At 42.8% G+C, this 144,179-nt stretch overlaps 1 protein-coding gene across 4 annotated transcripts; it reads right to left on the bottom strand.

The window, feature by feature from the left end:
- Window positions 1–34,210: 34,210 nt before the first annotated feature.
- Window positions 34,211–123,229, bottom strand: LOC137425686 (high mobility group protein B1). Of its 4 annotated transcripts, none has more exons than XM_068114364.2 (5): window positions 122,802–123,229; window positions 64,246–64,400; window positions 48,218–48,363; window positions 42,256–42,430; window positions 34,211–35,585 (listed from the first exon to the last, which is right to left on the bottom strand). In XM_068114364.2, the coding sequence occupies exons 2-5, from the start codon at window positions 64,393–64,395 to the stop codon at window positions 35,454–35,456; spliced, it is 603 nt and encodes a 200-aa protein (XP_067970465.1). In that variant the 5' UTR covers window positions 64,396–64,400; window positions 122,802–123,229; the 3' UTR covers window positions 34,211–35,453. The 4 variants fall into 4 exon arrangements, with proteins under 4 accessions (XP_067970465.1, XP_067970464.1, XP_078633087.1 ...); XM_068114363.2 differs by lacking the exon at window positions 122,802–123,229 and adding an exon at window positions 113,320–113,403; XM_078776961.1 differs by lacking the exon at window positions 122,802–123,229 and adding an exon at window positions 72,632–74,782.
- Window positions 123,230–144,179: the final 20,950 nt, after the last annotated feature.

Genomic DNA, 144,179 nt, shown 5'->3' with positions numbered 1-144,179 from the left:
TACCCTTTAGAATCACCTTTTTGACTTACCCTTTAGAATCACCTTTTTGAATTACCCTTTCGAATCACCTTTTTGACTTACCCTTTAGAATTACCTTTTTGACTTACCCTTTAGAGTTACCTTTTTGACTTACCCTTTAGAATCACCTTTTTGAATCACCCTTTCGAATCACCTTTTTGACTTACCCTTTAGAATCACCTTTTTGAATTACCCTTTAGAATTACCTTTTTGACTTACCCTTTAGAACTTACCTTTTTGACTTACCCTTTAGAATCACCTTTTTGAATTACCCTTTAGAATCACCTTTTTGACTTACCCTTTAGAATCACCTTTTTGAATTACCCTTTCGAATCACCTTTTTGACTTACCCTTTAGAATTACCTTTTTGACTTACCCTTTAGAGTTACCTTTTTGACTTACCCTTTAGAATCACCTTTTTGAATTACCCTTTAGAATCACCTTTTTGAATTACCCTTTCGAATCACCTTTTTGACTTACCCTTTAGAATTACCTTTTTGACTTACCCTTTAGAATCACCTTTTTGAATTACCCTTTAGAATCACCTTTTTGAATTACCCTTTCGAATCACCGTTTTGACTTATCCTTTAGAATCACCTTTTTGACTTACCCTTTAGAATCACCTTTTTGAATTACCCTTTAGAATCACCTTTTTGAATTACCCTTTAGAATTACCTTTTTGAATTACCCTTTAGAATCACCTTTTTGACTTATCCTTTAGAATCACCTTTTTGAATTACCCTTTGAATCACCTTTTTGACTTACCCTTTAGAATTACCTTTTTGAATTACCCTTTAGAATCACCTTTTTGAATTACCCTTTAGGATCACCTTTTTGAATTACCCTTTCGAATCACCTTTTAGAATTACCCTTTAGACTTACCCTTTAGAATCACCTTTTTGACTTACCCTTTAGAATCACCTTTTTGAATTACCCTTTAGAATCACCTTTTTGAATCACCCTTTCGAATCACCTTTTTGAATTACCCTTTAGAATTACCCTTTAGAATCACCTTTTTGAATTACCCTTTATAATCACCTTTTTGAATTACCCTTTAGAATCACCTTTTTGAATTACCCTTTAGAATCACCTTTTTGACTTACCCTTTAGAATTACCTTTTTGAATTACCCTTTAGAATCAACTTTTTGACTTACCCTTTAGAATCACCTTTTTGAATTACCCTTTAGAATCACCTTTTTGAATCACCCTTTCGAATCACCTTTTTGAATTACCCTTTAGAATTACCCTTTAGAATCACCTTTTTGAATTACCCTTTAGAATCACCTTTTTGACATACCCTTTCGAATCACCTTTTTGAATGACCCTTTAGAATCACCTTTTTGAATTACCCTTTAGAATCACCTTTTTGACTTACCCTTTAGAATCACCTTTTTGAATTACCCTTTAGAATCACCTTTTTGAATTACCCTTTAGAATCACCTTTTTGAATTACCCTTCAGAATCACCTTTTTGAATTACCCTTTAGAATCACCTTTTTGAATTACCCTTCAGAATCACCTTTTTGAATTACCCTTTAGAATCACCTTTTTGAATCACCCTTTCGAATCACCTTTTTGAATTACCCTTTAGAATCACCTTTTTGAATTACCCTTTAGAATCACCTTTTTGACATACCCTTTCGAATCACCTTTTTGAATGACCCTTTAGAATCACCTTTTTGAATTACCCTTTAGAATCACCTTTTTGACTTACCCTTTAGAATCACCTTTTTGACTTACCCTTTAGAATCACCTTTTTGAATTACCCTTTAGAATCACCTTTTTGAATTACCCTTTCGAATCACCTTTTTGACTTACCCTTTAGAATTACCTTTTTGACTTACCCTTTAGAATCACCCTCTGGAATTACCCTTTAGAATTACCCTTCAGAATCACCTTTTTGAATTACCCTTTAGAATTACCTTTTTGAATTACCCTTTAGAATCACCTTTTTGACTTACCCTGTGGAATCACCCTTTAGAATCACCCTTTAGAATCATCCTTTAGAATCACCATTTGGAATCACCCTTTAGAATTACCCTTTAGAATCATCCTTTAGAATCACCGTTTGGAATCACCCTTTAGAATTACCCTTTAGAATCATCCTTTAGAATCACCGTTTGGAATCACCCTTTAGAATCATCCTTTAGAATCACCGTTTGGAATCACCCTTTAGAATTACCCTTTAGAATCACCGTTTGGAATCACCCTCTGGAATTACCCTTTAGAATTACCCCTTGGAATCACCCTTAGAATCACCGTTTGGAATCACCCTTTAGAAATACCCTTTAGAATCATCCTTTAGAATCACCGTTTGGAATCACCCTTTAGAATCATCCTTTAGAATCACCCTTTAGAATTATCCTTTAGAATTACCATTACCCTTTAGAATCACCATTTGGAATCACCGTTTGGAATCACCCTCTGGAATTACCCCTCAGAATCACCCTTTAGAATTACCCCTTCAATCACCCTTTAGAATCGCCGTTTGGAATCACTCTTTAGAATCACCGTTTGGAATCACCCTTTAGAATTACCCTTTGGAATTACCCTTTAGAATCACCCTTTAGAAACCATTTGGAATCACCCTTTAGAATTACCGTTTGGAATCACCGTTTGGAATCACCCTTTGGAATCACCCTCTGGAATTACCCTTTAGAATTACCCCTCAGAATCACCCTTTAGAATTACCCCTTAGAATCACCGTTTGGAACCACCCATTAGAATTACCCTTTAGAATCACCGTTTGGAATCACCGTTTGGAATCACCCTTTAGAATCACCCTTTAGAATTACCGTTTGGAATCACCCTCTGCAATTACCCTTTAGAATTACCCCTCAGAATCACCCTTTAGAATTACCCCTTAGAATCACCGTTTGGAACCACCCATTAGAATTACCCTTTAGAATCACCGTTTGGAATCACCGTTTGGAATCACCCTTTAGAATCACCCTTTAGAATTACCGTTTGGAATCACCCTCTGCAATTACCCTTTAGAATTACCCCTCAGAATCACCCTTTAGAATTACCCCTTAGAATCACCGTTTGGAACCACCCATTAGAATTACCCTTTAGAATCACCGTTTGGAATCACCGTTTGGAATCACCCTTTAGAATCACCCTTTAGAATTACCGTTTGGAATCACCCTCTGGAATTACCCTTCGAATTACCCCTCAGAATCACCCTTTAGAATTACCCCTTAGAATCACCGTTTGGAACCACCCATTAGAATTACCCTTTAGAATCACCGTTTGGAATCACCCTTTAGAATTACCATTTGGAATCACCCTCTGGAATTACCCTTTAGAATTACTCCTTGGAATCACCGTTTGGAATCACCCTTTAGAAATACCCTTTAGAATCACCATTTGGAATCACCGTTTAGAATTACGCTTTGGAATCACCGTTTGGAATCACCTTTTTGAATTACCCTTTCGAATCACCTTTTTGAATTACCCTTTAGAATCACCTTTTTGACTTAACCTTTAGAATCACCTTTTTGAATTACCCTTCAGAATCACCTTTTTGAATTACCCTTTAGAATCACCTTTTTGAATCACCCTTTCGAATCACCCTTTTGAATTACCCTTTAGAATTACCCTTTAGAATCACCTTTTTGAATTATCCTTTAGAATCACCTTTTTGACATACCCTTTCGAATCACCTTTTTGAATGACCCTTTAGAATCACCTTTTTGAATTACCCTTTAGAATCACCTTTTTGACTTACCCTTTCGAATCACCTTTTTGAATTACCCTTTAGAATCACCTTTTTGACTTAACCTTTAGAATCACCTTTTTGACTTAACCTTTAGAATCACCGTTTGGAATCACCCTTTCGAATCACCTTTTTGACTTACCCTTTAGAATCACCTTTTTGAATTACCCTTTCGAATCACCTTTTTGAATTACCCTTTAGAATCACCTTTTTGACTTAACCTTTAGAATCACCTTTTTGAATTACCCTTTCGAATCACCTTTTTGAATTACCCTTTAGAATCACCTTTTTGACTTAACCTTTAGAATCACCTTTTTGAATTACCCTTTAGAATCACCTTTTTGACTTACCCTTTAGAATCACCTTTTTGAATTACCCTTTAGAATCACCTTTTTGACTTAACCTTTCGAATCACCTTTTTGAATTACCCTTTATAATCACCTTTTTGAATTACCCTTTATAATCACCTTTTTGACTTACCCTTTCGAATCACCTTTTTGAATCACCCTTTAGAATCACCTTTTTGACTTAACCTTTAGAATCACCTTTTTGTCCCCCGTCGCACAGCGTAGCGAAAGGGGGACTATGGCTTTCCCCTACGTCCGTGTGTCCGTCCGTCCGTGTGTGCGTAGGCGAAGGACCGCATTCAAATTTGGTGTGTGCGTGCAACCCACGTCAAAATCCAAGATGGCCGCCGCCATGTATGTCTGATGCAATGTATGTCTGAACCTTGTGAGATGAATATCTTGAAAAATAAGCGAAGTACCAACTTCTAATCTGGTGTGTGGCTGTATCTAGAGTACCTACATAAAGAGAGTAGCGACAACTTCCGCATTGACGCCATTTTGTTTCACTCGCCAGCGCGTGGTGCGAGCGCTTGCCGCACCGTCAGTGAACTAATATCTACATTTTGGCAGGTTTTCAACTTAGTTGTAATTGGTAATGTAAGTCAGCCTCGGCTGCAAAAGTTACAAAGACAAAAGCAATTTGAATAAAAATATAAATAATTATAAGGAAATAATTCTCGATGTCTGTCGACAAATTAATTTGTACTTAATTGTTGTCATACCAGTATGTTGATGAAACCTTGATTATTTTCTGTCATTTCATGACATGTCATGGACAAAAAATATTATTCAATCATGGAACAAGTGCATTAGCAACAAGACAGTTCTCGTGGGGGTTTCATAATATTGAAATAAGTATTTGCAAATAATAATTTGGTGGCTGGACATTCTGAGGTAAGGACGTCTTACCGTTACGCATGTTCAAAATGTAAAACTTTTGTCAGTTGTTGTGTAAATTGAAAATTGTCTGACCGTTTTGTTATTTAGGGCCAACAGGGGCCGACTATTGTGGTTCACCTGTTGGGCATAGGTGCCACGTTACCGTGGTCCGTGAGCAAGGCCCCTGGCCCCTCCCAACAAAGGGGTCATGCCCCAAAACATTGGGGTCCATGGTGGTGCTCGGCCACAAACAAGTGGTCCATTGGGTGGTGCCCCAAGTTCGTTTGCTCGAGAAAAGTAAAATTCTTAGTCGAGGCAATGGTAGATCACATATTGTCATGGCAAAATCATTTTATGACTGAGGGTAATATGATTACAAATAGGGTTTTTGGAAATAATGTACTATTATATCGAGTATGTCTTATTGAGTTTTATAAGCAAAATGAAGAAAAAAAAAGATATTGTCTTCTTGGTAAATAATTAAATAATACAAATACACACATATACACATACACACACACATATATACACATACACACACAGACATATATATACACACACATATACACCCACACACATATACACATACACACACACACACATATATACACATACACACACACACAGACATATATATACACACACACACACACACACACACATACACACCCACACACATATACACATACACACACAGACATATATATATACACACACATATACACATGCACACACACACACACATATATACACACACACACACACACACACACACACATACACACCCACACACATATACACATACACACACAGACATATATATATACACACACATATACACCCACACACATATACACATGCACACACACACACACATATATACACATACACACACACACACACATATATATACACACACACACACATACACACATATACACCCACACACATATACACATACACACACATATACACACACACACAGACATATATATACACACACACACACACACATATACACATACATATACACACACACACACACACACACACACACACACACACACACACCCCTGGAAATGTATGGAGATTCCGCTCTTGTTCTGCGAGGCTGCGTCATCGCGTTTTTTCAGGACGTCATACGATTAAGCTCCTCCCTTTTCGTGCGAACCGATACATACGCCAATATTAATACATGGGACCGATACCACCACTGCTTCCCTCGCACAAACACGATGACGAAGTTGGTTTCCATCCCACTCTGCTCACTTTGTTCTCCCATACTTTCCGTCTTTGTGGATTTGCAGGGAACCTATACATCTTGTACCCATGCTCCGATTTATTGCTGCATCCAAAGGCGCAACATCCCGTCATTTTGTCAGATTTTTTGATCACCAAACTTTCAGTACTAATTTGTTTTAAGCTGCGTACGGCGTTGATTGTTACGCGATCGCGTGTGAAACAAAATGGCACCTGGAGTCACGTGACCCTACATTTCTGGTCCCCCTATGGCGCTACTCTCTTTATGTAGGTACTCTAGCTGTATCTAGGCATAAGGAAGAACGCTGTTTAAAATTGGGTCGCCACGTCAAAATCCAAGATGGCCGCCTCCATATACGTCTGAACCTTGTGAGCGAAATATCATATCACAGCATGTTTTCTGCGTCTTCCACTTTGTCAACTCACATCACTTCACCGACGGGGGACCGAGGCGTAACGCTTGTTGAATTACCCTTTAGAATCACCTTTTTGAATTACCCTTTAGAATCACCTTTTTGAATTACACTTTAGAATCACCTTTTTGAATTACCCTTCAGAATCACCTTTATGAATTACCCTTTAGAATCACCTTTATGAATTACCCTTTAGAATCACCTTTATGAATTACCCTTTAGAATCACCTTTTTGAATTACCCTTTAGAATCACCTTTATGAATTACCCTTTAGAATCACCTTTATGAATTACCCTTTAGAATCACCTTTTTGAATTACCCTTTAGAATCACCTTTTTGAATTACCCTTTAGAATCACCTTTATGAATTACCCTTTAGAATCACCTTTATGAATTACCCTTTAGAATCACCTTTATGAATTACCCTTTAGAATCACCTTTTTGAATTACCCTTCAGAATCACCTTTATGAATTACCCTTTAGAATCACCTTTTTGAATTACCCTTTAGAATCACCTTTATGAATTACCCTTTAGAATCACCTTTTTGAATTACCCTTCAGAATCACCTTTTTGAATTACCCTTTAGAATCACCTTTATGAATTACCGTTTAGAATCACCTTTTTGAATTACCCTTTAGAATCACCTTTTTGAATTACCCTTTGAATCACCTTTTTGAATTACCCTTCAGAATCACCTTTTTGAATTACCCTTTAGAATCACCTTTTTGAATTACCCTTTGAATCACCTTTTTGAATTACCCTTCAGAATCACCTTTTTGAATTACCCTTTAGAATCACCTTTTTGAATTACCCTTTAGAATTGTAGCGGTTACCGCTGGATGTACATAATCGCCTTGCACCGGCCAGAACACGGCCAGACGCGCCTCTCCCGGGCATGGCCGGACTCACTGTTCCCGGGCACGCCCGAACCTCCCGGGCACGCCCAGTCTCGTCTTTCCCGGGCATGCCCGCTCTCGCCTTTCCAGGGCTCGCCCAGAGCGTCCGGGCATGCCCGCTATCGCCTTTCCAGTGCTCGCCCAGAGCGCCCGGGCACGCCCAGCCTCGACTTGCCAGGCCGCAGCCAAACACGCCCGGGCAGGTCCAGACTCGCCTTTCCAAGGCTCGCCCTTGATACCCGGGCATGCCCGGTATAGCTTTTGCCGGGCAAACTTCCCGACATAAATGTGTATATATATTGTTGCCCGAAAAACGGGCTTGTCAGAATACCTGAGCTGTTTTGTTTCAATAAAGCAACTCGGACGAATTCCGTCTTTGGTCGCGTCAATTCTTTCGACTCGCGTTGGAGCGCAGTTCCTTCATTGGTGACCTACCGACATGGATATGGCAGTGACGCTTAAACTGCCTACCTTCTGGGAGACTCACGCGGCTGTTTGGTTCGCCCAGGCGGACTCCCAGTTCGCCCTGCGAGGCATCACCAAGACCGGGGCCGTGCCGCTGCCGACCAAGGTCGAGGCCATCACCACGTTCCCGCGTCCCCGTTCCATCAAGGCCCTCCAAGAGTTCCTCGGCATGGTGAATTTTTATCACCGATTCGTGCCCCGCGCTGCTCAGCTCATGCGGCCCCTTTACGAGGCCCTCCGGGGCAAGCCGGCCAAGCATGACATTGTTTGGTCCGCGGCCATGGACGCGGCCTTCGCCAGCGCCAAACGGGCCCTCGCCGACGCAACGCTGCTGGCTCACCCGGTGCTCAACGCGCCCATCGCCCTCACTACGGACACCTCCAACTACGCGGTGGGCGCCGTCCATGAGCAATGGGTGGACGGGGTTTGGCAGCCACTCGCTTTTTTCAGCCGGCAACTCCGGCCGAACGAGTTAAACTACAGCACGTTCGACCGCGAGCTGCTCGGGCTATTCCTGGCCGTTCGCCATTTCCGACACCTCCTGGAGGGCCGCCCGTTCACGGCTTTCGTCGACCACAAGCCGTTGGTCTACGCAATGGCTAAGGTCACGGAGCCGTGGTCGGCCCGCCAGCAGCGCCACCTCTCCGCCGTGTCGGAGTTCACCACGGACATCCAGCACGTCGCCGGCAAAGACAACGCCGTGGCCGACTGCCTTTCGCGGGCCAGCGCGAACGCGGTCCACCTCGGCGTGGACTTCACGCTCATGGCAGCCGACCAGACCACCGACGCCTCGGTGCAGGCACTCCGCGTGGCGGACACGGGCCTCCGCCTGGCCGACATCCCCTTCGCGGGCACCGTCCTGCTCTGCGACGTCTCCCAGGGCCAGCCTCGCCCCATCGTGCCCGTTTCCTGGCAGCGCCGCATCTTCGCCTCCATCCACGGCCTTTCTCACCCGGGCCGGAAAGCTTCTCAGAAGCTGGTGTCGGCGCGTTTCGTCTGGCACGGCCTTCGACGAAACATCCGCGACTGGGCCAACGCCTGCACGGCCTGCCAGCGAGCCAAGGTCCACCGCCACACCCAGGCCCCGCTAGCACCTTTCGCCGTGCCTGAATGGCGTTTCGACCACGTCCACGTGGACCTGGTGGGTCCCCTGCCCCCCTCGCGGGGGTTCACCCACCTGCTCACCATGGTGGACAGGACCACCAGGTGGCCGGAGGCCGTGCCCCTCACCTCCACCACCACCGCCGACGTGGCGCAGGCGTTCACCGCCACCTGGGTCACGCGCTTTGGCGCACCAGCGGACATCTCGTCCGACCGCGGCCCACAGTTCACGTCTGAGCTTTGGGGCGCGGTCGCCCGTTCGTTGGGGGTCACGCTGCACCGCACCACGGCCTACCACCCCCAAGCCAATGGGTTGTGCGAGCGGTTTCACCGCTCCATGAAGGCCGCACTCATGGCCGGCCTTCAGGACGACGGTTGGGCCGACCGGCTGCTGTAGGTCCTTTTGGGCTTTCGCACGGCCCCCAAGGAAGACCTCCAGGCGTCCGCCGCCGAGCTCGTCTACGGCCAGCCACTCCGCGTGCCGGGCGAATTCGTGCCTGACGCTACCAGTCCCTGGTCCGCCGCTCGCTAGCGCTCGGACCTCCAGGAGGCCGCCCGACGATTTGCCCCCGTGCCGACGTCCCGCCACGGTGGCCCCCAGTCCTACGTCCCCCCGGCGCTTCGCACAGCGGAGTGCGTCTTTGTGCGTCATGACGCGCACCGGGGGCCACTTCGGCCGCCGTACGACGGGCCCTTCCGGGTCCTGCGACGGGGCGACAAGTCTTTCATCGTTGACTTCGGCGGCCGGCCGGACCGGATTTCTGTGGACCGCCTCAAACCGGCGCACATGGACGTCGACCGACCACCACGGTTGGCCCTTCCTCCGCGGCGAGGCCGCCCCCCGTCCACAGTTCCCCCCGCTCGACCACCCACCACCACGTCAGACCCCTCCCCACGACCCTCCAGGGGTCGCTTCGGCCGGGTCATCCGGACCCCCCTTAAATTGACCCTGCCGGTGCAGGTCGATTCTGGAGGGGCGTGTGTAGCGGTTACCGCTGGATGTACATAATCGCCTTGCACCGGCCAGAACACGGCCAGACGCGCCTCTCCCGGGCATGCCCGAACTCACTGTTCCCGGGCACGCCCGAACCTCCCGGGCACGCCCGGTCTCGCCTTTCCAGGGCTCACCCAGAGCGTCCGGGCATGCCCGCTATCGCCTTTCCAGGGCTCGCCCAGAGCGTCCGGGCATGCCCGCTATCGCCTTTCCAGGGCTCGCCCAGAGCGTCCGGGCATGCCCGCTATCGCCTTTCCAGGGCTCGCCCAGAGCGTCCGGGCATGCCCGCTATCGCCTTTCCAGGGCTCGCCCAGAGCGTCCGGGCATGCCCGCTATCGCCTTTCCAGTGCTCGCCCAGAGCGCCCGGGCACGCCCAGCCTCGACTTGCCAGGCCGCAGCCAAACACGCCCGGGCAGGTCCAGACTCGCCTTTCCAAGGCTCGCCCTTGATACCCGGGCATGCCCGGTATAGCTTTTGCCCGGCAAACTTCCCGACATAAATGTGTATATATATTGTTGCCCGAAAAACGGGCTTGTCAGAATACCTGAGCTGTTTTGTTTCAATAAAGCAACTCGGACGAATTCCGTCTTTGGTCGCGTCAATTCTTTCGACTCGCGTTGGAGCGCAGTTCCTTCAGAATCACCTTTTTGACTGATCCTTTAGAATCACCTTTTTGAATTACCCTTTAGAATCACCTTTATGAATTACCGTTTAGAATCACCTTTTTGAATTACCCTTTAGAATCACCTTTATGAATTACTCTTTAGAATCACCTTTATGAATTACCCTTTAGAATCACCTTTATGAATTACCCTTTAGAATCACCTTTATGAATTACCCTTTAGAATCACCTTTTTGAATTACCCTTTAGAATCACCTTTATGAATTACCCTTTAGAATCACCTTTTTGAATTACCCGTTAGAATCACCTTTTTGAATTACCCTTTCGAATCACCTTTTTGAATTACCCGTTAGAATCACCTTTTTGAATTACCCTTGAGAATCACCTTTTTGAATTACCCTTTAGAATCACCTTTTTGAATTACCCTTTAGAATCACCTTTATGAATTACCCTTTAGAATCACCTTTTTGAATTACCCTTTAGAATCACCTTTATGAATTACCGTTTAGAATCACCTTTATGAATTACCCTTTAGAATCACCTTTTTGAATTACCCTTTAGAATCACCTTTATGAATTACGCTTTAGAATCACCTTTTTGAATTACCCTTTAGAATCACCTTTTTGAATTACCCTTTAGAATTACCTTTTTGAATTACCCTTTAGAATCACCTTTATGAATTACGCTTTAGAATCACCTTTTTGAATTACCCTTTAGAATCACCCTCTGGAATTACCCTTTAGAATCACCTTTTTGAATTACCCTTTAGAATCACCTTGAATTACCCTTTGGAATCACCTTTTTGACTTACCCTTTAGAATCACCTTTATGAATTACCCTTTAGAATCACCTTTTTGACTTACCCTTTAGAATCACCTTTTAGAAAATTAAATACGGAGGCTTAGGTTCTTCGTCTTCATTTTTGATGGAATGACGGGATATAGCCAAACATTGAAGCGCTTTCACCGCTTAAAATTATCTCACTCCTCTCTGCGCATGCGTGATCGAGACAAATTCAAAGTACTGCTAAACGGCAGGTTTGTTTTCCGATTGATGTTGAAAATATAACATTCAATTCAAATAAATTGTTGCTCAATCATAAACTGATATTTACAGACAACTGGATGGACAGACACGGAGCTATTGCTTAACCCTCCTTTTTACTTCACTTTAGTGCCACATGGGGATCAGACTGACATACTTGGGCCCCCACCCACCCTTTACTGATGATGATCTCTCACCCCCCCCCCCCACCCTCCCCTCCACCCTTCTCCCCCGTCGAGGTCGGAGATGGGAGACATTAAAATGAGCTCCTTCCATGACCGATCATCTGCCCGTGTACTTTTGTGTACACGATATTAAAAAAAAAACCAAAAAAAAAACCGTGGAACATTTAGCTTTCATATTGCAAATATCTATTCCGCATGACATTATCTCAACCTGATATTGTGTGCCATAACTGCCTAGGTAACTTGGTATTTTAAAAAGCTTCAAGATTTAGCTTTCATATTGCAGATCTATTCCTCATACCACCCAAAATTCGGGGGACCGAAAGTATTAGCTCCTTGTTTTCTACGTACTGTATACATCAAAGGTTGGGGGAAGGTGGTAATTTCATGAATGGATTTCAAAACGTTAAACAAGAAGCCATAAACCAAGTCAACCAATTTCTTATTGTCACACATTTTAAATTCTCAAAATATAATCGCAAAAAATAACTAGAAAGCATGTAAAAACGCAAAACCCGTCCGCGTCCGTTTGTAGTCAGATGTCTTCTTCTTCCGTCAGCTCAAAATAACGAAAACAGTATTATTTAAAAAAAAAAAAAAAAAAAAAAAAAAAATTGACGATTTTAGGCAGCCTTGACCTTTGAGCTGTAGATCTAAAAAAAAAAAAATCATCAAGCTTTTGATTAGTGAACCAATTCTATGATCCATTATGCAATTTACAATTTCAGGTCAATTGGGAGACAATTGGCAATTTTACGCAACCTTGACCTCTTGATCTAAAAAAAGAAAATTGCCTTTTGCCTTTTGATTGTTGAACCAAGTCAATAACCCAATATGCGACTTATTAAAAATTTCAGATCAATCGATTGGAAATTGATGATTTTGCGATGCTGACCTTTGACCTTTCCCAAAAATTATTAATTTGCCTTCTCCATATTCTTATAATAATGCTTTGTTTAAAATTTGATGACAAAACTCAAACGGTAAAAAAAGGTTACAGCCCAGACAGACGAACACAGAAGTGATTGCAAAACCCAGTTTCCCGCTGTGTGGTAGACGGGCTCATAATGAGTAGACAATGAAGAATTGCACGAACAAGATTAGAGAATAAGAAAAGGGAACAGCTAAAAAAAAATTGGGAAGCTATCCTTAAGTGGAAAAAGACAGAGGGCTTAAAAAAGGAAAAAGTTAATCGGGATCATCAGGAAGGTGAGAATGGAATTGAATGAGATTTAAATGGATGTAAACGTTTCAGTAAAATGAAAAGTAAAGGGAACGACAAGGGCACTCGGTAGAGGACATACCTCCACCAGGCTGAACAGTTCATGTTTTGTATCGATTGATAGGCCGGATCTGGGTTAGGACCTGAACCAAATTCTAATCTGCTTAAAAAAAATATATATATACAAGATCGAGGCTCGTGAAAGAGCTAACATTAATCACACAAAAAGTGAAACCGACACATAAAACACAAAATAAGGGGAGCGGTAGACAAGATGGGGAGAGAGGGGCAAGGACACAAACAACATTTGAGAGCAGGGCCATCGAGAGAACTGTGGGAGGGACAGGGCTTGGGGTGGGGGGAGGTGGGAGAGGTAAAAAACATGGACACTGCAAGGACTTCCAGGAAAGAAGTTGGAATTTCAAAAAGTGTATCTGGGGTGAATTAGCGGGGGTAGAAAAGATCAAGGTTTTGGATGGGGGAAGATAAGAGATGGTGGTGAACAGCTGTTTTAAAGACTTGGAGGGAGGAGTGGGATTGAAGGGAGTGAGGGAGTTTGTTCCAGAGGTGGGAGAAAAGGGGAATGAAAGAGTGAAGGTGAGCAGAGAGCCTAGATTTTGGCAGTTTAACCATAACAGGGTTGCTGCAAGATCTTGTGTGACCTGTAGGAATATTTGGGGGACAGAGCCCAGAGAGCTGGGGGAGCAAGGCCGGAGAGGAGTCGGTAGAAGACAGAAAGACCACCAACCTGCCTGCGGTGAGTGAGTGAAAGGCCCTCGGAGTTAGCTTCATCGCAAGAGATTCCAATTATTCTGAAAGCTCTGGTTTCAACAGCGTGAAGCCGAGCTAGGTGTGAGGCAGGAGCACCCGCCCAAGGAGGGGAACAGCATTCCATTGAATTGCGGATGAAAGCCTTGTATGTGGTGAGGAGCTCAGGTGTGCCAAGGAAGGACTTCGCACGACGGAGGATGCCCAGTCGGCGACTGGCTTTGGAGGCCAGATTTGAAATGTGGTTTTCCCCAAGAAAGATCATGGCAGATAGTGAGACCCAAAAGCTTGAGTGACAGAACTTCTTGGAGAGGATTGTTGAGAAAGTAGATGGGAGGGTTGTCCAGTCGGTCTTTTCGGAGAGACATAGTAAGAGTGTGAGATTTTCAGGATTGAAAGACATGTTCCACTTGTTTGACCAGTCTGATTTTGTCCAGGTCTGCAGAGAGTGAGGAGGCTGCAGACTGCCGATCTGAGGGATGAGGTATGGAGCGGCAGAGAGTGGAGTCATCAGCAGAGAGATAGAGAGGATTTCCCAGGGAGTCGGAGAGATCATTGATGAAGACCAGAAAACGCACAGGGCCCAGAATGAAAGTGAGAGAATAGACCGATTGAATAAATGGATTGAAGCTCTGATCGAATGTAGATTGTGAGAAAGATTGCAGGAACGAACCAAGGTGGATTGAAGCACGAGGCGAATGTCGATTGAAGGAAAGATTGCTGGAACTTACCAAGGTGGTTACCTGGGTGAAAAGCAAAAATAGTTGCTTTTCCAATTTAGTGAATCAATAAACAAATTCTGTTCAATTTTCAAGTCAATAAGATTTTAAAAATGGCAATTTTAGAAATCTGACCTCGATGACCTTTGACCTCAAAATCAATGGGCTTCTCAATTGTGACGACTCCCCCACAACTTTGTGAAATTTCATGACGATCGGTTTAGAATGGTGACCTGTAGGCCCGTGACAAACAAGCAAACAGAGACAGACAGAATAACAAACGCAACCAATCAATACACTTCAAAAATCTTCGATTTTGTAAGTAAAAAACTAGAAAAAGCAATCAGAGAATGCAGACCCTCACCAGGACGCGTTTTCAGTGGTTTTTAAGGCTTTTGTGTAAAAACAAATATGGCGGCCGAACCATGTAAATCCTCATCAGGAACGATGGTCATTTTCTTTTTCTCCACCAATTTATCCCGAGATGCTCAAGAAATTTAATCTTGATCGGATTAAGTTTTGTACTTGTCGAATTATGTCGTTATAATGGAGGCACCTATGACATCATCATTAGTATATGTTATTCCACATGGAAAGTTCTTTACAATTTTTTATATTTTTTTTGTATACTGAATCGAGGCTCGTGAAAGAGCTAACATTTACTTCACAAACAAATCAACCAGACAAACAAAATATATAAAAAGAGGGAGCGGAAAACAAGATGGGGAGAGAAGGGGAAGCACACAAACACAACATTTGAGAGCAGGGAGATGTGTGGAAGGGAGAGGGCTTGGGGGGAGGAGGCATGGGAAGGGGGGGGGGGGGGGGGAGGGAGAAGTATAAAACACAAGGACACCAAGGACTTCCAGGACAGAAGTTGGTATTTCAAAAAAGTGGAATTGGGGTGAAATTAGCGGGGGTAGAAAAGATCAAGGTTTTGGATGGGGGAAGATAAGAGATGGTGGTGAACAGCTGATTTAAAGACCTGGAGGGTGGAGTGGGATTGAAGAGAGTGAGGGAGTTTGTTCCAGAGGCAGGAGAAAAGAGGAATGAAGGAGTGAAGGTGAGCAGAGAGTCTTGATTTTGGCAGTTTGACCATAAGAGGGTTGCAGGCAGATCTTGTGCGACCAGTAGGAATATTTGCGGGACAGAGCCCAGAGAGAGCTGGGGGGGCAAGGCCAGAGAGGAGGCGGTAGAAGACGGAAATGAGGAGTCGGTACAATGAGCCATCTCTCAATTTTTTTCTATTCAGTGCTTTCAGAGATATAGAGGAACAAAGTTTTTCGGTTTTTCCAAGAGGACAGCCATACCACGTGACATATGACGTCATAATTATCATTTAAAAAAATTCTACAGGTGGAGATGCACCTGTGGTGAAAATTTCCTATCAATCCGACCAAAGGTTGCAGAGAAAATCATATTTATTCTGTGCGGACAAACAAACAAACAAACAAACAAACAAACGGACTCAAATGCAGTACCCTCTCCTCAGGCGAGGGTACCAACAAAACAAGTACAGATACATTCAAATTACACCACCCTCATGCCAAATAAAAAAATATCCTCCAGCATGCAACATTGCCAGGGCCCCTACGGCACTGGCAATACCGCCGTGCAGCTCATAGAGACTGTATTGGGAGGGAGAGGTGTACAACAACACAACAACATGCATTTTAAGGCCATTTTCCCTGCGAGAGCGGGGGTTAGCCTTGCGGTCCCCATGACAATCTTCTCCATTTTGCCCTATTTTCTGCATCTCTTCTTGTTAACCCCCTTGCCCGCATTTCTTCTTCCACAATCTTCAGCCAAGTCTTTCTCGGTCTTCCCCGTCCCCTACTTCCTTCTACATTCATTTCCATCACTCTTCTCAACCAGTCACTTTCATCCTTCCTCAACACATGACCAAACCATCTCAACCTGTTCCTCTTCACAGCATCAATCACAGGCTCTATTCCCATCATCTTTCGCAATTCATCATTTGTCTTCCTCTCTCTCAACAATACGCCGCACATCCATCGAACCATTCGCATTTCCACCGTTTCCAACCTTCGTTGCTGCTCTACGTTCATTACCCATGTCTCGCTCCCATAAATCACAACACTTCTCACACATGCAGCATACACCTTTCCCTTCAGCTTCAACGACACTCCCCTCCTCATCAGCACGCCACTCAGTTCCCGAAACTTCCTCCATGCACATCTCACTCTAGCAACCGTTGCCGAGTCTGATCCACCTTCTCCATTCAGCATGTCTCCGAGGCAGCAAAATGTTTTCACACCTTCCAGCTTCACGCCGTCTCCAAGATCCAACTCAACATTTCCTCCATCTGCAGCTCCCTCTGTGCACACCTTAGATTTGAATGTAGCTGCCACACTGGTTAATGACCCTCTCAGACCACTACATTTTTGATAAACCCACTCAGCGCACATTGTACATTGAATGGAGTTCACTCCGACACCCTTCCTGCACACAGCACAGGGCCACTTCCCAGTTCTTTCCACCTCACCACATGCTTTCCCACTTGCCATCACCTTCGTCTTTCCGATATTCACCTTCAGACCTTTTGTCTCCATACATTCCTTCCACTTGTTCATCTTTTCCTTCAGTCCATCCATACTTTCCGCAATCAACACCAGATCATCTGCATACAACAACTCCCACGGTAAACCCTCCTTTACGTTCTGAGCCAGCACCTCCATCACAGCTACAAATAGTAGTGGACTTAGTACCGACCCCTGATGCACTCCCACCGTCACCTCAAACTCACCACTGTTCCCGTCCTTCGTCCTTGCAGCTGAGCGCGCTCTTTTGTACATTGCCATCACTACTGTGATCAACCATTCCTCCACTCCTAACTTCCTCATTGCCCATGTCAATACTTTGCGTGGAACCCTATCGAATGCTTTCTCCAGATCAACAAACCCAAGAAACACCTTCTTCCTCTTCTCCATGTACTTCTCCTACAACTGCCTCACAATAAAAAGCACGTCTGTCGTTCCTCTTCCTGGCATAAATCCAAACTGCATTTCGCCGATCTTCACTTTCTTCCTTATCCTCCTCTCCAACACCCTTTCCAATACCTTCATTCCATGCTCCAATAACCTTATCGCTCGATACGAGCCAGAGTCCAGAGGGTCACCTTTCCCCTTGTATAGAGGGACGAGGGTACTCACTTCCCAATCCATTGGAATGCGGCCTTCTTTCACCGCCAGATTACAGATCTCTGTCATTCTCTTCACACCCCAACTTCCTGCTGCCTTCAACATATCTCCCACAACTCCCATCGGCCCTCCCACTTTTCTACTCTTCATTGCTTTTATCACTTCCTCAACTTCCTTCTCGGTTATCTTCTCGGCCGGTCCTAAAACTGGGTTACTCTCTATGTTGCCATCCCATTCATTCTCTGTATTCAACAGCATTTCCATATATCTTTTCCATCTTCCTTTAATTCCATCTGGGTCCACGACGATTTGTCCCACTTCACCCTTCAAGCAACTCACCCCCATCACATCACACCTCTCTTTCGCTATCTGCTTTGCAATCCTGAATACCGCTCTCTGACCCTCTTCCGAATCCAAGCGTTCTCCGAACATTTTCCTCCATGCCTCCTGCGCCTTTGCCACCTCTTTCTTTGCAGCCATATAACTTTCATGCTCTGCTGTTTCGGCTCCCGTACCCTTCGCCTTCTGCCACTCCTTGAACTTCTTCCTCTTCTCGTCAATCCTCTTTCCAACTTCATCATCCCAACACCATGTTTCCGAGTGCCCCGGTGGTCCTTTTGTCCATCCACATACCTCACCAACCGTTCCCAACAGACCAGCTTTCATTGACATCCAACCACTTTCAAGCTCAACCACATCATCCTCTACCCTACTCAGCCTCTCTTTTAATGCCTCCCTTACTGTCACCTCTTTCAACCTCCACACCTTCATTCTCGGTTGGTACTTCACCCGCCGAGCTCTCCTCGCTCGTTTCACCCTTATGTCGCAGACAACCAAGTGGTGCTGTGAAACAGCCTCCTCCCCCGGGATCACCTTTGTGTCCCGGAGGTGCCCCCTATCTCGCCTAAGCACCATCAGGTAGTCAACGGTTGTCGTTGACCCACCTGACGTGTATGTAACAAGCTTATTATCCTCTTTCTGGAACTGAGTATTACAAATCAACAAATCAGCTCCATCAGCAAACTCCAAAATCCTTTCACCTTCTCCATTTCTCACACCATATCAGTAACCCCCATGAACTCCCTCAAAACCATCCATACTCCTTCCCACATGGGGGTGGGGGGGTGGGGGGGGGGGGTATAAAACACACAAGGACACCAAGGACTTCCTGGACAGAAGTTGGTATTTCAAAAAAGTGGAATTGGGGTGAAATTAGCGAGGGTAGAAAAGATCAAGGTTTTGGATGGGGGAAGATAAGAGATGGTGGTGAACAGCTGTTTTAAAGACTTGGAGGGTGGAGTGGGATTGAAGAGAGTGAGGGAGTTTGTTCCACAGGCGGGAGAAAAGAGGAATGAAGGAGTGAAGGTGAGCAGAGAGTCTTGATTTTGGCAGTTTAACCATAAGAGGGTTGCAGGCAGTTCTTGTGCGACCTGTAGGAATATTTGCGGGACAGAGCCCAGAGAGAGCTGGGGGGGGGGGGGGGGGCAAGGCCAGAGAGGAGTCGGTAGAAGACGGAAAGACCACCAACCTGCCTGCGGTGAGTGAGTGAGAGGCCCTTGGAGTTAGCTTCTTCGCGGGAGATTCCAATGATTCTGAATGCTTTGGTTTCAACAGCGTGAAGGCGAGCTAGGTGCGAGGCAGGAGCACCAGCCCAGAGGGGAGAGCAGTATTCCATTGAGCTGTGGATGAAAGCCTTGTATGTGGTGAGGAGCTCAGGTGTGCCAAGGAAGGACTTCGCACGACGGAGGATGCCCAGTCGGCGACTGGCTTTGGAGGCCAGATTTGAAATGTGGTTTTCCCAGGAAAGATCATGGCAGATAGTGAGACCCAAAAGCTTGAGTGACAGAACTTCTTGGAGAGGATTATTCAGAAAGTGGATGGGAGGGTTGTCCAGTCGGTCTTTTCGGAGAGACATCGTAAGAGTGTGAGATTTGTCAGGATTGAAAGACATGTTCCACTTGTTTGCCCAGTCTGTGATTTTGTCAAGGTCTGCAGAGAGTGAGGAGGCTGAAGACTGCCGATCTGAGGGATGAAGAATGGAGCGACAGAGAGTAGAGTCGTCAGCAAAGAGATAGAGAGGATTTTCAAGAGTCAGAGAGATCATTGATGAAGACCAGAAAAAGCACGGGGCCCAGAACACTGCCTTGGGGAACTCCAGCCTGAACAGGAAGAGGAGATGAGAGAAACCCATTCAGGGCCACACGTTGACTACGACTAGAGAGGAAGTCCACCAGCCATGCGTGGAGATTTCCATGGATACCAAAAGAGGAGAGTTTGGTGAGCAGAGCGGGGTGCCAGACCGTATCGAAGGCACATGATATGTCAAGGGAGACTGCTCTAATTTCCTGTTTGGCATTGAGGACCTCCATCCATTGTTGAGAAAGCAGAAGCAGCATGTCCAGAGTGGAGTGTCCAGGTCTGAAACCAAATTGATGATCAGAGATCAAGCCATTGGAGAAGAGGAAAGATTTCATATCTGAAGCAATGATGGATTCCATGACTTTGCTGATAATTTGGAGAAGGCTGATTGGTCTGTAGTTGCTGGGATCTGTTTTTACACCTTTTTTGTGCAAAGCGGTGATGTTGGCAGATTTCCAAGCAGATGGAAGATGACCTTGAGCAAAAGAGAGGGTGAATAGAACAGAGAGAGGGTGTGAAAGAGCGGAAGAACATGATTTTAGGACCCGTGGGCTGATGCCGTCAGGTCCAGTTGCAGAATCAGAGTCGAGGGTTGACAGAAACTTTTCCACCTTGTCAGGAGGAAAGGACACAGAGTCCAGGAGCAGCTGGGTACGACTGGGTACGGTGGGTACAGAGAGGGATGGGTTTTGGACACAAGATTTAGAGGCAAACACAGAGTTGAGGCACTCAGCTTTTTCACGTGCGCAGTCAGCCGTGTGGCCATTTGAGGTGAGGGAGGGGATGGAGAGGGAATAAACACCAGAAACAGATTTGACCAGACGCCACCAGGATTTGGAAGAGGGAGACAGATAAGAGAGTTCGGTCCTGAGAACGGAGAGATATTGTTTCCTGGCTCTCCTGAGGGTGGACACACACTTGTTTCGTGCTTTGTGAAAGGAAATGAGATTTCCTTCCGTTGGATTTGCTTTCCAGGAGACGAAAGCAAGTTGTTTCTGGGCAATAGCCTCACCACAAGATTCCGTGTACCATGGACGTGAGGAAGGGTATGACAACTGAAGATGAGATGGGATAAATCTGTGCATGAGAGAGCAATTTACTTTGGAAGAATTCCCAGGATGAGTTGATGTCAGAGGCAGTAGAGATGGGAGACCAGTCCATGATTGATGGCTGCTTGAAGACCGTACCAGTTGGCCTGAGTGAAATGCCAGTCTCGTCGACGCTGAGGAGGCTCTCTGAGGATTGTCAGAGAGATGTCCACTTTAACAAGCACATGATCAGAAGAGCCGATTGGAGCAGAAGAAGAGCAGCAGACATTTTCAGGGAAGTTAGTCATAACCAAGTCCAGAAGAGAAGATGCTCCGTTGACTGAGATCCGGGTTGGGAAATTGACAGATTGTGTCAGTCCCAGTGAGTCACAGAAGTCCTTTGTTGAAGAGCCATGGCTGGTGAGAGAGGTACCCACCCCCAGCCAACTGGCATGGTGACAGTTGAAATCAGCACATATGAGGAAGACAGAGTTGGGATGGGTAGATAGAAGTTGGTCCATATTCTCAGACAGCGAGATGGAGATTGAGTCATCACTGTTTGGTGGACGGTACAACACACATATGAACAAAAGGTGGGAGCAAAGGGGAAGCCGTAGCCAAAGGTATTCCTGGGGGTGAGGTGGAGAGAGGGCAGTGCAGGGCGAGTAAGGAAGAGAGTTTTTTATAAAGATAGCAACCCCACCTCCAGGACGAGGCTCAAGTCTATCATACCGGAGGAGGGAGTAACCTGGGAAAGATACCAAGGAATCAGAGACATCATGAAGGAGGAAAGTTTATGTTAAGCAGATCACATCTGGTTTGTCAGAAGCAACCTGTATGGAGAGATCAGTTAAGTTTGAGCGAAGGCCCCGGATGTTTGAGGTCCATACTGTTAAGGAAGAGGAAGGGGGAGCATCGGATACAGAACAGGGGGGGGGGGGGGGGGGGAGCGGTAGGGTAAGATGTGGAAGAGGAGGAAAAGGTAGGGAGAGCTGTTGAAGGTGTGTCAGAGATTACAGAATAGCTTGGAGAAAGGGAAGAATGGGGCGGACAAGAGGTTTGATGGTGATTGGGTGAGGCGCAGTGAGGTGTTATTTGAGGAGGGGGAAGAGTGAGGCAGAAGGTTGAGGGAGAAGAAGGTGAAAGTTGGAAGGGGGAAGAAGCGGGGAGGACGCTTTGAGGAGGAGGGGTGAGAGGGGAGTCTAGGAGGGGAGGAGTGAGGGAGAGTCTCGGAGGGGAGGGGTGTGGGGGGAGTTTAGGAGGGAAGGGGCAGGGGGGGAGATTTGAAAGGGATGGGTGATGGGGAAGATTTGGAGGGAAGGGGTGAGATTGGATTTTGAAAAGTGTACGATTAATGGGAAACGAACATTTATTGCAAAATGAGTTTCTTGAGACATTCGAGTCCAAAATACATTTGAGGACGCTGAAGGATGGGTTGAGTTCTAGAGAGTTTAGGGAATGAATGAAAGATGCACTGTAAGAGATGGAATTTTTTTTTTGGAATGAATAGATTTTTTTTTTTTTTTTTTTTGTATACAAGATCGAGGCTCGTGAAAGAGCGAAAATTAATCACACAGAAAGACAAACAGACACATAAAACAAATAACATCGGGAGCGGTAGACAAGATGGGGAGAGAGGGGGAAGGACACAAACACAACATTTGAGAGCAGGGACCGAGAGACATGGAGACATCGATATGGATGGGGGAAGATAAGAGATGGTGGTGAACAGCTGTTTTAAAGACCTGGAGGGAGGAGAGGGATTGAAGGGAGTGTGGGAGTTTGTTCCACAGGCGGGAGAAAAGAGGAATGAAAGAGTGAAGGTGAGCAGAGAGCCGAGATTTCGGCAGTTTAACCATCAGAGGGTTGCTGGCAGATCTTGTGCGACCTGTAGGAATATTTGGGGGACAGAGCACGGAGAGAGCTGGGGGAGCAAGGCCGGAGAGGAGTCGGTAGAAGACAAAGACCACCTACCTGCCTGCGGTGAGTGAGTGAAAGGCCCTCAGAGATAGCTTCATCGCGGGAGATTCCAATGATTTTGAAAGCTTTGGATTCAACAGCGTGAAGCCGAGCCAGGTGTGAGGCAGGAGCACCAGCCCATAGGGGAGAACAGTATTCCATTGAGCTGCGGATGAAAGCCTTGTATGTGGTGAGGAGCTCAGGTGTGCCGAGGAAGGACTTCGCACGACGGAGGATGCCCAGTCGGCGACTGGCTTTGGAGGCCAGCTTGGAAATGTGGTTTTCCCAAGAAAGATCATGGCAGATAGTGAGACCCAAAAGCTTGAGTGACAGAACTTCTTGGAAAGGATTGTTGAGAAAGTAGATGGGAGGGTTGTCCAGTCGATCTTTTCGGAGAGACATAGTAAGAGAGTGAGATTTGGCAGGATTGAAAGACATGTTCCACTTGTTTGACCAGTCTGTGATTTTGTCCAGGTCTTCAGAGAGTGAGGAGGCTGCAGACTGCCTATCTGAGGGAAGAGGAATGGAGCGGCAGAGAGTGGAGTCATCAGCAAAGAGATAGAGAGGATTTTCCAGAGAGTCAGAGAGATCATTGATAAAGACCAGAAAAAGCACAGGGCCCAGCACACTTCCTTGGGGAACTCCAGCCTGAACAGGAAGGGGAGATGAGAGAAATCCATTCAGGGCCACACGTTGACTACGACCAGAGAGGAAGTCCGCAAGCCATGCATGGAGATTTCCATGGATACCATAGGAGGAGAGTTTGGTGAGCAGAGCTGGGTGCCAGACCGTATCAAAGGCCCTTGATATGTCAAGGGAGACAGCTCTGATTTCCTGTTTGGCATTCAGGACCTCCATCCATTGTTGAGACAGCAGAAGCAGCATGTCCAGAGTAGAGTGACCTGGTCTGAAACCAAATTGATGATCAGAGATCAAGCCATTGGAGAAGAGGAAAGATTTCATATCCGAAGCAATGATGGATTCCATGACTTTGCTGATAATTGGGAGCAGGCTGATTGGTCTGTAGTTGCAAGGATCTGTTTTTGCACCTTTTTTGTGTAAAGCGGTAATGTTAGCTGATTTCCAGGATGCTGGCAGATGACCTTGAGCAAAAGATAGGGTGAAAAGAACAGAGAGAGGGTGAGATAGAGCGGCAGAGCAGGATTTTAGGACCCGTGGGCTGATGCCGTCTGGTCCAGTTGCAGAATCAGAGTCGAGGTTTGACAAAAACTCCTCCACCTTGTCAGGAGAGAAGGACACAGAGTCCAGGAGCATTTGGGTTCGACTGGGAAAGGTGGGAACAGAGAGAGATGGGTTTGGGACTAAGGATTTCGAGGCGAACACAGAGTTGAGGCATTCGGCTTTGTCACGTGCGATGTCAACTGTGTGGCCATTTGAGGTAAGGGAGGGGATGGAGGGGGAACAAACACCAGAAACGGATTTGACCAGACGCCACCAGGATTTGGAGGAAGGAGACAGGTTTGAGAGTTCATTCTTGAGTGAGGAGAGATAGTGCTTCCTGGCACTCCTGAGGGTAGACACACACTTGTTCCGAGCTTGGTGGAAGGAACTGAGATTTCCTTCAGTTGGATTAGCCTTCCAAGAGGCAAAGGCAAGTTGTTTCAGGGCAACTGCCTCACCACAAGATTCAGTGTACCATGGACGGGAGGAAGGGTAAGACAATTGAAGGCGAGATGGGATAAATCTGTGCATGAGAGAGATCAGTTTGCTTTGGAAGAATTCCCAGGAAGAATTGATGTCAGAGGCAGTGGAGATGGGAGACCAATCCAGACGATTGATGGCTGCTTGAAGACCGTCCCAGTCGGCCTGAGTGAAATGCCAGACTCGTCGACGCTGAGGAGGCTCTCTGAGAATGGCCAGAGAGATGTCCACTTTGACAAGCACATGATCAGAAGAACCGATTGGAGCAGAAGAAGAGCAGCAGACATTAGCAGGGAAGTTTGTCATAACCAAGTCTCGAAGAGAAGATACTCCATTGGCTGAGATCCGGGTCGGGAAATTGACAGATTGTGTCAATCCCAGTGAGTCACAGAAGTCCTTTGCTGAGGTGCCATGACTAGTGAGAGAGGAACCCATTTGGTGAGCAAGTCGAAAGCATTCTTTTATAGAAGAAGAAAAAGGTGTTAGAATATGACAAAATAAAGTTCTTCAGGGGACAGATGAAACATTTTTTAACAACGTGATCACGAACAACATGGTCGAAGAACGAACGAACAAATAAGAACGAACAAACGGATAACAGAGAAGGAAAATATTTTTTTGGGTTTTTTTTTTTGGAGATTTTAAAACAAGGAAGTATGGGGTGAAAAGACCGTGAAAAACAGAGACCGAAAGTAATTGCAGAGCGATCGAAGAACCGCTGAGACAAAAACCTCAAGCCAAGGGCTACTAGTACTACACACGGTAGCCTACTAGTACTACACTAGGCCTCAGAATACACGATACAAAAAAACCGACGATTCTGTACACAGGTATGAAAAACCAACACCGAGAAACCTATTAAAGTCACCCCAATAGGTACATACACCGAAAGAAAGATACAGATTCGACAAAAACACAATTGTGAAAAATTACTTAACTTCGAAAGCGTGCGCGCAGGGACGACTTTGAAGAGACGTGACGTCTGAGAGTCCTTTAGGTGCTTTTTTGCAAACTCCAAGCGGGCTTTCATGTGTCTTTCACCGAGGACATAAAGCCCAGTCCGTCTGGCCACTCTGGCATAAAGCCCAGATCGGTGGAATGTTGCAGTGATGGTTGTCCTTCTGGAAGTTTCTCCCATCCCCACACAGGATCTCTGGAGCTCAGCCAGAGTGACCATCGGGTTCTTGGTCACCTCTCTTACCAAGGCCCTTCTCCCCCGATTGCTCAGTTTGGCCGGGCGGCCAGGTCTAGGAAGAGTCCTGGTTGTGCCAAACTTCTTCCATTTAAGAATTATGGAGGCCACTGTGCTCTTGGGAACCTTCAATGCAGCAGAGATATTTTTTTTGTAGGCTTCCCCAGATCTGTGCCTCGACACAATCCTGTCTCTGAGCTCTGCAGGCAGTTCCTTCGCCTTCATGGCTTGGTTTTTGCTCTGATTTGCATTGTCAGCTGTGAGACCTTATATAGACAAGTGTGTGCCTTTCCAAATCATGTCCAATCAATTGAATTTACCACAGGTGGAGTCCAATCAAGGGGTAGAAACATGTCAAAATTGATCAAGAGAAATGGGAGGCACCTGAGCTAAATTTCAAGTGTCATAGCAAAGGGTATGAATACTTATGTAAATGTGATATTTCAGTTTTTTCTTTTTAATAAATTTGCAAAACTTTCTAAAATCCTGTTTTCTCTGTCAGTATGGGGTATTGAGTGTAGATTGATGAGGAAAAAAATGAATTTAAACGATTTCAGCATGAGGCTGCAACAAAACAAAATGTGAAAAATGTGAAGGGGTCTGAATACTTTCTGAATGCACTGTACTTATCCCAAATTTGGTCAAAACCCCATCACTGGTCCACAAGTTAGCTTGGCAACAGAATTTTTACCGAAAGAGACCTCTGACCTTTTTACCCCATAATGTGAGCAGTTTATCTTTACATCATTATACATACTTTGACCAAGTTTAACTAAGATTCCTTCAGCCGTTCTTAAGTTATCGCAGTCATGAAAACGTATGATGGACAACCCGAAAACAATGGCTCCGGTGATTTCATCACGGAACAATGAAAATAATGCTTCTCATTTTTTTCTTAAATTAGGATGATTATTGGGATCATCTATCTAGATACAAGTCTATACCAAATATCTACACAAGTCTGCAGTGAAAACTCTCAAATCTTTTTTTTGTAGTTTAACTTTTTGTATATTTTTTGTTTTTGCATATGAAGGCTGGTGGAAGAGCTCGTGACAGAACAGGATGCAACAGAACAAAAGGAACAGTAGGGGGGTGGGTGGAGAGGGCAGGGTGACACCAACAGCAGGGTTTAAGTACAAAATAGAGGGAGAGTTGGACAAATAGGTGTGGGGAGGAATGAGGGGTCAGGGAGGACACACAGGGGGCTATAATTATTGTACAGGACTTACCCAAACATATTGCTTGTTCCTGCTTCCACCAAGTGTAATGTTGACTAAGGTAGAGGATGGTCATTACATACAAGTTGACGTGCTCAAGGTGGTAACAGGAGAAGCAGGAGGTAGTTCTTGTATTTCATCCATCGTTGTGCATGGAATTTCGTCGAAGAGTGTGGCTCTGGCTCAGTAACATCATGTACAGGTAGGTAATGGGCTTTGTGAAGAGGTTGAACCACCACTTAAAAGTTTATTTACAACTAGCCGAAACCCGTGGAACATCCACGTAAGGGAGGATGTGGTGTATGGATAGAGTGTTCCATTATGGATGGCATAGGGGATTTGCTTGTCCGAGTAAGAGTTAGGAAGAAAGATGAGAATGAAGAGTGCGTATATGAACAACGATCGCCGACACCGGCACAAATGCATGCTCTGGATTGTCCACTCAGTGGACGGCTTGCTTTCGCCTTCGCCTGTCCAATCAGCGGACGGCTTGCTTCGCCTTCGCCCAGCAGACGCCAATACGATGGCGTCGTATCGGCAGTTAATCGGATGCTTTTGGGCCCCAACGTCTGCTAATTCAGATTTTTCGAGTATGGCTGTACTTGATAAACAAAGAGCGCGGTTCGTAGATCGTAAATCCATTAGTGCCGTGGGCATCGGGTCACTGGGTGCGGCGTAAAAGGGATAACAAAGTCGAGTCCTTACGCTATTATTATATAGATGCTTTGTTGCCCTCTTAACCCAAACTGGACTGGGAGGGGTTCCTCGAAATATTGCGGATTTCGAATTCTCCTCTCATGGCTTTTTTCTGTCATGCGCACATTTTGCTTATCGTTCAGGTGTCATATGTCCTAAAAAGAAATGAAAATTTTGCACATGTTTATGTCCAACAAACATGTGAATCATTGTTTGCATGCATTAGGACATTGATGATGTAAATTAATTGGCACACTCTTCATTCTCATCTTTCTTCCTAACTCTTACTCGGACAAGCAAATCCCCTATGCCATCCACGACACTCAATCGGGCAAACCTCCACATGGATGGCCATATCACTCAATGGTGAAATCACATTAAAAATTCTACTAGCTGCATCCAGATCCAGATCTTCACCAAAATCGAATCCTTCCTTGTCACACACACCTGTCCGACGAGTTTCGTCCAAATCCGTCCACAACTTTGATATATCCTGCTGTGTATCGTTTTTGGCCCTATCTCCCAATGATGAAGAATTACTAAAAATTCTCGGAGCAGAATCCGAATCTTCACCAAAATCTAATCATTCCATCGTTGTCGCATACGCTACATCTCTGCCAAATTTCGTCCGAATCCGTCCACAACTTTGATATTTTGTACACAAACGCACAGACAGGGGTGAAAACATAACCTCAATCCACCTTCGGTGGCGGAGGTAATAAAACACCAAATGTTAACAAGCGTTACGCCGAGGTCCCCCGTCAGTGACGTGATGCGAGTTGACAAAGTGGAAGACGCAAGGCGGCCATCTTGGATTTTGACATGGCGACCCAATTTTCAATAGCGTTCTCCCTTATGCGTAGATACACCCACACACCAGATTAGAAGTTAGTAGTACATTTATATTTCAAAATATTTCGCTCACAAGGTTCAGACATATATATGGTGGCGGCCATCTTGAATTTTGACGTGGCGACCCAATTTTCAATAGCGTCCTTCCTTATGCGTAGATACACCCACACACCAGATTAGAAGTTAGTACTTCGCTTATTTTTCAAGATATTCCGCTCACAAGTTTCAGACATACAAGGCGGGGGCCATGTTGGATTTTGACATGGGTTGCACCCACACACCAAATTAGAAATCGGTTCTTCGCTTACGCACGCACGGACAGACACGCACGCACGGACTGAGGGGAAAACCATAGGCCCCCTTTCGCTCTGCGGTGCGATGAGGACAAAAAAACAGGACCAAAAGTCTAACAGCGGGGTAGCTGTAGTACTCCACTCGTACCGTACAGCTGTCTGTGTGTAAAAGCACATGACACGGTCGACCACATGATCGGCATATAAATTAAATGTCGGTCGGTGGTCACCCGTCATACGCTGTAATGACATCATCGAATGACGTAATGACATCATCGAATGATGTAGCGTGATGGACGGACACAAAACTGCCGCTACTTTAACACAGAGAAGACTAGCCGAAAGCACCCGGTGTTGCCCGGGTTCTTTTTGAATGAATTTACTACTATAATTCAGCTTTCACTCGCAGCGGTGGACGATTGACTACTATAATTCAGCTCAGCTTTTAATTGCGAAATTGGCCCAGCCCGGCCAAGGCGGCCTCGCCACCGAGCCTATAACCTTCCCGGGGCCCACCCCGACATTTTTTGTGTTAGAGGTTTCCGCCTATCTTTCACCGTTCAGGAGATTAGCGCATGCAGACAAACAAACAAGACGTCATGCGGAGCACGATACTTGCAAAATCTGCCCCCCACCCCCAAGAAAAAAAATTTCCATTGATACAGCAAATTGTCCATTTCATCAAGATTAAAATTGACAATCTTGATCAAAGCTCGGGTCAATAGGAAGAAAAGTGACAATTTTCAGATGAAAAATGATGATTTTGGAAGGTTGATCTTTGACCTCAAAAAGTTTATTTCCCTATTTAGTGACAATGTGCAAATGCTGTTCAATTTTCAAGTCAATCGGATGAAGAGGATTTTTAAAACTTGGCCTATGTTGACCTTTTGGCCTATGTCTACCTAAAATATAATACATGGTTGAATTCAGTGACCAGATATGCCAGTCCTCTTCAAATTTCAAGTCAATCGGATGAAAATTGAGGATTTTAGAAATTTGGCCTATGTTGACCTCAAAAATACTTGGTGGTTGAATTCATTAACCAGATATGCAAGTCCTCTTCAAATTTCAAGTCAATTCAATGAAAATTAAGGATTTTAGAAATTTGGCCTATGTTGACCTTTTGGCCTATGTTGACCTCAAAAATACTTGGTGGTTGAATTCAGTGACCAGATATGCAAGTCCTCTTCAAATTTCAAGTCAATTGGATGAAAATTGAAGATTTTAGAAATTTGGCCGACCGGTATGTTGACCTTTTGACCCCAAAAACAATAGGCTTCTTGCTTTTGACCAACTCTACCATTTGGTGAAGTTTCGTGAAGATCGGTTGAAAATTGTGACCTGTAGGCCGGTGACAAACAAGAAGACGAAGACGTCATGCGGAGCACGATACTTGCAAAATACGCCCCCCCCCCCCCCCCCCCCACAAAAAATTCCATTGACACAGCAAATTGTCCATTTCATCAAGATGAAAATTGACAATCTTGATCAAAGCTCAGGTCAATAGGAAGAAAATTGACGATTTTTCAGATGAAAACGATTTTGGAAGGTTGACCTTGAGTTGACCTTTGACCTTAAAAATAGTTGGTTTCCCTATTTAGTGACTCAATGTGCAATTAATGCTGTTCAATTTTCAAGTCAATCGGTTGAGAATCGATGGCTTTTTAGATGAAAATTGTTTTTTAAAATTTGACCTTGAGTTGACCTTTTGACCTCAAAAGTAGTATGTTTCCCAATTTAGTGACTTGATATACAAATGCTATTCAATTTTCAAGTCAATCGGATTTATAGTCCATTTTTAGAAATTTGACCTCCAGATGACCTTTGACCTCAAAATCAATAGGCTTCTCAATTGGGACGACTTATACAACGTGGTGAAGTTTTGTGACGATCGGTTTAGAATTGTGACCTGTAGGCTGGTGACAGACAGACAGAACCACAAACGGAACCGACCAATATACTTGAAAAAAATCTTCGATTTTGCAAGTAACAAGAAGACGTCATGCGGAGCATGATACTTGCAAAATCCGGGTGAATTCTCGGGTGAACAAAAAGTCAAATGTTTTTGGAGGATGCACAAGAGTTAACCAAAACAAATACGATTTGAAGTAGATATGGATATAGAACCTCGACCATACTTCCTTGGGCAACTATGAATATTCACACCGTGTTACAATTACAAGGACATTTGGAGACTGACCCGAAGAAATTTGAAGATTAACCCAGGACGAGGCATCATGAACTATGCACAAATAAAAGTAAAACGGTCAACCCCCCCCAAAAAAAGCACAACCAATTTGAGATGACAAGGTTAGCAGTAGGAAAAAAAATAAATCTTTTTTGGTTTTTGCCCACCCAAGTTACTCCCTCCTAAACAGTGGTCCTATGAAGAAGTTTCCTACATGGTCCTAAGTTTTGCCAGTTTTTCCTCTTTGTAGCCCTTTACAAATTAGTGGCTCAGCCTTGTTCTGGGTGAATTTCAATTTTAAAAACAAACAAACAAAAAAAGACATACATACATACATAAATATATATATACATATATATTGTTACGGTTTTTAGAACCTTCACTTTGTATAATAATAATTCTTGTAAATATCCCCCTTTGTAAAGGTCGCACCCTAGTTAGGTCATATTGCAACACGTAGCAAACCATAGATTCTTCTTTAGTTATCTCATTATTATGTGTTTTAGTTAAGGATCTGTTTCCAATAGTTGAATCTGCGTTGCATCAAATAAGATAGGCCCCTTCAATTATCCCCAATCATCTCTCTCTTCAAAGTGCAGTGGCGGTATGGCAGTGTTCGCTACCCTTTGTTTTGGTTTGATTGCTGGCCCCAAGCCGCCATTACGCACACGGTAATCTGGAGGAAAAAGGGGAGGAGTGGGTTCGAGCGCCAGGAACGAGGCGTGGCCTGTCAATGTCTCAAGAGGTGGAGCCAGCAAGCCCTCACCGGCCAACCAGGGCCGAGGTGAACCGACCGGTAGGCGTGTCCTAGGAGCCGGCGGCTGGATACAAGAACGCCCAATAAAAGCGGCTGGGAGGGACTGCTTCATCAGATGAGTGCGAAGGTCCGAAGTACGAGGTACCAGATGAGAACACGACGAATCGTAAGGCAGAAGAGTGGGTCCGTTGACGACAATACTGCGATATATTCGTATTGTCCGACCGCGTGAAACCGATACGTGCAGCTGCCGCCGGGTTTCGCCTCGAGCCCGGAGCGGACCTCGACGCTGTACATCTGCTTGGACCTTCTCCCCCTTCCAGCCATTCCTGATCCGTGTAAGTCTGTTTGTTCTGTCTGGGCATATGGTAATATAAGACTGTTTTAAGGCTGCCCTGTGTATCTGCTTCTTCCTCTCCTTGCAAATGCCCTTCTTTCATTTCCTCTTCGGGTTTCGTGTACATAATTATTAAATATCTGTTCTTCCTTTACTTTGGTGTCTTCTTCCCCCGATCGCTTTAGTCCCTTCCCAATTGAGTACCTGTGGCACGATTCGGCCAACGCTCGGAGTCGGGTTAGTCCTTTGTTAATGGCCCGAGTCGCAGCTCGCTTCGCTCGGCGCATCCATTCACGCTGCGGCCCGGGTGGGAGTGTCTCCTCGCTTACGGCCGGTGGTGGTAATTAGGTAGTAGGACGGATTGGGCTTACAACCCCACTCACCACCGACCGGAAGTGACGTCATACTTCCAGGACCGGCGGACGGCCAGCTTAACAGGACAAGGGGATTAACCCTCCCCCCCCTCCCCCCTTGCTAATGGAGGTGCCGTCCCCCGGATCCGTGACAATATATATATATATATATACAGTGAAACCTTGACTTACGAGTGCACCAACTTACGAGTTTTCCGAGATACGAGCCGTCGCTCGGTCGATTTTTTGCTTTGTGATGCGAGCCGAGATCTGAGTTACGAGCGAGCGAGCTTACGCCACTAGGTGGCCCAGCGAGCGTTCAGTTCACGTGGTTATCTTGCCGTGTAAGCATCTCTGCCGTATCGCTGTTGCTTTGTTTTCGCATTTTGTTTATTTTGGAAAATTTCTTAGTTTTAACCATGGGTCCTAAGAAATTGAGTGCCAAGGGCAGTGCTGAGAAGAAGAAAAGGATGATGTGCTTGGATATAAAACACGTAATCGTCGAAAAACATGAGCGAGGTGTGCGTGTTGTCGACTTGGCGAGGCAGTACGATCGTAGTACTTCTACGATATGTACGATTTTGAAGCAGAAGGAGTCGATAAAGGCTATAACGCCAGCCAAGGGCGTTAAGATTATTTCAAAGCTCCGGACCTCTGTCCATTAACGAAATACCCAGGAAATTAACGCGGAGGAGCCAGAGGCGGAGGTGGTTATCGCTACAAGTGAGATTAAGGAAATGTTGGGAATGTGGGAGAAAATTTCAGAGTTTATTGAAAAGAAACACCCTGAAAAAGTTGCAACAGGTCGTGCGTTGGCGCTGTGTAACGACACTTGCCTCACTCATTTTCGAAACATTTTGAAAGGGAGGAAGAAACAAACCTCCTTGGACAGGTTTTTATTGAAACGCCCTGCAAGTGAAAGCGAGGAAAGTGTGGCGAAAAAGGCAAAAGTTATCTCCTCCACCTCCACCAGCATCTTCGTCTGATCTTCAAGGTAAATACACTTAATAAAACCAGTTTATTTCTTTACATTCTCTTTTATTATGTACAGTATATACGAGGTCGTGCTTGTTTATACCTTGAGGCCATTTTTCCCCGCAAGCAGGGGTTGGCCTTTTTCGGGAACTGTGGTTGTTGTTGTTTTTCGGTCCCCTTTTTGAAGCAATGTTTTACGGCCGGATGCCCTTCCTGACACCAACCCTTTTTGCCACCTTTAACGACAAGCAGGGAATTACCAGTGAACTGGTACTCAATTTGCCGACCTCGGAAGGATGACAGGCTGAGTCAACCCCCCTGGCGTTAATTCAGCGATTGACCGGGATTCGAACCCAGGATCCTAGGATCCTAAGCCGGCACCCTAGCCGCTAGCCCAACACCAGGGAACATTTTATACATTATTTGTTATTTATAAAGTACATTTTTCTTATTTAAAAACACGTAACAAAAAAAATTGGTGTGGTTTTTGGGGGGCTGGAACGGATTAATAGCATTTCAATTCATTTTAATGGGGAAATTTAATTTGAGAAACGAGCAAATTGAGTTACGAGCTCGGTCACAGAACGAATTAAACTCGTAAGTCAAGGTTTCACTGTATATATCTATAATGATAAAATATAAAAATTACTGGAAACACAGAGAACAATCCTCAGGGAATTTGTCATTTTGACAATCAGAAGAATTACCATCCAAATGTACAGTGTTCAGAGATTGCAATACAAGATTAGAAAAGAAAAAAAAAAACCTTTATTGATTCAATTTGAGGAATTGGAACATCTAAAAAGTTCTAGACCTACAAACTACAGAGCCATGACAATCCACAAGCAAACCACAAAAAACAAAAGCATACGTACATGGCAAAGTCTGAAACCCTTGGCTTCCATACAAAATTGTATATTTTAAACATCAACCCTCTAAACTAAAGACTTAAAATTTGCAAACCACCACAAACTCACATTTCTGAAGGAAGACACTGGTCAAAGCCAGCAGGGCAAAGATTCAAGTGCGATACAGCCAGTTTTTACAACCTCTGCACAACACTACTAATTGTATCCTCCAGCCCCATCCCAACCACCTCCCATCAAAAATCCCCCATATCCACAAAATACTGAACCAGTTATGGGAAGTCATTCCCACACCTGCCAGCCAAACAAATCCAATTGTTGGTAATGCCAAAGTTGAGCAAAAATAATTTGAACAACAAACCTGTCAAAAGCCACAAATGGAGACTAGCTAAAGGCCTATTTTAACAACAGGCAACAAAATAAACCTCAGAATACTGTAGTCTCGACATCTGTAAAGGCCTCAAGCTGTGGGATAGAAATGGCATGGTGCCAGGGCAGCGAGTGATACCTCCAAAGGAGCTATATTCCAAGCACTCCCCACAGCAGGTGAGACTCGAGTACAGTCACACATAAATGAAGTTTAGTGGCATAAGATATATATATATATAAAGGCAGAAACCCCTGCCCCTCCCCCACAGAAAAAAAAGAAAAAAGAGTCATCACAATCAAGCTGAGACCACAAAACAGTAGCTTGGAATATCTACTGCAGACCAGAAATGGAGTAAAAGCACAAGTAACCAAATTCAAGGCTCAGGGTGATAACTAAAGTAATAAAAGGAGTCAATTACTTAGAGTTTCAAAGACTGTCGTGAAAACAAAAACTCGGAGGGAAGAGTAGGACTCTTGCACATTGAAATATGGTTTTACAAAAACAATGGAGCAAGGAAATAGGAGCGATGGGAACGGGGGAATTAAACAAACTTTTGGCAAACTATGGGAAGGCCTTCAAGAACCAAGTGCCCACAGATTCAACAACCGACAAGATGAAAATAGTCAACGAAATGGAGGGACAGTGCTTTGCATACAATTAAACTGCACGTGTTCCACGTGTCACTATAACATCCAAATAACTCATCTAAAGCACCTTTCAAAAACTTATCTACATCATGTAGGAAAAGTTCCAAACTTCAATCGTCTTCATCATCGTCGTCTTCCTCCTCGTCTTCATCTTCATCATCTTCCTCAACCTTCTGCTTCGCCTTGCTAGCTGCAGCTCCACCAGCGCCAGCTTTATTACCTCTGTGATAATCTGCTACATCCTGAGCAGAGACGATCAACATTTAAATTATGATATGGATTAAAATAAAACAAAAATTCTCATAATATTTAGATTAAATGATCAATTAAATACAATTAGATGGTTCATGGAACACCCATGCAGTCTTGGGGTGGGGGTGGGGCAAAGGGCATGGGAAAGGTGTTTTAAACACTTCTTTATTGCGTTTGATGAAATGGTAGCTAGAAATGATGATAGATCATTCTCAGAGTGTAGTACATGGGCTTATGTATATTTGTGGACCGTTTTGCTACATTCTTGGCAACTAGGCTTAAATCACTCTAAATAGCATATAAAATAAAAAAAATTGCTGTTGCCAAATTTTCACGACATCTTCATGGCGGCCATCTTGGATTTCAAGATGGCCACCATTTCGGACCTATTTTGCCTTATATCTCACTTATTAATCAAGGTATCAGCACAAGAATAGTGTCCTTACCCACATTTTCGGGGTCAAGGAAGACAATAGTAATAATCAAATTTCAGCTGGATGGCCAACATCTTTATAATTTCAAGATGGCCACCATTTTTTAATCTAGTTTTGCCCAAACTCCAGGTCAAAGCCATACTTTAAAATGTTTTCATGTATATCAGGTTTAAATATAAATGTCCTGGTATTGAATCAATTGAATTACTTTTATTGTCCTGGTATTGAATTACTTTTACTCACAGGTACTTACATTTTTAGATAATGGTTAGGATTGGATTGGGAGGGGGTGGATAGGAGGTGGGGGGACAGGGGAGTTCTTCTGCCAGATCCACACCCAAATATTATCTAAAGAATCAAGCTACCGTACATCTAGTTTTAGTCAAATATTATTCCTGAAACTGTGTTGGATGACTTTTTAACAATCTTTATTCTTTTCAGATGTGCAGCAGACGACCTTGAGAAGTTGCATTCTTGGATAACTGTGGAGGAACGACTGCCGGCATCATGACCACGCCAGAGGAACCTGCTGCTAAAAAGAAGCCCATTGACTTCAGTCTTTGTTTGCTATGCCAAGGGAAGAAATACATAAAAAGGAAAGTGCTTGAGCCTTTAAGCACACCACAGGCAGACACATGAGACATTTTTGCAAAATCTCACCAAACGAGATACATACAGGAATCCGACATATGTGGCCATAAATCAAAGACTTCAAGGCTTATCCGCTGGTGATCTGATGTCAAGAAAAGCATTATGGCATCGGAGCTGTTACGGTATGCTGACACATATACAGCATATTGAACGTGATAAAGGACGATATGAACAAGCCACAAGTCAAATGGACACTCGTGTTCTGACCAGAGGTAAGAAACGAGGAAGACCATCAACAACTCCTATTCCAGAGGAAGCCTCCTGTTCAGCACCAGCAGAAAGGCAGACACAGTCGACAGTACCATCATTCTGCCGGAATATGTGCTTTTTCTGTCAGACTGTGAAACAGGACAAAAAGACCGGGACAGAAGAGATACGCTGTGAGTGTAGAAGCAAAGATATTGGTAGGTCAGTTGAACAGATTGTGGAAAACAGTGACAACAGTGTCTGGAAACTCAACCTTGCGGACTTTCTCGTTGAGGGAGATTTTCTTGCAAGGGACATAACCTACCATAAGAGCTGTTTGACCTCCAACTGGAGTCGCTACGTGCAAATGCCACAGCGCAAAAATTGTGCAGGTGACCAAAGTGGTGATGGGGACTTAGGACAGAGAGAGAGATTTGTATCAGCTGAAATTGAGTTCTTCGCTGAATTACAGGATTGCATCGATGATGGACAGTTTGTCTCAACACCTGAGGCTGATGAGGTCTACAGTAACATGATGCGGGACTATGGTATTCAGAATCGCAGCATCACCAGGGGCAGGCTGTTACAGAAGATCCGTGAGAACATTTGTTGTGACATTACCGATGGTCAAGGCCAAAAACCTTCTGTCATTCATGGCAAAAAAGCAAGAAGGACAGCAATAGATGCTGCAATAAAGGAGAAAAATATCAAAGAAGACATGTTGCAGACAAGAAGAAGACATGTTGCAGACAGAAGACATTTCACCTGTTGGTGAAAACTGGTAGTGAGGTAGTGGCACTGAAAGTGACCACATCCCTGTTTGCTCGACTACTAGTCATTGCAAGGTCATCGAGGGAAGCAGTGGATCTAGAGGAAGTGGTAGGGGCACATGAACTGTCCAATACCAATAGAACTCTTCTCCAGCCAAATGGAATGGTCCACCCCACCACCGACAAGAGCAAGATCATATCACTCCTGGAGGGTCTTGTGAAATCCAGTGATGACACAAACTCAAGTGACCATGCTGAAGAACTTGCAGAGCACCCTGAGAATGTGCAAGAAAGACCCAGGACATGCTTAATTGTTGATGGAATGGCGCTATTGCAAGAATTAATGAGTGTCAAGAAATTTCAGAATTGCAAGGAGCTAGGCACAGCGTATGTACAGCTAGCCGAATGCAGAGGACGTGCTTATGAGCAGCTTCGGGTTGTGTTTGACAATTACACAATTGATGCATCATTGAAGGAAGGAACAAGGGAACGTCGTAGAGGCAAGATCAAGGCAGTGAAAAACTATATTGTTGATGAGCAAACCAAAATCAAGGACACCAAGTCATTCCTTGCTAGTAATGTCACAAAGGATTCACTGACACTCTTCCTGGCAAATAGATTGATCAACAGTAGATCCTCCATGCAGATTGTAACGGTGACAAGGAGAAGTGTCCAGAGCAATTTTGAATGTGAAATTGCTAAAGAGGTCAGTAGCCAGGAGGAAGCTGACACACACATGATTTTACATGCAGTGCAACTTGTGAAAACAGGATTCATTGTGAGTATCTATTCCCCAGACACAGATGTGTTGTTACTTGCTCTACGTCGAAGTGATGACCTAGGAAGTGATGCTGCAGTTATCATGGGCACTGGAAAAAACCGTCGGAAAATCTTACTAAGGCCAATCTATGAACAGCTTGGTGCTCAGAGGGCAAAAGCACTTGTTAATTGGCATGCTCTCACCGGCTGTGACACCACTGGCCACATTCAGGGCAAGAGTAAAACAACTTGCTTCAAGGCATTCATTGAAAGTAGTCAAACAGTAGCGTCAGCAATTGCTCAGCTTGGAGAGGGTGATAAACCATCTGATGCTGTCCTAGAAGGATGTGAAGAGTATTTCTGTCGCCTCTTCTGTCCGAAAGGTGTCACAATAAGAAGTGCTGCTGAACTACGATGGCACCTATTCCGCCAGCTGAAGGCTGATCAGGGAGTCGAGAAACTAACACCAACTGCTGGTGCCTGGAAAGAGCATGTCCAGCGTGCTCATTTGCAAGCACACACGTGGGCACAAGATCTAACTCTAAATCCAACTGTGATCGACCCAAACACCTTGGGATGGGAAACTGTTGGAGGCGAATTGAGACCAGTCCTGACGCAGGTTGCAATTGCTCCAGCCTCAATTCTCCAACTTGTTCGCTGTGGCTGTGGACGAGCTGCAAAGAGTCCTAGCAAATTGTGTTCACGCAGGTGTTCATGCAAAGCTAGGAATGTAGTCTGTACCGAATTGTGTAACTGTGATGCTGATTTGGAGAAATGCTGCAACACTGATGCCCAGCCTATTGGGAATGACATTGTGTTTGATCAGTAGAGAGCCCGTCGTTTGGATTTTTGATAGGAGTTGTTTGATGAAACAAACTGATTAACAAACTGTAGCATTGCTTTCAGAAAAGGCTTAAGTCTATGATGGTTGCTAGCCACCACAACTAGTCTTCATCAATTGTCTCAGACTAAGACACTAGGCTATGTTTGCTCATACTTTGATTAAAAATGGCGGCCATCTTGAAATTATAAAGATGTTGGCCATCCAGCTGAAATTTGATTATTACCATTGTCTTCCTTGACCCCGAAAATGTGGGTAAGGACACTATTCTTGTGCTGATACCTTGATTAATAGCCGGCGAAGCCGGTGTCAATAAACGAGTACATATTATGTTGAAAACCTGATTATGCCTTGGCTCGAGAATCCGAAGCGCAGTGGGCGCAGCCATCTGGCAGAGGCGGAAGTATGCATAACAAATTTAAAACGTTCATTAGGAGTTTTTCACCCGTCGTCGTTTGATTCACAATCTTATGCACCTCCGATGTATTAATAAAATAATTTAAGACCAACATCGGCCCGCACGGGCCTGGTTATCTTCAACAAAACGCGTCACCAAACACCGGACCCAATGAGTCGAGCATTTGCAAAAATATGTCTAAAATAAAATCACTCACTGGATGGAGTGCTGGAGACAGCCATCGACCGGATGCGGAAGTTTGCATAAAACAATTGCGAAAAAGTTCAATAGGAGCTTGTTTCACCCGTCGTTCTTCGATTCATAATCTAATGAAACCTCTCATTAGTAATTAAAATACGTTAAGACCAACCTCGTTATCTTCAATGAAAATCGTCAACACCAGAACCAATTATTATTACGCGTTTGACGGTGAAAACGGCGTCAAATATTCTAAAATTGACGAAGAATTATTTTTTAGAAATCTCGCGGCCGTACGGGATAGTTTTTCACGGCCAGAAATATGGTATAAGCGGTTTACATATTTAGTTTAGAAATACGGATAGTTTTTCACGGCCGGAAATATCCGAAGTTGAGATGGATTTCACCGAATTAATCACTGCAAGCTAACGTCTTCTGGTGGACGAAGCTGCCGTGCCCGGAGAGTCAGAGAACCAGCCCTGGCGCCTGACAGCGACTGAAGTTAGAAGACTACACACTTACTGTGAAAACGTATGTTAAGCCCAGTTAAAAATAGGCCTTAAGCTAGCACATCGTATAGTTACTTCCTTAAGCTTCTTGTGACATTTATTGTATTGTATGCAGGTATTGCCATCGGGGAGGACTGTCTGCTCTTCTCTTTTACCAAGTCTTACCAGGTACGGTACCTACTACACCTACCTACTACCAACTACATACCTACTACCAACTACCTACCTACTACCAACTACCTACCTAACCAACTGATGCCATGGTGATGGGTAAAATAGTGGCAAGAGGTTTTGGCTTCGCCGGCTCATTGCGGCTTTGCAGTCGGTACTAGTAAGTAAGATATAAGACAAAATAGGTCCGAAATGGTGGCCATCTTGAAATCCAAGATGGCCGCCATGAAGATGTCGTGAAAATTTGGCAACAGCAATTTTTTTATTTTATATGCTATTTAGAGTGATTTAAGCCTAGTTGCCAAGAATCTAGCAAAACGGTCCACAAACTTTGGTTTCCCAACATAAGCCCATGTACTAGTGAGTGGCAAATTTGATTGGCCGAGATGACACAAAATGCTGTAAAGTTTTGTTAAACGTATTGAATTAAATACTTGCTAATCCAGCAAGTAATGCTAAATGGAAGGGTTTTGAAAATTCCAAGAGCACGATTTATGTTCTAGTGTAGTTTGAATTTGTCACTTTTTCCTCATGATAGCAATCTTTTATTTGACACTAAAGTTTACCGAGACAATTAAAACCTCAGATATGGCCAACTGAAGTAGCCAAGGCCACAAATTGTTCCTCCCTTTTGCTCCAACGAAGGGATAATGCTCGAAACATCAGCTTCTTCCTTGCTTCCCACAGCAGTTAGTGTACCTCGATCAACATTCTGTTACTTTCATCCATAACAAGCATTCTGAGTATTGCACTGCAATACATGTCCCCTACCAAAGTTCAAAGTGCCATAACTTTGTCAAAAATGATCGAACATGCAAATTTATGCACGGTTGATGCTGGTTTTCAAACTTGATCTGAGGTATGCTGAGACACATGTGTGTCACGCCTCGCCTCGTTGATAAGCCCGCAAGGTTGCTCCGTGGAGCAGCCTGCACGTATTGCACTGTGTGAATTATATAATTACCAACTCACGGTCTGAGGTACTAGCGATTGAAGAGATATCCATTTTTTTTTATTTTATATTTTCGTTTAATTAACGATATCTGCCAAACCCTGTGCCCTGTCGCAAATTCCAAAAGGACATTTTAGTAGACTGACATGCTGAACAGATCTGTGGTTTCCCCTCGATTGGATCAAAAATGAGGGAGGAGCTCGGTTTTAAAGGTTCACGTTTAAAAACATCATAACTCTGAAACCATGTGATGCATGACGTCATGCTCGCTGACTTTTTTGTTCGTCATGGGTATGCGATTCTGCCTGCAAAGTTTGGCCTCGATCTGTTCAGCCGTTGCAGAGAAAAAGGGGTTTTCACGAAAAACAATATGGCGGCCGAACCACGTGACCTGTGACGTCATAATTACCATTAAAATATTCTACAGACAGAGTCCCCCCTACGGTGAAAATTTGATCTCAATCGGTCCTATTATTGCAGAGAAAATCTTTTTTAAAGGAAATTAAAACGTAAAATGCCACCGAGTTAAGGATCATCAGAATTATCAGAATTCCCAAAGTTTAAAGTGCCATAACTTTGTCAAAAATGATCGAAACGTCGTGAAGTTTGAACTTGATCTAACTTATGAGGAAACCATATACCAAGTTTGAAATCATTAGCATTAAGCGTTTAGAAAAAAAGTACAGAAAACTGTTCTTTGCGTGACGGACTGACAGACTGACGGACGGAGTGCAAACCTATAGTCCCCTACCGGTGTACACCGGTAGGGGACTAATAAAAACCATGCCTTACCCTTTCATACTTCTCCTTCAGCTTGCCAGCCTGCTTCTCATATGGAGTCTTGCCATCGGGAGTTAGCATGCCCCATTGCTCACCAAGCTTCTTGGCTATACTGCCAATCCCCAATCCTGGATTATCCTGCTTCACCTTCGGCCGATGCTCAGAACAGAAAACGAAGAATGCAGAACTATACACAGCGGGACAAGAAGCAGGCATTTCAACAATTGTTAAAAGTGTAAATTATACGTCAAATACAAGAAATAAATAGGCATATTATGATATATTAAATATGCATATTATATTATTAAGAAATTTCAGACAATGTCAATTAAAAGTTCAAAGTTATGAGCTGCATTGTGCAAACTATTGATCGTCGTCATTTATTGCACTTGCTTACACATTACACGACAGGCAGCCCTTTCATTGCCCGCTCCCCCTCCCCTTTCGTCCCTCCACCTATCAACTAATCCGGCAGCCATTTCAGTTGTCACTCCTTTTTGTCCTCACTCGACTCTGTCCCTGTTCATCATGAAACATTAATAATGGCACGGTTTAGACACTAGCAGATTGGAGGCTTTGAAACATGAAACCATTTTTGATCTCCCTCTTCTCTGTCCCTCTAACATCACAAGTCAAACTGGTTTTTTTAATCCACAACTTCGCCCTCCTGAAGTCAGCCATGCTGCTTCAGCTCCTAGCTGCCGAGTGTGCAGATTTTCGGGTTGTACAAAAGTGTCCGGATGATGCTATCAGGGAGATGTAATCATGCGGGTCGATTCAGAAAATAAAAGATGGTGGACTCCCAAGTCTGTGTAAGTGAAGAGATTTTGTTGCGCTCGCAAACCAGGACCATCATCTGCAAAGTAGTGATTGCCTCAATGGTCTTTTGTTGTCCCTCAACATGAAATTTGGCAAAAAGGACAAATGCAGCAAGATACTGTCCTTTATCATTGCCTCTTGTTCTCGCTAGTGATGACGTAACCACGAAAAAGGTGAGGCCGTGGCGGCTCGTCCCATACCAGGATCATTGCCAGTCATGGAGAGCGTCAACTGTGAGGTCGCTGAGCAATAAAATAAAACAAGAGGGAGAATTGCATTGCAATACACATCCCCTACTCGTCCCCAATGAATGTTCTTGTTCCAAGCAAAAACGGTCCAAATCCGTGAGAAATAGTTTGCCTCTCAAAATCCAAACTTATTCTGTAGCTTGTAATAAAGCCATGTACCAAGTTTCAGTTGAATATGGGAAAGGGTATGGAAAAAAGTAACGAAAAAATATATAAAAAAGTACAGAAAACCACGATAAACTAAAGTAATAAAGGGGGGGGGGGAGTGGGAAATGGACAGACGGAGAGCAAGCCAATAGTCTCCTCCACATGATGGGGTTGGAGGGGGACAGGGGGTTTCTCTGGAGACAGCTGGAGAATGTGTGGAATGGCCATGCAGTTTAAGTTTTCTTTGAAGGTGTATGGTGTATTGAGTGCCTCACAGGCAGCACCTCAATTTACTTTCATTTAACAAACTTAGTCCAGTTACCTCCACCACCAAAGGTGGGTGGAAATTATGTTTTCACCAGTCTATCTGTTTATCTGTCCATTTGTGAACAGGATCTCAAACAGTTGTGGACAAATTTGACCGAAATTTTGTGGAGGTTGGGTATTTGACAAGGATGAAATGATCAGATTTTGGCGAAGAACTGGACCGGGTACTATAATTTTTTTTAATATCTAAAGCGATTCTTCACCATTGCGTGACAGGGCCAAAAACAATATATATAGCATGATACTTCAAAACATTGTGGACGGATTACGACAAACCCAGGTGGATAAGTTGGTTAGGCAACAAGAAAACCAGGTGGATAAGTTCTGACAATCCAGACGTGATCTGCTCAACAGAAACTTTCCTCCTTCATGATGTCTCCGATTCCTTGGTATCTCTCCCAGGTTACTCCCTCCTCCGGTATGATAGACCTGAGCCTCGTCCTGGAGGTGGGGTTGCTATCTTTATTTTTAAAAAAACAAACAAAAAAAAAAACAAAAAAAAAACTTCCTCACTCACCCTGCACTGCCCTCTCCACCTCACCCCCAGGAATATCTTTGGCGACGGCTTCCCCTTCGCTCCCACCTTTTGTTCATGTGTGCGTTGTACCGTCCACCAAACAGTGATGACTCCATCGACATCTCGCTGTCTGATAATATGGACCAACTTCTATCTACCCATCCCAACTCTCTCTTCCTCATATGTGGTGATTTCAATTGTCACCATGTCAGTTGGCTGGGTGTGGGTACCTCTCTCACCAGCCATGGCTCCCCAGCAAAGGACTTCTGCGACTCACTGGGACTGACACAATCTGTCAATTTCCCAACCCGGATCTCAGTCAACGGAGCATCTTCTCTTCTGGACTTGGTTATGACCAACTTCGTGAAAATGTCTGCTGCTCTTCTTCTGCTCCAATCGGCTCATCTGATCATGTGCTTGTTAAAGTGGACATCTGACCATTCTCAGAGAGCCTCCTCAGCGTCGACGAGTCTGGCATTTCACTCAGGCCAACTGGCACGGTCTTCAAGCAGCCATCAATCATCTGGACTGGTCTCCCATCTCTACCGCCTCTGACATCAACTCATCCTGGGAATTCTTCCAAAGTAAATTGCTCTCTCTCATGCACAGATTTATACCATCTCGTCTTCAGTTGTCATACCCTTCCTCCCGTCCATGGTACACGGCTTCTTGTGGTGAGGCTGTTGCCCAGAAACAACTTGCCTTTGTCTCCTGGAAAGCAAATCCAACGGAAGGAAATCTCATTTCCTTTCACAAAGCCCGAAACAAGTGTGTGTCCACCCTCAGGAGAGCCAGGAAACAATATCTCTCCGTTCTCAAGACCGAACTCTCTTATCTGTCTCCGTCTGCCAAATCCTGGTGGCATCTGGTCAAATCTGTTTCTGGTGTTTGTTCCCCCTCCATCCCCTCCCTCACCTCAAACGGCTACACGGCTGACGCCACACGTGAAAAAGCTGAATGCCTCAACTCTGTGTTTGCCTCTAAATATTGTGTCCCAAACCCATCCCTCTCTGTACCCAGTCGTACCCAGCTGCTCCTGGACTCTGTGTCCTTTCCTCCTGACAAGGTGGAAAAGTTTCTGTCAACCCTAGACTCTGATTCTGCAACTAGACCTGATGGCATCAGCCCACAGGTCATAAAATCCTGTTCTTCCGCTCTTTCACTCCCTCTCTCTGTTCTCTTCACCCTCTTTTGCTCAAGGTCATCTGCCATCTGCTTGGAAATCAGCCAACATCACCGCTTTGCACAAAAAGGTGCAAAAAGATCCTAGCGATGACAGACCAATCAGCCTTCTCCCAATTATCAGCAAAGTCATGGAATCCATCATTGCTTCCGATATGAAATCTTTCCTCTTCTCCAATGGCTTGATCTCTGATCATCAATTTGGTTTCAGACCTGGTCACTCTACTCTGGACATGCTGCTTCTGCTTTCTCAACAATGGATGGAGGTCCTCAATGCCAAACAGGAAATTAGAGCTGTCTCCCTTGACATATCACGTGCCTTCGATACTGTCGGGCACCCCGCTCTGCTCACCAAACGCTCCTCCTTTGGTATCCATGGAAATCTCCACGCATGGCTGGCGGACTTCCTCTCTAGTCGTAGTCAACGTGTGGCCCTGAATGGGGTTCTCTCATCTCCTCTTCCTGTTCAGGCTGGAGTTTCCTAAGGCAGTGTTCTGGGCCCTGTGCTTTTTCTGGTCTTCATCAATGATCTCTCTGACTCTCTTGAAAATCCTCTCTATCTTTGCTGATGACTCTACTCTCTGTCGCTCCATTCTTCATCCCTCAGATCGGCAGTCTGCAGCCTCCTCACTCTCTGCAGACCTTGACAAAAATCACAGACTGGGCAAACAAGTGGAACATGTCTTTCAATCCTGACAAATCTCGCACTCTTACGATGTCTCTCCGAAAAGACCGACTGGACAACCCTCCCATCCACTTTCTGAATAATCCTCTCCAAGAAGTTCTGTCACTCAAGCTTTTGGGTCTCACTATCTGCCATGATCTTTCCTGGGAAAACCACATTTCAAATCTGGTCTCCAAAGCCAGTCGCCGAATGGGCATCCTCAGTCGTGCGAAGTCCTTCCTTGGCACGCCTGAGCTCACCACATACAAGGCTTTCATACGCAGCTCAATGGAATACTGCTCTCCCCTCTGGGCTGGTGCTCCTGCCTCACACCTAGCTCGTCTTCACGCTGTTGAAATCAAAGCGTTCAGAATCATTGGAATCTCCCGCGATGAAGCTAACTCCGAGGGCCTTTCACTCACTCACCGCAGGCAGGCTGGTTGTCTTTCCGTCTTCTACCGACTCCTCTCCGGCCTTGCCCACCCAGCTCTCTCTGGGCTCTGTCCCCCAAATATTCTTACAGGTCGCACAAGATCTGCCTGCAACCCTCTTATGGTTAAACTGCCAAAATCAAGACTCTGCTCACCTTCACTCCTTCATTCCTCTTTTCTCCCGCCTCTGGAACAAACTCCCTCACTCTCTTCAATCCCACTCTTCCGTCCAGGTCTTTAAAACAGCTGTTCACCACCATCTCTTATTTTCCCCCATCCAAAACCTTGATCTTTTCTACCCCCACTAATTTCACCCCAAATCCACTTTTTTGAAATACCAGCTTCTGTCCTGGAAGCCCTTGGTGTCCTTGAGTTTAATACTTCTCCCACCGCCCGCCCCTTCCCACGCCTCCTCCTCCCACACATCTCCCGATGTCCCTGCTCTCAAATGTTGCGTTTGTGTGCTTCCCATTCTCTCCCCATCTTGTCTACCGCTCCCTCTTTATATATTTTGTTTGTCTATTTGATTTGTTTGCGAAATAAATGTTAGCTCTTTCACGAGCCTCGATTCTGTATATTAAAAAAAGAAGAAAAAAAGAAAAGAACAAGCGTTTATATAAAAAAAGTTGTAATTATTTTTGTTTACTCCAAAATGACTGCCATACCACGTGATCTATAACGTCACAACTGTCATAAAAACGTTCTCCATGGGTGTCATTCCTACCCTGAAAGTTGTTTCAATTGGACATGTGGTTTGCTGAGAAAAACGAGGTTTCGCCCATACTGAAAACCCGAAAAAATAATGCCTCCAGCCACTTTGGGGGCAGAGCCATAAAATAATAAAAAGCAATAGTTTTACTTCATTTCTTACAATAAAACCCACACCCTTTAACAAGTCATTTTAATTTCAAAATAAATCTGCATTTCATCATTTTGATTCATTCGTCGCAATAAACCACCGTTTAGAGGCCATTTTTCCCCGCAAATGCGGGGGTTGGCCTTTTCTGGGACCGTGGTAGTTGTTGTTTTTTGGTCCCCTTTTTGAAGCAATGTTTTACGGCCGGATGCCCTTCCTGACGCCAACCCTTTTTGCCGCCTTCAACGACAAACAGGGAATTACCAGTGAACTGGTACTCAATTAGCCGACCTCGGAATGGGTTTCAATGTTGATCAAAAATGGGTTTGTCCACCAAAATTGCTGTAAGTTACAAGACAACTACGACACATCGTAATAAGCAAAGAAAAGCCCATTTTTTATAAGCAAAGTAATTTTTGTAATAAGCACAAAAGCACATATTTTGTAATAAGCAAAGAAAAGCCCAAAAGCAAAGAAAAGCCCTTAAAATTTTTCAATTATCGCCCAAGCCTAGGCTGCATTCAACATTCAACCCACAGCATTTAACCCCTGACTATCTCTTCTCCTTCTCCCTCCTTTTGCTTTAAATATTTCCCTATTGATTCTTGTCTTTTTGCAATTGTTGTTTTCATGTATTGTTATGCATTATGTTTTCCACTCTGTCAAAGCGCCTTTGGGCTTCTGGAAAAGCGCTATACAAAATAAATGAATTATTATTATTATTATTATTAAAAGTTAGGAAAATAACTTCATTCCTATCCACAAAAATAAAAACAAACTTACGGAGGACGCTTTGGTGCATTTGGATCTTTCTTTTGCTTCCGTTTCATTCCCTTGGGTGGTACATAATTCTGCATTTCACGCTCATATCGTGCCTTGTCCACACGAGCCATTTCCTCAAACCGGCCCTTTTCCTTCGATGACATTACCTGTCAAGACATTACAACACATCTGTGAAGACATGCTTTCATAATTTCCAGCAGGTAAACAAGTCTTGTTCGGTTACCGTATTTTTCGGCATACATGTCAGTATTCCTCCACCCCCCCCCCCCCCCTTTCCCCTGGTGCACATGCGCAGAAAGTAAATCACACCTTGAGCCCATGTAATGGCTGTGTTTGGCATATTTAGGTTCTCAAAAGATATACCCGTATTAAATGCAGCACTACAAAATAAATCAGGTGATTATAATGTAATGCATATTCTCCAAGATGTAATTTAAATGGTATATCGTTAAGCATTAAACATCAAAACAAGCAAACGACTCAAGGCACCAACACTGCTTTCAATGTCAAATTTGGTGCGACGTTTGACTGCACTTTGTCTGAAGTTAGGCACAAAAGGCAACATCATATCAAAAATCGAGAAGATGAGCTTCCTCGGCAGTGCTTTGGCAAAGGACAAGCAAGTCATCTCATTTCCTCCTCTCACCGTTCGTCAGACCGAACAAGCGGGCAGGATGGTGTCGTATTTTATTTATCCCATTTTTGTCAACATGGGATTGCTTGGCATTTATTATTCGTGAAGTTCTATATCAAAGGTATTATTTTAAATGTTTGAAGATAGTCATATAGGACTTTCTTCACATATGTCCCAATAAGCAAGCAGCTTGCATGGTGCGTTCCGTTAAAAAGCAGCTTGCTATTGCTTGCCAAGCCAGACATTCTGCATCAACCACTTCGCAAACTGCTCGCCAAGTCACTCAGCTTATGTGGATTGTTATTGTATGCTTCATCGTTTTCAAGGCGCTAATTGCATTATTTATATCATCATGATATTATCGCGATAATCGTGATAATGAGGTCCATTATCATGATATAGGTTTTTCCATTATTACCCAGGCCTACTTAAAACAAATTGCAACAGAATTACCAAAAAGAGTACAAACACACATGTAATTGACCATTCAGTTTGTTCTTATCAAGATTGTTATTGTACACTACATGGCTTTCAAGGTGCTAATTACATTATGAATATATATTACTGCAATAATCAGGCCCATTGTAGTGATATCGGTTTTTCAATTATCGCCCAAGCCTAGGTTTTTTGTTTTTTTTGTAAACAAAGTGGGGGCTCGTGTAAGAGCTAACACAAACACACATGAAGTATATAATAAAGGGAACAGAAGACAAGAGGAGAGAGAGGAAAGCACAACAACAGTAGAGAACAGGCACATCGGGAGCTCTGTGGATGGGAGAGGGCTGGGGTGAGGTACACGGGATAAACAAGATGGACACTACTAGGCCTTTCACGAAAGAAAACGGAATTGGAAAAAGGTGGATTTGGGGTGTATTAACAGGGGTCGAAATTATCAAGGTTTTGGATGGAGGAAGATAAGAGATGGTGGTGAACAGCTGTTTTGAAGACCTGGAGGGAGAAGTAGGATTGAAGAGAGTTTGTTCCAGAGGCAGGAGAAAAGAGGAATGAAAGAGTGAAGGTGAGCAGAGACTCTTGATTTTGGCAGTTTCACCAGAAGAGGGTTGCAGGCAGATCTTGTGCATCCTGCAGGAATATTTGGGGGACCGGGCACCAGCAGAGCAGGGGGAGCTAGGCCGGAGAAGAGTTGGTAGAGGACAGAAAGACCACCAACCTGCCTGCGGTGAGCAAGTGAAAGGTTCTTAGAATCAGCTTCATCGCAGGAGACATCAATTATTCGAAAAGCTTTGGTTTCTACAGCATGTATCAGAGCTAGTAGTCTGGGATCCGAGGCCTGGAAATGTGTAAAAAAGTGATTTTGAAGTGACACCCCTGCTATAAAATGTTTGACCCCTAGATCATGTCTGTGGGGGTGTTAGCCACCAGAAAAGTGACTTTAGCAAGGTAGTTTGGATTGCGCGAATGGACGTTTTTTAACTTGGGGCGTCAACTGTAAAAAAGCAAGAAATTTAGGGGTAGGGGAAATTCAATTGAACCATATATCCCATAATACAGGGGTGAGTGCAACAAATTACCACTCATTCTTTTTGTTATAAATTTGGCTTTTATATGAAACATGATTCAACGTGATTGGACCATCCATGAGGTCAGCAGAGGTCAAAAGGTCACGGAAAGTGGGTTAAGCTGAAAATTTAGCTCCTTTATCAAATAATTCACATGTATATGTCACAATATGTTCTTTGCATCCCTCTACTGTTTCTGGCCTATATTGATCGTAATAGTGATGGTTTACTGTGGTGGTTGATGCTTTTCATCTTTTGTGTGGTGCTAGGGATTATTATGCTACATTTGTTTCAGCAACTTGCTTCACTCTTGCTGATCTTTATGGTTACCATCGATCTTCAGCCTTAAACTTCCATTCAGAGACAAGATGGTGGTAGTTTTGATGCTACAACAAATAAAATGCATCAGTACACATTTGAGGGAGAAGGAAGTGGGGGCAGTGCCCCTTAAGAAAACCAGGAAACTGACTATCAGTGAACTAGACAAATTCGTTCCAGTAAGTAATAAACTGACACTGAAGGACAGAAGACAGGCTAGGTCATTACATGATATTGAACTTCCTCATGATGACAAGGGGGAAGCCTGCTTTCTAGCTGACAAGAACATCGTTTGGTTCCTACTGAGGATGTACCCAACACAGTTGATGACGGGTGAAAACGACAAGGACACTGGTAGCCTGACATGGAGCAGCTTCTTTGAATACAGTTCTGGGCAACATACAGAGAAAACAAAGATTGGTTATGGACCATTGCTTCCACAAAACCCAACCAACGCAGATGTAGTCCAGACCTCATTGGACTACTTTGTCTCCTTGAGTCTTAAGATGGGTCAGGCTAAGACAGTGGTGACTTGTGACCAGGCGATATATGACATAGTAAAGGGGCTGTTTAGGAAGGAATCGGAAAAGTACAAAGATGTTATTGTTCGACTTGGAGGATTCCATATTGCCCAGAACATCTTGGGATCTATTGGATTTTTCATAATGGAGAGTGGCATAGAGGACATTCTGGTTTCTAGTGATATCTGTGGTCGAGGTACAGCCAATAAAGTCATGGCAGGAAAATATTATTATAAGATGGTCCGTTATCATTCATGGTCGAGTGAGGCATTGTTCATGCTGAAGTGGGAGGCATTTGAGAAATGGCTGTTGTTCGAGAAGAATGAGGAGACACTTTCTTTGCTTTCGTCTCTGCTTGAAAGTCTTAGAAATGCCTTTGACAGGAAAGAGAAGGACGAATTTGCTGCACTCATGAAGGAAGTCATGAAATGTCGAGTCACTGGAGTCGCTCTGGGGAGATTTTGAGAAGGGATTATAGTCCGGCAGCTAAGCTAAACATAGCATAACAATTGTGCATTTTGTGAGGAAAGCACCAAATTTGGCACACTAGTACAATATCATATTATGAAAAGATCTGGATATTGGGCCATCTCAGATTCAGAGATTTGATTTTTGCAAGATTTGCAGATTTTGCAGATTTGCAAGCTGAGATTGCAATGCAAGGGACGGCCGACTCCTTCCTGCGAGCTGCCCACGTCACCCGCACAAGAAGAGCTCATCAAATCATTGCAGCGGCACTGCACATCCTGCAACACCGTGCGTATGAACGCCACTGTATGACATATGCTGATGATGCAGAAGACCTGCCTGAGTTCGAAGACTGGTGTCACCAGAGAGAAGACATCCCCAACTTTCAGTACTGGGCAACTGTGCTGGAACTAGAGATGTTGGTACTGGTCTACTTGCGTTCTCTGCGGCAGGCTTCATTCACGATGCACTTTGATGCCCTGACGGAACTGGTCCCATGGTTCCATGCCTTAGACCACACACACTAGGCAAGGTGGGTCCTGGTTCACCTGAGAGACATGGTTGCACTCCCAATGAAGCACCCAGATGTAGCCAGAGAATTCAGGGCTGTCAACTTCACTGTACAGAAGACGAAGAAGGTGTTCTCTTCAATCCCAATCGAATCGAAATCTTGCAAAAATCAAATCTCTGAATCTGAGATGGCCCAGTATCCAGATCTTTTCATGATATGAGAGAGAGTCTACTAGTGTGCCAAATTTGGTGCTTTCCTCACAAAATGCACAATTGTTATGCTAAGTTGCCCCACTATTAGGAGTGACAGCCCATCTTTGGAGCATGTACATAGACATGGTGCTTATCCTAAGGCGTTACATCCGTGCTGAGAGCTGGGCTGTGGCAACAGCACTTACAAGAGGTACAGAATATGCTACCCTATACCATTGCTTCCGGCCATAGTAAGTACATGTCCTGCCTTCCGATCTATCTCAGTGAGATGCAAAAGCTTCCAGAAACAGTACCAGAAGTGCACGAGGAGTTTGCAGCTGGCAAATTCACAGTTCACCAGACTGCAGGAGACTTTAATGGTGTGTGGACAGACCTTGCCCTTGAACAGACCTACAATAGGGAAGGCAAAACAAGCCGCTTTAAGGGTATAACACATTCTGAATCAGCACGAGAAAAGTACATCAAGGCTCTACCGTTCATGACCTCTGTCTCTGAAAGTGTAAAACAGATGGCACACATGGCCTCGCCGCAATCTGACCACCACGAGAAGCTGAGGAAAGACGACATGGAAGCCGTGTTGCAGATCAAACGGACCGTGGAAGAGAAGATGCAAAACCCATTCGATCCTTCACTTGCGACAGATAAACTAATGAACATATCCACAGGTCAGATTCTTGCAGCAACTACCCTGGTAGATGCCAAACGTCTAGGCTTGGAGGCAATGGATGCTGCCACGACGACGAATGCAGACAAGATTGTCCAACCGAAGATAGAAACATTCGCCACGCATCTGAAGAAAAGTAAGAAAAAGATGGACACTGTGAAAGAAGTCATCAGAGAGGAGCGCAGTGACAAGGGCACTTTGTTTCGCACAGGACCTGAGCGATGAGGCACGGACTGAGGCATTTAGTTACGAATGGCTTGAGTACCCTCCCTCGTTGTTTGAGCCAGAGAAGAATGGATTTTCCATGCGGAAAGGTTGCAAATCCAACTATCTATCCACTCTACAGGCAGAGGTTGCTGAGTCATGGGAACCGTTAAAAGAGTTGCCTCCTTCTGCATCTGATGCAGTTTATGTAGTCGATGCAATGGCATTCATCCAGCGGTTCAACACACTTGGTTCGAGTACATTTGACCAACTTCAGGAAAGGTACAGGAACAAACTCTTGAACATGAAACCCAGACATTGCACTGAAGTGCATTTCGTGGGCGATCAATATGATTTTGGGTTAAAGAGTCTAAAAGGGGATGAACGCCAGAGACGGGAGTCAAATACCAACTTGCCAGAGTTTGTTCCAGCGGACATCATGAAAATCCCTGATTGGAACACATTCCTGTCAAACCCTTGTAACAAGACCAATCTGCTGTCGTATCTTGCTTCACGTTGGTCCCAGGAGTCATCCTGGCCTGATGGCTTCTGCCTGGTCCTTGGGGTCAACGCCCAGGCAACTCGTGTGACGCAGACGGAACATACCAATGTTGATGAGCTGTACTGCCCTAACCACGAGGAGGCGGACACCAGAATCTTTGCTCACATTGCTAGCTCTAACAGCGTAGTTGTCATTCAGGCTACAGATACAGATATCATCGTCTTGTCAATGTATCATTTCCCTCGGTTGACAAACGTTGTTGAGTTATGGGTGGAAAAGGATGATCTGTTCCTCCCCATCCATGACTTGGTGAATGAGTTGGCCAAAGCAGTTGGAAAGGACGTATTGGCACTCACAGACACACTGCTCATCTCCTACATTCTGTCAGGTTGTGATTCGGTGAGCTATCCTTTCAAACGGGGTAAGAAGAGAGCAGTGAAAGTCGCACTCCAGCATGTTCACAAACAGCCAGCGTTGTCCAATTTCATCCGACATGAATCCGGACCTTCTGCACATGATCAGGTGATAACTGAAGCACGAAGCTTCTTTTGTGATCTCTACGGCAAGCCAGGGTATTCATCCCTGGATAAGCTCCGCGCCCACTTGTTTGCATCTAGCAAACTAGATCTGTGCTCCCTTCCTCCAACAGAAGATGCTTTTCACTTCCACGTTCTCAGGAACCTTTGTCAGATCAGCTTATACAAGCAAGCTTCACTCAGCAATCCAATGCTTCTTCCACCTGAAGAGTATGGCAGGAGTGTGGATGGTGACAGGTTAATTCCTGTCATGAAGAGCAAGCCATCAAAGCCTTCTGCTGCGAAGCTTAAGTACTGCAAATGTAAGAAGAAACCGAACTGCCTGAGGAATTGCCCTTGTGCGAAAGCTGGAGTACCATGCATCATTGCATGTGCCTGCAATGGCGACAGAGAAAAATGTGGACGGCTTCTGACTGATGACGGTGATGATGATGAGTAAATAGAGGTAATGACACTTTTCCAGACAGTATGTGGTATGACTTGTCGTTTTAAAACATGTTGAAGAGTACCGTGCAAATAGATAGTGTGAATGCCCGATTTTGGTGATTTTTTTAAAGTTATGCAAATCTAAAGTGACATACATGCCAGTAAGTTAAGTTCAGTCGGGGCATTTCTTTCCCAAAAACATCAGAGGGGTACAAACAACATATTTTGGGTGTAAATGTTTGGCGATATTGAGCTTGAAGTAGGAAAAATGTGATTTTATTTACTAAAGGAGATAAACTTTTAGCTTAACCCACTTTCCATGACCTTTTGACCTCAGCTGACCTCATGGATGGTCCAATCACGTTGAATCATGTTTCATATAAACGCCAACTTTATAACAAAAAGAATGAGTGGTAATTTGTTGCACTCACCCCTGTATTATGGGATATATGGTCAATTGAATTTCCCCTACCCCTAAATTTCTTGCTTTTTTACAGTTGACGCCCCAAGTTAAAAGATGTCCCTACAGAATTCGCGCAATCCAAACTACCTTGCTAAAGTCACTTTTCTGGTGGCCAACACCCCCACAGACATGATCTAGGGGTCAAACATTTTATAGCAGGGGTGTCACTTCAAAATCAAGTTTTGAGGTCTCGGATCCCAGACTATAGGTGTGAGGCAGGAGCACCAGCCCAGAGGGGAGAGCAGTATTCCATCAAGCTGCAGATGAAAACTTTGTATGTGGTGAGCTCAGTAGTGCCAAGGAATGACTTCGCACGACGGAGGATGCCCAGTCGGCGACTGGCTTTGGAGGCCAGCTTGGAAATGCGGTTTTCCCAGGAAAGATCATGGCAGATAGCGAGACCCAAAAGCTTGGCGACTGGCTTTGGAGGCCAGCTTGGAAATGTAGTTTTCCCAGGAAAGATCATGGCAGATAGCAAGACCCAAAAGCTTGAGTGACAGAACTTCAAGAGGATTGTTGTGAAAGTAGATGGGAGGGTTATCCAGACGGTCTTTTCAGAGAGATATAGTGAAAGTGTGAGATTTGTCAGAATTGAAAGACATAGCTTACAAGTCTTCTCCAATCGCTTGCCCTGCAGACAAAATTCAACAGCTAATGGGTACCTTAGGCTGCTGGGCCATAGAAGTTCACGGTTCACGTTTCACGGTTCACGTTCACGTGAACAATCGGACCCTGGGCCATAGGATTTCACGCTTGGCTGTTCACGTGTTGCGCGCCAGTTCTGCTTTGGCCGAGTAACCGTCAACATGGACTCTTCGGATGAGGAAGATTGCCTCATTCTGCTTCTACTAAGACGGAGGAAGAGAAAAAGGCACAGAATTTGGAGCCGAGAGCACTTCCTTCTGAGAGAAACCCGTGGTGAATTCCACCGAACATTCCGTTATCTGCTTGACAATCCCGATGAAGAACTGTTTTTCAATTATACCAGGATGTCATACAGGACTTACGATGCCTTGAAGACCCTCGTCCTGGAACATCTACAGCCAGGTCAAACAAACTGGAGAAAATCGATCGAAGCAGAACAAAAGCTCATCATTACTCTCAGATTGGTACCTATTAATTTGGATAATGTGGTGTTGGTCGTGATGATCTAGGCTAGGGTAATTTGTCTAGTAGTCTAGCGAGTCTACTTTTGAAAACGTTCAGACTGGGTGGTGAGACCTCTCTTCTCTTGCGCTTACAAAGTTATATTTGTTTTCATTAAATTCAATCTATAGATTTGTGTTGTCATAAACTCAGTCTTAATTTTTTTCCAAAAGACCGACATAAAAATAATCAGGTCGACCGAGATCTCCGTTTTCACGCATAGAAAAAGTGTGCATGTTCATTCCGCCTTTCACGCGTGAAACGTGACACGTGAAACATGAAAGGCGTTCTATGGCCCAGAGCAAGTCATACTACGTTTGTCCATTTTTCTTTACACGCGTGAACCGTGAAACGTGAAACGTGAACCGTGAACTTCTATGGCCCAGCAGCCTAACACACAACTATACCCTTCATATAAACCAGGGATGAAATTTAAAAATGGTTGGTTTTTTATTTTTTTTTGAAAGTGAATAAGACCAAAGTAGCTTTGAATAATCAGATCACCTCAGACAAAATTTAAATGATAAAATGAGATGCAAAAGAAAATCAATACTTGCATGATCATGATTGGTGCAAACATTACTTGTCTACGTCCCATAGGATGCTATATTAAAAGTACTAGCGTGACTCGACGCGCCTCACCACACGTCGTGTCAGAGGGGTAGGCATCTTTGACCATTTCAGTGTCTTTTGGGTTTTCATGGTGTTTTGGGTCTTCAGGGCCATTTGGGTCCTCTGGGCCTTTGAGGGCGTTTTGGGTCTTCGGGGTGTTTTGGGTATTCAGGGTCTTTTTGAGCCTCAGGGCCTTGAAGGGTATATTGGGTCTTTGGGGTCTGTGGGGGTCTTCAGGGTATTGATGGTGGGCTATTCAGGGTTATTTCTGTGGGCTTCAGAAATACCAACTTCTGTCCTGGAAGTCCTTGGTCCCCTTGTGTTTTATACCTCTCCCCCCTTCCCACGCCTCCTCCTCCCACACATCTCCCGATGTCCCTGCTCTCAAGTGTTGTGTTTGTGTGCTTCCCCTTCTCTCCCCATCTTGCCTACCGCTCCCTCTTATTATATATTTTGTTTGTCTGGTTGATTTGTTTGTGAAATAAATGTTAGCTCTTTCACGAGCCTCGATTCAGTATCAAAAAAAAAAGAAAAAAAAAGAAAAAAAAAAAGGGCCCAAAGGGTCTTTGGGGGGAATTAAAGTGTCATCAAAGGCCTGAGGGGTCTCAGCAGTCTTAACGCAATTAAGAGGGTTAATAACGAGGATGGTAATTTTATTTGAAGAAGAAGATGTTTTCGTCGCACATAAACATACATAACCATATTGTTACGTGGTCCCCTCGGTGACTACCTGGTCTCGGTGACCCCCGGACCGTGAGAGGAACTTCGCCAGACAGTGGTATTATATATGCGCTTTCGCAACGCAATCCCTAGGAATTCCACCCAAGAGAAAACTGATTTTCAATGATATATTTCAATGGTAATGATACCATACAATTTCAATGATACAATCAAGGATATATTCCCCGAGCAATCCACCATCCACAATTCACACTCAACAATCAATCCCCTAGATGATTAAGATGGCCATCTTACATACGTGTGTCCCCTTTTGTACTCACGACCCCCTTTGGTCTCTGTCCCTCACAATGTCTCTGGGCCCCTCCTGACCAAGATGATGGTCGGCTTCGCCGCACTCGGGCGGTTGAACGAACCCCGGGTGGACGTTTTTCCACCGGGCATGTATCGTACCGGGAACCAAGGTTGCAGCCCCCTCTTGGCCACGCGAAGCGGGTACTGTACAGCAGGCAAAAGCCACACGCCACTTGCAACGCGTGTTAGGCCCCAACGTGCGACCCGTACGCGTCTTTGTAGACGGTGCCGCGAACGGTGCCAGACGCTGGGTCGGTGCACGGCCACACGGCAGCTTGACGTGTCCACCGGGCAGGTATCCGTCCCGGTAACTCCTCTCGCCAGACGGGCTCGGGAACGCCGCTTTTCCACACGGCTCAATATCGATCCCACCTCTCGTCGGAGCGGGGCAAGGAAGAAGAATCCTCGTCGCTTCTTTCGACCTCATGTCTTTCTTCTTCCGTTTCCGGTCTCTTTTTCCAGAAGGGCTCCTGACCCTCCAACCACAACAACCCTGAATCGACTACACATTGATAAGCAAAGACCTGAATAGTAATTCACATACATTCCCATAAATATGTAACACTCCCCCCCTTCAAGAAAGAAAGTTTGAACCCAGCGAAAACTTTCTTTGCCGGCCAACTTGGATAAACAAACCAGATAACTCAACCCCCAGAGATTTTCAAAGGTAATTCACTCTGGACAAAGCACCAGCAACGACATTGTCCCTGCCCTTTACATGTTCAATTTCCCGTTGGACTCCTGCCAAGCCAAACTCCATCTCATGACCCTCTGACTTTGACCGTCAGTTTCTTGTGAATGAAGGTTAAGGGGTTGATCAAAGATCCAAAGTTAAGCAACTCGATAGCACTTTTTCCGGGAGGCCAAGCCGAATATTCACTACATGGATGCCTTTAGGAACGTGGAGTTCACGGTTAGTCCGTGCAGGAAAGTTCTCTACATGGGCGCCTTGAGGAACGTGGCGTTCACGGTTAATCCGTGTAGGAATCTTGGCTCGGCGGCTCCGCCGCCTCAGTGCTTCAGCTTTTCAGAACTTCCCTAATAATTATGGTGGGACCGCTTGTCACTGTAGTCCCATGAATAGCGGTCTCCTTCTCGGCCACGACTTTGACAATCCTTCCTTCGGGAGCTGCCGTAACTCAGGGAGCCTCCATAATAATATTGATTGCGGCCACCACCAAAACTACCGCCCAGTTGTACTCTCCTGTAGACCTCTCGACGCCTACGAAATGCCTTCCCTACTGTTATGGTCCGACCCTCCAAATCCTTGCCATTCCAATTCTTCTCTGCCTCTGGCGTCTTTTGTGCTTGCAAATGTGACAAAGCCGAACCCTCTTGACTGTTGCGTTTCCCTGTCTCTTACCAACCGCACTTCCACCAGCGGCCCATATCTGTTGAAGACAGAGGTCAGAACTTCTTCCTCTGTTTTGAAGTTCAGTCCCCCTACAAATAACTTGGTACTTTTGTCGCCATCCCGAGCTGGTGTGGTGTTATTTTCCCTGCTGGGCTCTTTACCAACCCTCAGGTTACCATAAACTTGACCCCAGGCCAAATCATTCCCGATAACCACAGATACACCCTCTACAGGAAGTGTGGCTTGTAAACCGACGGTGACCGGTCCTGACACCAAATCGGACTCCAAATGGATGACATGAAGTGGAGCACTAACACCGCCCCCGATCCCCTGTAAACGAACACTATCCCCCGTTGCCGTCTCCTCGGACCATGGCAAAATGCCTTCAAGCATTAAAGATTGATGTGCTCCTGTGTCCCTCAATATCCTAACCGGTCTCCGGTTAGTCGAGGCTCCATCCCGTGACACAAACCCCTCTGAAATAAATGGTTGGTAACCCTTTTGATGGCGATTTCTCACAATGGCCATTGCATTTGGAGTCGTAATAGTCTGACTCCGCTCTGGGTCTTCCCTTTTCATGCAGTAACAACTGGACATCGTGTCCAGGTTTCTTGCAAAAAGCGCAAGTAGGCCCGGAGGAAAAACTCGTGGTCTGCCTCGGGCCCCCCGAAATATAAGTTTGTCTTGGGCCCGCATCCCTCTGATGTCAAACCGGTGGGGTATCCGCGTTGTCCCCATAATCCTCTCGAGGCTGCCGCCATGTATTGTCGTTCTCCGCACCTGCTGTTCCCCACCTCCCCTGCGGAGATCTAGGCGAGGAGTTAGGTTCGTGGACCCCTATTCGGTGGGTTAAGGCATAATCATCTGCCATGGTGGCTGCGTCCCACAACTTTGGTACTTTCTTTTCCTGCAGGTACACTTTGATGTCCTCGTGGACACACTGCTGAAATTCCTCCACCAGGAACAAGTCATGCAATGTTTCGAAGTCTTTCCCGACTCCTTTTGACTCACACCACCGATCAAACATGTTTTCTTTCACTCTGGCAAACTCCACATGGGTCTCACTCTCCCTCTTCCTGGCATTCCTGAATTTTTGCCTGTAAGCTTCCGGAACCAACTCATAGGCTTTGAGGATGTGCTTCTTCAGTACCTCATAATCTGCACATTGGTCCATTGGTAGCGCCGAATAAATCTCTTGAGCTTTTCCCACCAGCACACTTTGCACGAGTATGGTCCAGGCCTCCTCCGGCCAGTTTAATTGTCGAGCCACTTTCTCAAAGTGTGGAAAAAATTTCGCGACTTCCTTTTCACTGAACGGTGGAACCAGCCTCATGTCTGCCCACATCCCAGGTTTTCTGGTTAGGTGTCGACCCCGTCAGCAAGGGTGGTGCCTCTCCCCGTTCTCTCATTAACTCCAGCTCCTTGAATTTAATTTCTTGCTGAAGCTCCATGTCACGTTCCTTTAATTCCCTTTCCGCTTTTCTCTCCTCTGCTTCGAGGTCCCTTGCAGCTCTCCTCTCCTCTGCTTTTCTCCCTTCTAACCTTTCCTGGAGTTCTCGTTCCACTCTCCTTTCCTCCGCTTGTTTCTCTTCTCTCCTCTCTTCTGCTTTCCTTTCCTCTTCTGATCTTTCCTTTTCTGCTTTCCTTTCTTCTTCTGCTCTTTCCTTTTCTGCTTTCCTTTCTTCTTCTGCTCTTTCCTTTTCTGCTTTCCTTTCTTCTTCTGCTCTTTCCTTTTCTGCTTTCCTTTCTTCTTCTGCTCTTTCCTTTTCTGCTTTCCTTTCTTCTTCTTTTAACCTTTCCTGGAGTTCTCGTTCCACTCCCCTTTCCTCTGCTTGTTTCTCTTCTCTCCTCTCTTCTGCTTTCCTTTCCTCTTCTTTGATCCGTTCCTGGCTCCGTAATTGCAACTCCAGTTTCCGGAGCTCAACGTCTTCTGGTTCTTCGGGTAGCCACTCCCAGGCTAACTCGTCCCATGTTCCTAATCCCACCATAGATTGTATCACCGTGGCCTGCAACTCTGCCTTCCTCAAATTAGTTCGGACCTCCAAGTTAAAATGTTTGGCCAATTTCAAGAGGTCCGACTTTAGTAACGCTCGGAACTGTGCCTCACTCGGGGTTACCGCAAAGTTCTGTGCCACAAACGCCATGGTGCCTATCGTTAACACCTGTTAACCTTCACCCAATACTTTACCCCCAATTTCCCCAAAAATTTACCAATTAATACTTAATTAATAAATTTTAATTAATAAAAATATTATTTTATTATTTTATACAATTTTAGATCCCTGACGTAGACCCAATTGCGAATCCGCAAATCGTAATTTGGACGAGCCCCCAATTCTGTTACGTGGTCCCCTCGGTGACTACCTGGTCTCGGTGACCCCCGGACCGTGAGAGGAACTTCGCCAGACAGTGGTATTATATATGCGCTTTCGCAACGCAATCCCTAGGAATTCCACCCAAGAGAAAACTGATTTTCAATGATATATTTCAATGGTAATGATACCATACAATTTCAATGATACAATCAAGGATATATTCCCCGAGCAATCCACCATCCACAATTCACACTCAACAATCAATCCCCTAGATGATTAAGATGGCCATCTTACATACGTGTGTCCCCTTTTGTACTCACGACCCCCTTTGGTCTCTGTCCCTCACAATGTCTCTGGGCCCCTCCTGACCAAGATGATGGTCGGCTTCGCCGCACTCGGGCGGTTGAACGAACCCCGGGCGGACGTTTTTCCACCGGGCATGTATCGTACCGGGAACCAAGGTTGCAGCCCCCTCTTGGCCACGCGAAGCGGGTACTGTACAGCAGGCAAAAGCCACACGCCGCTTGCAACGCGTGTTAGGCCCCAACGTGCGACCCGTACGCGTCTTTGTAGACGGTGCCGCGAACGGTGCCAGACGCTGGGTCGGTGCACGGCCACACGGCAGCTTGACGTGTCCACCGGGCAGGTATCCGTCCCGGTAACTCCTCTCGCCAGACGGGCTCGGGAACGCTGCTTTTCCACACGGCTCAATATCGATCCCACCTCTCGTCGGAGCGGGGCGAGGAAGAAGAATCCTCGTCGCTTCTTTCGAACTCGTGTCTTTCTTCTTCCGTTTCCGGTCTCTTTTTCCAGAAGGGCTCCTGACCCTCCAACCACAACAACCCTGAATCGACTACACATTGATAAGCAAAGACCTGAATAGTAATTCACATACATTCCCATAAATATGTAACACATATACGTTTGCTTTTTCTAATAAGATATCTGAATGCAGACTCTCAGACAGATTACAATTGCCTCTACCATACCTTCATTAATAGCAAGGCGCATGCATATACATATATATAATCAAGAAGAAAAAGATGTTAAAAAAATGTCAGAGACCCCGTGGTTTTATTAATTTTGTTGTACGGAATTAAAGGTCGTCAGTCGGCCATCTTTGGACAGGTTGCAAAACCAAATTTTCTGCTTATGTATACTCATGTATTGTCTGTGTACCAGGTTTGAACAACATCGATAAATGCACGTCCAAGAAATGGGTAACAGAATTGTTGGATGTGTTCAACATCGGTTTTTTTTTTTTTCGTTTCTTTTAACAACTAAAATGGCTGCTAGTCGGCCATCTTTGATCGCATCACAAAACAAAATGATGTGCATATGTATACCATCATGTATTGTCTTTGTACCAAGTATGAACAAAAACTAACGAACTAACTAAATGACATATATATACACACTTCATAATTTTCGAACAAAGTTCTGAATTTTCCACATCATTCCAAGCCTTGCTAATCCATTACAGTGTCTAAGATCTGTCTCAGGAAAGACTGTCATTCTCCATGGCAATAATGTGCAGCAGTTGCCATACTTTATCTTCAGGAACTGGATAATCCTAAATCCAATGGCTGCAGTCTGCTGGTGGTCTTGAGTTGGAAAAACTTGATGGTGCTTGGTGTTTTTCAGTAACCGCTAGAGTTGAACAGGAACAATTATCTTGCGATTTTCATCTTCCAATGTAATGACATGAAGAAAGCCTCAACTTCAGGTCATCTTGCAGAACAGAACGCTCATTTGTTTCAACGATTATTACCTCAGCCACCGAAGATAGACGGAGGTTATGTTTTCACCCCTGTTTGTTTTTGCTCGTCTGTGAGCAGGATATCTCGAAAAGTTATGGACAGATTTGGATGAGACTTGGTGCACAGGTTCGGTAGGTGACAAGAACAAGCCAATTCGATTTTGGTTGAGTTATGCATGTGGGATGCAAATCCGGCCTATCAGAGGGATACAAAATGTAAACCGTTAATTAAGCCTGGCGGAGGTATGGCGTTTAGTTGTGGGAATAAAATGGAACCGTGTGATTAATTGTCACAGATGATAAACTTCATTACTTTTCAAGGAAACATTGGCCTGTAAGCCCTACTGGTGCAGGGTTATCAAGAACCCTACCATTAGAGATCAAAAAGCTGCAATTTAACATCAAAATGACTCAGCCATTTTTCTTTTTAAACAAACAACCATAAACCTGCAATTAACCAGAGACAATAGCTTAAATGGCTTGTGTTTGATAACAGCCATTGCTCACATGTAATGTTGAGATTAAGGGACCTTTACTTGGTCACTTTCCAAAGATGGTCACAAATAGAAGAATTGCAGTATAAATATATTCACATAGGGGTTGACCAAAAGCGGTTGTTATGATCAGGTGGTGGCAAATACAGGTCCAACTGTACATACAAACCTCGTTAGCAAAACAAAATTCAGGTCAAATATGAAACCTTCAGATATCCAAATAATACAAAAATTAGGCTTGGACACGGCTACTTTTGTGATCCTCAAAGAATTACAAAATATATAATTTTTTTTTTTTTTTTTTTTAACCCCAGCGGATTTAAAAATTCAAAATCACCTTCCAACGCTCAGAGCATCTCTTCGAGAATTCAGTGAAGTTGACAGGAACATCTGGGTGCTTTTTCTTGTGCTCATCCCTGCATATATGCACAAAGCAGGCATAGGATGTCATTTTCCCACGAGGCTTTGTTGGATCATTTTTCCCCATTATGGCTGAAAGAGGAGTGGGAGTTGGAGGAGAAAGACAGGACAAGAAAAAGAAAGATTATGATTTAAAACAAAGGTGAAAAAACAAATAAATAAAATATAAATAAAAAACTGCAAAAAGAATGGTGATATCACAACCGTTTGTTAATTATTATTATTAATTTTTTTAAAAACAATTTTAGTCCAAAAATTTTTCATTGTTACAAGATCTGTAATTGTCACAGTAACTATAATTCAAGAGAAGGAATAAGATTATCCAAGAGAAAACATGACTGTTTGCCATACAACTTAATTGTTGGCAATTATCTTTGTAACTTTTTGGCAATTTACCAAATATGGACCTGTGGATCAATTTACCGAAAAATCATCTTGCATCACAATGTGACGGTTCCTAGATGTTAATGCATCGGGCAATGATACTTGGAAAACACATTGCAATGCCTCATTTATACCAAAACAAAACGATAAATCCTACATCAGGGTGACCTCAATTATTAGGGGACCAAGTACATAAAAGACTTGATCTCCTATTAGTTATTCGACTTATTCTTTGCACCAAATTTCGTGAAAGTTGTAGCGTCGGCACTGTTGCTTGGATTAAGTTGAAACCTCACAGGAATGTTGGGGCAAAGGTGAGTTGATGGCACATTTTTCCCGAATTTTGATTTTGCAATCAGCATGGCAACCAGCTTGATATTTAAGCGAAACTGAATGAAAATGAATGATCGTTTTAAGGCCATTTTCCCCCGCTAGAGCGGGGGTTAGCCTTGCGGGCCCCATGACAATCATGGTTCCCTGTTTGAGGCAATGTTTTTATGGCCGGATGACCTTCCTGGCACCTAAAGAAGAAAAAAAAAAATTCTCCGAAACCGCAAATGCTATCGATTTGTCAGGTTATGATCATCTATCCATGGTGCAAAAACGTTGTTCAAGACGACATCGGTGGAGGTTTGGCAGCGATGTTGAGGTTAAAAAAAATAATAATAAAAAAAATCTCCGATTTAATAACACAAAACATTTTTTGTGGCATCCGCGCATCAATAAGAACTTATGAAATTTCGTTTTGATCAGTCACATGGTCTGCCAATGTACTATAAAAGAGCCATTGGTCTGTGTATAGGTGTGGCCATTTTTCTCAGAGATGGCTGAACAGTCGGCCATTCAGAAATTATATGGTGGAAAATATTTTTTTATTTCAGAAACGCATACCCTCTAATTTTGTGAGGTTGGACATTATGAACAAATGTGACAACTTTCAGGTGGATCAGTATACATTAAGTGACAGCTCAAGTCATATGTAGAAATGAAAAGAACCAATTTTTCGGAAAACTAGTGATTTAATATAGCTTTCAATGCTTTACTTTTTAAATCATTTAATTACTCAAAAACATATTTTTCAATTAAGAAAATTATAAGTCATATGTCAAATGTTTTCATCACATGATAGAAACCACTGTCTTTATCATATTAAGTAGATATCATTAGGTTGTGTTGTCCTCAAAGAAATGTTTCTTCAGTGGCTTTCTGATCAACTTCCTGTGTTGTTCTACCACTTGGAAGATGAGCTGACGCTGTTCTTCATCATGAGTGAGGGCAAGGTTGAAATCTGTAGCCAACTTTACGGCACGTTCAGAACAATCATTGACCACACGTAGTGCAGAAACTTTTTCTTGGGCAAGAATATAGTCTTGATTCGAGCTCTATGTTTCAGGATCGCTTTTAAGGAACTCCTTTGACAACTTCAGAGCACAGAAGAGATTGAGAGACCTTCTTGTCACAAACTCAGCTAGCTGCCTCCCTTTGAATGCATGACTGGCAGGAACATGAACTCTGCTCACATCTTCTTTCATCTCAGGCTTTTCTAAGGAGATTACCACATCCTTTTTCACCTCCACTGCAATTTTGTCAGAGAAGAGAACTAAGCCAACCAAATCTTCTCAAATACCATAGATGACTCCTCAATTTTGACAGAGCCGTATTGGCAACTTTTTGATCGACTTCAGAGTAGTCTTCCATGGCCTGAAGAAGGTGTAAGTCACTGGAAGGTGCATTGCAAGTATCATTTGCAGTGAACCATGCTTTTACATACAAGGTGACTGTGAAGAGACAAATACGTCTTGGTGACTGGAATTCATGTGCAGATAGCTGAAACTTGTCACGAAAACAGGATATCTTGAGGCAGTATATGCCTTTAGCCATCCAGCGTGCACGATGGTATGCTCCAGGTGGGCTGAACTTTACATGTCCTTCCACATTATCTCCAAGTGTGATGAGAGCCAGTCTAATGAATTCCAAATAGTCATCTCTTGGCTGTTTATCCATTAGTTGACTGCGAAGAAAGGTTATTGCAGAGTCGCGATTGTTTTCAAACCAAACCTTCTCACTGCCATCAAGGCTTGTGGCAAGTGATGCAAACTTGCTTGCGTCAATGGAAGTCCAATGCTTCTTAAAGCGACCGAAAATGCCAATTTGCGGTCCAGATGCAACAAAGAATGTGTCAAATACAGCTGAAGCAATGATTTCAAATATGTGATGCCGACAAGCCAAAAACAGTAAGCGTTTAAGGCATTTTGAATGATTTGTCATTGCACCCATATGGAGTCCTGTATTTGTGCTTGTTGTGTCAAAACATAATCCAGCAAGCCATTCAGACACACCAAGATACCATCCTATTCATTGATGAACTTAATGACTGCTTCTCCCATCAGGATTCCAGTACCAGATTGAAGTTTTGGAATGCCAAGAAGCTTTTCTACGTCTTTTCCAGATACAACAACAGGCAAACGATCAGCCATTGTACCATCATTGTCTGGCATCAGCTTGCCATCAAAATGTACAACAAGAGGCGTATCAGGCGAAAAGTTTTCCTGAATAGATTCTCCAATTGACTTGCGGACTGTCCTTCGAGCTTCATAAAGTGAAGTTGTTGACAGTGTCAGTCTGCTTACAGGGACCCCAGCAGCTTTCAGTGCAGGACCAATGATGTGCATTGCTTCACGTGGTGTAGTTTCAGTTCTATCCAAACTTGCTGCAACTAAAGGGTCTTCTACGTTGCAACGTTTGTCCAACTTCATAGTCATTGGAGTTGTTGCTCCTGATGTTTCAGGCGTATCGATTTGTTTTGAGAAATATTTATCATCTCCACAGGCTCATCATCATTTGCAGATTCTTCACCTGTTGATTGTGATGAATCATCCAGCACTTCATTAGGGTTCATCACCATCTGTTTTTTTGCTTCCTGTTCTTTTTCAATGCGCATCATCTCTTCACCTTGTCGTTTCTGTCGTTTCTCTTCTCGCTTTTTGAACTGCAAGTCTTCTCCGGTCATTATCATCTTCCTGGGTCCTTGTTGATCTTGAAGGAACTCAAAATCCTGTGGAATTTTGATAAGCTGTTCAGAATTAGCATGTGATAGATCAAATAGCTGATTCAGTTTATGGCTAAAATCAGTCTCCAATTGACCCTGCCTCACCGTTCGCCGTGCCTTGTTTTTCCTAAGAAGGACATACTCCTGATAGAAAGCTTTAAGTTTTGCAATTGCATTTGGTTTGTGCTTTGTGGGAATGTTAGCCATATGCCAAAACTGAAGTACATCATCAATGACATTTGAACAGCTTCTTGGAACATCCAGTTTGTTGATCTTCAAATCGAAGAACAGACGACATAATACTTGACGATTGGTGGGTAATTGATTGCCCTCAAGTGCCGGATTCATTTCTCCCAGCAACCAAATGCTGAGAGAATCCCTTGTTTGATAACCTGCTGCAACTGCTGCACTCATCATTGGTTGATTACTGCAAAAAAGGGAAAAAGAAACTTTATTTTTATACAAATATCAAATTCTTGCATAATAACATATATAATATGCAATACATTGTATAATGTATAGTGTATACTAATACATAAGCGTTACAACGTATATATATTATATAATATATACGTTAGCTCATTCAAAACTTTGGGTCTGTTGAGCTGTCACTTAATTATAATGGATTGACTTGAGTTTTTTGCCAGTTGTTTATTACCTGTTTCCTCATGTTTTGAGCACCTATGCATATCAAATTTCATTAAAAAAGAAATTCTGAACACCCTACCGGGTGAACAGATCTTCGTCAAACTTTCAGAGGTTAATTAGCGAGTGCCTGGGAGTGTTTTAGGCAAAAAAGGGGGAAAAAAGTTTGTTCTTTTTGAAGAAAAAAAAAAGTTTGTTATTTTAGGATTTTTATTTTATTTTATTTTTTATAAATAAATCGCTCCATAGTATCTCAGCCCTTTTGATGAATGACAGTTATATACAAGTACACATTCGCATACATAAATACAAAACAATCACCAGACATTTGAACACAAATAAAACAATTCCGGAAGCAGTCAAAGTTGGTGGTAAGGCTTCTTCTTCTTCCTGAACGTCATCATACTCAACTCAGAAACGTGATGAACAGTACATTCACCAGCATATATTCAAAGAAAAGGTAATATGATAATTTGACATTTGTGATGGATTCTGATTTGGATGCAATTTATTTTCCATTATATTTGCCCTCATTTCAAATATGTTAGTTTTTTTCGCTTGAGCAACGCCGGGTTGTCGGTTGTCTCAATTAAGAGAGTAAGAATAAGGCAGCTATCAACGCTTTTATAATTTACTCAGGGTACAAATACAAATACAAATACAACTTTGTTTGGTGGGTAACATAGGCTATGTGGCAGCCGCCTCATTCGGGGGTGTAAGGGAGAGATGTAAGGGGGTGTATAGTCTAGGGCGATTAGTAATTTCGTGTTTTTTGTTTGTTAAAATTGATTTAGCAATGGATTCTGCTTCAGAATATTATAGAGATGTAAAAAAAATAGGGTTCCATTTTTTCTTTTACGTCTAATAGGTAGTAATTCGAAGAAATCCAAGATGGCCGCCATAAAATTTGGAAAATACACTTTTGTGCATATCTTTGTATCTAGATATCATATAAACATGAATAATATGTCCTTTTATATGTTTTCAGACCCAAGGAAGCCATATCTGCCATTGTTTTTACAGAAAAATGCAAGGAAATTAAAATAGTGGGCAATATACCAGCCAAAATGGAGACGGCCGTCGTGAAATCGGATCGTATAATTTCCCAATTAGAATCGATTCAATAAACAATCTTCACTGATAACATTTATTTTGAATACACACACACGCGCGCGCGCACACACACACACACACACACACACACACACACACACACACACACACACACACACACACACACACACACACACACACACACACACACACACACACACACACACACACACACACACACACACACACACGATGAATGAACATAAACGATCACATAAACGAATGCCTCATTCATCCTCATCCATATCTATCACACGCGGTTCATTGATGTTTGCTTTGTTGTTACAACTGTAACCCACACACCCACAAACTTCAGTACAAGGAATATTGTTATTGCGACAGCTACATCTTCCCATACACCCTTTCTTGCACCCACAGTTCACGAGATTCATTATTGCTTCTGGGGCTGGAGGATTCAGGCATCGACTTGGGGCATAAACCCCATCATCCGAAAGTAACTGCCAACCATACTCGACAGGTGATGGAAGGGACGGATGGCTTTCTGCTGCCTTTCTCCATATCATTGCGATATAATGTGCTCGCTGAACGTGTAACTTTAGCGAACCAGTGGTAGGTGGAAGACTCTCTCCCTCAGCAGCACGGTTGGAGAATAAGAACCAGCGAAGCTCGTTTACTTTCGTGTGAACTTTAGACTTGTACAGCAGACAGACGAAGCGTTCCAGCTGGGAACACACTTCTGGTGACGGATCAGTTTGTCCCAAAGACTCCAGAGCCTCCCATATCTTGTTGTCACATGTCATGAAGACCTTAAAGCACCAGTCCTTGCTCCTGCCAGCGAACCTTCCAGACATGTCACTTCCCGTGAATGCGTGGAATCCAAGTATTGCAGACGCACGTTTCTCTCCTAGCATGCCATGAATAGGTTGGACTGCAATGCTCCTCCTCAACTTTCCCTTCCCAGTGAGAAACCTCGTAGCAGGTGGTAGATCGTGAAATCTCTGAATCAGTAGGAGGAAGATATCGGTATCTGGCGAATCAATGATAACTTCTGCATCTTTGTCGACTGTGAGAGCATGCAGAATTAAGAGTGTATCGGCCTCTTCTTGGCTGTGCGTGAGTAGACTGTCTGGAACTTCAGTGTTGCCCGTGGTCTTAGTTCCTGATGTCACCATGAACTTCTTCAACTTGTTTGGATGAGCCTTGCTGTAAGATAGACACTTCACAGCCAAGTACTCTGTAAGCTCTGCCTTGGTCTTCACATTGGAAAGGAAATCTTTGAGTGAAATCTTCTGGATCAATGTACTATCCCTGACGTGATAGTATGTTGATTTCCCCTTTGTCCTCTTTAGGCGCATTTTGTCTTTCAGTGAGTTATCGATGTATCGGTCGAATACCAACCTCACGTCATCATAATGCACGGCAATATTTTCGAGGCGTTCAATGAACGATTGAGCAAAGTCACTGCATGTAATCATTTGTTCTGTTTTGGAGATCCCGTTAACAAGAGCCATGCCATCAATGATTATCACTCTATGGCGAGAAGTAGTCTCGTTTTCATTGATCACTCCTGATCTTGTGGTTGTGTCTGGGTTTTGGCTGATCTGAGAGGGTTCCTGCAAATTTTGGCTTGAGATTTCATAGTCAGTTGATGGGTCATTAGTTTCTTCCCCAGCGTGTGCTGCTGCATCATTCAAAGCGGCAATTCCCGCGTCTTGATGCTCATTGATTTCTGTCGAAATAGGTTCTCCTGGTGGATCATGTACATCCTGCTCTTCAGGCTCAGCCAGATGCTCAAGTTGACGAAGGATTTTTGCCTTGTCGTATGCCAACAAGAGGGATCCATCAGATGCAAATAAAGAACGTGGAACGATGCCAAATTCATAGGTGCCAATACATTCTTTCAGGTCGAGCTCTGGTCGGCTCCGTGAGATAACGATGAACCTCTGCAACAATCCTCGCTCTTCTTTGACTTTGATCAGCTTGTCGCCCGATCTCACTTCTGTTGTGGCATTCGAACTCTTGAATGTTCGAAGTTTTCTTTTCGTCATTTTGTCCCACACAGAAAGTTTTCCCTCAGCTAAACGATCTGTGGCAAATTGCTGGAACATCTGTTGTCCGATCTCGTCGCGCTCTAAGATGTCGCTGGACACTTTTTCATTCATGACTTCTTTGGTGAGCAGGTTGTAGACCTCGTCTACTTCCTCTTCCATAAATGGATCGCCATGTTCACGGAACACCCTAGAAAGCTTGGAGGCATGGCTCATCACCCGGGAAAGCTTTCCCCCCGTGATTTCGTGGTGTTGTTTTCTGCTCTGGTTTTCACCAAGACCATATCCCTCCGCAAACTCGTGCAGTGACTTTGACAGCTCAGGTGCAATGAGGAAGAACTTGTCAAGCGCCTTCTCATTTTGAGTTATCCCTACGATTCCTCCAATCACCTTCAGTGTACGGTTTTCTTGCTCAATGCCATGGTCTGGGGCTATTGATGTGAAGCCTGCCAATCCTTTTGTCACACAGAAGTTCCCTTTCATGAATTCCCTCCACAGTTCTGGGTGCTGCTTTTCAGTCTCCTGCATTGTTGAAATGTAGAGAGGGAGCAACCGAGCATAGTTTAGATGATCGTGAGCGAAGAAGTACTTCGTGAGAGACTCGATGCTCTCCATATGCAGCAGCAGATCACGTTGTCTTGTACTTCTAATGAACAGAAGGATAGTCTCAAACTGTTTCATGTAGTTCAGGATGAAGCGCTGTATCTTGTTTGTGCTGACCTCAAATTGTTCCAGTTTTTTGGTCATATCTCTGGACTCCATCATGGCCAATGTTTTTTTGAGAATGTCGCATAGATTCTTCTCTGGCTCCATGCTCCCGCTGATGTCTCTCTGATATGCCTCTCCCAGACGAACAGATGACTCGTTCAGATAGGCCCTTTCTTCAGGTTCCATTGCCAGGAATCTCTGGAAGTACAGGTTGTACAAAGCGATCAGTGTTACCATGTGTGCCTCCAGAGCTCGATACAAGTGCCTCCCATTTAGTATTTGGCTCACTGTGGTTGGCGAGAAAAGTCCAGCCTCGACCCATGCCTGATCAATTCCACTCCCTTCCACGTATTTTCCTAATGCAGCTAAGGCCCAAAACACAACATGTAGCTCACCAGGTCGGAAGAGGAATTGCTTCCTGATGTCCTCGCGTTCCACCCACAGCTTCATCGCCAGGTCGTATAGCTGCAAATCGAGAGTCATGACTGTGATTGCCTCACTCCCCATAACACGAGTTGTGATGTTGTGAGCTCTCATCAGACCCGTGTACAGTGTATCATAGTCTGTAGGAGGCGACCTTATCAACGGAGGAACGAGAGCAACATTGGTCTTCTCACTGGACGAAGATAGCAAGGAATTGAAGGCTCCCCACGTCCCCGGAGCTGTGAGTTTGACGTCAACTTCTCCTTCTTCCTCGAAGTTCAGGCATCCAATCATCCAGGTCATATCGGTTTTCTTGTTCTTGTCTGTCTCGGGTTTTGATGTGAGCAGCTTGCAGTCGCTCTTTCTCTTCTCGGGTGCTGGCTTCTTGCAGGTCAACGTTTTACAGCCAACTGCATCATGTATCGTTTGAGCTTTTGATGACCGGTCAAGTTCAATTGGTGGTATCATGGGTGATTTCTCCGGTGATACAGGCTGGTAGATCGCAATTGCTGTACCATGAAGGGTATTCATCCCGCAAGGAGTTGACTCTAGAAAATCGATGTTGTCCATGGCAAACCAGACGAACGTGTCCTGAACCAACCATGGTGGTAGACAGATGCCTCCGGTGGACTCCATTTGCTTCAGTACGGAGTTGGCAATGCTGGTCTCAATCTCCATGACCCTTTTGTAGGAGATGGCGAGGTCCAGATGTGCAAGTTTCTCTACAAGCGCCTTGGATCGTGTGTTTTTGTGTATGCCGAGAGCTAAGCCCACACTCAATGGAGTTTCAAATCGTTGTTTGAATGATCCATCCTCGCTTCTTGGTTCGTACGATACCTGTCGGTCAGATTTATAAGCACCGACAAAGTGCTGCGCCAACAATGATGCACTCACACCAATGGAGTCCTCCCTGTTGCTATTTCCTACTTTCCTTGTTCCCATGACTGCATGCTTGCAGAAGATGTTGAGCATCGGGGGTGGCTTGTAATCAGCAAAGGTTCCATTAAATTTCCATGCTGGGGAAGATGCGATGTCTTTCCTCAATATTTTCGCAGCTCGCAAAAGTACTTTAAAATCGTCTTTGATGCTGTCTGCTGTAATTGTGCTTGATATCATGTGGTCTTTGAGGAAAGAATCTGCTCTGGCTTTGTTTTGTTTGAGGGCCGGCTGAAATGAACATCGGCAATGTTGTCTAGGATCAATTGTTTCAGGTATGGCTTATAACTATGGTTGTCTGAGACCGGAAAGTCGTGCTCCTTAAGTAAATTGACATAGGTTACATGAATTTCATTCATATTCAGCACAGCATTTTCAGTAGTATCATTCAACGCAGTTTCAACAATTTCAATGAGTTCAAGGTCTGATAACACCTGACCAAAGTTAACATTGGTTGTTTCTGTTTGTTTTTCCGTCTTAACTATAGCACGTTTGGCCTTAACTACACATGGTAAATGATATTTCATGTCCTCAGCCATTGCTTGCAATGGGTCAGGCGAACTTATGACACTGTTCAGTCTCACTTTCAGATTGTCATTACTTGTTTCTTGGCCAATGTTTCTGATCTGGAGTCCCATGTTCTTTGTTGACACATTGTGTAGTTCACTTCCTCTGTCTTCCTGGCATATGACACATCTGAGCGCGTCAAATGTCTGTTCTCGGGAACACCTTCTGGATGTTGACGTGCTTTCCCCTAGATCACTAGAACTTGGTCGTCCTCTCTTTTTCAGTCGGATTTCTGCGGCACTGCCTGATGTTGTTCCTTTCTCAAACCTAGCCTTTGCTCGATCAATGTGCATCTTATTGGTAACATCTTTGTAACAAGCTTTATGGTAGCGGAGACCTTTTGCGAGCAATTCTTCAGCAGAGGAATATTGCAAACGTCTATTCAATGATGCAAACTTTGTTTCACCATACGTGTACTGTTCCTCAGCACCTGCCATCAGTTTCTCGACAGAGGAGAGTTTTGGTTTCGTTACAAAGGTTGTATAGTCTGTTTGCCCTATGGCCATTTGGCATACAAAACAAAGTCCGAAATCTACTGACTTCTCAATCTTCCTGGGTGGTGAGTCACTCATCTTGAAGGTAGGTGTAATTTTCTAGACACTCTTGAACTGTCGTCGGTCCTGCAAAGATAGATACTACTATTCAGATTCACATTTCGTCAACACAGTCAAAACCAGACCTTAACTAGATGGTGGAAACTTAATTAACCGATTTCATGCCGGCCGACCCCACTTTGGCTGGTATATGTCCACTATTTTATTTTCCTTGCATTTTTCTGTAAAAACAATGGCAGAAATTGCTTCCTTGGGTCTGAAAACATATAAAAGGACATATTATTCATGTTTATATGATATCTAGATACAAAGATATGCACAAAAGTGTATTTTCCAAATTTTATGGCGGCCATCTTGGATTTCTTCGAATTACTACCTATTAGACGTAAAAGAAAAAATGGAACCCTATTTTTTTTACATCTCTATAATATTCTGAAGCAGAATCCATTGCTAAATCAATTTTAACAAACAAAAAACACAAACAATATTGTTATGACATATGGGCCTGCACTAGTAAGGGAGAGGGACATAGATTCTCTCTGTAAATGTGTACTGTGTAGTGCCACTTGGTGATGGTGGCAGAGGGTAATACAATGTCCTTTTTTTTTACATGTGCAACACTGAGGTTATGAAGCACTCTGCACGGGGAAAACTTTCCTCCTTCCCTCCCCCCCAAAACGGAGGTGCCGTCAAAGCCCCCCCCCACCCAAAAGATGTTTATGTAGTATATCTTTCCCCTCCCTCTCCCCCAACTCCTCCCTCTCTTGCTTCTCTCCCCCCCCCCCCCCCCCCCCGAACCCAGGCAACTACGGGTACACCTGCTAGTGGAAAATAAAAATAAAACTGATGAAAATTGACGTCATAGGTGATGTCATCTTGGAGTACTTCATATTGATATAAGTGGGGAGGCCTACGTACTCAACTTCAAGTTCGTGTGCAGTTCATGTTAATTTTGGGCAAACACTATAAATGTATTCCACTGGGTCCGACTAATCGGAAAAATTATGTCGCCATTTTTTTCCTGTTGACCTTTAGTGACCTTATCTCAAGGTCAAAGTTCAAACGTCATTACAGTGACCATACTTCATTCAAAGTATATCGACCTTGGTTCCAAAATGTGGCAAATTTCACAAGGAACATGACATTTGTTTTGTCATTTGTCCTCAGATGTTTGCAACATGCAAATTAATAAGCAAATGACCTAGAGAAAAAATATATGCATAATTAACATAAAGTCTTCACCATACAGGTAAATCCCATCACTTCGCATTATTATTGAATGCCAATCATTAGTTACCATCTCAAATGTGTTCTGCTGGATCCTAAACTGGAAAAATATGTTGCTTATTGTTTTCTGTTGACATGCTCTTGATATTAACTGACCTTTGACATGTACTTGACTTGACTGTTTGGGTGTTATGACACAGCTCTTGGATGAAACAGATAGTAATATCTTGTGCTATACTAAGAATTCTATCATGGTGGTTTGGATGATCATTTTCTCCCAGCAACATGCTAACCAATAGGTATAGTGATTGTGGAACTATTTTCTGAGCATGCTTTGAATCGACAACATCATATTCAGTGGAGCTGATGGTTTCTTGAATATCTGACCGTATGCGACTCACTAAATGATACATAGACCTACCAAGATTAGTGTCATCATCTACAAGAAATACACTCTTAAGATTCTTCTGAGCCTGTTTTGTCTCACTCTCTTGTGAAATGTCAATGATGTTTTTTACCAATATCTGTTTCGACAACTTTGGAAGTATTAGGAGTGAATCTTGCTTTCTCTCATTTGCAACGATTTCAACTCTTTCACCAAAATGAGCCTTCACTCTATTTCTGAATGCCCTCAGAATATTTGAGTCAGGATTAGGATTGCAGTGAGAACTACATGGGCTGTCATCTGAGGACAGCAGTTCGCAGTACCTATTCCAAACACTTCTCACAGAAAATATATTTCCTGCTTTCAGTTCAACATCAAGTTCTCTCATAAGTTCGTGTAAGCAAGGTTGGTCAAAGACATCACCAGTCTCCTTCTCGGTGTCGAGCTTTTCAACATTTCCGAAGAATGTTACATAACATTTCAAATGGTATTTAGCTTCAGACGCAACAAGATCTGCCACACCCGCCACACGATATGAGAGCATTGGGTCCATTTGCATGGCACGCTCCATCACTTTCGTCGATGTTGGCAAAGTGAGAATTTGGTGAAGACTGTCCGGTGTGTTCTCTTGGCAGAATATGCACTTCTCCCACTGCATGACACCTACACTTCTGCGGGTTGTGGTGGGTTGGGGCCTATCTTCATTCTCTGATGTAACATGTCGCACTTCGTTTTTTCAGACGTTGGAGGTGGTCCTTGCTAGTAAAGCTTGAAAAGCAGTCCTTATGCCAGACTACCTTTTCGAAATCAAGCGTTTCATCTTGCAGCCTGTCGAGGGCTTCTAGATACTTTGCACAGTTGTGTGATATACGTGTTGCCAGGGCACTCATCAATGACTCGATGCCACGTGGGGTTGACTGACGCATGGCAGCTCCCGCTCTGTCCTTTTGGCAAATGATGCATGTGCCAAGGGACGGCGTCGATGGTCGCTTACGTTTTTGGTTTGAAATACTGGCAGCAGCCTCCATTGCCTGGAATACAAAACAAATGGTATTAACCGTTTTGCTACTGTAACTGCACAATCATGCAGTAGTGAAAGGGTTAAAAAAGTGACTGTCATAAAATTGGGACAGCTAGGCTAGGCCTACTACTGTTTATAGCTTTGGGACACCATGTAACTTTGCACTGTCACCTTTTCATTTGGAAGATTTCTTTCAAGCACCAAAACAGGCCTAGTATTAGTAAAATCCAATTAACTGTCTCTCACTCAGAGATACATGTAGTTCAGCAGGTGTATGCATGCCAAGCTGTGTTCACAATGTATGTTCACTGTGCAGAGCACATGTTAGACTAGGCCCTGCCCTTTGCTACTTTCACTTTCGTTTTCAGTTTGTTATAGTTTAAAAGAAGTAACAATTACAAAGACCTTCATCTGCATGCATTACTTACCTCACATTACAAGAATTATATTGATGAATTATCATGACTTCTTGAAAATTTGGAAATTTCAAAAATGTCATAATCCACCATCTTAAGACAATGGATTATTCAGCTGCACCGTTGCTGCTACCTTCATGGAAGTATCGGAACTAAAATGACTGGGATGGAATCTAGCTGCTGTGTACATGGTAAAAGGGGTATGACATCACAAGCTTTGAAATGAGGTATTGGAAACTTATAACAAATAAAATATAAAATATTATTGCAAGGTATATATATCTGAAAACTACCTCCAAAGTTACAAAATCTTTGAAAATAACAATTTGGTAAAAAAGGGGTTAAAATGACCCTTTTCGGGAAAATCTCAGCTGGCATCCACCCTTTCCCAATGCACCACCCCATGCCCTAACTCTTCCCACTGGATGCCTGTCTAACATGAAATGATTTTCAAATCAATTTATAAGCCACTTTTTCACTTTCGTTTCCTCTACTATACCTTGACCCAAGGTGAAATGTCAAATACTCCTGGCTCTAGGGGGGAGTTCGTGGCCATCGCAAAAGTACAAAGTCACGCATGATTTTATTGTTGTACATACCAAGACCTTTCAAAAAAATTTGGGTGACAGGCCAAAATCTGTATAGATTTTGCTACAGAGGGCGATTTTCAAAATGGCCACCATAGGTATTACTTTTGACCATATCTTGGTCTGTGAGACTCATAGAGACATGATATTGGTGCCTAAACCTATGTTTTCAGGGTCAAGGAACTCAATAAGACCAATAACAATTACATTAGCACCTTCATGATCCCAGTTGTCAACAGCTGCTGATGTGAATTCTCCAGGATCAAAATGAGCTGGTAGTGCAACATCCTGCCTATTCTGCTGTGCAGTGTAGGTTGCAATGTCATATTGATATTGTCGCAGTTCTCCATAGCTTAGCGCAAGCCCTTGACGATTTTTGCCTCCATGCCCGAGACTGAGCTGATTCAGCATTCATTGGCGTTCTCCTTCTGCCACAATGATGTACATAGTACATAGTCTGAAACAAAGCTTGGATCTTCCTGCAACGTTGAGTAGAGAGGCAACCATCAGCAGACTGTTTGGAATCACTGTTATTCTGACCCTCACTATTCTGTTTCACATGCATCGTCATCTAACTCTTCATCATCTACATCTTCTGCTGTAGGATCTGTTTCCGTCATTACAGCTTCAGCTGCCTTGGGGTATGTCTCGGGGTTGAAATTGTATAAATATCCTAAAAACCTAAGTATCGGTTCTGGCATTCTCATACTGGAGCATGCGTTTTAGATCTTGAACATCACAGAATGTATCATCTAGGTTAAAATCATGACTATCAAGACTTTGCCGTAGCACACTGGCGCAAACCTGTGCAGGATCAATGGAGCGAATACGCTCTGCCAAAACATCTGCTCTATTACATGGCACACTATAAACCATTAGGCTCCGGGCCAGGTATGGTCCATCTGCACCCCCCCCCACAACTCTCCGACCCTGGGTTTTTCTGAACCATTGGGGTGTCCTGGGGTGGAAATCAACTGGTAACAGTAAATAAACTTGGACTCACTACCCATTTGGTACCTATATTGGATGGTACCCTCAAAACAGCATATTTTTTAATCCGCGTTGCGCCATATTCGACACACGTGTTCTTTTGGTATTTGTGCCTGCTAATATTAACTCAGAATAAAAAGTTATATACCAAAAGAAAGCTGTTCATCTACTGATCATCATAGAATATTGACACATTACTTATAATGGTACCTTAATGGTCATAACTAGTGCTGAATAGCAGTACCCCACTTTAACGTAACATAATTCGGTATCGACCGTACTATTTCATCTTACACACATAATATGAACACATTACACCTGATATGCTTACATATATATTTTATTGGCTTTCTCCTGTATATCAGCTTTAATTTGATACCAGATACATCCCCATAGCTTCAATTCTCTTTTTTATACAGCGTGTCAAAGATACTACCTGTTTCGCGGGAACCATGAATCATATAATCTCGGTAACAGTCTTTGTCTATATTCAAAAGAACTGCCTATTACACTTATAAATGTCATTCATAATCGAATATCATAATCATACTGCCATCTTATTAACATATTAAACAAGAAAAACTTGTTTATTAATCACAGTAGTGGCCATTTTGGCCATTTCAGTTCTGGGGCATTCGAGAAATCATCCAGAATTGACAGTCGTAAATGGCTACCTGCACTCTCAATCATATCTCTTGATCCCAATTTGAAGGCTTGTTTCACTGCTGTCTGGACGTCAATTGCAGTGCTGAATATTATGTAGGACTTTCCCAGATCACAGAATGATAGTCTCTCCCTGAAAGGCTCGTGGTTTTCAAGCTTCAGTTTTAGTTTGCTGGCTCGGTAGTCAGGATTCGCATATTTGCTGGTTTGCAGGTTAATGACATACATTTGCCTCAGGTCGGATAGTTTCATTATCTTCTTGGCCATTAACACATCCCTTTCAATGGCATCACATACCACATCGAATGCCTGTCTGTGGGCTTCTTCTAATTCTCCTTGATGGTGCTGTGCCTCTTCGTCAGTACTGCGCCATTTCTCTGGCTTTTGCATATATTTCATACGGCAAGTTTTGTGGAACTTTGCCTCAGAGGCAAAAAGATCATGGCCTCGGATCCTCATTAAGAGCGTTTCATCTTGCTTCATTTCAGCCATCTCCAGTACCGGCTTCCAGCCTTCATACTCGAACTGGCTCATCCCCTGGGTAGTCCAACTGCCATGCACTTTCACTTTTTTACGACTTTCCGAAGAACAGAAGATACAGTCTGGCTTAAATATGATCTTGTCACCAGAACTAGTACGGGCCATCCGCTGAGTTGTGGCACCAGTTGTTTCAGATGTACCTGCAGTAGGAGGGTTCAGTCTGTCTAAGTTCATCGTGAAACGCTTGTAACACTCCCAGTGGAAACCATGGTGTTCGGCCAGAGATTCAGGGACCAAATCACATGTGTCCTTCATCATATGCGGAGACTGTGGGGGTTGTGCAAGGCGTCTTTCTTTGACCTCCTGCAGCTTGGCCAATTTCTTCTCAGAATTTTTGAGTCCAGATAACAAGTGCAACTCTCCATAGCTCAGTCCCTTTACATGAGTTATGCACACAATGGGTGGTTGTTCACTCTCACGTGTACGTTTCGCTCGCGCCGGATGTTCCATATTAGCGTTGTTACTTCACCTGCAAAACACATCAAAATATTGGTAAGTACCAAGCTGAATAATTATTATAAATTGCATCTTAATTATAAAAAATATCATATTGCATACTTAACTATGTAAAAAAAGGTGTTTAACTTAACTAATTGACTCGTTCTGTCGCTGTAAGAGACACTTAAATAACATAATTGTACAATCTGATGATCTCAATTTACGCAGGATACAAACATGGAAGGATCTGCATGCCATTTTCGTCAAAATTCCTGCAATAAACTACAGTGATACATCAATACAACAATATATTAAGTAACACATATTAACAATACATAGATTTTGTCATGTGTCCAACATATATGTACATGATATACGTGGCAGCATTTGTAAATTGACAAATGCAGCATCGCCTACAATATCACCCCATACCGGTAGTATCTTTGACACGCTGTATAAAAAAGAGAATTGAAGCTATGGGGATGTATCTGGTATCAAATTAAAGCTGATATACAGGAGAAAGCCAATAAAATATATATGTAAGCATATCAGGTGTAATGTGTTCATATTATGTGTGTAAGATGAAATAGTACGGTCGATACCGAATTATGTTACGTTAAAGTGGGGTACTGCTATTCAGCACTAGTTATGACCATTAAGGTACCATTATAAGTAATGTGTCAATATTCTATGATGATCAGTAGATGAACAGCTTTCTTTTGGTATATAACTTTTTATTCTGAGTTAATATTAGCAGGCACAAATACCAAAAGAACACGTGTGTCGAATATGGCGCAACGCGGATTTAAAAATATGCTGTTTTGAGGGTACCATCCAATATAGGTACCAAATGGGTAGTGAGTCCAAGTTTATTTACTGTTACCAGTTGATTTCCACCCCAGGACACCCCAATGGTTCAGAAAAACCCAGGGTCGGAGAGTTGTGGGGGGGGGGTGCAGATGGACCATACCTGGCCCGGAGCCTACATCAAAGACTTTCGAAACTGGTCAGGATATGTAAAATCAATGCTACTACCAAAGTGTCTCAAAAAAAATATCTTCACATCTCTATTGCGAAATTGATGCTCGTCCTCCACAAGTCTATTCAATCGGTCTCTGATTATACTTGGTTCATAGCCATTGCCACTTTTCAGTCCCTCTTCTAACTCAGAAACGATATCACTCCATGCACGCTGCTTGGGGTTCAGCTCTGGTGTATCACCAGTTGAACGTTGAGCATTCTCAAACTTTTGGATGTATGATGTCATGCACTGTTTGTGATAATACAAGTCAGCTCCAAAAACTGCATGCTCATCCTGGAGGTCACACATTCGACTGAAAATGTCATCCTGGAAGAAGTTTGCTGCTTGTAAAAGTGAAGTAGCACGGTTCGACTCAGATATACGATATTTCGTGAAGTCCCGTTTGTGTGACTTCTTGTTACAAATGATGCAGTTCATCGAGTAGTTGAGACTATATGCATCTGTAGGATTTGGAGGTGAACATACAGCGGAGTGAGCACGAGTGGCAACCCCATGTGGACTGCCAGATTCTTCTGAGGACAGCGATGCTTTCTGCGATTTCCCTCCTTCCTGGATGCGTCTGAGCAGATTCGCATTGGTGTACTTCTTGTAGCACTGGTTGGAAACATGATAGAAGAAGTCACTCTCGGCTGGCATCAACTTTATGCGTTTTGTTACAGAGTCGTTTTGTATGTCACTAGCTTCCCGTATTCGTTTACACCCGTTGGGTGTGCTGATCAGTTTTCCCTGCGTTGGCTCTTGCCAAATTACACACTTTGTCCGGTCAAAATCACCAACTCCTGTCCCCGAAAGCTGTACAAATTCCATTGCCGATTGTGGATTAGGGCTTATATTAGGTCTTGTATTAGGGCTTGTCTTCAGAATTTATCTGAAATAAAAGAAGTGGATTACAGTTAGTTGATTTGTTAAATGAAGATCTTTAAACGTAATGATTACAGAAAGCAGCAAATCTTCAATTTTGTGATGGACACCATATTCTCCTGGCTCTAGGGGGAGTTCGTGGCCATCTCAAAAGTACAAAGTCACCCATGATTTGGGTGATAATAGTTATGGGCGCCATGTTGGATTTATAGGTTACCTGAATATACTCAAGATTTTTGCTGGTCTCAGTGAACCACTATTATTATACCACTGCATTATTATACTCTTATCATTGGATTCCTTGGCCTTAAATGCATGAGTATAGCCACCAACATCAAGCGTCTATGTGTTTTGATGACTGATATATGGACAACTGCGATTTTGAATGGCGGCCATTTTGAAATTCAAGATGGCTACCGCAAACGAAGGAGCCAATGTAATTGTTATTGGTCTTATCGAGTTCCTTGACTCTGAAAACATAGGTTTAGGCACCAATATCATGTCTCTGAGTCTCAGACCAAGATATGGTCAAAAGTAACACTTATGGTGGCCATTTTGAAAAGCGCCCTCTGTAGCAAAATCTATACAGATTTGGGCTTGTCACCCAAATTTTTTTGAAAGGTCTTGGTATGTACAACAATAAAATCATGGGTGATTTTGTACTTTTGCGATGGCCACGAACTCCCCCCTAGAGCTTACACTAAAATGCCATTTTAACCATGTGATGCGATCAAGCAAAATAAGTCGGATGTCTAGAATATGGATTTTTGGATTCAAGTTCCCAATGCTTTTCTTTATACTGTTCATTCATCATGCTCATTTGCTCATGTTGGTTGGGTTTTTAGCCATTGTTAGTATTTTTAACATTTAATTTGTTGCCTAAAAACACAAAATTGATTCTGGCAGATGTCCAAATCACTTTGCTTGTTCGCGTCACACATATTCTGTTTGCTCTTTTCAGGGAAGGACTCCAATCCTGTTAAGATAAAGAATTAATGCTTTTGTAAGATACAATGACCTGCAGTATCTACATGTAGGTCTAGTCAACCTCATTCATACCTTGATTTTTATTAGTGCCCATTGGTAAGTCAAATTATTTAATACTTTCAAATGATAACTTGGATCGAACATACTTTGTAAATGATATTTTAATTCATCAATTTGAAAAGAATATTTCATTTAGCGACGGATAGGGATATTGTGGGAGTGAGTTTATTATTTTTATAGGGGTTACGGTTATGGTACTGAAATCAAGAATGCTGTGTTTTTTTCCACACTCATTAATAACCATAGAATTAGAACCAACAACTTTTTTCAACATAATACACAAAATCAACCACACCGAAGAACCTGCCAATACCCTAACTTATTGTGAGTAGTGTGTGTCCAATTAACTGCGCTATTACATCTTCTGCCTCATCAACAAAACGTTTTATCATTCATACACATTTAATAATTATTTTGACTAGTCTCAGTTATGTGAGTAACACATTGATTTGCCCTTGCCCCAATCATGGTTTCTAATATTTGTGTTACAGAAACGTGAATCATCTGCTCATCAGCTTGAAGATGGAATTTCAGAGACCAGACAGTCCTTTCAACGCCAAACGACCAAGGCAGGAGACCAATTTCAAACTCTGCATAGTATATCAAAAGCCAGACAGTGATGGACTTGTAACAGAGCCAGAATCTGAATCTTATTCAAGGTTTTTGAGTTTTGTTCACAAGCGTGGGCAGTATGGAGATGGAGAATTGCCTGAGATTAGCCGCAGACTGGAAAATGTTACAGAAACAGACTTTGAAGCCAACAAAGCACAATGGCACTGCAAATGCTACGGTAAGACTCGTCACTCTGGTCACTTTGAACATGCTAGTAAGCGTTATGAGAAGGCATGTCAATAGCAATAAAGTCTGCAACTTCAGAAAAAAACGTGGTCGGCCTAGCTGCTCTAGTGCAAGTAATCCAAATGAACAAGCAGCAGCTGCTTCTAACTAAGTGGACACTCAACGTTTCACTCGGTCTGCAACCCGAACATACAATAAAGAGTTGCTTCTTTTGTCAAGAAGATAAGTCAAGATTTACATGAGGTTTCCACATTCAATGCAGGGGAGCAAATACGGAAGGAAAGCTGTTGAACAGAGTACCAATGACATGTGGAAAGTGCAACTAATTGCTGCTATCAATGCGGCCGATGCTTGTGCAATTGACGTGAAGTATCACCTGGCATGTTGGGTGAAGCATGTTCAGCGAGCTCCAAGACAGCCAGGGCAGGCAACCTCCAGCAGAAGACACAAATGTTGGTGTAATTGCATCAGATATTGAGTTTCTTAGTCTGGTCAAAAGCCTTCTCACAGATGGTACGAAGCTCAACATGTCTGGAACTGCACAGCACATACTGCAGTATTCTTGAAACAAATGGTGTGCACATACTACCACAAAAACATGATGCGAAGCAGAAAATTGCCTCCCATATCGACAATGTTCACTTCAAGAGGCCAAAATCCCGCAGGCATCATAGCTGGTTTTTACCACAGCAGTGCATGATGCCACAGGAGAAGATGCAATGGCAAAGAATGCTGATAGTAAAATACACCAACTGTTTGAAAGTGCTTCAATGCTAAGAGAAGCTATGGCTGATGAGGTCAAGAAACCATGGGAATTTGATGGAGATGACAATTGAGGATGCAGAAAAGCATGTGCCCAAAGCCCTGTATTCCTTCATCCGTTGGCTACTGCAAAGGCCGGCCACGAGCATTCAGACAGCAGTACGTTCAGCCAGTGTTCACCGAAATGTCCTAGTCATCAGTCAAAACATCATGTACTCCGACAAGTCAAAACGCCAAGTGGAGTACGAACCGAAACATGGTGATACGCCATTTCGGCATCGGCATCGTTTAGAATGGCCTCAACAGCTTGCTGTGGGTATTGCAGTGCATCAGGCCACCAGAAGTAAGAAACTTCTAGAATTTCTGCATGGGTATGGTCTCTGTGGATTATAGTCGTATCCTTCGGCTGGAAACACAACTGGCGACTTCGGCCAGAGGCAACCCGTACACAGGGAGCATACCTACCATCAACTATGCGGAAGGGAGAGTTCATTCTCTTTGCCATAGATAACTGACAAATTTTTTTACAATGCGTGTCAACAATAACCATTAGATGCACATAGGAACACAATCATGGTAATGCAGAATTGTGGCCAAAATATGCTCTTTGACCTTAGTTCAAGGTCACAAGAGTCACAAGAATATTGACAACATCAGTCAGCTAATAGGACCCAGGATACATTTGTGATTAATTACTAACAATTAACATTTTCTGGAGACGGGATGTACTAGCCATTATATGTATAACCGGGATATATGTTTAATAGGGTATGCTAATTATGCATGTTTGTCTCTAATTGGCTCATTTGCATATTGCAAAAAAAAGGAAAGGTCAAATGACAAAACAAATGTCATAACCAATGTTCCTTGTGAAATTTACCACATTTTGGTACCCAGGTTGATATACTTTGGATGAAGTATGGTCACTGTAATGATGTTTGAACTTTGACCTCGAGTCAAGGTCACTAAAGGTCAACAGAAAAAAAATGGCGACATCATTTTTCCGATTAGTAGGACCCAGTAGAATACATTTATAGTGGTTGCCCAAAATTGACAAGAACTGCACACGAACTTGAAATCGAGTACGTAGGCCACCCCACTATAACCAAAAAAAGCTATTTCTCTAGAATGGCTGCTCCAATGAAGTTGAAACCTCACAGGAATGTTGGGGCAAAGGCGAGTTGATGCCATCTTTTTTCCAAATATTGATTTTGCAATCAGCTTGAATTTAAGCGAAAACTTAAAAAACTACAACGGCACTCGGTAGAGTACATACCTACGCTAGGCGGAACATTTTGTTTTGTATCCCACTGATAGGCTGGATCTGGATTCGGACCTGAACCAAAATCTTGTCATCTTGTTCTGGTCACAGAACCAACCTGTCCACCAAGTTTAGTCATAACTTGGCCACAACCTTTTGAGATATCCTGCAATGTATCGGTTTTAGCCTCATCTCCCAAATGGTGAAGAATCACTTTAAAAATTCTACTAGCTGGATGTTCACCAAAATCTAATCATTTCGCCCTCGGCACACGCCACCTCTCTGCCAAATTTCGTCTGAAACTGTGCACAACTTTGATAATCTTGTTCACAAACAAAATAAGAGACAGGGGTGAAAACATAACCTCCATCCACCTTAGGTGGTGGAGACATTTATATTTAAAAAAAAGAAAAGAAAAAAAAAGAAAAGAAGAAACAGCAGCCTGTGAAGTATGCAGCCTGTGGCTGTTGGTTGCATAATTTCTCTGGAAGCACGTTTGTGCTGCTGAAGCAGCGCCCCAATTACCAGTGAGCTGGTACTCAATTTGCCGATCTCGGAAGGACGACAGGCTGAGTCAAGCCCCCTGGCATCAATTCAACGATCGACTCGGATTCAAACTGAGTATCCTAAGCCAGCAGCATAACCGTTAAGCAAACACCAGGCTTTTCGGTAACTGTAAATACTATTGATTCATTACTCGTCAGGTTTATAATCATATACCCATGGTACAAAAGAGTTGTTGACTACGACGTCTTCAGTGACAGTTTGCCAGCCACATTGATGTTTATAATAAAAAAAATTTTAAAAAGTAAAAAAAAAAGTCCGATAAACACAAAAATAGTAACTTGAATACAAAATGTACTTTTGATTGGTTACATGGTTTGGCCATGAAAAACAAAACACAATTGATATCATGGCTTGGGCCCCTGCATCACTGCTCGCAGTTTTAATTAATTAATCAACTAATTATTATTATTATTATTATTACTAGGGCATGCCCGTACTATATATATATATCTAAAATTATATCCCCCCCCTCTATTTACATGAAATGGTTTGGTCCAAAGCGAACGGCTTGCGAGTACGGTGACAATCCCCCCCCTCTATTTACATGAAATGGTTTGGTCCAAAGCGAACGGCTTGCGAGTACGGTGACAATCCCCCCCCTCTATTTACATGAAATGGTTTGGTCCAAAGCGAACGGCTTGCGGAGTTTGGTAAAGAAATCGCCATAGCGTGCACAAACGCGCAGGAAAGCGAAAGAATCGCAAATTAGTTTTAATTAGTTTTAAAACATAGTTTAACGCCAACATACCGCCAACATAGTTTGCCAACGTGAAATAAATGAATACGCTCTCAAATGTGCCGTCCGAGGCAGAGTCTGTTCGCCACGTTCGGCACACGTGATAGCTCGCTGCTCTCTGATTGGTTGAATCGTTTTTTGGACATAGCTCGCTAACTACTTGTCCGATTAATATGAAACCTTGAAAAGGCACATCCTCGGGTCCCCAGCAATATACCTGGCAAGTTTCAAGTATATCGGACCCGTGGTTGTCGAGAAACAGCGGTCACAGACAGACACACAGAGATTACTGGCATTATAGATAGATAGTAGAGATAAATCATTAGCCAAACCAAAAAATACAGTCAATGTACTTCTCTTTCCCCATAATGTATCAATTATAATTGTGGGTATTGCAGTGCTTGTGTTTGGAGTGCAAGTATTTGGAGTGCAATAATTATTGGAGTGCAAGTGATGTTAGGAAAATGAAGCAAATTAAACGACTGTGCTAGCCATTGCTGGGCTCGTGAAAGATTGTTTGACAATATTCTGCTTGTCCAAAGATGACGGACAACCATACCTTTAGACTTACGATGGTCAATAATTAAAGCACAGCTGTATCAAATATTAAAATATATATATATAATATGGACCCACGATTGATGTTGTACTCGCTGGCGTCATGACCAAAGCTGATAGCTGCCTCGGCCAGCAGATACATGGCCTTCCTTGACGAGAGGTGTGTATGATCAAGCGCTGCCACCAATTCTGGTGTCATGATGTTCGTCATTTTTCGTTTTGACGTGAACGAACCACCACATGCCCCTTGTTCTTCTTGGCTGTCATCTGCGCTTGGATGATGACTAAAACTGCTACCTCAGATACTGCCTTCATTTCATCTGCTGATCACTTTCTTCGTTTCTCGTCTTCCTCCCGCTGTCGATTACGATATTCGGCTTGGCGTTGATGGGTCTTGTCCAGACATGTCATTGAGCCGGGATGTCCTCTATGACGCTGCAGCATTTTTTCTTTTTTTTTTGTATACTGAATCGAGGCTCGTGAAAGAGCTAACATTTATCACACAAACAAATCAAACAGACAAACAAAATATATAAAAAGAGGGAGCGGTAGACAAGATGGGGAGAGAAGGGGAAGCACACAAACACAATATTTGAGAACAGGGACATTGGGAGATGTGTGGGAGGGAGGGGGCTTGGGGGGAGGAGGCGTGGGAAGAGGGGGGGGGGAGGGTGGGAGAAGTATAAAACACAAGGACACCAAGGACTTCCAGGAAAGAAGTTGGTATTTCAAAAACGTGGTTTTGGGGTGAAATTAGCGGGGGTATAAAAGATCAAGGTTTGGGATGGGGGAAGATAAGAGATGGTGGTGAACAGCTGTTTTAAAGACCTGGAGGGAGGAGTGGGATTGAAGAGGGTGAGGGAGTTTGTTCCAGAGGTGGGAGAAAAGAGGAATGAAGGAGTGAAGGTGAGCAGAGAGTCTTGATTTTGGCAGTTTAACCATAAGAGGGTTGCAGGCAGATATTGTGCGACCTGCAGGAATATTTGGGGGACAAAGCCCAGAGAGAGCTGGTGGGGGCAAGGCCGGAGAGGAGTCTGTAGAAGACGGAAAGACCACCAACCTGCCTGCGGTGAGTGAGTGAAAGGCCCTCGGAGTTAACTTCATCGCGGGAGATTCCAATGATTCTGAACGCTTTGGTTTCAACAGCGTGAAGACGAGCTAGGTGTGAGGCAGGAGCACCAGCCCAGAGGGGAGAACAGTATTCAATTGAGCTGCGGATGAAAACTTTGTATGTGGTGAGGAGCTCAGTCGTGCCAAGGAAGGACTTCGCACGACGGAGGATGCCCAGTCGGCGACTGGCTTTGGAGGCCAGATTTGAAATGTGGTTTTCCCAGGAAAGATCATGGCAGATAGTGAGACCCAAAAGCTTGAGTGACAGAACTTCTTGGAGAGGATTAAGGAGAGGATGCTGGAGGAACTCCCAATCCTCTCGGCACTTGATCAGTTTCTCAGCGTCAGCGTGGGCAATGTCAAAGAGATGATCTAAACGTTCAACGAATTCTTTTTCCTTCGTCTTGTGTGAATCACTTGTCCTTGAAGCGTGTTTGAGGCTTTTCCACTCCTCGAAAACTTTCTAGTTTGCTCATGCAATGTTGCTCGAGCCTGGTTGGAATATGAGCTTTATCCCAGAAAGCCATCACTGCTCGACAAGACCACTTAATGCGTCCCGGACTGTCAGTTTCTTTTCATGGTGAAGGTAGAAGAAATGCCCGAATGCTTGCCTATATGAGGGAAGCTTGCATCCCTTCACCTCATCCACTGTTGTTCGTAGCAAGGATACCTGTTTGAGGCTATCCATCTGTAGAAAGATTAAGTAGAATATGATTTCTATGCAAGACCAATCACTGCGAAATCTGGGAGATGATTGACGTGTTGCAATTATTTATTTTTTGTGCGTAGAAATATCTTTTTTTTGGGAAGCAGGAATTCTATTAAAAGAACCGCGTTTTGATGTTGTTTAGGGAGTTGAAAGGAGAACAAATGAGAGAAGAGGCACGGACGCTGGATAAGGAAAAATGATAAGGCTTCTAAGTTTGGGATACCCCCAAACATTTCCCTAAAGGGAAATAGATGGCCGGAAAAACTGAAGAAGAAGCACGCAGAGATGTCGATAATTTTATACGTGTAGAATGTAGAATCTATATGTTCTATATATGTAGAATTGTAGAACATATTATGTTCATCGGTCATTCATTCGTATTTATAAAAAATATGAACAAATAATAGTTTTATTTAAATAAATAAATAAAAATCTGATTGGAATACAAAAATCGGATTTTCTAAAAAAAAAATTAAAAATACTTTGGACCCTGGGGGTGACCTTTTAAAGTTATTCAATCCAAATGATTTTTCAGTCACAAAGTTTTTACTACTAATCGAATAGATTCCCAGGGTGAGTATGAAAAAGCCAAACTTTACATTTTAGTGACACCCTAATAGTGACACCTAACAGTGAATAAGTGAAAACCCATTTTTAGTGACACCCTCACAAAATGTGGAATATATATGAAAGTAAATAAAAGTGCAACAGTGCAAGTTCATGTACCTCACGCAAAACTACATTATAATGAATGGTGTGCAAGCGGCCATGAACTATGTTGGTTGAACTAGAACGGCACTCTTCGATAGCATAGCTTATTTTTGAAGGCTAAGCTAAAGAAAAAGCATTACAGCACAAAAATAATGAATTAAATAATAATGAAAAACACCCAGTCAAGTGTCAAAATAGAAGCAGTTACTTGTACAGGTGAAGTAGAGAAAGTGGCAGCCATCCAGCAAAATCACTTTAGCCACAAGGCCTTCAAAAAGGAATCCAATTTTTCAACCAGAGCAAGACAAACAAAGCATTTGCAATTATATTTGCAAATGTGGAACAAAGAGAAGTAAAGCAGAAGATAAACCAGAAAGAAAGGCACTCGGTAGAGCGCATACCTCCACCAGGCTGAACAGTTTACGTTTAGTATCCCCACTGGTAGGCCAGATCTGGATCTGGACCTGAACTAAAATCTCAGGCTTGTTCTCGTCACTTACCCAACTCATCAACCTAGATGTCCACAACGTTTTTAATACGCGGACTGTCAGTTTCTTTTCATGGTGAAGGTAGAAGAAATGCCCGAATGCTTGCCTATATCACTAGTACAACCGCTAAACGTATCACCCAAAAAAACAAAAACAATAATAATTAAAAAAATAAAATCTATATTCTCAAATGTGGATCTTCACCAAAATTGAATAGATTAGTCTGTCACACACCCAGCCTGTCTGCCAAGTTTGGTCCGAATCCATCCACAACTTTTGATATATCATGCTATACCTTTTGGCCTCGGGGCTGTTGGATGCTTCCATTGTGATGACTGCAACTTGGTTTCTGGGTCGTACCCATAAACCCAGGACTCATCGCCAGTGATCACTGTGTTGAGGAAGCTGGGATCGCTGTTCACAGTCTCCAGCATGTCCTGTGCGATCTCCAAACGGAGTTGCTTCTGCTCAATCGTTAGCAGCTTTGGTACGAACTTCGCTGAGATTCTCCTGAAGCCCAAATCCTCCTTCATAATGGAATGAACGGATCCAATGCTGACGCCCACCTCGTCTGCAAGTTCTCTGATCGTGATTCGACGATCCTGCATCACCAGGGTCCTCAATTGGTCAATGACGATCTCATTTCGGGATGTTGAGGGCCTACCCGAACGTGCTTCACTCTCCACTGATGTGCGGCCATCTTTGAAGCGGTTGTACCACTCCTTTATCTGTGTGGTGCTCATTGCTTCGTCCCCAAAGGCCTGTTGAATCTTGCGGAACGTTTCCACTTGGGAATCGCCAAGCTTTACACAAAATTTGATGCAGTAGCGTTGTTCAAGTTTTTCCGTCATTTTGTCAAAAACGAAAATCCGACTGTGCTCACTTACACTTCCTCACTCATCGGCGGTCTGCCGTCGAATGACAGCTTCTGCAGGTAGGAAAAAATTCACGCGTGCGCATTAGGATCGCCTACATACGTGCACCAATCAACGCCTCCCTAGCTTCATTTGTTTACGCACGACAAATTAAGGTCGCATACTTTTTGAACACACCTCGTATACAGTTTTTTGCCCTATCTATCCTCTCTATGGTTAAGAATCACTAAGAATTCTCAGGTACAGACCAGGATTTTAACCAAAATCGAATAATTGAATGTGTCACATAACCAACAACCTCTCCACCAAATTTTGTCCAAATCCGCCCACAACTTTGGGAAATCCTGGTCACAGACAAAGACATGGGTGAAAACAACCTCCATTGGTGGAGGTAATCATGTAAGGAATTAGGCCATTTTCAACAAATAAAACACAAGGATGGAAAGGGGTGAGTGGCACAGACATTCACAAATTGCAGCAATGGATGACCATTTCTTCAAAATCAAATGGTGCAGGTTAAACAATAACACCTCATTACCATAAATAGTGGTAGCTTGTTGATGAAAATTTCCATAAAATTAATTCACATGGAGCAATCTATAAACCATAACAAGTACAAAAAGTTAATTAAAACAAAAGCCGCGTCGACGTTACACAATGCCTAGATGCAGGTGTGCCTATAACGTCGATGTTATAGGCACAGGACATTCCTATTGATTCGATTACTTGATGTTATTTTTGTGCAAAGTGAAAATATATCTCGGCAATTTCCCGTGTGTGGCGACGAATTTTTAATATATCTCGGCATTTTCCCGTCTGTTATTTCAGGCGGTGTATGACTGACCATGCCGCGATTTAAAAAAAAAAATATCTCCGGCAATTTCCCATATGTGGCGACACGTGAACGAAGCTATGCTCCTCTCTCCACATTATTGTGACGACGTATAAATTAAATATTTAATCGTGACGATTGTCATCAAATGGACGAATTTTTAATATATCTCGGCATTTTCCCATCTGTTATTTCAGGCAGTGTATGACTGACCATGCCGCGATTTAAAAAAAATAAATCTCGATGGACTTGAAGTTACAGGCCTTTGAGAATTAATTTCGTTCTATAAAGGGCAACTTTCATCGGATTTTCTTCCAGTTTTTTTTCAACCGAGTCTAAAACTTTGTTAGCGACTGTGAAAAATGAAATGATATATCGAATTTGATTTCAAATAAAACTGTGTGAGAGAGGAAGACACCACGGGCCTACAAAACAGGCCTCAAAGCTATGCGAGTTAATAAAATGGTGGATATTTGTTTATATGAAGGCTCTCCCAGAATGGGTGGAGCTATGGTTCCCAGAATGGGTGGAGCTTTGAGGTTTTGTCTTCTCTGCAAGAACAAGAAGAACAAGAAGAAGAAGAACAACAACAACAGCAGAGGGCACTATATTAGCAGCGTCTGCGACGCAGCTAAAAACAAAAGGTTTTTTTTTTTGTTTTTTGTTTTTTGTATACAAGATCGAGGCTCGTGAAAGAGCGAACATTAATCACACAGAAAGACAAACACACACACAAAACAAATATACATCGGGAGCGGTAGACAAGATGGGGAGAGAGGGGGAAGGACACAAACACAACATTTGAGAGCAGGGACCGAGAGCCATGGAGACATCGAGAGAACTGTGGGAGGGAGAGGGCTTTGGGGGGGGAGGCATGGGAAGGGGGGGGGGTGCGAGAGGTATAAAACATATGGACACTGCCAAGACTTCCAGGAAAGAAGTTGGAATTTCAAACAAGGTGGATCTGGGGTGAATTAGTGGGGGTAGAAAAGATCAAGGTTTTGGATGGGGGAAGATAAGAGATGGTGGTGAACAGCTGTTTTGAAGACCTGGAGGGAGGAGTGTGATTGAAGTGAGTGTGGGAGTTTGTTCCAGAGGCGGGAGAAAAGAGGAATGAAAGAGTGAAGGTGAGCAGAGAGCCGAGATTTCGGCAGTTAAACCATCAGAGGGTGGCTGGCAGATCTTGTGCGACCTGTAGGAATATTTGGGGGACAGAGCACAGAGAGAGCTGGGGGAGCAAGGCCGGAGAGGAGTCGGTAGAAGACAGAAAGACCACCTACCTGCCTGCGGTGAGTGAGTGAAAGGCCCTCAGAGATAGCTTCATCGCGAGAGATTCCAATGATTCTGAAAGCTTTGGATTCAACAGCGTGAAGCCGAGCCAGGTGTGAGGCAGGAGCACCAGCCCATAGGGGAGAACAGTATTCCATTGAGCTGCGGATGAAAGCCTTGTATGTGGTGAGGAGCTCAGGTGTGCCTAGGAAGGACTTCGCATGACGGAGGATGCCCAGTCGGCGACTGGCTTTGGAGGCCAGCTTGGAAATGTGGTTTTCCCAAGAAAGATCATGGCAGATGGTGAGACCCAAAAGCTTGAGCGACAGAACTTCTTGGAGAGGATTGTTGAGAAAGTAGATGGGAGGGTTGTCCAGTCGATCTTTTCGGAGAGACATTGTAAGAGAGTGAGATTTGTCAGGATTGAAAGACATGTTCCACATGTTTGACCAGTCTGTGATTTTGTCCAGGTCTTCAGAGAGTGAGGAGGCTGCAGACTGCCGATCTGAGGGAAGAGGAATGGAGCGGCAGAGAGTGGAGTCATCAGCAAAGAGATACAGAGGATTTTCCAGAGAGTCGGAGAGATCATTGATAAAGACCAGAAAAAGCACAGGGCCCAGCACACTGCCTTGGGGAACTCCAGCCTGAACGGGAAGGGGAGATGAGAGAAATCCATTCAGGGCCACACGTTGACTAATTGAGCAAAATATCCAACTTGGCAAAGAACAAATTAGGCTACACTAGAAAATACCAATCTTGCTGCGATGGTTAATCTATGGGGGAAGAAAAAAAGGAAGGGAAAAAAAAAGAAAGAAAAGATTCCTGGGAGAATGGGAGATCCTGTTCTCCATGCAGGTATAACCAACGTCACGTGATGGCATTTGCAGTTTTACAAACATGTCCATGTACGCATTGGGAAAAAAAATAAAAAATTGAGATCACAAACTCCTGGGAGTTACCCAAATCAACCGTAGTTGGATTTCTTGAAATACATTAATCCGTTCTCAAGTTATAATACGACAGACAGATAGAGTCACAGCTTTTATAATTAAGCTACATATGGCATGGAAAACAGCCAAGCTGAAAAGACCTGGTGATGTTGTGGTAATGCCATGCATGATGTGGGCTCAAAGAGCAGACGGACATTATTCAGAGTGCCAATCCTCCTGCCTCACCCCCACCCCCAATCCTTATGCAAGGTATGAGACAGACTATGAGCAAGTGTGGGCAGTGAGACAAAGCTTGATCGAGAATCTAGATGGGCCCTCCTTAATGCTTTGGGTACAGGACCAGGATCCATGATGGTTTAACATCGTGATTTATGCCAAATGTACACCATCGTTTGGTACCAGAGCCAGGATCCAAGCCCCAATGTCAGATGACCAATGACAAAAGCATACAACTTGCAGATCAGCACTTTATACAAGTTCAAACCTTGAAGGGAAAGATTCAAGAGCCCTGCTCAGCCAAACAGAATACAAAAGGTTTGGTGGATTCGGGAGGGATAACCCTTAACCCTCCTTCACCCCCCCCCCCCCACCCCAAACCCCCAATGTGAAAAGGTGATCATAAAATTGTGTTCATTCTGACAGGTAGCTCCACCAAAATGAATTTCTGATATAATATCTGGTTATCTCTGCCAACGAAGGTGGATGGAGGTTAAGTTTGAGGAAAAATTTATTTCAATGGAATCAGAAGACAATTCTGTTGTTTTACAGAACCATGGCCGAATTCATCCTGGTCGTTCAATTCATCCTTTCAGCTATTACACGAGCTTCCACTCGGTATACAAAATAAAATAAATTTTCGCACATGGACAGATTTTATATATATATATTTGCGGATATGGGATTTGCATCCATCCATATCCGCTTGTAAATATTCCCCTATTTCCTCAATACTTCCCAACTATCCCCAATCCCCCATTCCCTAGTCCCATTTTCTGTAAACAACACTCTGTAGACCCGACCTCCCCCTATTTCCCCCATTAAATGTCGCACCCAGGTTCACCGCATCTCATGTAAGACAACTATAGGACATCTTGCTAGTTATTCTTAGTCTATGTCAGTTAAGGACTCGTTTCCATTAATTCTGACTCTTCGTTGCACCAGAATGTGATTGTATGGCACCGTTAGGAAGTTTAGGACCTCCCAATACCTCCCCGCAGCTCTTCCTCACGGTTCAGCAACAACAACAACAGCAACGGCGGCGGCGCGGGGAGTGCGCGTCCTCACTCCGGCTTGGTTGGTAGGGGGTGTTGGGAGGGCACCAGGCCTTTCCACGAGCCGCCATCGAACATGTGCTCGACGGGGTTACCAAGTAGGGGCTCGCTGTCAGCTCCTCGTCAAGGGCGGAGCCCGGTAACCCCCGCACCCAATAGAAGCGGCGGACCGGTCCCATCTGGGGCGGAGCCAACCAGCCGAGGGCGTGTGACTCCCCGCTGAGCATGCGCAGGAAGAGGGAGGTGACGTCAGATGCGCGCTGAGCTTGGAGCAAGCAAGACGTACCCTCCGAGCGCTGTGAGGCCTCCCCGCATCTCTGGACTGGACCGTGCTTTATCCTGTCCCCGAGCCAAGGTGCACCTTGTGCTATCGACTACCTGTCCCTTCCTGCCATCAATCCCTGTGTAAGTCAGCCTTGTTCCGTTTGTCTGTGGTCTGTCTGGGTTAAGATAAGACGGTATTTAAGTGCCTATCTCTTCTGTGTCTTTTACCTCACTCTACCTTGTAATCTACCCCTTTTCTCCCCCACTGTAATTATATCCTCCTCCGGAGGTCTTGAGAACTGTACCCCTGGCGTCGTTTCATTTATCCCAGTCGTTGTGTCCTTTCCAATCATTGATGTAGAGTAGCGCGACTTGGCCAACGTTGGGGTGGAATCGGGTGAGTTGGGGAAGAATCGGGGGAACTGTTAGGTCGCGGCAATACCACCGCTCGGTAAATAACATCTAATCCGCGATCCGTAACATTTATTATTACACGTGCTATTACACGAGCTTCCACTCGGTATACAAAATAAAAGAAATTTTCGCACATGGACAGATTATATATATATATATATATATATATATATATATATATATATATATATATATATATATATATATATATATATATTTTCGACCTTTATATTTTATATATATATATATATAGCAGCATGTCCATGTAGGCAACGATGGTGTCCTTACAGTGTGTCAGGTCATCGGAAGCAATGACACGAGAGTGCAGAGATCCTGAGTGCCACATTGTTGCTGTAAAGAGGCTGACTTGTCGCTGGTTCCAGTGGGCACTCTGGATCTCGTCCTGCGATACACAAGTGTAATTTTCAGAAAAATCCACTTGCAGCAATGCTGTCTTGCCATCATTGGATTCTGAACCAGCTCTCTCACGCTCGGCACTGTAAGCTGCTGCCTGCTCTCGCTTCACCAGACAGTGTACGAGGAATTGAGGAAGGATTTTGCATATGTGCTGCACCAGATCTCCCACTGTTCCATCTTCCTCTACCTTCATCATCCTCCCATCCGCATCTGTTTTCCAGATAAGCCAGGTACATGGATCATGCAAGGAGTCTTCAAAGCTGGAGGCCTTCTTGAATCCAGCAGCATCCTTACAATCTGGGCACTCATTCATCCAACATCTCCTTGACGGCTGCTGACAAAGAAAGGTAGCTGGGAGACTGTGTGAATATGATGGAAATTCTGCATCAGCCTTGTGGAGTGCATTGATGGCATAGATTGCGTTTTCATGGTGCTTACACAGGCACATATTGTGTGGAAGTTTGGAGATGAGGAGAACGTGACTTGGACGGAGTTCAGCAAACTTTGACTTGCCCACTTGTACATTGGGATATTCCTCACGAAAGAGAGCATATGTCTCCTTTATAGACGAAGTTAGGTGCCGAGCTTGCATTTTTCTTTTACCTTCTTTTTCCCGAATGGTGACTACGTCTTTTCGCCCCGGGGCCTGGCGACTTATGTCATCCCTCTCATAGAAATCTTGGACAATTCTTGCAGTGTCTGTACAGAGGGCTCGAGGATTGACACTGGCAGTCTCTGCAGGCTTAGGTGGTGTTGAAGGTGTTCCTCTTATTTCATTGTCATACAACTTGCGACAAATGACTTTCCGGCGTCTTGGTGTATCAGGAAGTGCTGATCTCATCACACGACAGGCCCTTCCTGTTGCTTTTGCAAATGCCTGAGCACTGCGGAAAGGCAGATCTTCCTTCGAAGAAGCAGCTTTTTTCTCTTTCTTTAGCTGACGGTGCTTAGACACTCGCTTTCGAGTAGCTTCTCTCCGCTGTTTATCTAGTTTATTCTTCTCCTGTTTTGGCATCAAGCTCTCTTGATGCTTTTTCTTATCACGACATTTCATGACAGCAGATGCATTTTTCTTCTTGTAATCTTCATACCTCCCCATTGCCTTCTGCCTCTCTACAAACCGTTTCTGTTTTTCTTTGTTTGTCAAAGGCATTGTCTGTGGAGAGAACAAGGAATAAGATTGGAAATATGAGTTTGAACAAATTCAAATGTAGGTACAAGTGAAAAAAATAAAACTCATACACAATGTTTTCAACTAATTATTTCTCAACATAGCATGTGCCCGTCACCCCATATATGGGTGGTTTTAATCATTGACTATTTACAGTGCAGTTAATGCTAGTAATACATCTAGGTCACTTTTCATTTAATATCATATTTCATTTTGTGAAAAACTCAATTATCAGGAAGATAAAACATGTAAGTACTTACCGGTACTCAACTTTGGTTGCCGGCTGAAAATTGGATGAAACATTTGTTGATGCTGATGGATTTAACACACCTCATGGATGTTGCACATGTGCAGCCATGCAAGAGGTGAAGATTGTGCTTTCAGATGCATTATGGGTAATTAGGTGTGCCACACTGCCCTCTTGTGTTTCAACATCACTCCATTCACCCAATATTTGTCATATATCAACTCAAGAGCATTTGCAATCACTTAATGTTGGTTAGTTACGTTACAGTGTGGTTAGTTACGTTACGTGGTTAGTTACGTTACAGATTTTGACTGGTTGCGGATTCAATATGTTACAATGTTCAGGATTCTTACCTCCTTTTTTAAATTAGTAATTGTGCATAGGAGGAAATTTGAAGATATCAACATTTGAGGACTTTGGTTTTTCTTCACAGAAAAACAATTAGATGTTTTGGTTAGTTACGTTACATTGAGTTGATAGGAGTCAGCCTTTAAAATCTGTGGACTAAGTCCATAATTATTTTTTGTTTTACTATTGCAGCTTGTAAATAACCCACAACTGTAAATAATTATGTTCAGGTTTACTTGAAATACTAATTTCTTCATCACTAAAGGAAGATTTAAATTTGTTTAATTTTTTAGTACACAATTTCATGTTAACACATCAACAGCACAAAATTGATTAAAAAAACATATTTCATCATTTGAGAGGACATCCTAAACACCTTTTCCATGAACTTTGGTGTATATGCTATCATATAAATCCAGTTTCTACCCCAAAATTACAATTCTAAATTTTGATGCCATGTCCCCTGTAGTGAAATTATACCAAGGTGAACCAAGGGTGTGCTCGCTTCAAAAGGGGCGTCTATAAGACCCGGGACAACCGGGGCGCACGGACACTCCAGCGGAACTCACTGTGACATAGTCCTGTAGTTTGAATGGTATGTACGCCCCTAAATGCTGCGCTGACTGTCCTCTCTATTGGACCATTGCCATATTGAATCGACCATTGCTCATGAAATACTCTGATTTTAATGCCTGTTGCATGAATGTATTTTTACAGGATGTACTTCAGATCTAAATGATATTAAACCTACCCAGAGGTCAAGTCGTGTCTGAGCTTGATTTTCACGACATCCCCTTCTTCATGGAATTGCCTATATATATATATATATATATATATATATATATATATAAAATACGATTTATAAGCATATCCATGTAAGAGCGATACTGATTGGTTCAGTCATTGGTAATCTGAACACCCATTGGTTGACTCAATCACCATTATCTCTGGCTCTGGATGGCTGGAGCAGAGTTGAGAGCGATGATTCACCAGCACTAATACCTTGGAGGGAGAGGGGGGGGGGGGGGGGGATGAGGTTCCCCCAAATGCCGAAGACTCACCATTTGCAGACATACCATGGACAGCGGTCAGGGCAATACCTATAATCTTTCCATGTTGAAATAGAATGTACAAATTCCTTTTGACGACACAATGTCGTCCATGTAATGATGAATGTTGCTTCTAAGATATAGTGGGGGGGCCAATGTAGCAGATTGAAATGCCCGGTGAAATTGCTTGTTAATTTTTTGGACACTGGTTGGGCTGTCTTTAGGGATGATATAAGTTCTAGAAAAAATATGTCTCCAATTGTTTCAAGTTCTTTATGGCGGCCATTTTGGATTTTCAAAATGGCGGATGTCGAAAACGTAAAATTCCATTATCTTGGCTTCTAAATGACCTAGAGTTTCGATTCTGGTGTCCAGTTGTACATTTTTGGGGATAGAGAATTGAATGAAACCTTCTTTAATAACCTACAAGGGATAAAAATAGGTTTTTATGGCACAGCCGAACCAGTGTCCAAAATCTAACTTAATGCACATCTATCTTAATTGTTATTTGTTATTTGTATGTTCCAGATTCGTGACCCTGAGCTATGATGGAGCCAAAAAGCAAGAAAACCAAGAAAGAAACTGATTTCACACTTTGCATTCAGTGCCAGGATCCCCAAGGTGCACTAGTGACTGAGCCAGCACTGGGCTCATATGCAAAGTTTCTCCAGTTCATCCAGGAGAGGGCACGATATGGTGATGCCGACTTCAAACAGATCAGCGAACGATTAAGCTGTTTCACTGCCACTGACTTGAGGAACAATAAAGCAAAGTGGCACCGGGCATGTTATGGATCTACATGCAACACTGCTCACCTGGAGCGTGCTAGAGTTCGCCACCAGAAAGCCTGCGAACATGGCGACACCCAGCATCTTCATAAGAGGTGTGGACGTCCTTCTTCTGCACCTGCCGCTGCAAGTACCTCAGGTTCTACGCAAGACGAGACTCTTCGCTTCACACGTTCATCATCAACTCCATTCAACAGAGACCTTTGTTTCTTCTGTCAAGAGGTCACTAAGGAAAGTGTACATGTTGTATGCACGTTCAACGCAGGTAAACAGCTGAAGAAAGCTGTTGAAGAAGGCAGCAACCACAAGTGGAAAGTTCAGCTGAGTGCTGCCATCAGTGCACATGATGCTCATGCGATCGACGTCAAGTATCATCTCCCATGCTGGGTGCAGAATGTCCAACGTGCTCCCAAGAGTGGGACATCAAGTGATGACAAAGAACACATACTGCAAGAAACTAATGTTATCAAAATAGCCGCAGACATTGAGTTTGTCAGCCTTGTTCGCTCTCTACTCCAAGCTGGTGAAATTCTCAACATGTCTGACCTGAAGTCGGTTTACTCCAGGATTCTTGACAATAATGGTGTGCACAATGTCCCATCACCTACTACCCAAGGCATGAAGGAGAAAATCAACTCTCACATTGATGACGTTCACTTCATGAAACCAAAACGTCGAAACGAGTCAGACTGTGTATTCTCCACTGCCGTGCGTGATGCAGCTGTCGAAGATGCAATGACGAAGACAAATGAAAAAAACATCGAACAACTGTTTGAGAGTGCCTCTGTTCTCCGCAGTGCCATTGCTTGTCAGAACAAGCACCCATGGCAATTTGAAGGAGAAATGAACACTGATGATGCTGAAAAGCATGTACCCAAAGTACTCTATGCTTTCCTCCGCTGGCTACTGGAAGGACCAGCCACGAGCATTGAGCCAGAGACTATGCGCTCAGCCACTATTCATCGAGATGTTATAACCATCAGTCAGAACATCATGTACGGCTACAAGTCAAAACGCCAAGTCACGTACAAGCCCAAAGAGCCAGATGCACCATTCCGCCATCGCTTAGAATGGCCACAGCAGCTTGCCGTTGCCATTGTAGTCCATCAGTCCACCAGAAACAAGAAGCTTCTGGATTTCCTGCATGGGTTCGGTCTGTCTGTTGATTATAGTCGGATCTTGCGGTTGGAGACACAGCTGGCCAACTCAGTCATAGAGTCTACGACAGAACAGGGTGTATACTTTCCAAGAACCATGCGCATAGGGACGTTTGTCTTCTTTGCAGTGGACAACAGTGACTTCAATGAAGACACACCTGATGGGAAGCGGACACTCCATGCTACAGCCTGGGCACTCTACCAACGATGGGAACATGCACCCTCCACAGATGAACATAGAACACTGACACTACATGACCGAAAGGCCAGACACCGCTCACTCAAGGTTCTGACTGCTCCAGACTTTGTTCCTTGCCAAGCACCAAACAAACAATCTGCCACAGGTACCACGTATAGCTTCAAGACACGGTCAAACCCAGATGTCACCAAGCCGTACTCTGCGACGGACACAGTGTGGCTACTTTCACGCACAATCATGCGAACAGCTGAAGCTGAGGACGTACAAGACGACATCATCCCACCAGATAACCAGCTGCAAGCTGCAGAACCCCAGCATGCTGACCCTGTTGGGTCACTCGTCCACGATCCAAAACAACCACCTGGCAGTAGGATCAAGCATCACGATATCCCAACTTGGACAGCCTACAACTCACTGCTCTCCTCTTCGAAGCCTCTGACAGAGGTCAACGCCCTGCCATTGGTAGCAGCACCAGCCCATGAATGGCAAACACTGATAACAGTCTTGAAACAGACACAGCAAATCAACTGCATGGTCATGGGTCCCGATAGGAAGACAGTGATCACCTTAGACATGGCCCTGTATGAGCGAGCCAAACAGCTGGAGATGACCAGAGATGACTGCAAAGGCAAGTGGGTACTGCGACTAGGGGAGATGCACACTGTGATGGCTGCACTGAGGGCTGCTGGGAATGCCATAGAGGACAGTGGTCTTGACGAGGCTTGGTCTGAGGCTGATATCTATGGCCCAACAACGACCAGACAAATACTGGAAGCCAAGCACATGAAGAGGGCTTTGGAGGCCCACATCACCACTGTCCAAGCCCTCTTCGACCTCTATGTGGACGAATTCTTCCAAGAGCATCCCCATCTGAGGGGCCCATGTACCCAGTCAGCACAACAGGTTGCCCAGAGCTGTCATCTACACAACCGAGAGGAGATGACAAGCGCGCAGAACAACATGCTAGCTGTCCTCGAGTCAAACGAAGTCCTGGAGGCCATGGCAAAGTTTGATGAGAGGAAAGAAGCCAAGAGTCCACTGTTCAAGTTTGTGCGACGCTACATGCGGATGATAATGCTGATATACACATTCATCCGTGCCACCCGTGATGGACAATTTGAGCTTCACCTGTCTTCACTGGATGAGATGTGCATATACTTCTTTGCACATGACAAACAGAAATATGCCAGGCTGACTCCCCGGTACCTTGCAGAGATGAAGGCCCTGAAGATGACAGATCCAGGGATCTACCAAGAGTTCATGGATGGGAACTTCAGTGTCCATAAGAATGAAATCCCCTTCTGTGCTGTAGGTGTGGACCATGCACTGGAGCACATCAACAGGATCATGAAGGTGACAGGGGGTATTGTGGGCATTACCCAGAATGCCAGTGCCCGCGAAAGGTTCTTTCTGACAGCACCAGAGCTGAGTAGGCTTGCTGAAGAAGCCCGTCAGATGGCTGGCTCACAATCAGCTACACGCAAGGAGCACCACGACCTATCAACCACAGTCTGGGCTCGGCAGGAAGACAGCATTCGTCGACTGAAGAATGTGATCAGAGAGTCCATGAATCCCATGACGCATGAGGGTGAAGACCTGACGACTATCATCACCAAGGTGGTGATGCCAGCTGAAGTACAGAAGGATGTCTGCAACCAAGATGAGATTGGTCAGAAAGCGTATAACACGTTTGTTGCAGAGCGCATCAACACAAATGAAATCAACCTTTGGGCCAGAATGGGAAAGGTCAAACTGAAGATGTGGAAGAGTGCCAGGAAAGCTGTGAAGCACAAACTGGCAGACAAGGTTGTAGAGCTGAAAGACGACAGGTCACTGTTTGCGCGCATGCTGATCGTGGCCCGCTCACGACCAGAGATCAACTTGAAGGATGCCATAGGTCAATATGAATTCACCGCGCTTCCACGAACCCTCTTTGCAATGGCTGGGACACTACTACCATGCACAGACAAAAGCAAGCTCATGGGCATCCTAGAAGATCTACCCAAGAAGTCAACTGGCACTGGTCAGCAGCCAGACGACGACAATCCTGAACATACTCCACCCCCTCCCAAGAAGGTGACTGTCATAGACGGCATGGCATTAGTGCAAGCAATGGGTAAGCCACAATGGGTCAAAACATGTGCCCAGTGGGCTGGCCATTTCAATGCAACACTGGACTGCAAGACCAACGGGTATGATGAAGTCCACCTCGTGTTTGACCGATATGATCTGCCAAATTCACTGAAAGAGGCCACACGGGAGAGGCGCCAAGGTGGCAAGCCGCCCACTGCTTACCACGTTCAAGACAGCACCCCGATTGGGAAACTGACAGCAAAACAGTTCCTGTCGCACACCAACACCAAAGATGAGCTAACTGTCTATCTGGCAAAGAAAGCTCTGTGTCACTTTGAGGGGACTACCAAGGTCTTCATCGTCACTTCAAGGCAGGATGTCTTCTCCAACTGCATGGATGTACAGCATCTCCGTAGCTCCCAGGAGGAGGCTGATACGAGGATCTTTCTTCACAGTCTAGATGCCGTCCGAAGAGGTGCAACACAGCTGTACATTCAGTCACCTGATACTGATGTATTCATCCTAGCACTCCACCGGTACCATGAACTATGCAAAGACACATACTTCATCACGGGTGTGGGGAACAAGAAGAGGCAAATCTCACTGGAACCAATAGTACATGAACTTGGTGTCAGGAAGGCTGCAGCCCTACCAGGATTCCATGCATTCACGGGAGCAGACCAGACTGGTCGGTTTGCCGGCAAGGGAAAGCTCACATGTTGGCAAGCCCTCAATAGGTGCTCTGTTGAGGTGGTATCTGCGTTTCATGACCTTGGGGCCTCTGAGGAGCTGAGAGCTGACACAGAAAGTGACATTGAGGCATTTGTATGCCAGCTGTATGAGCCTCGTACTACAGTTGTGGATGTGGGCAAGCTGAGGTGGAGACTGTTTACCAAGAAACAGCTAGAGGCACAGAAGCTGCCACCAACACGGGGAGCTTTACATGAAGCCATTGCTCGTGCACATTTCCAGGCCATGGTGTGGCATCAGGCTGATGTACCGGACCCCCAGCTTCCACAACCAACAGAACATGGATGGAGAGCAGAAGGAGATCAGCTGGTGCCCATCACAACCAAGGACCCTCCAGCCCCAGCTGCCATCACACATCTAATCAAATGTAACTGCAAGAAGACCCAATGCATGTCTCACTGCTCATGCAGGTCTCAGCATCTCAACTGTTCTGAGATGTGTATGTGTGGGGCAGATGAAGAGGTGTGTGGTAACACGGGTCAGGAGCGCCCCATGGGAATCGATAACACTGATGATGAGGAGGATGGAGATCCTTCAATGTAACAATGAACACTGCCAACTAAAAATATTGCACAAAGACATTATAAGTGTACATTTGAACACTAAAGTCCAGCCTTTATGTGATTTAGAAGTGAAAATGATGGAAAAAAATATATATATGTGTTGGCATAAGTGCGTGAAAATCCAAGATGGCTGCCATAAGAACCCTTTTGATCATATGTAGGTGTATAAATGTGTGTTTATTGGATTAAGTATCCGCAAATATGTACATTTGGACACCAAAATTAACACTCTAGGTCATTTAGAAGCCAAGATAATGACAATTTCGGTTTTCAACAAACGCCATTTTGATAATCCAAAATGGCCGCTATAAAGAACTTGAAAAAAATGGAGACATATTTTTTCTACAACTTCTATCATCCCTAAAGACAACCCAACCAGTGTCCACAAATTAACATTTGAATTCAACGGGAAAACATTGGCCCCCCCACTAATACGTAGATGTAACGTACTCCGACCTCGGCTCAATATTTTGAACATATCTGCATTGGACTGGTCTACACATCTGGGGTTGGTTACCTACCCAGTGCCATGCAATGGCAGATTTTGATATGTTCTATGTGTTAGCTCTTATACGAGCCTTGACTTGGTATACAAATATATATATATATATATATATATACATATATATATATATATCTATCTATAATTCCAGTAATCTCTGTCTGTCTGTCTGTACGTTTGTCTGTGACCGCTGTTTCTCGACAACCACGGGTCCGATATACTTTTAACTTGCCAGGTATATTGCTGGGGACCCGAGGATGTGCCTTTTCAAGGTTTCATATTAATCGGACAATTACTTACCGAGCTATGTCCAAAAAACGATTCAACCAATCAGAGAGCAGCGAACGATCGCGTGTGCCGAACGTGGCGGGCACACTCTGCCTCGGATGGCACATTTGAGAGCGTATTCATTTATTTCACGTTTGCAAACTATGTTGGCGTTAAACTATGTTTTACAACTAATAAAAACGAATTTGCGATTCATTCGCTTTCCTGCGCGTTTGTGCACGCGATGGCGATTTCTTTACCAAACTCCGGAAGCCGTTCGCTTTGGACCAAACCATTGCATGTAAATAGAGGGGGGGGATTGTCACCACTCGCAAGCCGTTCGCTTTGGACCAAACCATTTCATGTAAATAGAGGGGGGGGATATAATTTTAGATATAGATATAGTACAGGCATGCCCTAGTATATATAAATTAAGTCACCATTTGAGTTATGAATGATCGTTTTGAGGTCATTTTCCCCGCAAGAGCGGGGGTTACCCTTGCTGGCCCCATGACAATCATGGTTCCCTGTTTGAGGCAATGTTTTTATGGCCGGATGCCCTTCCTGATGCCAAGCTCCGAGTTCAAGCTTTAAGGAAGATACAGTATTCTGTATTATCTGATGAAGATCGACGTCAAGTTTAAATTGCATACCGTAGTTTTACAGGTCGTGGCATCACAGTACTAGTGTTAGAATTTCATTTTAGACCCAAAATAAAAGTTAATCTTTACTTGCGTACCATGAATCTTGAATTTTTGGAATTAGAATCATGAAATGAATCTTGAAACTTGCATACCATGAATTTTTTACATGAGCTGATCGGTGCAAGATAATCATGATGTAAATATTGCGCCAAACAGCAAGGCTGGTTCAGGTCAAGTAAAAAGCTCCTCTGACTTCCTCAGCTCCTCTAACCATGTTGGTGAGAGTGGAAGTCCTTGACAGTTTAGAAAATCCAAGTGGTCACCTTATATTATCATAGTATCACACCCTCTCTCCTTTCTTTCAGAGATCCTCAGATGGAAAACCTCAATCATGGAAAGTTTCAAACATCACTTTCATCCATATGAGGTTCCAAAACACATGCCAACGATAACGAAGTCAAATTATCTCAATATAATCCGCAACATGGGCAAAAAAGACTTCCAGAACTGTTTTGCAGCAAAATAAAATGATCAGGAATTTTCAAAATGCAATTGAAGTTACTTTGGCATTCAAAGCCCAGACAATAAACTTGTTTTACTTTGCAACTTTGCCATAAAACATCTGTTTCATTGGCCACGATTTCAATATATTATAAAGAACCAATGTCGTAGAATGACCTAACGTTCACACTGTTATGTGACGAGAACATTAATCACAAAACTGTGCATCATTTCTGATACAAGTTTATGCAATGGCATGCAATTCCAGAAGTTCCAAATCCCGACAAGCTATGCTTCACAAAATATTTGCAGTTACCAAAACGTGCAGAATCAGGAACGAACATTAACCACAACTCAATTAAATGTCAAAACAACTCAAGCAACATGTTGCGTTGCACAAGCATGTTGTCTACAAGATTACACCTGCACAAAATAATTATCATAGTAAACATTGATTGACTTCCTCTTAAATCTGCATATTGCCACATCTTACTATAATTCAACAAATGTCCGTCTGTCTGTTCGAAGGTACCGCAAAAACGGCTGAAACGATCGCAACGATATTTTGGGTGGGTATTCCTGGGACCCCTTGGAGTAAAATAGGCTATATTGTTTTTCCAATTTTTTCCCCAATTTTCCAGTTTTTCCAAACACGATGGAAAAATATTTACCAATATGAAACGTGATGTGGCTTTTATTAAAATTCTACAAATACCGTTTAGATTTTGATGAGAATTACGAACCTGCCACGAATGCGGAAGTGGACAGATTATGGCAATGCGCGGATTTGATAATATCCCAATACAACCGTCATTCAATCGTAATGTTTAATCGTTAATTGTGTTAATCGTTTTGTTAAAGTATCAATGGATGATTGGAATTGAGTGAATAAAAGTACGATTTTGAATTCGTAATTTTATTCACCCACCGTACGGAACTTCACGTCAGGATTTAAATATTTGTTTATGTCACGAATGTTGTTAAAAGTTTATTATATTAATGTGTATTTGTGATTGGAGTAATGTTGTTTGGAATGAAAAAAAGATGTCGAGTTCAAGTGAATGACGAAATGCCGTGACGGTTTTACGTTCTAAACGTGAAATTCGCGGATCGCCATATGCAGATTCGCCATAGACTGGGAATGGAACACACGTACCTGTTTGTTTGCGAACGGGTACGTTTTTCATGGAAGTCCTTCACGAACTTGCTGTCCATGTCTGATGTGCGACTGAAGGTGCTACAGGAATGTGGAATTTATTGGTTTCATGCTCTAGCATTAGCAGTTTCTGCATTGTCCGTTTACTTATGGCCTCCCACCCGTGCGTAGCATGGGTACCTCACTAGTATTAACAAATGAATGGTTCAAGCTCCTTCATGAGCCTTGAGAGGCAACCCCCAAAGACAACCCAAACCATTTAGTCAGGTTCACTATGTTTTTTCGTTCAAAATCATGGTAGATTAGCAAACCTATACATTTTTGGAAACGTTGTTACATGAAAAATCTGAAAATCAATGTTTACATTTGCCAATTCCGACCAATTCGATTCGACCAATCGACCAATTCCATTCGACCATTCGCTTCAATCGACCATTCGACCAATTCGATCGACCATTCGACCAATTCGATTTGCCAATCAATTTGACCGACCTTTGCTTGTGTGGAACGGACTGTGAAAACGATGCGGACTATATTGTCGGATACGACACACAGGACAGTGATGAACTCTAAATGGCATATTCTGTAATCGTGTATGTTTGATGCCATTGACTGCCTGTGTATATTTTGTCATTGACTGCCTGTGTAGATGTGAAGTTATACTGACTGCATGTGTATATATGATTTTGCTGACTGCCTGTGTATGTTTGGTGATATGAATTATTGTGACACATTTTGATATTAACTGCCTGTACAAAATGATAACATGTATTTGATTATGCAACTTATCGCGAATATAAAGACAGTATTTTGCAATTCAAAACCTTTGATTCGTGTCTTACCATTCCCCATAGCACTAATTTGATATTCATTGGATTCCTTGTCCCTGAAAATATAGGTTTAGTATATTTTAAAAAGTTTTTAGGGTAATTAGAGGCAGAAATAGAACAAAATATGTATTTTACAGTGGGCATTTTGAAAATCCAAAATGGCCACCATACAGGTATCTCTCCAAATGTAAACATTGATTTTTAGTTTCCTTATGCTATAACCTTTCCAAAAATGTATAGGTTTGCTAATCTACCATGATTTTGAACGAAACATAATTTATTGATATAGTGAACCTGACTAATTGAAGCATTATTTTAGGTCAAGTAGTCTGAGACAGGACTGGCAGGATGGCCTAGAGGAAGACACACTTGGCTCGGTTTGAAACCAGCTATAAACTGTCATCGTGGTGTTTCACAGGCAGTGATTCGTCAATGCGTGTGCTGCCTCTCGGAAGGACGCTGAACTGGGAGTTTAACGAAGTTGGTAGACTTCCAGGAAGATGAAAGGGTGAATAGAGCAGAGTGTTTGCGTCGTCTTTTGATTCAATCCGTCAAAGAAGCGACAGGTAAAAATGCCCAGTTCTCGATTTTTTGGGGTGGAAAAGTTTGTTTGGTCTTGCATTAAAATGAACTACCTTTGGGAGGAGGGGTGGAGGTTATTAATTTTTTTATAACTTATTTTTGCAGGTCGTAGATTAGATGAAGAATGGAGTTCAACGTATGCGACTCATCTTTCCTATGGGGCTAACTACAAGCAGAGAAAGGTGTTAAGGGACTTTCAAAGAAGACAAATGAACGTTGTGATATAATGATTTAAAACTGTGCAATGGACAAACGGTCGAGAGAGAATGCCGTTCGAACATGGACCCCAAAAATAGTTGCAAGGAAAAGGAAGTAAAAGTGAGAAAGGTGATAATCAATGTACTTTGCTTTTAGGTGGGTCAGGATTTACATTTACATTTAGTGAAGACTGTTTGTGGCAAGTCCATCAATGACACAATCAGAAGTGTTGCAAAGAGTTATAGTCCGTGGGCTGAGTAGGGTTTACATGCACCCCCCCCCCCCCCCCACAACTTAACTTCCTGGGTATGTCCATGTACCCCCCACCCTAGGGGTTAGGAAAAACCATGTTAACAGAAAAAAAACTCATTCCCTCATAGTTTAACCTCTGGTGACCTCATTAGCATATAACATCATTGTAAAGAGTATCTCAGGACAAACATTTTGAGGGGTCATATGCAACCATAGGATGACGAGGTAAAAAGTTATGGCCATTTGAATTTCGCCTACCCCTAATTTTCGGAAATCACTGACAGGGTGGGTAACATCAAAATATGCGTGGGAGGTACCTTGGGAATGAGTTTTTTTTCTGTTAACATGGTTTTTCCTAACCCCTAGGGTGGGGGGTACATGGACATACCCGGGAAGTTAAGTTGTGGGGGGGGGGGGGGTGCATGTAAACCCTACTCAGCCCACGGACTATTACATAAAGTCAGAACAGTTAAATTTCTAGATGAGACCCAAGAATATTTGGGGGAGGAGAAAAGAAACAAAACAAAAACAAAAAAAACGGGGAAGACAGTTATGCATCGGATCAGTTATTCTCACAATGACATGCACCAGGTGCAATTTATCATCAGTATTGTAGTGGTAATGAAGCACAAAAAGGAGCAACAAACAACACAACAGGCATTTATTTTAAGGCCATTTTCCCTGCTTGAGCGGGGGCTAGCCTTGCGGTCCCCATGACAATCTTCTCCATTTTGCCCTATTTTCTGCATCTCCTCTTGTCCACATTTCTTCTTCCATCTTTAGCAAAGTCATTCTCGGTCTTCCCCGTCCTCTACTTCCTTCTACATTAATTTTTTTTGTTTTTGTATACAAGATCGAGGCTCGTGAAAGAGCTAACATTAATCACACAAAAAGTCAAACCGACACAAAAAACACAAAATAAGGGGAGCGGTAGACAAGATGGGGAGAGAGGGGGAAGGACACAAACACAACATTTGAGACCAGGGACATCGAGAACTGTGGGAGGGAGAGGGCTTGGGGGGAGGTGGGAGAGGTATAAAACACATGGACACTGCAAGGACTTCCAGGAAAGAAGCTGGAATTTCAAAAAAGTGGATCCGGGGTGACTTAACGGGGGTAGAAAAGATCAAGGTTTTGGATGGGGGAAGATAAGAGATGGTGGTGAACAGCTGTTATAAAGATCTGGAGGGAGGAGTGGGATCGAAGGGAGTGGGGGAGTTTGTTCCAGAGGTAGGAGAAAAGGGGAATGAAAGAATGAAGGTGCGCAGAGAGCCTAGATTTTGGCAGTTTAACCATAAGAGGGTTGCTGACAGATCTTCTGCGACCTGTAGGAATATTTGGGGGACAGAACACAGAGAGCTGGGGGAGCAAGGCCGGAGAGGAGTCTGTAGAAGACAGAATTTATAAATATAATAAGACAGAATTTATTTATAAATAGTAAGAAGACAGACAGATTTCCATCACTCTTCTCAACCAGTCACTTTCATCCCTCAACACATGACCAAACCATCTCAACCTGTTTCTCTTCACAGCATCCATCACAGGCTCTATTCCCATCATATTTCGCAATTCATCATTTGTCTTCCTCTCTCTCAATGATACTCCACACATCCACCGAACCATTCACTTTTCCACTCTTTCCAGCCTTCATTGCTGCTCGACGCCCATTACCCATGTCTCGCTCACATAAATCATAACACTTCACACACATGCAGCATACACCCTTCCGTTCAGCACGCCACTCAGTTCCCAAAACTTCTTCCATGCACATCTCTCTAGCAACCGTTGCCGAGTCTGATCCACCTTCTCCATTCAGCATGTCTCCTCGTTAGCAAAATGTTTTCACCTTCCAGCTTCACGCCGTCTCCAAGATCCAACTCAACATTTTCTCCATCTGCAGCTCCCTCTGTGCACACCTTACACTTGAATGTAGCTGCCACACTGGTTAATGACACTCTCAAACCACTACATTTTTGATGAACCCACTCTGCACACATTGTACATCGAATGGAATTCACTCCGACACCCTTCCTGCACACAGCACACGGCCACTTCCCAGTTCTTTCCACCTCACCACATGCTTTACCACTTATAACCTTCGTTTTTCCGATATTCACCTTCAGACCTTTTGCCTCCATACATTCCTTCCACTTGTTCATCTTCTCCTTCAGTCCATCCATACTTTCCGCAATCAACACCAGATCATCTGCATACAACAACTCCCACAGTAAACCCTCCTTCACATTCGGAGCCAGCACCTCCATCACAGCTACAAATAGTAGTGGACTTAGTACCATGTACATCTCCTGCAAATGCCTTATGTCGATCTTCACTTTCTTCCTTATCCTCCTCTCCAACACCTTCATTCCATTCCAATTATCAGGTGGGCTTGACTCAGCCTGTCATCCTTCCGAGGTCGGCAAAACGAGTACCAGCTTAGTGGGATGAAAGCCATTCGAGTATCCTGCGTGGGAGTGGTGACCCGTCCAGGACTGTGCCCAATAGTCAAGAAACTGCTTCGGCAGCCAAATGAGATGATGCAGGAGTGGGCATCATCATCAATGTTTACGACACAATAGTGTGCATGATAAATACTCACTTTTGTTCACAACGTTGCAAAATGAAGAACGACGAAAAGTGCACAAGGCGAGACTATTCACTCTACGAGTGGTGTTGTCATCAAATGCAATTAGTGCGTTTGCACACTGGTGTCTTGGAAAGACGGTTTCAAATTAGCTCAGAATGCTTTGCATCATCTCTAAACACCCAAGGGTACACAAGTTGAACGAAACGCAGAATCAAAAGTTGCATACACACCACATTCTTTAATTTAAAATATAAATATAACACCAGTGTCCGAAGAAAGCGGTTCAATTTGGCATTTCTTTTAATATGAAATCGGCATAGCCTAGAAACAAACTAAACCCAATAGAATTACCCTTTATAACTAAACATGGTGGGTTTGAAAGGTTCTTCATTTTTAGCTCACCTGGAACGAAGTTCAGGGGAGCTTATGCAATGGCGCATTGTCCGTCCGTCAGGCCATCCGTAAACACTTTAAACTTCTTCTCCAAAACCGCTGATGGGATTGCGACCAAATTTGGCACAAATTATATTTGTTGTGTTGTTACTAAAGTTTGTTCACGACATTTATTTAAAAAATAATAATAATAATAACTAGAACTGCCACTTTAAAACTGATGGCAGTGATGACCGGTTTACTCGCACCCACTTTTGATGCAACCCCACTTTCATTGGACATGTTTTAACACAACCCCCTTGGATACAACCCTGATACACACACCCTACCCCCACCCACACACACCCCTCCAAACACACACCAACCCCCCCCCCCTACACACACACACACACACGTATCCCTCCCCCCCCCACACACACACCTCCCACCTCCACATGCACACCCCAACCCCCCCCCCCCCCCCCCACCCCTCACACCACACACACACATGCACAACACACACACACACACATGCACAACACACACACACATCCAACCCCCCCCCCCCTCCTCCACACAACACATCCACCCCCCCCCCCAACCCACCCACACACACACACCCCCTCCTCCACATGCACACTCCAACCCCCCCTCCTCCACATGCACACATATCCACCCCCCCCCCACACACACACACACACACACAAACACACATCCCCAGACACCCCCCCCCCCCCCCCCCCACACACACACAAACCCTCCCCCCCACCACACACACACACCCCATCCCTAACACACACACACACACCAAACCCCCCACACACACATACACACCCCATCCCTAACACACACACATCCCTCCCAACACACACACACACATCCCTCCCAACACACACACACACACACACATCCCTCCCAACACACACACACACACACACATCCCTCCCAACACACACACACACACACATCCCTCCCAACACACACACACACACACATCCCTCCCAACACACACACACACACACACATCCCTCCCAACACACACACACATCCCTCCCAACACACACACACACATCCCTCCCAACACACACACACACATCCCTCCCAACACACACACACACATCCCTCCCAACACACACACACATCCCTCCCAACACACACACACATCCCTCCAACACACACACACATCCCTCCCAACACACACACACACATCCCTCCCAACACACACACACACATCCCTCCCAACACACACACACACATCCCTCCCAACACACATACACACATCCCTCCCAACACACACACACACACACACATCCCTCCCAACACACACACACACACACACATCCCTCCCAACACACACACACACACACACATCCCTCCCAACACACACACACACACACACATCCCTCCCAACACACACACACACACACACACATCCCTCCCAACACACACACACACACACACATCCCTCCCAACACACACACACACACACACATCCCTCCCAACACACACACACACACATCCCTCCCAACACACACACACACACACATCCCTCCCAACACACACACACACACACATCCCTCCCAACACACACACACACACACATCCCTCCCAACACACACACACACACATCCCTCCCAACACACACATCCCTCCCAACACACACACACACACCCCTCCCAACACACACAGACACACACACACATCCCTCCCAACACACACAGACACACACACACATCCCTCCCAACACACACACACACACACACATCCCTCCCAACACACACACACACACACACACACACACACACACACACACACACACCCCTCCCAACACACACACACACACATCCCTCCCAACACACACACACACACGTCCCTCCCAACACACACACACACACACACGTCCCACACACACACACACACACACACGTCCCTCCCAACACACACACACACACGTCCCTCCCAACACACACACACACACACACGTCCCTCCCAACACACACACACACGTCCCTCCCAACACACACCCCTCCCAACACACACCCCTCCAACACACACACATCCCTCCCAACACACACACACACACACACCCCTCCCAACACACACACACACACACACACACACACACACACATCCCTCCCTCCCAACACACACACACACATCCCTCCCTCCCAACACACACACACATCCCTCCCACACACACACACACACACACACACACACACACACACACACATCCCTCCCTCCCAACACACACACACACATCCCTCCCTCCCAACACACACACACACACACACACACACACACACACACACACACACACACACACACACACACACACACACACACACACACACACACACACACACACACACACACACACACACCTCCCAACACACACACATCCCTCCCAACACACACACATCCCTCCCAACACACACACATCCCTCCCAACACACACACATCCCTCCCAACACACACACACACAATCCACACATTGCAGAAAAAGCGATTTTTAAAAGAAAATTAACCTGAAATTGCAGAGACAGAATTATTTATTTTATCTGAGAAGCCAAACGAGGTTTCTTGTTCTTGAGTTTCACAATTTTGTGTGAAATGCGATCGATTTTTTAAAAAGTCAGAATTTGAGCAAATCTGTTTTATTCATTTGTTAATATACCTCACGTATTGACAAATCTTCAATTGGAATTTTATTTGAGGTTCAAATGACCGCGGGAGATCGTGTGATAGTGATCACGTTCTGGAAGGACAAAACGGTGCGTTTCTTCTTCTTTCAACAATAAAGACGTATAGCTTCGAGACCGTACATCCAATCATCTTGAAATTTTGCCCACGTGTTCCACTTGATGAGATATACATTGCATTACAATTTCAAGTCGATCCATGCAGTGGTTCAAGAGTTAGAAGCTTTTTAAAATTTACCTTACATTATTTATTGCAGCGAAACCATGTGACTTATCAAAACGTCTCAACATTGAAACATCCCCCCATTAGTCAGGTTCACTATGTCAATAAATTATATTTCGTTCAAAATCATGGTAGATTAGCAAACCTATACATTTTTGGAAAGGTTATAGCATAAGGAAACTAAAAATCAATGTTTACATTTGGAGAGATACCTGTATGGCGGCCATTTTGGATTTTCAAAATGGCCACTGTAAAATACATATTTTGTTCTATTTCTGCCTCTAATTACCCTAAAAACTTTTTAAAATATACTAAACCTATATTTTCAGGGACAAGGAATCCAATGAAAGTATCAAATTAGTGCTATGGGGAATGGTAAGACACGAATCAAAGGTTTTGAATTGCAAAATACTGTCTTTATATTCGCGATAAGTTGCATAATCAAATACATGTTATCATTTTGTACAGGCAGTTAATATCAAAATGTGTCACAATAATTCATATCACCAAACATACACAGACAGTCAGCAAAATCATATATACACATGCAGTCGGTATAACTTCACATCTACGCAGGCAGTCAATGACAAAATATACACAGGCAGTCAATGGCATCAAACATACACGATTACAGAATATGCCATTTAGAGTTCGTCATCACTGTCCTGTGTGTCCTATCCGACAATATAGTCCGCATCGTTTTCACAGTCCGTTCCACACAAGCAAAGGTCGGTCAAATCGATTGGCAAATCGAATTGGTCGAATTGGTCGAATGGAAATATTGATTTTCAGATTTTCCATGTAATAACGTTTCCAAAAATATATAGGTTTGCTAATCTACCATGATTTTGAACAAAAAAAACAGTGAACCTGACTACATGAGGAACATTTGTGTGAAGTTTCCACTCGATATCTCCACAAATTATGGAGGTGATACCAGTTCTAGTTTGAGCTTTAAAACGTCATAACTCTGAAACCATGTGTCGGATGAGGTCGTGCTCTTTGACTTTTTTGTTTGTCATGGGTATGCGAATACGCATGCCAAGTTTGGGCTCGATCCGTTCAGCCGTTGGAGAAAAATGGGTTTTTGTGGTTTTTTTCACGAAAAACAAGATGGCGGCCGAAACCATGTGACGTATGGTTTCGAAATTTTTTGCATTCTGAGTTTTTTTTAAACTAAGCATCTGAGAAAAAAAATCCCATTTTCGGGGGAGAAAATTTTTTGTTTGACGAATTCTAACCTCAACGTTAGCATTTCTAATATACTCGATACACATGTCTTTTGTTCCCATTGAAGAGTTCTTTAGAATGAGCCATTCCTCAAATTTTTCCATTGAGCCGTTTCGGAGCTACAGAGAGGCAAAGTTGAATTTGTTTTACAAGATGGCGCCCACACCACGTGACCTAGGTGACGTCATAAGTAGCATTTAAAAAATTCTAGGAGCCGAGACGATCATTTGATGAAAATTTCCTGTCAATCCGACCAGCGGTTGCCGAGAACATTAATTATGAAGTTTTCGGAGGTGCAAAATAGGGCGGAAGAATAATAATAAAACTCTCGCAGTAATAATAGGTTACTCTCCATTTCATGTTCAGAAAATGAACATAAAAATGAACACAAAATGAACATTTTATGAATAACAAGAAGAACAACAACAGCAGCAGAGGGCACTCTATGACCAGCGTCTGCGACGCGGCTAAAAATTTCATAAAATTCAAGCTAACAAAGAGCATGGAACTCAAAACTAAAACGATAAGAGTGGGGGAGCAGTAGCCTGGAGCACGTGTCCTGCACAGGTACAGCGTCGACCGAGCGCTTTTTTGTTTTCCATTTCATGGAGAGTAAACCTAATAATAATAAAATCGGGGTATAAGGGGGTTTACCGGGGTCAAAGTGGATCCAGGTTTGACCCAACAAAATAGGAATTTGCCTTGTCCTCTGAAACTACGCACACACAATTTCAATGAAACTTTACCAAAACCTTAATCACCCGCGATGTGCAGAAGTTTGTTCACAGGACAAAGAAGAAGAGAGAGAAAAAAAAAAAAAAAAAAAAAAAAAAAAAAATCTGCCCCTTTAGGGGCTTAAGGGCTGCACTATCCTGTGGGATACTTGAGGGTTTAAGTATATATATTTTTTCTTTTCTTTGTTTTAAGTCTCATGATTATGTTATGATTCTACTTGCTGCCCTGTCTTTTAGCAACCATTGAAATTGGTTTAAAATACCCTTAGTCGGTGCAATATACCGTTTATTGTACCGAGTTTTTGTCAAACCTCGACTCTGATTCTGCAACTGGACCAGATGGCATCAGCCCACGGGTCCTAAAATCCTGCTCTGCCGCTCTATCTCACCCTCTCTCTGTTCTTTTCACCCTATCTTTTGCTCAAGGTCATCTGCCAGCATCCTGGAAATCAGCAAACATTACCGCTTTACACAAAAAAGGTGCAAAAACAGATCCTTGCAACTACAGACCAATCAGCCTGCTCCCAATTATCAGCAAAGTCATGGAATCCATCATTGCTTCGGATATGAAATCTTTCCTCTTCTCCAATGGCTTGATCTCTGATCATCAATTTGGTTTCAGACCAGGTCACTCTACTCTGGACATGCTGCTTCTGCTGTCTCAACAATGGATGGAGGTCCTCAATGCCAAACAGGAAATCAGAGCTGTCTCCCTTGACATATCACGTGCCTTCGATACGGTCTGGCACCCAGCTCTGCTCACCAAACTCTCCTCCTATGGTATCCATGGAAATCTCCATGCATGGCTTGCGGACTTCCTCTCTGGTCGTAGTCAACGTGTGGCCCTGAATGGATTTCTCTCATCTCCCCTTCCCGTTCAGGCTGGAGTTCCCCAAGGCAGTGTGCTGGGCCCTGTGCTTTTTCTGGTCTTTATCAATGATCTCTCCGACTCTCTGGAAAATCCTCTGTATCTCTTTGCTGATGACTCCACTCTCTGCCGCTCCATTCCTCTTCCCTCAGATCGGCAGTCTGCAGCCTCCTCACTCTCTGAAGACCTGGACAAAATCACAGACTGGTCAAACATGTGGAACATGTCTTTCAATCCTGACAAATCTCACACTCTTACTATGTCTCTCCGAAAAGATCGACTGGACAACCCTCCCATCTACTTTCTCAACAATCCTCTCCAAGAAGTTCTGTCGCTCAAGCTTTTGGGTCTCACCATCTGCCATGATCTTTCTTGGGAAAACCACATTTCCAAGCTGGCCTCCAAAGCCAGTCGCCGACTGGGCATCCTCCGTCGTGCGAAGTCCTTCCTAGGCACACCTGAGCTCCTCACCACATACAAGGCTTTCATCCGCAGCTCAATGGAATACTGTTCTCCCCTATGGGCTGGTGCTCCTGCCTCACACCTGGCTCGGCTTCACGCTGTTGAATCCAAAGCTTTCAGAATCATTGGAATCTCCCGCGATGAAGCTATCTCTGAGGGCCTTTCACTCACTCACCGCAGGCAGGTAGGTAGGTCTTTCTGTCTTCTACAGACTCCTCTCCGGCCTTGCTCCCCCAGCTCTCTCTGTGCTCTGTCCCCAAAATATTCCTACAGGTCGCACAAGATCTGCCAGCCACCCTCTGATGGTTAAACTGCCGAAATCTCGGCTCTCTGCTCACCTTCACTCTTTCATTCCTCTTTTCTCCCGCCTCTGGAACAAACTCCCACACTCACTTCAATCACACTCCGCCCTCCAGGTCTTCAAAACAGCTGTTCACCACCATCTCTTATCTTCCCCCATCCAAAACCTTGATCTTTTCTACCCCCACTAATTCACCCCAGATCCACCTTGTTTGAAATTCCAACTTCTTTCCTGGAAGTCTTGGCAGTGTCCATATGTTTTATACCTCTCCCACCCCCCCCCCTCCCTTCCCATGCCTCCCCCCCAAAGCCCTCTCCCTCCCACAGTTCTCTCGATGTCTCTCGGTCCCTGCTCTCAAATGTTGTGTTTGTGTCCTTCCCCCTCTCTCCCCATCTTGTCTACCGCTCCCGATGTTATTTGTTTTGTGTGTCTGTCTTTGTGTGATTAATGTTCGCTCTTTCACGAGCCTCGATCTTGTATACAAAAAAAAAAAAAAAAAAAAAAAAAAAAAAAGTGAGCGCTAGGGGTATTGCTCCGATGTTTGTCGGATGGACGGACATAGCCAAATATTGAAGCGGCTTCACCGCTTAAAAAGAGTAATAATAATGTTTTTAAAAAGAGAACTTTGAATGAACGCTGGAAAGGCAGTCCAACAATCACATCAATTGGACATGATCTGGGCTCTTTTGTTTTTAATGGCAAAGTGTACAGCAACTTGATGGAACCAAGACGAGACTGCTCAGTGAATAAATATCATATGAAGAATCGATTTAAATAAAATAAAAACGTCATAAAACGTTGGGCAAAAACAAAATTCAAGCTAACAAAGAGAATGGAACTCAAAACTAAAACGATAAGCGTGGAGGAGCGGTGGCCTGGAGCACGTGGCCCATTCGGTGGGGCACGTGTCCTGCACAGGTACAGCGTCGACCGAGCGCGAGCGGTTACCGACACCTTCAAACAAACAAAGAGATAAGTGAACAAACTGCCGCGTGTTTGACGATCGCCCATCCGAGCGATTTATAGCTTTCCTCCGGTTCCAGAGAAACCTGCGCCGCCTTATTTGCAACAGAGTTCCTTTGGAGACTTAGGAGGGTCAAAGTACCCGAAGGATCATATATGCCAATCAGGTGAATCAAGTCACCTATTTATAACGAACGCAAAATAGAAGGAAAAAAATTAATAAATTCTGATAGTGTATTCTAGCGACAATGACCATCTATTTATTACGTACGCAACACGAGTAATGAACGAAAATAAAATGATCGTATAGTCACGTCAACAAAGTCACCTGTTTATTACGTACATTCGAGGAAGAGTCAAACAACCCAAACGACCGTGTATTCTTCATAGCATCGAGGTTAATAAAGTCCTATTTATTACGTACGCACTTACGACTTAGCCTTTTGACCTCCCCCATTCCCCAACACGTATCTTACAAACTCCATTTTGGTAAAGGCAAAACGACCCTGTCCAAGAAAAAGGTCGCCAATCTATACACATCCAGGTACAAGTACAATTTTCAAGATCTTTCCATCATAGAATACCACAGCGCTCTGAGGGCGTCCCTAACATGGCCGCTGACGCCCTCGGGGCTCCGCGCTGCCTTTCTTCAGCAAGATTCTGAGGCGCCACAAGTAAGAATGAATCGTCGTGCCTTCAAGTGAGTGCGACAGCAATTAACCAACGAGCAGTACAATCGGCCTAAAAAGCGTCGAAAAGCCTCTCGAAAGCGGTAAAAACGAAAAAAAAGCGAAAAAAGAGAAGAGAAACCAAGACACGCAGACGCGCCATTTTACCAGAGCGCAATGATACGTATTTATTTATTTATTTAACTCCACATTTCCACACGCGAACACCACAGACTTTTATCATTACAACACTGCGCGATCAAATGGACGCTTACATTGCCAATTCAACCTTATAGCGCACTGCATCAAATCAGAGTACGACTCTTGGTAAATTAGACGCTGTGAAAACACCGGGCGTAACTGCACCCGCAGCAAAAAAATTCAATTTCCAGAAAATAACGCAATTGCGAAACCTTCACACTTTAACCGTCATTTTAACCCGTAAAAAACATTAGGAGCGCAAATACGGAAACCAAGTAAAGCTCTGACCTGAGTAGCGAACGAAGAAGCCACGATACAAGAGACAATGGCTCAGCAAGGAAGGCAGGCGAGAGGCAGAAGGAGGCGGAGTCAACAATGAACAAAGCCCTTATTGGCTGGTGCTCCGATTTGAACGGACTAGAGGACTTGTGATTGGCTATCACCGTTTCAACCGCTTGACGGCAGGAGGCTCGGGCGGCTCGCCTATTGGCTGTTCGGCTGAAGCAGTGGTGTGCAGGCGAGTTAGCGGGTGCGGGGACAACATTCTACTCGAGACATAATATGACGGGAAATTTAAAGTTGAATCCCCACAAGTTCCATTGGCAAAAAGTACAATAGCATGAAAGATATCGCGTCTTAAACAAGATTTATGAGCTGTGTAGTTATGATCCTCTCTCGGCAAATCCGCGGCTTCATTAGGTTTTGCGACACCGAGCCGAGCTGATGTGAACCTTGACCTTTGTGATGCAAACCCGTTGCCTGTGAAGCACCAGTACGGCAGTTTACAGTCAGTGAATAAATGGCATGTACCTCAGACCGCTCACAGGTAATGCTGCACTATCCTGTGGGATACTTGAGGGCTTTGTGATTTTGAATTGTTATTGAATGAGTCTGGTTGTGTAACCATTCATTGAATGATGGATGGATGGAATGAACACATTGCAGGTTCAGGTGTATAACCCCATGGAAAGCAAGCTCACCTTTCGACCGTTAACCCTTTTTTCTGTTTTCCTTTGATGAAGGGTCAACGCCCTTCATCAAAGGTCAACGCCCGAAACCCCATGTTCTCATTGTTTCACTCAATAGTTCTGATATACCTTGATAAAATACCATACCTTGATACCATATCATACCTTGATACCATATCATACCTTGATACCATATCATACCTTGATACCATATCATACCTTGATACCATATCATACCTTGATACCATATCATACCTTGATACCATACAATACCTTGATACCATATCATACCTTGATACCATATCATACCTTGATACCATATCATACCTTGATACCATATCATACCTTGATACCATACCATACCTTGATACCATATCATACCTTGATACCATATCATACCTTGATACCATATCATACCTTGATACCATATCATACCTTGATACCATATCATACCTTGATACCATACCATACCTTGATACCATATCATACCTTGATACCATATCATACCTTGATACCATACAATACCTTGATACCATATCATACCTTGATACCATATCATACCTTGATACCATATCATACCTTGATACCATACCATACCTTGATACCATATCATACCTTGATACCATATCATACCTTGATACCATATCATACCTTGATACCATACCATACCTTGATACCATATCATACCTTGATACCATATCATACCTTGATACCATATCATACGTTGATACCATACCATACCTTGATACCATATCATACCTTGATACCATATCATACCTTGATACCATATCATACCTTGATACCATATCATACCTTGATACCATACCTTGATACCATATCATACCTTGATACCATATCATACCTTGATACCATATCATACCTTGATACCATACCATACCTTGATACCATACCATACCTTGATACCATACCATACCTTGATACCATATCATACCTTGATACCATATCATACCTTGATACCATATCATACCTTGATACCATACCATACCTTGATACCATACCTTGATACCATATCATACCTTGATACCATATCATACCTTGATACCATATCATACCTTGATACCATATCATACCTTGATACCATACCATACCTTGATACCATACCATACCTTGACACCATATCATACCTTGATACCATACCATACCTTGATACCATACCTTGATACCATATCATACCTTGATACCATATCATACCTTGATACCATATCATACCTTGATACCATATCATACCTTGATACCATATCATACTGTGATACCATATCATACCTGGATACCATACCATACCTTGATACCATATCATACCTTGATACCATATCATACCTTGATACCATACCATACCTTGATGCCATATCATACCTTGATGCCATATCATACCTTGATACCATACCATACCTTGATACCATACCATACCTTGATACCATACCATACTTTGATACCATATCATACCTTGATACCATATCATACCTTGATACCATATCATACCTTGATACCATACCATACCTTGATACCATACCATACCTTGATACCATATCATACCTTGATACCATACCATACCTTGATACCATACCATACCTTGATACCATACCATACCTTGATACCATACCATACCTTGATACCATATCATACCTTGATACCATATCATACCTTGATACCATATCATACCTTGATACCATATCATACCTTGTTACCATATCATACCTTGTTACCATATCATACCTTGATACCATATCATACCATGATACCATACCATACCTTGATACCATACCATACCTTGATACCATATCATACCTTGATACCATATCATACCTTGATACCATATCATACCTTGATACCATATCATACCTTGATACCATATCATACCTTGATACCATACCATACCTTGATACCATATCATACCTTGACACCATATCATACCTTGATACCATATCATACCTTGATACCATACCATACCTTGATACCATACCATACCATACCTTGATACCATATCATACCTTGATACCATATCATACCTTGATACCATACCATACCATACCTTGATACCATACCATACCTTGATACCATATCATACCTTGACACCATATCATACCTTGATACCATACCATACCTTGATACCATACCATACCTTGATACCATACCATACCATACCTTGATACCATATCATACCTTGATACCATATCATACCTTGATACCATACCATACCTTGATACCATACCATACCTTGATACCATATCATACCTTGATACCATATCTTACCTTGATACCATACCATACCTTGATACCATACCATACCTTGATACCATACCATACCTTGATACCATACCATACCTTGATACCATACCATACCTTGATACCATACCATACCTTGATACCATATCATACCTTGATACCATATCATACCTTGATACCATATCATAACTTGATACCAGATCTTACCTTGATACCATACCATACCTTGATACCATACCATACCTTGATACCATATCATACCTTGATACCATATCATACCTTGATACCATATCATACCTTGATACCATACCATACCATACCTTGATACCATACCATACCTTGATACCATACCATACCATACCTTGATACCATATCATACCTTGATACCATACCATACCTTGATACCATATCATACCTTGATACCATATCATACCTTGATACCATATCATACCTTGATACCATATCATACCTTGATACCATATCATACCTTGATACCATACCATACCATACCTTGATACCATACCATACCTTCATACCATACCATACCATACCTTGATACCATATCATACCTTGATACCATATCATACCTTGATACCATATCATACCTTGATACCATACCATACCTTGATACCATATCATACCTTGATACCATATCATACCTTGATACCATATCATACCTTGATACCATATCATACCTTGATACCATATCATACCTTGATACCATATCATACCTTGATACCATATCATACCTTGATACCATATCATACCTTGATACCATACCATACCTTGATACCATATCATACCTTGATACCATATCATACCTTGATACCATATCATACCTTGATACCATACAATACCTTGATACCATATCATACCTTGAGACCATATCATACCTTGATACCATATCATACCTTGATACCATACCATACCTTGATACCATATCATACCTTGATACCATATCATACCTTGATACCATATCATACCTTGATACCATATCATACCTTGATACCATATCATACCTTGATACCATACCATACCTTGATACCATATCATACCTTGATACCATATCATACCTTGATACCATACCATACCTTGATACCATATCATACCTTGATACCATATCATACCTTGATACCATATCATACCTTGATACCATATCATACCTTGATACCATACCATACCTTGATACCATATCATACCTTGATACCATATCATACCTTGATACCATATCATACCTTGATACCATATCATACCTTGATACCATACCTTGATACCATATCATACCTTGATACCATATCATACCTTGATACCATATCATACCTTGATACCATACCATACCTTGATACCATACCATACCTTGATACCATATCATACCTTGATACCATATCATACCTTGATACCATACCTTGATACCATATCATACCTTGATACCATATCATACCTTGATACCATATCATACCTTGATACCATACCATACCTTGATACCATACCATACCTTGATACCATATCATACCTTGATACCATATCATACCTTGATACCATATCATACCTTGATACCATATCATACCTTGATACCATATCATACCTTGATACCATACCATACCTTGATACCATACCTTGATACCATATCATACCTTGATACCATATCATACCTTGATACCATACCATACCATACCTTGATACCATACCATACCTTGATACCATATCATACCTTGACACCATATCATACCTTGATACCATACCATACCTTGATACCATACCATACCTTGATACCATACCATACCATACCTTGATACCATATCATACCTTGATACCATATCATACCTTGATACCATACCATACCTTGATACCATACCATACCTTGATACCATATCATACCTTGATACCATATCATAACTTGATACCATATCTTACCTTGATACCATACCATACCTTGATACCATACCATACCTTGATACCATACCATACCTTGATACCATACCATACCTTGATACCATACCATACCTTGATACCATATCATACCTTGATACCATATCATACCTTGATACCATATCATAACTTGATACCATATCTTACCTTGATACCATACCATACCTTGATACAATACCATACCTTGATACCATATCATACCTTGATACCATATCATACCTTGATACCATATCATACCTTGATACCATACCATACCATACCTTGATACCATACCATACCTTACCATACCTTGATACCATATCATACCTTGATACCATACCATACCTTGATACCATATCATACCTTGATACCATATCATACCTTGATACCATATCATACCTTGATACCATATCATACCTTGATACCATATCATACCTTGATACCATACCATACCATACCTTGATACCATACCATACCTTGATACCATACCATACCATACCTTGATACCATATCATACCTTGATACCATATCATACCTTGATACCATATCATACCTTGATACCATACCATACCTTGATACCATATCATACCTTGATACCATATCATACCTTGATACCATATCATACCTTGATACCATATCATACCTTGATACCATATCATACCTTGATACCATATCATACCTTGATTCCATATCATACCTTGATACCATACCATACCTTGATACCATATCATACCTTGATACCATATCATACCTTGATACCATATCATACCTTGATACCATATCATACCTTGATACCATACCTTGATACCATATCATACCTTGATACCATATCATACCTTGATACCATATCATACCTTGATACCATACCATACCTTGATACCATACCATACCATACCTTGATACCATATCATACCTTGATACCATATCATACCTTGATACCATATCATACCTTGATACCATACCATACCTTGATACCATACCATACCTTGATACCATATCATACCTTGATACCATACAATACCTTGATACCATATCATACCTTGATACCATATCATACCTTGATACCATATCATACCTTGATACCATACCATACCTTGATACCATATCATACCTTGATACCATATCATACCTTGATACCATATCATGCCTTGATACCATATCATACCTTGATACCATATCATACCTTGATACCATATCATACCTTGATACCATACCATACCTTGATACCATATCATACCTTGATACCATATCATACCTTGATACCATATCATACCTTGATACCATATCATACCTTGATACCATACCATACCTTGATACCATATCATACCTTGATACCATATCATACCTTGATACCATATCATACCTTGATACCATACCTTGATACCATATCATACCTTGATACCATATCATACCTTGATACCATATCATACCTTGATACCATACCATACCTTTATACCATACCATACCTTGATACCATATCATAACTTGATACCATATCATACCTTGATACCATACCTTGATACCATATCATACCTTGATACCATATCATACCTTGATACCATATCATACCTTGATACCATACCATACCTTGATACCATACCATACCTTGATACCATATCATACCTTGATACCATATCATACCTTGATACCATACCATACCATACCTTGATACCATATCATACCTTGATACCATATCATACCTTGATACCATACCATACCTTGATACCATACCTTGATACCATATCATACCTTGATACCATATCATACCTTGATACCATATCATACCTTGATACCATATCATACCTTGATACCATACCATACCTTGATACCATACCATACCTTGATACCATACCATACCTTGATACCATATCATACCTTGATACCATATCATACCTTGATACCATATCATACCTTGATACCATATCATACCTTGATACCATACCATACCTTGATACCATACCTTGATACCATATCATACCTTGATACCATATCATACCTTGATACCATATCATACCTTGATACCATATCATACCTTGATACCATACCATACCTTGATACCATACCATACCTTGACACCATATCATACTTTGATACCATACCATACCTTGATACCATACCTTGATACCATATCATACCTTGATACCATATCATACCTTGATACCATATCATACCTTGATACCATATCATACCTTGATACCATATCATACTGTGATACCATATCATACCTGGATACCATACCATACCTTGATACCATATCATACCTTGATACCATATCATACCTTGATACCATACCATACCTTGATGCCATATCATACCTTGATGCCATATCATACCTTGATACCATACCATACCTTGATACCATACCATACCTTGATACCATACCATACTTTGATACCATATCATACCTTGATACCATATCATACCTTGATACCATATCATACCTTGATACCATACCATACCTTGATACCATACCATACCTTGATACCATATCATACCTTGATACCATACCATACCTTGATACCATACCATACCTTGATACCATACCATACCTTGATACCATACCATACCTTGATACCATATCATACCTTGATACCATATCATACCTTGATACCATATCATACCTTGATACCATATCATACCTTGTTACCATATCATACCTTGTTACCATATCATACCTTGATACCATATCATACCATGATACCATACCATACCTTGATACCATACCATACCTTGATACCATATCATACCTTGATACCATATCATACCTTGATACCATATCATACCTTGATACCATATCATACCTTGATACCATATCATACCTTGATACCATACCATACCTTGATACCATATCATACCTTGACACCATATCATACCTTGATACCATATCATACCTTGATACCATACCATACCTTGATACCATACCATACCATACCTTGATACCATATCATACCTTGATACCATATCATACCTTGATACCATACCATACCATACCTTGATACCATACCATACCTTGATACCATATCATACCTTGACACCATATCATACCTTGATACCATACCATACCTTGATACCATACCATACCTTGATACCATACCATACCATACCTTGATACCATATCATACCTTGATACCATATCATACCTTGATACCATACCATACCTTGATACCATACCATACCTTGATACCATATCATACCTTGATACCATATCTTACCTTGATACCATACCATACCTTGATACCATACCATACCTTGATACCATACCATACCTTGATACCATACCATACCTTGATACCATACCATACCTTGATACCATACCATACCTTGATACCATATCATACCTTGATACCATATCATACCTTGATACCATATCATAACTTGATACCAGATCTTACCTTGATACCATACCATACCTTGATACCATACCATACCTTGATACCATATCATACCTTGATACCATATCATACCTTGATACCATATCATACCTTGATACCATACCATACCATACCTTGATACCATACCATACCTTGATACCATACCATACCATACCTTGATACCATATCATACCTTGATACCATACCATACCTTGATACCATATCATACCTTGATACCATATCATACCTTGATACCATATCATACCTTGATACCATATCATACCTTGATACCATATCATACCTTGATACCATACCATACCATACCTTGATACCATACCATACCTTCATACCATACCATACCATACCTTGATACCATATCATACCTTGATACCATATCATACCTTGATACCATATCATACCTTGATACCATACCATACCTTGATACCATATCATACCTTGATACCATATCATACCTTGATACCATATCATACCTTGATACCATATCATACCTTGATACCATATCATACCTTGATACCATATCATACCTTGATACCATATCATACCTTGATACCATATCATACCTTGATACCATACCATACCTTGATACCATATCATACCTTGATACCATATCATACCTTGATACCATATCATACCTTGATACCATACAATACCTTGATACCATATCATACCTTGAGACCATATCATACCTTGATACCATATCATACCTTGATACCATACCATACCTTGATACCATATCATACCTTGATACCATATCATACCTTGATACCATATCATACCTTGATACCATATCATACCTTGATACCATATCATACCTTGATACCATATCATACCTTGATACCATACCATACCTTGATACCATATCATACCTTGATACCATATCATACCTTGATACCATACCATACCTTGATACCATATCATACCTTGATACCATATCATACCTTGATACCATATCATACCTTGATACCATATCATACCTTGATACCATACCATACCTTGATACCATATCATACCTTGATACCATATCATACCTTGATACCATATCATACCTTGATACCATATCATACCTTGATACCATACCTTGATACCATATCATACCTTGATACCATATCATACCTTGATACCATATCATACCTTGATACCATACCATACCTTGATACCATACCATACCTTGATACCATATCATACCTTGATACCATATCATACCTTGATACCATACCTTGATACCATATCATACCTTGATACCATATCATACCTTGATACCATATCATACCTTGATACCATACCATACCTTGATACCATACCATACCTTGATACCATATCATACCTTGATACCATATCATACCTTGATACCATATCATACCTTGATACCATATCATACCTTGATACCATATCATACCTTGATACCATACCATACCTTGATACCATACCTTGATACCATATCATACCTTGATACCATATCATACCTTGATACCATACCATACCATACCTTGATACCATACCATACCTTGATACCATATCATACCTTGACACCATATCATACCTTGATACCATACCATACCTTGATACCATACCATACCTTGATACCATACCATACCATACCTTGATACCATATCATACCTTGATACCATATCATACCTTGATACCATACCATACCTTGATACCATACCATACCTTGATACCATATCATACCTTGATACCATATCATAACTTGATACCATATCTTACCTTGATACCATACCATACCTTGATACCATACCATACCTTGATACCATACCATACCTTGATACCATACCATACCTTGATACCATACCATACCTTGATACCATATCATACCTTGATACCATATCATACCTTGATACCATATCATAACTTGATACCATATCTTACCTTGATACCATACCATACCTTGATACAATACCATACCTTGATACCATATCATACCTTGATACCATATCATACCTTGATACCATATCATACCTTGATACCATACCATACCATACCTTGATACCATACCATACCTTACCATACCTTGATACCATATCATACCTTGATACCATACCATACCTTGATACCATATCATACCTTGATACCATATCATACCTTGATACCATATCATACCTTGATACCATATCATACCTTGATACCATATCATACCTTGATACCATACCATACCATACCTTGATACCATACCATACCTTGATACCATACCATACCATACCTTGATACCATATCATACCTTGATACCATATCATACCTTGATACCATCTCATACCTTGATACCATACCATACCTTGATACCATATCATACCTTGATACCATATCATACCTTGATACCATATCATACCTTGATACCATATCATACCTTGATACCATATCATACCTTGATACCATATCATACCTTGATACCATATCATACCTTGATACCATACCATACCTTGATACCATACCATACCTTGATACCATATCATACCTTGATACCATATCATACCTTGATACCATATCATACCTTGATACCATATCATACCTTGATACCATACCTTGATACCATATCATACCTTGATACCATATCATACCTTGATACCATATCATACCTTGATACCATACCATACCTTGATACCATACCATACCATACCTTGATACCATATCATACCTTGATACCATATCATACCTTGATACCATATCATACCTTGATACCATACCATACCTTGATACCATACCATACCTTGATACCATATCATACCTTGATACCATACAATACCTTGATACCATATCATACCTTGATACCATATCATACCTTGATACCATATCATACCTTGATACCATACCATACCTTGATACCATATCATACCTTGATACCATATCATACCTTGATACCATATCATGCCTTGATACCATATCATACCTTGATACCATATCATACCTTGATACCATATCATACCTTGATACCATACCATACCTTGAAACCATATCATACCTTGATACCATATCATACCTTGATACCATATCATACCTTGATACCATATCATACCTTGATACCATACCATACCTTGATACCATATCATACCTTGATACCATATCATACCTTGATACCATATCATACCTTGATACCATACCTTGATACCATATCATACCTTGATACCATATCATACCTTGATACCATATCATACCTTGATACCATACCATACCTTGATACCATACCATACCTTGATACCATATCATAACTTGATACCATATCATACCTTGATACCATACCTTGATACCATATCATACCTTGATACCATATCATACCTTGATACCATATCATACCTTGATACCATACCATACCTTGATACCATACCATACCTTGATACCATATCATACCTTGATACCATATCATACCTTGATACCATACCATACCATACCTTGATACCATATCATACCTTGATACCATATCATACCTTGATACCATACCATACCTTGATACCATACCTTGATACCATATCATACCTTGATACCATATCATACCTTGATACCATATCATACCTTGATACCATACCATACCTTGATACCATACCATACCTTGACACCATATCATACCTTGATACCATACCATACCTTGATACCATACCTTGATACCATACCTTACCTTGATACCATATCATACCTTGATACCATATCATACCTTGATACCATATCATACCTTGATACCATATCATACCTTGATACCATATCATACTGTGATACCATATCATACCTTGATACCATACCATACCTTGATACCATACCATACCTTGATACCATACCATACCTTGATACCATATCATACCTTGATACCATATCATACCTTGATACCATATTATACCTTGATACCATACCATACCTTGATACCATACTATACCTTGATACCATATCATACCTTGATACCATACCATACCTTGATACCATACCATACCTTGATGCCATATCATACCTTGATACCATACCATGCCTTGATACCATATCATACCTTGATACCATATCATACCTTGATACCATACCATACCTTGATACCATACCATACCTTGATACCATATCATACCTTGATACCATATCATACCTTGATACCATACCATACCTTGATGCCATATCATACCTTGATGCCATATCATACCTTGATACCATACCATACCTTGATACCATACCATACCTTGATACCATACCATACTTTGATACCATATCATACCTTGATACCATATCATACCTTGATACCATATCATACCTTGATACCATACCATACCTTGATACCATACCATACCTTGATACCATATCATACCTTGATACCATACCATACCTTGATACCATACCATACCTTGATACCATACCATACCTTGATACCATATCATACCTGATACCATAACATACCTTGATACCATAACATACCTTGATACCATATCATACCTTGATACCATATCATACCTTGATACCATACCATACCTTGATACCATACCATACCTTGATGCCATATCATACCTTGATACCATACCATGCCTTGATACCATACCATGCCTTGATACCATATCATACCTTGATACCATACCATACCTTGATACCATACCATACCTTGATACCATATCATACCTTGATACCATATCATACCTTGATACCATACCATACCTTGATGCCATATCATACCTTGATGCCATATCATACCTTGATACCATACCATACTTTGATACCATATCATACCTTGATACCATATCATACCTTGATACCATATCATACCTTGATACCATACCATACCTTGATGCCATACCATACCTTGATACCATATCATACCTCGATACCATACCATACCTTGATACCATACCATACCTTGATACCATACCATACCTTGATACCATATCATACCTTGATACCATAACATACCTTGATACCATATCATACCTTGATACCATATCATACCTTGATACCATACCATACCTTGATACCATTTCATACCTTGATACCATATCATACCTTGATACCATATCATACCTTGATACCATATCATACCTTGATACCATATCATACCTTGATACCATACCATACCTTGATACCATACCATACCTTGATACCATACCATACCTTGATACCATACCATACCTTGATACCATACCATACCTTGATACCATACCATACCTTGATACCATACCATACCTTGATACCATACCATACCTTGATACCATATCATACCTTGATACCATATCATACCTTGATACCATATCATACCTTGATACCATATCGTACCTTGTTACCATATCGTACCTTGTTACCATATCATACCTTGATACCATATCATACCATGATACCATACCATACCTTGATACCATACCATACCTTGATACCATACCATACCTTGATACCATACCATACCTTGATACCATATCATACCTTGATACCATATCATACCTTGATACAATATCATACCTTGATACCATATCATACCTTGATACCATATCATACCTTGATACCATATCATACCTTGATACCATATCATACCTTGATACCATATCATACCTTGATACCATATCATACCTTGATACCATACCATACCTTGATACCATATCATACCTTGACACCATATCATACCTTGATACCATATCATACCTTGATACCATACCATACCTTGATACCATATCATACCTTGATACCATACCATACCTTGATACCATACCATACCATACCTTGATACCATATCATACCTTGACACTATATCATACCTTGATACCATATCATACCTTGATACCATACCATACCTTGATACCATACCATACCTTGATACCATACCATACCATACCTTGATACCATACCATACCTTGATACCATATCATACCTTGACACCATATCATACCTTGATACCATACCATACCTTGATACCATACCATACCTTGATACCATACCATACCATACCTTGATACCATATCATACCTTGATACCATATCATACCTTGATACCATACCATACCTTGATACCATACCACACCTTGATACCATATCATACCTTGATACCATATCATAACTTGATACCATATCTTACCTTGATACCATACCATACCTTGATACCATATCATACCTTGATACCATATCATACCTTGATACCATACCATACCTTGATACCATATCATACCTTGATACCATACCATACCTTGATACCATATCATACCTTGATACCATATCATACCTAGATACCATATCATACCTAGATACCATATCATACCTTGATACCATATCATACCTTGATACCATACCTTGATACCATATCATACCTTGATACCATATCATTCCGTGATACCATATCATACCTTGATACCATACCATACCTTGATACCATACCATACCTTGATACCATATCATACCTTGATACCATATCATACCTTGATACCATATCATACCTTGATACCATATCATACCTTGATACCATACCATACCTTGATACCATACCTTGATACCATATCATACCTTGATACCATATCATACCTTGATACCATATCATACCTTGATCCCATACCATACCTTGATACCATACCATACCTTGACACCATATCATACCTTGATACCATACCATACCTTGATACCATACCTTGATACCATACCTTACCTTGATACCATATCATACCTTGATACCATATCATACCTTGATACCATATCATACCTTGATACCATATCATACCTTGATACCATATCATACTGTGATACCATATCATACCTTGATACCATACCATACCTTGATACCATACCATACCTTGATACCATACCATACCTTGATACCATATCATACCTTGATACCATATCATACCTTGATACCATATTATACCTTGATACCATACCATACCTTGATACCATACTATACCTTGATACCATATCATACCTTGATACCATACCATACCTTGATACCATACCATACCATACCTTGATGCCATATCATACCTTGATACCATACCATGCCTTGATACCATATCATACCTTGATACCATATCATACCTTGATACCATACCATACCTTGATACCATACCATACCTTGATACCATACCATACCTTGATACCATATCATACCTTGATACCATATCATACCTTGATACCACACCATACCTTGATGCCATATCATACCTTGATGCCATATCATACCTTGATGCCATATCATACCTTTGATACCATACCATACCTTGATACCATACCATACTTTGATACCATATCATACCTTGATACCATATCATACCTTGATACCATACCATACCTTGATACCATACCATACCTTGATACCATACCATACCTTGATACCATACCATACCTTGATACCATACCATACCTTGATACCATACCATACCTTGATACCATATCATACCTTGATACCATAACATACCTTGATACCATAACATACCTTGATACCATATCATACCTTGATACCATATCATACCTTGATACCATATCATACCTTGATACCATACCATACCTTGATACCATATCATACCTTGATACCATATCATACCTTGATACCATATCATACCTTGATACCATATCATACCTTGATACCATACCATACCTTGATACCATACCATACCTTGATACCATACCATACCTTGATACCATACCATACCTTGATACCATACCATACCTTGATACCATACCATACCTTGTTACCATACCATACCTTGATACCATATCATACCTTGATACCATATCATACCTTGATACCATATCATACCTTGATACCATATCATACCTTGATACCATATCATACCTTGATACCATATCATACCTTGATACCATATCATACCTTGATACCATATCATACCATGATACCATACCATACCTTGATACCATACCATACCTTGATACCATACCATACCATACCTTGATACCATACCATACCTTGATACCATATCATACCTTGATACCATATCATACTTTGATACCATATCATACCTTGATACCATATCATACCTTGATACCATATCATACCTTGATACCATATCATACCTTGATACCATATCATACCTTGATACCATATCATACCTTGATACCATACCATACCATACCTTGATACCATACCATACCTTGATACCATACCATACCATACCTTGATACCATATCATACCTTGATACCATATCATACCTTGATACCACATCATAACTTGATACCATATCTTACCTTGATACCATACCATACCTTGATACCATACCATACCTTGATACCATACCATACCTTGATACCATATCATAACCTGATACCATATCATACCTTGATACCATACCATACCTTGATACCTTATCATACCTTGATACCATATCATACCTTGATACCATACCATACCTTGATACCATATCATACCTTGATACCATATCATACCTTGATACCATATCATACCTTGATACCATATCATACCTTGATACCATACCATACCTTGATACCATACCATACCTTGATACCATACCATACCTTGGTACCATGTCATACCTTGATACCATATCATACCTTGATACCATATCATACCTTGATACCATATCATACCTTGATACCATATCATACCTTGACACCATATCATACCTTGATACCATATCATACCTTGATACCATATCATACCTTGATACCATACCATACCTTGATACCATATCATACCTTGATACCATACCATACCTTGATACCATATCATACCTTGATACCATATCATACCTAGATACCATATCATACCTAGATACCATATCATACCTTGATACCATATCATACCTTGATACCATACCTTGATACCATATCATACCTTGATACCATATCATTCCGTGATACCATATCATACCTTGATACCATACCATACCTTGATACCATACCATACCTTGATACCATATCATACCTTGATACCATATCATACCTTGATACCATATCATACCTTGATACCATATCATACCTTGATACCATACCATACCTTGATACCATACCTTGATACCATATCATACCTTGATACCATATCATACCTTGATACCATATCATACCTTGATCCCATACCATACCTTGATACCATACCATACCTTGACACCATATCATACCTTGATACCATACCATACCTTGATACCATACCTTGATACCATACCTTACCTTGATACCATATCATACCTTGATACCATATCATACCTTGATACCATATCATACCTTGATACCATATCATACCTTGATACCATATCATACTGTGATACCATATCATACCTTGATACCATACCATACCTTGATACCATACCATACCTTGATACCATACCATACCTTGATACCATATCATACCTTGATACCATATCATACCTTGATACCATATTATACCTTGATACCATACCATACCTTGATACCATACTATACCTTGATACCATATCATACCTTGATACCATACCATACCTTGATACCATACCATACCATACCTTGATGCCATATCATACCTTGATACCATACCATGCCTTGATACCATATCATACCTTGATACCATATCATACCTTGATACCATACCATACCTTGATACCATACCATACCTTGATACCATACCATACCTTGATACCATATCATACCTTGATACCATATCATACCTTGATACCATACCATACCTTGATGCCATATCATACCTTGATGCCATATCATACCTTGATGCCATATCATACCTTGATAACATACCATACCTTGATACCATACCATACCTTGATACCATACCATACTTTGATACCATATCATACCTTGATACCATATCATACCTTGATACCATACCATACCTTGATACCATACCATACCTTGATACCATACCATACCTTGATACCATACCATACCTTGATACCATACCATACCTTGATACCATACCATACCTTGATACCATATCATACCTTGATACCATAACATACCTTGATACCATAACATACCTTGATACCATATCATACCTTGATACCATATCATACCTTGATACCATATCATACCTTGATACCATACCATACCTTGATACCATATCATACCTTGATACCATATCATACCTTGATACCATATCATACCTTGATACCATATCATACCTTGATACCATACCATACCTTGATACCATACCATACCTTGATACCATACCATACCTTGATACCATACCATACCTTGATACCATACCATACCTTGATACCATACCATACCTTGATACCATACCATACCTTGATACCATATCATACCTTGATACCATATCATACCTTGATACCATATCATACCTTGATACCATATCATACCTTGATACCATATCATACCTTGATACCATATCATACCTTGATACCATATCATACCTTGATACCATATCATACCATGATACCATACCATACCTTGATACCATACCATACCTTGATACCATACCATACCATACCTTGATACCATACCATACCTTGATACCATACCATATCATACCTTGATACCATATCATACTTTGATACCATATCATACCTTGATACCATATCATACCTTGATACCATATCATACCTTGATACCATATCATACCTTGATACCATATCATACCTTGATACCATATCATACCTTGATACCATACCATACCATACCTTGATACCATACCATACCTTGATACCATACCATACCATACCTTGATACCATATCATACCTTGATACCATATCATACCTTGATACCATACCATACCTTGATACCATACCATACCTTGATACCATATCATACCTTGATACCACATCATAACTTGATACCATATCTTACCTTGATACCATACCATACCTTGATACCATACCATACCTTGATACCATACCATACCTTGATACCATATCATAACCTGATACCATATCATACCTTGATACCATACCATACCTTGATACCTTATCATACCTTGATACCATATCATACCTTGATACCATACCATACCTTGATACCATATCATACCTTGATACCATATCATACCTTGATACCATATCATACCTTGATACCATATCATACCTTGATACCATACCATACCTTGATACCATACCATACCTTGATACCATACCATACCTTGGTACCATGTCATACCTTGATACCATATCATACCTTGATACCATATCATACCTTGATACCATATCATACCTTGACACCATATCATACCTTGATACCATATCATACCTTGATACCATATCATACCTTGATACCATATCATACCTTGATACCATACCATACCATACCTTGATACCATACCATAACTTGACACCATACCATACCTTTATACCATACCATACCTTGATACCATATCATACCTTGATACCATACCATACCATACCTTGATACCATATCATACTTTGATACCATACCATACCTTGATACCATACCATACCTTGATATCATACCATCCCTTGATACCATACCATACCTTGATACCATATTGTTACGGATCTCAGAGACGGCACTCCCCTTAGCAAGGGGGGGTTATTCCCCTTGGCCTGTTAAGCTGGCCGTCTCTAGTCCTGGTACTTATAACGCTCCTTTACGGGGTGAGATTGGTCAGGGTTATTGGTCAAGGTGTTCTCCCGAATACCTTTACCAATCCCTCCGCAAAGCAGGGAGACAAGTACCGCTCGAACCACGGACAAGATGGTATTTGCCGAGGGGTTTAGCAATCCGCGATTCGAGCCGTTAGCAATTGACTAACCCGATTCTGCGCGTTGGCCAAATCGTGCCACAGGTACCAATGGGGAAATCACTAAAGCGATCGGGGGAAGAAGAAACCAAAAGGGTAAGGAAGAACACAGGTTTATTTCTATACTGAAAGAGGAACGAAAGGCAAATATACAAGTAGGAAAAAGCAGATACACAGGGCAACCTTAAAAACAGTCTTAATTATCAACGCCCAGGACAGAACACCCAGACTTACACGAAAGGAGAATAGCAGGCAGGAATGACTGGAAGAGGGAGAAGGTCCAGGTGGGACAGCAGGGCTGGAAGGTCTGGGCAGAGGCACAGCATTGAGGTCCGCTCCAGGTCCACGCTCCGGCCTGGAAGTGAACAGCCAGCGGCAGCTTCTGGTCTCGTATCTCACAAGGTCGGACAATGCGAATAAAGCACGGGATTTGTCGCCGTCAAACGGACCCACTCTCCTCCTTACAATGCTCCGTATCCTCGTCGGGTACCTCACTCATCTGCCGGATCACGTCTTCTTCTTTAAGCAGTCCCTCGCAGCCGCTTTTATTGTCCGTCTAGGAATCAAGCCGCCGGCTCTGATGACACGCCTACCGGTTGGCTCACCTCGGCGCTGGTTGGTCGGTAAGGGCTTGCTGACTCCACCTCTGCTGACGAGTCAACGTGCCACACCTTGTTCTTGTGGCCCCGCCCCCTTCTTCCTCGGCTTCAGACCGCATGGCTTATGGCGGCGTGGTGCCAGCAAAACAGCCCAATGCAAACGGCGGCGAATGCTGCCCTACTGTTACTGCGGAGATTATTGGGGGAATTGAAAGGGGCCTATCTTATTTGATTAATGCAACGCAGATTCAACTATTGGGAACAGATCCTTAACTGAAACACATAATAATGAAATAACTACGGAGAGGTCCTATGGTTCGCTACGTGTTGTACATGGACTAACTAGGGTGCGATCTTTAACAAAGCCAATTGATGGGGATATTTACAGGGGATCATTTATAAGAGAAACATTTACTAAAATTTACTTGTGAAAGTTCGAAAAACCGTAACACAGCACACGTCTTTCCTCTAGGGCCGTCCCGGCCCAAAATAACTTTACTTAATGTGACACTCAGGTGTAGGAACCCTCTACTATTAACCTTACCCTTGAATGCGACAGTTTTAAAACAACTAAGTATGTCCCGCCTGCTACGTTGCATCCTACCTAACAGACTCACGCCCACAGGATAACCGAATTGCGGAATGGTCTTCAAACTATACATATATGGTGGGGAGCATTATTTACAAAACACTAATTTGTATTTACACTGCAAACCCAGGACCTGTCATTTTGGGAGACAAAATATCTTTTGAAAAGAGGAAGGAGCATGCACTGCACTGCACCGATACACCATACTCAAATGCCCGGGGATGCACAATTGATATTGCAGTGCACCCCCGAGCACAAGAGCATTACAAAGCACCAAAGCACCAATAAATGCACAAAGCACCATCCAGTGCTCATTGCACACATAAAAACAAACTGATGACCTTTCTT

This window comes from Myxine glutinosa, chromosome 4 (assembly GCF_964187855.1).
Source record: "Myxine glutinosa chromosome 4, kmMyxGlut1.1, whole genome shotgun sequence".
Taxonomy (NCBI): domain Eukaryota; kingdom Metazoa; phylum Chordata; class Myxini; order Myxiniformes; family Myxinidae; genus Myxine; species Myxine glutinosa.
This window is presented reverse-complemented; position numbering and strand designations above follow the sequence as displayed.

Bases quoted from the DNA above. Each gene is read 5' to 3' on its own strand.
- LOC137425686 (XM_078776961.1), bottom strand. From the start codon at position 73,775: ATGATATCAAGCACAATTACAGCAGACAGCATCAAAGACGATTTTAAA. The intron at 48,364-64,245 runs GTGATTTTGAAT...ATGTCTTGACAG, and splicing joins GATGCTCTGAGCGTTGGAAG to GTAATGTCATCGAAGGAAAA. The intron at 35,586-42,255 runs GTAAGGCATGGT...GTCTCTGCTCAG, and splicing joins TGAAGGAGAAGTATGAAAGG to GATGTAGCAGATTATCACAG.